Source organism: Archocentrus centrarchus, chromosome 11 (genome assembly GCF_007364275.1).
Source record: "Archocentrus centrarchus isolate MPI-CPG fArcCen1 chromosome 11, fArcCen1, whole genome shotgun sequence".
Lineage (NCBI taxonomy): Eukaryota > Metazoa > Chordata > Actinopteri > Cichliformes > Cichlidae > Archocentrus > Archocentrus centrarchus.
Genome location: NC_044356.1, coordinates 16,803,544 through 16,925,439, shown reverse-complemented (window position 1 = coordinate 16,925,439; position 121,896 = coordinate 16,803,544). Strand labels below are relative to the sequence as shown.

At 40.2% G+C, this 121,896-nt stretch overlaps 8 protein-coding genes and 1 pseudogene across 13 annotated transcripts; 4 read left to right on the top strand and 5 right to left on the bottom strand.

Annotated features, from left to right (window-relative positions):
• Window positions 1-602: 602 nt before the first annotated feature.
• Window positions 603-3,995, bottom strand: rpl30 (ribosomal protein L30). The gene is made up of 5 exons (XM_030741033.1): window positions 3,927-3,995; window positions 3,777-3,825; window positions 3,198-3,343; window positions 1,533-1,663; window positions 603-707 (listed from the first exon to the last, which is right to left on the bottom strand). The coding sequence occupies exons 2-5, from the start codon at window positions 3,795-3,797 to the stop codon at window positions 655-657; spliced, it is 351 nt and encodes a 116-aa protein (XP_030596893.1). The 5' UTR covers window positions 3,798-3,825; window positions 3,927-3,995; the 3' UTR covers window positions 603-654.
• A 134-nt stretch (window positions 3,996-4,129) lies between these two features.
• On the top strand, window positions 4,130-12,257 carry LOC115788063 (cytochrome c1). 4 transcript variants are annotated; one of them, XM_030740950.1, is made up of 5 exons: window positions 4,130-4,237; window positions 5,087-5,188; window positions 8,184-8,467; window positions 11,494-11,547; window positions 11,645-12,257. In XM_030740950.1, exons 2-4 carry the CDS (start codon window positions 5,098-5,100, stop codon window positions 11,512-11,514), a joined length of 396 nt encoding a protein of 131 aa, XP_030596810.1. In that variant the 5' UTR covers window positions 4,130-4,237; window positions 5,087-5,097; the 3' UTR covers window positions 11,515-11,547; window positions 11,645-12,257. The 4 variants fall into 4 exon arrangements, with proteins under 4 accessions (XP_030596810.1, XP_030596808.1, XP_030596809.1 ...); XM_030740948.1 differs by lacking the exon at window positions 4,130-4,237 and adding an exon at window positions 4,761-4,915 and having other exon boundaries at window positions 11,645-12,256; XM_030740949.1 differs by lacking the exon at window positions 4,130-4,237 and adding an exon at window positions 4,761-4,959 and having other exon boundaries at window positions 11,645-12,256.
• On the bottom strand, window positions 12,255-20,461 carry rida (reactive intermediate imine deaminase A). 3 transcript variants are annotated; one of them, XM_030740953.1, is made up of 7 exons: window positions 20,324-20,455; window positions 19,064-19,077; window positions 18,972-19,027; window positions 18,775-18,829; window positions 18,593-18,661; window positions 14,092-14,147; window positions 12,255-12,711 (listed from the first exon to the last, which is right to left on the bottom strand). In XM_030740953.1, the coding sequence occupies exons 1-7, from the start codon at window positions 20,386-20,388 to the stop codon at window positions 12,655-12,657; spliced, it is 372 nt and encodes a 123-aa protein (XP_030596813.1). In that variant the 5' UTR covers window positions 20,389-20,455; the 3' UTR covers window positions 12,255-12,654. The 3 variants fall into 3 exon arrangements, with proteins under 3 accessions (XP_030596813.1, XP_030596812.1, XP_030596811.1); XM_030740952.1 differs by lacking the exon at window positions 20,324-20,455 and adding an exon at window positions 20,087-20,226 and having other exon boundaries at window positions 12,260-12,711; window positions 18,972-19,077; XM_030740951.1 differs by having other exon boundaries at window positions 12,262-12,711; window positions 18,972-19,077; window positions 20,324-20,461.
• Window positions 20,462-22,619: 2,158 nt separating this feature from the next.
• On the bottom strand, window positions 22,620-29,207 carry stk3 (serine/threonine kinase 3 (STE20 homolog, yeast)). Its single transcript, XM_030740866.1, is given in 12 exon segments — window positions 22,620-23,141; window positions 23,286-23,476; window positions 23,567-23,768; window positions 23,844-23,874; window positions 23,876-23,967; window positions 24,293-24,430; window positions 24,545-24,712; window positions 24,898-25,062; window positions 25,434-25,548; window positions 25,922-26,050; window positions 26,174-26,254; window positions 28,921-29,207. Coding segments are annotated over 12 exon segments (1,494 nt in total). The 5' UTR covers window positions 28,944-29,207; the 3' UTR covers window positions 22,620-22,982.
• A 133-nt stretch (window positions 29,208-29,340) lies between these two features.
• Window positions 29,341-32,861, top strand: polr2k (RNA polymerase II, I and III subunit K). Its single transcript, XM_030740867.1, has 4 exons — window positions 29,341-29,430; window positions 29,633-29,701; window positions 32,395-32,487; window positions 32,666-32,861. Exons 2-4 carry the CDS (start codon window positions 29,641-29,643, stop codon window positions 32,686-32,688), a joined length of 177 nt encoding a protein of 58 aa, XP_030596727.1. The 5' UTR covers window positions 29,341-29,430; window positions 29,633-29,640; the 3' UTR covers window positions 32,689-32,861.
• Window positions 32,862-35,368: 2,507 nt separating this feature from the next.
• spag1a (sperm associated antigen 1a) lies at window positions 35,369-47,906 on the top strand. Its single transcript, XM_030741305.1, is given in 9 exon segments — window positions 35,369-35,510; window positions 35,513-35,752; window positions 36,956-37,055; window positions 39,742-39,894; window positions 40,129-40,286; window positions 44,255-44,396; window positions 45,536-45,662; window positions 45,771-45,908; window positions 46,767-47,906. Coding segments are annotated over 9 exon segments (1,176 nt in total). The 5' UTR covers window positions 35,369-35,398; the 3' UTR covers window positions 46,773-47,906.
• Window positions 47,907-49,077: 1,171 nt separating this feature from the next.
• On the bottom strand, window positions 49,078-77,836 carry LOC115788290 (E3 ubiquitin-protein ligase RNF19A-like; annotated as a pseudogene).
• A 7,725-nt stretch (window positions 77,837-85,561) lies between these two features.
• On the top strand, window positions 85,562-104,534 carry ptpn2b (protein tyrosine phosphatase non-receptor type 2b). The gene is made up of 10 exons (XM_030741518.1): window positions 85,562-85,785; window positions 86,343-86,433; window positions 86,525-86,625; window positions 90,319-90,417; window positions 92,243-92,380; window positions 92,892-93,101; window positions 93,946-94,107; window positions 98,450-98,646; window positions 99,358-99,453; window positions 103,575-104,534. Exons 1-10 carry the CDS (start codon window positions 85,699-85,701, stop codon window positions 103,594-103,596), a joined length of 1,203 nt encoding a protein of 400 aa, XP_030597378.1. The 5' UTR covers window positions 85,562-85,698; the 3' UTR covers window positions 103,597-104,534.
• Window positions 104,535-106,688: 2,154 nt separating this feature from the next.
• Window positions 106,689-112,314, bottom strand: psmg2 (proteasome (prosome, macropain) assembly chaperone 2). The gene is made up of 7 exons (XM_030741242.1): window positions 112,122-112,314; window positions 110,061-110,232; window positions 109,442-109,500; window positions 109,213-109,331; window positions 108,947-109,126; window positions 107,274-107,394; window positions 106,689-107,129 (listed from the first exon to the last, which is right to left on the bottom strand). Exons 1-7 carry the CDS (start codon window positions 112,176-112,178, stop codon window positions 107,049-107,051), a joined length of 789 nt encoding a protein of 262 aa, XP_030597102.1. The 5' UTR covers window positions 112,179-112,314; the 3' UTR covers window positions 106,689-107,048.
• Between the last annotated feature and the right edge of the window lie 9,582 nt (window positions 112,315-121,896).

Genomic DNA, 121,896 nt, shown 5'->3' with positions numbered 1-121,896 from the left:
TGGTTGAAACCTCCAGATCAATCAAAACAATCCTGACTCAAGATTAAATCGACAAGAATGATCTGAAGCTTACCTTTTAAAGCATGACTGACAAACACGATGGGAGGCTAAATTTAACTTTGCCTTTAGTTAAAAAAAACAAAAAAAACAAAATCAGGTCAGATGGGACAGTGCACCACTTTGTCCTTGGTTCCAGCACCTAAGAACCAAAAAGATATCAACTGTGTATGTAACACATGTGGCCATCACCCTTTAATGCCTGTGAATGGAGTGTCCTTACTCGATTACAGTCAACAGTGTGCAGCAGTCATAGCAAAGTTTCTGTGGGGTGGGGGTGAGCTGCAGTTGTATAATTTTGATTACCACGGTGGTAAGCCTGTTGGAGGTGATAATCTTGTTACACTTTGTTTCATCTATGAAAAAAAGTTTGCTAAACTTTGGCCTTCAGAACAACATGTATACACTTCCTGTAACTACCCACACAGGACAGAAAAGTTCTCAGCACTTGAAACAGACACTGGTGCTCTCTTCTGGACACTTACAGACTTAAACACAGTGTGGACAGACACGTTTACAGTGATCAGAAATCAAACAACAGCAGCTTTGTTCTGTTAACACCAACTTTATTCATAACAACGGGGTGGGGGAACAGATCTACTGAGCAGGCTGCTGCTGTTCCGGCATGCTCCTGATGATGTCAGAATCGCCTGAAGTAGAAAAGATGAGCAGAGTCAGTGGATTCAAAGTGAAACATGTACAACGATGCACACTTATATCACCCGAAGAAATGCTGCATGTCTTTAATATGCCATGCAAATAAAACAATGTTGACATTATGAGGATAAATGTTGCCACTGGAGCATTTATGAACTGGATGGAAAGTGCTGGCAGTTCCAACTAAGAGCTCCGACCGGCATTCATCTAGCAAACCATTAGTCCTGAGTGGGGCCATTAAAAAGCAGGTCTGACAGGCTCAAAAATTTGCAGAGAAAGAAAAAAAAAAAGTAACCCCACTCTACATCCCAGAGTTTTGAGTGTGATGCTGATGCATGGATCAGGTTACCTCTACAGTTCACTTCTGGTTGCTCGTTTTTCAAACAAAGAGCAGTTTAAAAGCCAGAACAAATGTGTTAAAGATCTACACGCAGCAGCACCTTTTCCTGACACCTACATGCAATCAGCCCACTTGCATCATCCTGTCTGCATCTTAATTTTATGTGTTAAATACCAGTACCCTAGTATTCGATAACTAATATGTAGTTGGAAAGTTTAATACCTGTTCCAGCATTAAAACGTTGTTCTGGCTGAAAATCTTGTAGATTGGTGTTTGTGCATTTGTTGCCCATGTATCAATTTATCTACCAGGCAGTGACGCACACCAGCTGGTGTCACAAACACGTCCCACTGGTCTTTTAAACATTTTATCCCACAGCATAGCAACATCTAACGTAGCGTTGTGGGGATGGAGTGGTTCAGTGTTTGTGAGTTTAGATCATCTGCTGATGGATTTCAGAACAAAAATGGATACTCACCAGGGTCGATGATCGCCAGTGTGCACACCCTGTAGTATTTGCCACAGGCTGTGCCCAACTCAATGTTGTTCCCACTGTAGTGGTGGACACCAGTCTTGGCCAGCATAGCATAGTATTCAATCTCAGATTTTCTAAACAGGTAACAGACAAAGGCAAAATGTGAGTGAAAGCAGCATGTACTAAAATACTGCAAATATTAGCTAAAAGACGAGTTAAAATATACATAAATGGATGCAGATAAGTCCTACTGTCAAAGATTATTCTAACACTAATGATACTACAGAGGTTTCTGCACAGTATTATTTGTGTTAACCAATTTATAACAACTAACTGATTATTAGTTAAAATTGTAACCAATATCTAAGCATCTTCTGCAAAGCAACGCTGGCCGAGATTAGTGTGCAATGAAAAGCAAGATCTTAAAACTTTACTGAATTATGACAGGGACACAGCTAAATTTCCCCACACAGTTAAATGTAGGAGCCCTGCAGCTAGTTATATCACATTAGTCTTGGCCTTTTCTTTAATTGGTCAATGGCAAAACATTTAGCTGCCCTTATTTACTCAAACTAAAACGTTTACACATGCGGACTTCTACACTTCTGCACCGGAAAATAGCACGCCAAATACAATCTCTTGATATTCACAGAAATTACAAGGGAGGCACCGACTGTCAAATTCCAGGCTGATAATGATATTTAAAATAATTTAGAGAGACAACTGAAGATGACTGTTCATTTCCACTGTAGGTAAACAGATCATCACTAAAAAACTAGCTTAAATATTTATGTTTTGGCACCATCTGTGAACATTTAGCCTTTGTTAACCTGAGTAATTACAAAATGCAGTTTTTAAATTATTTATTAAGGTGGAAAAAAAAAAACTGTCCAAACCTACCTGGCCCTGCGCGGAAAAAAGTAACCGCCCCTAAACCTATAACTGGTTTGTGCCACCCTTGGCAGCAAGAACTGCAATCAAGCGTCTATGGTAACTGGCAATGACTCTCATCACTGTGGAGGAATTTTGGCCCACTTTTCTTTACAGAATTGTTTTAATTCAACCATACTGGAGGGTTTTCCAGCATGAATGACCAGTTTAAGGTCATGCCAAAGCATCTTAATCTGATTTAATTCCAGACTTTGAGTAGGCCACTCTAAAATCTTCATTTTGTTTGTTCAAAGTGTTTCAGAAGTGGACTTGCTGGTGTGTTTCAGATCAGTGTCCGCTGCCTAAACCCAACTGAGCTTGAGCTTAAAGTACGAACTGATGGTTGGACATTCTCCTTCAGCATTTTTTGGTGGAGAGGCAGAATTCATGGTTCCATCAATTACAGCCATCGTCCTGAAGCAGCAAAGCAACCTGAGACTGTCATACAAACAGTTTAACATGGAAGTGTGATAGTCTTTTTTTATGAAATGCTGTGCTAGTTTTACTTCAGATGTAGCGGGACCTCAAACCTTCCAAAAAGCTCAACTTTTGTCTCGCCAGTCCACAAAATATTTTTTTGGCAAATGTGAAATGAGCCTTACTTAATAAGTTTCCCTTTATTTATCATTGTTCCTGAGCAGCACAGTAAAGCCCTTCCATTGCCTTACCTACAACAGCTTATGGGGGAAATGTTAGCAGTCCTTAACTACTGAAACTGTGGTTGGTACGCTGATATACCTGAGAGCTGGGCAGTTGTTGGCGAGGATAACCAACTTGGCTTTCCCCTGACGGATCATCTTCTGGGACTGCTTGTAGCCCAGAACGTATTTTCCGCTCTTCATCACCAGCTGGAGCCGGGAGTTGATGGACTCCATGGACTTTTTCTGAAGAGAGACACACACACAAACTTGTAGTCAGTGACATAACAGGAGCTACACACCTCTCACACTCCACTACATACGGGATTTAATCAATATGACACCTGTAATAAGACACATGAAAGCGGACACACAAATCCATGTTTAGCGTAACATTTATAGTATAAGTGTCCACGCTGTTGTCATTTTCTGATAGATGTTTTCTATAAATTAGCATTAGCTCTACTGCCGGTCCGGCTACTAAACAGACGGACATCAATAAACACACACAACAGTCACGTGATTTTAAAATAATTAAAGCAACCACAAACAAAACAAAACAAAACAATGCGTGTCTAGAACAAATAGCGTTTTAAACGAAGTGCTATAGCATCAGCTAGCAGGCCCCGGCAGCAGCGTCTCCACGTGAAGCCATCCGCTCAGCAGCGTGTGCACTCACCGTCTTCTTTGCGGCCACCATGTTTGAAGTTTAGTCCGGACCGGCCAACCTGCGGGCAGAGGACCGTGGTTAAACCGTGGGTCACAGCAAAATGTGAAAATGTTATGAATTTTACATTTTTTTCTAAATAAAACTCGGAGCTCGTCTTACTGTGAGTTTACTCCAATATGGCCTCGGAGAGAAAGGAGTCCCAAGGTGCACCGCGCTGGTATCCATCGGTGAGCGCATGCGCGAAACAGGACCCCGCAGACGGCTCAGTTTTTGGGACGGTTTTCTGGGAGACATTTAGTGCACAAAGCTTTAATTTAAAACATTTTACTTAACATTTAAGTTAAAAAAAAAAAAAAGATTTTAGCTATAACATATTTATTTTAAGTAAACTCAAAGTGCTTTACATAAAAACAAGTATTAAGCTATTCTTTAATATGACAATCAAATCAGACTTCTGCAGTTTCCTGTAGGTAGGATTGCTTAATACATTTCAAAAATTGTATTACTTGATTTTTATCTCTTTTCTTTGACTGCTTTTAGTGCTGTTGGAATTCAGTTATGTTTTATTCTTATTTTCTGATTTGTTTGTTTAGTTATTGTTTTCATTATGTTGACTAACTATGTTAAATTCCGTGTGTATAATTTGGTTCTTGAGACTTGGATTACAAATGAGTGTGCTCGTAAAACACTTTGGGTCAACTTCTGTTGTTTGAAAATGTTCTATATAAATATAATGGTCTTGACATTTTACAATATTAATGTTACGCAAGCTAAGTAATATTAATAAATTATAATAATTCAGGACTAAATTAAATATTTTATGCCCAATTTGGATATCTCGCTGTCAGTATTAGGGATAATTTCTCCTGTTAGTTAATTTCTACGGATGACTTGCAGACGTTATGCTTTTTGCTCGGTGGCACGTCGGCAGTAGGGCTATTTGTTGGTTTGGTGAGAGCGTCGCGCTTCACTTTCTCCGCCCAAGAGGTGGCCGCATGCGCTCTGACTGAATAATGTATTTTTGTCCCTGAGCCAGCCTCATGGGACCAACCTAAGTTACAGGACAACACCAAAAGCCCACATTTCACCTGCGTGCCCAACTGGAGATACCACAACACAACAACCTGAAGCCGTGTAGCGGAGGAAATGTGCGTAATTACGCGCAGTACTGAAGGAATTTAGCAACCATACGGTGCGCTTAGTGTCTCCTCCAGGGGTTTCTCCTTTACAGAGGCGATACTTATGCTCGAACGGTCATCAGTGCATCTACAGTTAGTCCTCACCTCTTAACTCTGAGCTCACAGTCTTTATGTGCACAGGACAGGACAGGATGGGATGCTCCACCAGTACCCAAACTTCAGCGGTAGACACGACTCGACCAAGTGCTAAACCCGAGGAGAGTAACGGAGCCAGCACTACAGGTGAGGGGGAAAGTATAGAATAAAAATATTCTATATAGAATTTAAAAAAATATTCTATATAGAATAAAAAAATATTCTATATAGAATAAAAATAAATTTAGTGAGATTATTTGGAAATACAAACAACATGCGTTCAATGGGAGATATAATTTAAGTGGACACACTTGATATCACATGATTTAGTTACAGAAAAGAGGTGATAGTTTGACTGGAAAGAATGCTGTCACACCCAAAAATTATCTGTTTCTAATGTACTCACATTCTATTGAATTCAGATTTGTTAGTCAAAATCCTTTAATTATGATTTTTTTTTTCAATGAACACTATAAATAACTTACTAACATGCTGGGGGGAATGTTGCATCATCCCTTTAACTATACTGAGGTGAACACTGTTCTGATAAGGATGGCTCAGTCTAAATGCAAATTACTACTGTGGCATTTCTCTGTGTACAGTATCTGATGTCTTTATTTTTAATGAGGCACAGCTCCACTGTGACAGGATGGGAAAGTTTATTGTCATTATTAACGGCAGTTCCTGGCTCTGTCCTGTCTTAGAGAGAGACAGAAGCATGAAAGCAGATTTAGTGACACTCTACAGTTTCATTAGGAAATGGAGAAGAGCCATTCTGGACACTCCTTTGTTGTAGTGGGTCAGCGATGGCTCCGGCTATAGTACAAAGTGGCACACGTTTCAAGGTAAAAACACCAACACTGGAGCCTGTCTTTTGCATTCCAATGGGAGGGGGGAAAAAAGCTGAAATTTATGTGCAACCCCAAATGTAATTTTTGCCAAATTTGTGATCCACTTGAGTACAGGAAATGTGACTGTGCAGTTCTGCAGACTTAAGCATTGTTTGACATGAGTGAAAGAAAAACTGGTGAAAGATTCACTAAGTGGGGCCACCTCTGAGCAAGTGTCTCTTTGCACTCATTACAGGCCAGTTGCTGTCATGAAAGCATGGAAAGACATACACAGATATCAGTACACTGAAATGCTTAGACTTAGGGACAAAATGGTAGCTAATAAACTCCCACCAACCTGATAAAGTGACAAAAAGAAAGTTGCTTAAAAGTACAAGACTAAGTTTACCAGCAGAATGACATTAAACAGTGATGTTCTTGACACGAGTGTCCTCAGAGGTTGCATGGAAATGCATCAGGATGTTTTCTTAAGTTTGCATGTGGCGGATTCACTTCACTGCCACTTGTCTCTCCCAAGAAGGGAGGAGGAGGAAAAGTTTGTTGATTTAAAGACAAATTAATTCTGTACAGGCCGACATGGAAAAATTCAGTGAAGATCCAATCTCCAGTGAAAAATCTTTTAGTCTTAATTGGCACCCTTATGACAGCCTTTATTTGACTTTTCCCGATTATGACATTCCATGCTGTCGTCACTGCTCCTGCACGACGCCTGTTTCAAGAAGTAATTTGTTTATTCTCTGTGCATCAATAGATTTGAGAATATTGAAAGTTGAGTTAAGACTTTGATGATCCATGCAAATAACTGCAATGCAAATTTTTTCCCCCAAAAAAAGTCAACAGGGAAATGATGCACCCTATCACTGAGCAGGCACTAACCTGTTTATAGAGCTTGATCAGTGCTGTTTGAGTCTTTAAAAGTTTATTAACCTCAATCCACATAAACATTAACTCCTGTCAGGTTCCATTTATGTGTGAGCGGCATCACGTCATGCTGTTGTTTTGTTTTCCAACTAAGTGTGGGGCATGCAGCAGGAGCGTATAGATTCTGAGATCTTCTTGTTGTGTTTTGCATTCAAACTTCTGTAGCTAAAAGTCACGCATTCAAACATTCACAGCCAAAAATAAATAGAAATATTTAGTCAGTGTTGCACGACACTCAAAAATATTAGTTACCTAATATACACTGGTCATAGATTAACTCTTCCCTCTGGTTTTGGATTAAGTGACCTCTGTTGCCATCATGGAGGGAACACAAACAAAAAGTAAACTAAAGCAAAGGAAACTCCAGAAACACCCGTAAGAATGTTTACTAGCAGATAATTCTTTAGTTTTTAGATCCTTATATTACAACCTGTCCTCAGATGAGTTCTTGTGAATTGGTGACTTAAACTGAAAAGGTGAAATTGAGCTTTGTTTCCTGCTACTTATTGGACATGGTCCGTGTGTTTTCATCTGCCTCCAGTCACCAAATATCCATCCTGAATGAAAACTCTGCTCCTGTCCCCTGCTCCCCTGATTTCAGACTTCCCTGGGGCAAAACAGAAAGCTTTAGCATTGCTTCATGGACAAATACGGAGACTGTTTCACAGCACGGTGGCTCAATGGTTAGCATTGATGCCTTGCAACATAGGGGTTCCTGGATTCAAACCCAGGTAGGGTCCTGGTTGTACTGTTTGTATGTATTCTCCAAGAGTCTGGTCTCTCCTGCCATTAAAAAACATCAGCCCAGGACACTCAAAAACACTTTTATCACTTTGTGGTAAAATAAAAGTGTTAAATTAATTTCAGCTAAAGAAGTCTGACTGTCATGAAAAAATTGGATACAGGCCACATGAGGGCAAAAAAACCAAAAAAACAAAACTCGGAATCTGGTCACTTCAAGCTGCAGTGTGAACGTAGCCTTAGTGACTCATCTTTGCTGGTGACTTTAACGCTTCCTGTCATACATATATGATGTAAACATGATAATTTTTCTCATCCAGGCTCAAGCTTTTGTCAAATCAGGCTTGAGCAGCAACATATTGTAATGTAATGTAATATAATATTATATATTTTCACTAATAATAATTAGTTATGTAATAATTACATAATATAAATAAAGAATAAGAAAAAAAGGAGGCATAAGAAGAAATGGGTGTTTAGTCTTAAGTGAAAGTCATTTATCTTCTGTTCAAACTATATATTTACTGTAATCTTAGTAGACATAAATAATAACTAGCTGTTCATCTATTGCCCATAAACTGCCTGAGTACTGTTTGAATAATGGTTGTTCATACTTTTTCTACTATCAGGGGCAGCCAATGAAAATGGCAATGTAGCTGAGGACAGTGAAACTATTCCAGACCAGACACCTGCTGAGGGCAGCGAGGTTAAGCCTGCAGATGAGCCCGCTCTAGAAGCTACGTCTGCAGACAGCACCGCTGCAAGTCCACCAGCAGGGGAGGAGTCTCAGGATGCAGCCGACAGCCCACCTGAAGAGACGGCACCACCCGGGGAAGCAGCAGCAGGAGATAGCGCCCCTGAGACAGCAGCAAGTTCCTCAGAGGCTGAAGCTGCAGCCCAGAGCCAGAGCCAGGAAGCAGGACTCAAAACAAGACAGTTTAGACCCCCCCCCCCCCCCCAAAAGGTCTTACTATATATTTTGGATTCTACAATGTTTTAATTCAAAGTTAATTTTAATTCTTTGAACATCTTCCCCTAATACGCCTCTGTATCTTCAGACTGACTGAGCTGTCCGCTGGACACTGGCTGATAAATGTGTTCATTTATGAGCTTTATTTCATGCAATCATACTCTATTTAAACACCTTAATAGAGAGTGACTCCTGTCGGCCTGTGAAAACGAATAGAGGTAAGAACTTGTGTGAGCATTTAAGGTATCAATTAGCTTGCTTGATATGATACTTCAGAAAATTTGGAACGGAAGATTTCTCTTTTGACACCTCTTGAACCGGTTACCACAGTAGTCGCATAATTAATGTGTCCCAATGAGGAAAGGTCAAACTGCACAGCAGTAACCTGAGCAGTGCTATGCCACCTCAACATGGGATGCCGCAGCACACAGGTACGTAATGTCCCTCCGTTTTTACACTCCTCAGTCACTCTGTAACTGCAGTAACTACACAGTATCCAACAACACACAGGCATGACTCAGGACTTTAATGAACTCACCGGGGTGGCCACAAGAATGTGTTTCCAAGTTACACCTATGATCAGTACCTATTCAAGGATCTGTCTCCATATCGCCCAAATTTAGCGCATTGGGTTACATTTTCTTATGATCCTTTTAATACCATGCTCTCTTGCAGTCATGGCTTAGGCTATTTGTCACAGTGTCATTGACTGAAACACACATGAAATGTGGTGTTGTACATACTGCATGAATAGCTGGTTGATCAATAACTACTGTTTGTTGAGGGTTGACCTCTGTAAATCTAACTTTGGAATTTCACTTAACAACAAATGTAACAAAAGCTGTGTGTTTTTTGAGTGTGTGTCCTAGCAGCCATCACTTGATGTTTAAAGAGAATTTGATATTTGATAGAGATTTAAAAATGGCTGAAAGCCTTTGTTTGGCCAAGAGCATCAAGGATACGTGTATGATTTTAACTTAAGCATTTGTTGTGTCTGAGAAGTCCCGCTTTGCCACCCAGCTCTCTGGTGTCAACAGATTTGCTAATTGTAAATTAGTGAGTTCAACGTGTTAAAATTTCTGCTCTAATTCCAAGAGAGCACATCAGCAGGCCTTCAGACCTGCATTGTAAGAACAGCTCTGCACATCTGTCCCTTAATGATCTTGGAAGTGCTCCACATGAGCTCCACATGGACAGGAGCAGTGTTGCGCTCACTGCTGCAAGTTTGCCAAGTGGCCTCATGATGCAAATGATGAGCAGCCAGCAAGTTCACAAGGTCAGCTTCATTTTCCTTTGTCCAATGCAAAGTGTCCACCACTGTAAAGCGGGCTGTTAAAGAAAATTGGACAGGGTATCTGAGGTTTAAACCTTGTGCATTTACGCGCATGTTACCACCAAAGATTTTAGATGTTTTAGCTTCTATAAGGCTAGATGTTGCTGCTTATTTATATAAATGCATTCTTGTGTCTTGAGTATTAGATATATGATGATTCGTGGAGTCATTTTTAGCCAGGACATCTGCATAATATGGCAGTAGTAGTAGTAGAAACATGCAGGTCCACATCTCAGTCGTGCTGGAAAAAATGGTTCAATGTATGGTGTTACTTCTAGGCGGCACTATTGAAATTCCTTTCCTTATGAGGCTGTCCTAAAAGTTCCCTGAAAAGCCTTCAGTGGTCCAAAACATTCCAGTGAGAGACTGGGATGTGAAAAGAGAGATCCAAATGATGGCAGCAGAGTGAAAATCCCAAATTGAATTTAAAAGCCTTCTTGTCTAAAAAGGAATGTTACTCCCCATCATATCTAAAGACCTCATAGTACCATATTATCCCAACAGAGCTTTTTGGTCTCAGGACTGCTGTCTTACTTGTGGCTCCTAGAGTTTCCAAAAGTGGATAAAATGTTACAGATCAGCAGACTTATGTTGGCAAACCTCCATGAAGTGGTGCTATCAGAAAGTCTTGATTAAAAAAAAGTATGAGATCTTTCGCACAGAATAAATGATAATTCCCCTCTCACTGACTAAACACTGCACTTAACTGATTTACTAAAATACACACATGCAGATTGTTCTCTAGAGTTATAAAATCTTGATCTTGACTCCTTGTGGCATCCAATTTGGCTCATCCTAAGTTTAAATGTGGCCACAGCCCTGTATAGAGGGTCTGGATGCAGTGTGTGTATATGTGTGTATGTGTGTCACCAACACTTGTTGTCACCGTGGTATCATTAAGATGCAATCTGAGTCCACAAAGAAATTAGAGCGTTCAACACATATAGGGCTTTCACCAGCGACGAGCGACGTCAGGCCGGCTGAGCCTCCATTTCACAGCCAATGGCGAGACAGGATCGAGTGTCACATGAGCAGAGCTGACAGAGCAGTTCGTCCACTTCTCAGTCAGCTACAGGTTGTTTTAGCACCGGCTTGTTGCAAATCTGCTATTCTATTTTGGACTCTACTACAGTAGCTTTGTATGAGTCACAGTTCAAAACATTGTTCAGTTTATAATGACCCCCCTCAGTATATCCTTTGCCTTTAAGCCCAACCTCTTCTTCTAATTTGCTGCTCCTCATAAGCAGAAGGTTACACCGTGTGTGGGTGAGGTGGAGATGTGCCTGAGATGTTAAGGACATCCTCACTCAGTGACATCATAAGAGCCAAGAGTAAAAAAAAACTGCCTGAAGTTGAGGGTTTAAAGCAGTCTGAGCTTTTGGCTCAGATTTATAATTTGTACACATGCTGACCTCATCTTTTTGTCCATGATTCATGAGTATCAACACTGTAAGAGTTTATATGACATTATCCATCCATCCTCTTCCACTTATCCTATTCAGGGTCGCGGGGGGCTGGAAGCCTATCCCAGCTGTCATAGGGCGAGAGGCAGGGTGCACCCCCGACAGGTCGTCAGTCTGTTGCAGCTAAAATATGACTGCTTGTTCACGTTGACATTTTTTGTCTTTGTAAACAGAAAAGGAGACGGCTGCAGTGACTGACTCGGAGCCCAACACAGACAATCCACCTGGTGAGCAGGGCAGCAGTTTCTTCTTTATGTCACATATACACAAAACAGTATTTCTACCCTCCTAAACATGTTTCCCCCCCCTTTGTGTTTCTCCCAGCTCCCAGCGAGTGAAGTGCAACATGACTGACTGCCCCAGAGGCGTTTAGCTGCATGCATGACTGTGTGTGTGTGTGTGTGTGCGTGTGTGTGAGTGTGAAAGACATTGCCTGTTGCCAAGATCCAGACCCTGTGGAAACCACTTTGAGTCAGGATCCTCAGTCACCACTGTGCCTTTTTCCTCCTCCTCGATGTCTGCAGCTTCTACTTGCAGAGTGTAAATAGAGTTCAGCAGCACTTAGGTTTGTTTTGAGAGAGCAGATTAGATTATCATTTTAAATTTCTATTTATTATCTGTAATGAAATAGCACCATGAACTCTATGTTTTTAACTTATCTAGAACCTGAGTTTTTCTGAACTGTTCTACAAAACTGTAAGTCTGTAAAAACTAAAGCCAAAGTATATTAGTTTATGATATCATATTCTTTATTTTTGGGTAGCTGACTTGGATTTTATGACCATATTTTTAGGTAGGAGTAAACCTGAGATGGTGTTTGTTTTTGTTCACTGAAGAAAAAAAAGCCCTAAAAATCTGTAATTAGCAATAAGCTGTTGAAAAATTAAAAAGGCCACCTTAAAATAAAACCCAGTACATGTGTTTTCTGTGAATACAAATGTGACACACTGATGTCTTACAGCATTTTTATTTAATTATTGGTACTGCTCTTTTTTTTTTTTTTAAAAGTGAGTCAAATTATTTGCAATGAAATTGAAGATGAGTTATCAAACCAGAAGCCAGGAGGAAGTTCACAACAACAGATTTTTTTGTACTGATTGTTCAGTTGTCACTTTATCACAGTTCTCTGTTTCATGTGCTGGCTATAAGATGTTAACCATTAAATGCTGCTCTGTTCTAAGGTTTCCAGCTCTTAAATACTGAAAAAGTCCAGTGAAAATCAACATGGTTCTAGTTTGGCTCTTCAGGGTTATCTGGAAATGTGATAAGGCTTCCACAGTAAGCTATAATGACACTTTGTGGGGTTACAGCTTGTTAGTGACATGGCCGGCTAGTCAGGAGTCAGACAGAGGACCGAGAACAGCGACCGCCTCAATTTCCACCAGGCCACCCTGAGGAGAAAAAGAGGAGATGGAGAGTGATGAGGACATGCGAGCAGAAGCAAAATATTAACGGCCTGCGACTAAGGTCGTAAGTACATGTATTTTACAGGAATGTTCCCTGTAAGTAAATTTAAGTTTGCATAATTTCCAGGACAAAGGATGTAAGTTCCAGGACTAAGTACTTCAAGTACATCCCTGTAAAATACCTTTACTTACATGTAATTACAATGTACTTCCGGCCTTATTGCCTGGACTTACGAGACCAAGACCTTCTCTTTTCCACAGCATGTCTTTTGTCCTGTTTCTACCCCCTCAGCCCCAACCAGTCACAGCAAATGACTGCCCCTCCCTGAGCCTGGTTCTGCTGGAGGTTTCTTCCTGTTAAAAGGCAGTTTTTCCTTCCCACTGTCACCAAGTGCTTGCTCATAGGGGGTCATTTTGACTGTTGGGTTTTCTCTGTAAATATTTTAGGGTCTTTACCTTACAATATAAAGTGCCTCGAGGTGACTGTTTGTTGTGATTTGGTGCCATATAAATGAAATTGAATTGAAATTAGTCCTGGAAATTACGCAGCAGAACTTAAATGTACTTACAGGGTACATCCCTGTAAAATGTTGATGCTTCAGTTCATTGAGGTTTGCAGGCATTAATTTATGTGCAGCGTTCTTAAAGTCCCGCCACAGTATTTCAGTGCATTTGATTAGCAGCACCTGGCTGCTAATCAAATGCACCGTCTTAATTCCTCTGAGAGCAGTAAGTGTGTACTTACTTTTGCACAGGACTGCATGGAGAGAGAGCAGTGTTTCCATCCCTTCAGGGGACACTGGTTTACCCCAAACATAACTGCTACTTTCTTACCCCTGACTTTTAATCTAATGTTAACCTAAATTGGACAAACAGTGGAAAAATATGGAGTGAAATTAAGCTGAGGGAAAATTATTTATATAAAAAAAATCAGAATTTGGTGATTATATAGCTTTCAGCTATCAACTTGCCTTAACCCAAAACCAGCATTTACACTACATGGACTCATTTGTCCAAACGGCAGCCAAATCTCCACTGTGTGACTGTGTGAACAGATTTAAGACCCACATCATGATTAATAGACTTTTTTGTGGTTTATCATATAATGTATTTCCCTCCTTTCAGCCTCTCTGTTTCTGGTTAACAAAACAATAAAACTCACTGCATTTTTTTACAGTCCAGCAGCAGAAAAGACAGCTGCACACAGCTAAAAGAAAAAAAAAGTACACTGTGTGGATAAATAAGCATGCACCTATAGCTACTATTATTTTCCACCATCCATGTGTGTGCTGCAGCAGACACTTTAAAGGAAGTGTAGCATAATGTAATACAGTTCTGAAAGTGTGTAAAGACTGTGGCACTTACTCTGGGGAGAGCAGCAACTTGGTAAGCGGCTCTAGCAGGAAAATTACTGCTGAAAACTGGGGAGGAAAAGATTTTCGTTATATTTGCATATATTTGCGGGAGCATGCGAAAGTTATCCACTTCCATCAGGGAATCCATCTATGAATCGCAATTTGAATGGTTCAGTTCAGCTTCTAATAAATACTAAAGGCCTTTTTTTGTGAATGGTCAGGTCATTTAGATAAGACAACAAGCACAGGTGATTTGTAGTTGCTGGATGGGTGGTGTAGAACAGGAGCCCAGGACTGCTAACAGATTTTGTGCTACACAATCTGTCAAGCCACATTTTGTCCATACTCACTAATATAGTACAAACACAATTTATGATGAAGAAGTCCAGCAAACCTTTCACTACATTGCCTATCTCCATACTCAGCACCTATATACTGTAATACTAATTTCATGTATTACAACTGCATTTTACTGTAGGGTCATTCATTATTCATTTATACACCAGCTTTCACTTATAGGTGTCCACAGGAGGAGTTGCAGATTTATTCAGTACACATGCTTCTAACCACATAATAATGTGCTCTAAACCAGTGTTTATATACTCATAAGGGCTGAATTTAGAGGATCAAAGCAGAGTTTTAGTGAAATATCTCTCCTTCCTCTCATCCGGGTCAGGGAAAGTACCCTGCCTGTGGTTTAGGTAGCACTGGGAGGAAGAAAGGTGGGACTAAACGGCCAGTGCAGCAATGGCTGTTGGGAGAGGTTGGGTTACATTTGTGTGCCTGCGCAGCAGTGTCTATTTACAGCTCACCGAGTGCTTGGAGCTTCCATTACACCTGGGTGTTGTGATCCAGGAGGAAAAGCCCAGACTGAGCGAGGAGGCTGCGTTCATGCAGCAGACGAAGAGCTGAATGAGCGCGTCTGTCAGGCGACTGCAAAACCTGTCACACTGTCATTTTCTGGGAGGTGCCAGTGAAATGTGAGGACCCCGAATTTCCTCATGACCATGCAGGTGTGGAGGCCAGAGTCTGCCACAGGAAGCATTGCAGACTTTTAAAGTTTTTATTAAAATATACAGTGAACGGCCACTTTAATAGGTACACCTGTTCAATCCTATCAGCCAAATCACACAGCAGCAATGCATGCATGGAGACATGCTCAAGACAACCTGCTGAAGTTCACACTGAGCCTTAGAACGGGGAAAAAAGGTGATTTAAGTGACTGAATACGGAATGGACGTTGGTGACAAGCAGGCTGGTCTGAACATTTCAGAAACTGTTGATCTACCATGGTACGCAGAAGTCCAGCCTTGAAGCAGATGGGCTACAGCAGCAGAAGAGCACACTCTGGATGCCACTCCTGTCAGCTAAGGACAGGAAAATACAGCTAGAATTTGCACCTGCTCATAAAAATCCTGCCTTATAGGAATGTTTTTAAGATGCTCCTGTTGGTAGGGGGGATTGTTTTCCTGGCACACTTTGGGTCCCCTAGAACCAGCCGAGCTTCATTTAAATGCCGCAGCCTACGTGAGAATTGCTGCTGACCATGTCTGTTCCTTTATGACCACAGTGCACCCATCTTCAGCTGGATAACGTGCAGTGTCACAAACTCAAATCTTCTCAAACTGGTTTCTTGAACATGAGTTCAGTGAGTTCACTGTACTGGGATAAGAGCACCTTTGGGTCATGGCGCATCATGGATGTGTTCTCTTTTTAGTAGAAAGTTGCATCAATATATTGTTTTTTTTCTCCATTAAACTAATGACAGGCTTATAAGTAAGCACAGTAACAGTCTATTAGTATTCCTGTAACACACTCCAGGCTCCTCAAATAGGAATGTGTAAACACGTTTCATTTCATTCCTCTGATCATTTTTACAATAAAAGCCCTCTGAATGAGTCATTTGTCATCTTTGTTTTACTTCCTCATTCCACATAACTCTGAGAGACATTAAACAACTTCCTCAAGAATCAATCCTTAAGCAGGATAAACATGGAGGAGTGAATTCACTTCCTCTCTTTAAAGAACAGCCTCCTCAACCGGAGCCTCATTTCCACAGTAACGCACTGGAACGCAGAACAACCCACTGATCTATTTGAAACACTCAACACTCTGTTATTCAGCAAAAAGAGTCTCGGACTGACCTGAAAATGGACCACAATGTGTGCTTATATAATTAAAATAAAAAGAGCTGTTTGTGTGGGTGACATAAGTCCATTGATTTAACAAAAGCTCTGACAATCCTGGTTCAAAGCTGCCCCCTTGTGGCTACTTTTATATACTGAAGACTTCAGAGATATGAGCGAAGAACACAGTGCAGTTTTTTAAAGCTTCATTATGACACCAAAAAGACAGATTTTATTTTCTTTTTTTTTAACCATCATCTGCTAGGATGGAATAAAGGAAAATCCTTCCCCGCCTATGAGACCCATATATAAGGCTACCTGTCATAATAAAAACAGACCACAGTTATACTGTACATTTTTCATTCATAAATTCCTACAACAGCTACACACTGTGCATTTGTTTAAGACTACTTTGCCCTGCGGATCGAGTATTTACAGCAGGATAGTAACAGCTGCTAGTGGAGTCAAAATCAGTCTTTATTAGTTGGCTATGTACCACAGACCTTCAAGGTGGCTGTAATTAAACCTCTACTTAAAAGCCATCACTTGACCCAGCTGTCTTAGCTAATTATAGGCCAATCTCCAACCTTCCTTTTCTCTCAAAGATTCTTGAAAGAGTAGTTGTAAAACAGCTAACTGATCATCTGCAGAGGAACGGTTTATTTGAAGAGTTTCAGTCAGGTTTCAGAATTCATCACAGTACAGAAACAGCATTAGTGAAGGTTACAAATGATCTTCTTACAGCCTCTGACAGTGGACTCATCTCTGTTCTTGTCCTGTTGGACCTCAGTGCAGCTTTTGATACTGTTGACCATAACATTTTATTACAGAGATTAGAGCTTGCTATAGGTATTAAAGGTACTGCACTGCAGTGGTTTGAATCATATTTATCTCATAGACTCCAATTTGTTCATGTAAATGGGGAGTCTTCTTCACACACTAAGGTTAATTATGGAGTTCCACAGGGTTCTGTGCTAGGACCAATTCTATTTACATTATACATGCTTCCCTTAGGCAGTATTATTAGAAAGCACTGCATCAATTTTCATTGTTATGCAGATGATACTCAGCTTTACCTATCAATGAAGCCAGATGACACACATCAATTAATTAAACTGCAGGAATGTCTTAAAGACATTAAGGCCTGGATGACCTCTAATTTCCTGCTTCTAAATTCAGATAAAACTGAAATTCTTGTTCTCGGCCCCCACAAATCTTAGAAACATGGTGTCTAACCAGATACTTACTCTGGATGGCATTACTTTGGCCTCCAGTAACACTGTGAGAAATCTTGGAGTCATTTTTGACCAGGATATGTCCTTCAATGCACATATTAAACAAATATGTAGGACCGCTTTTTTGCATTTGCGCAATATTTCTAAAATTAGAAACATCCTTTCTCAGAGTGATGCTGAAAAGCTCATTCATGCATTTATTACTTCTAGGCTGGATTATTGTAATTCATTATTATCAGGCTGTCCTAAAAGCTTCCTGAAAAGCCTTCAGCTGATCCAAAATGCTGCAGCTAGAGTACTGACAGGGACTAGAAAGAGAGAGCATATTTCTCCCATATTGGCTTCTCTTCATTGACTCCCTGTTAAATCTAGAATAGAATTTAAAATTCTTCTCCTCACATACAAGGTCTTGAATAATCAGGCACCATCTTATCTCAAAGACCTCATAGTACCATATCACCCCAACAGAGCACTTCGCTCTCAGACTGCTGGCTTACTTGTGGTTCCTAGGATACTTAAGAGTAGAATGGGAGGCAGAGCCTTCAGCTGTCAGGCGCCTCTTCTGTGGAACCAGCTTCCAGCTTGGATTCGGGAGACAGACACCCTCTCTATTTTTAAGATTAGGCTTAAAACTTTCCTTTATGATAAAGCTTATAGTTAGGGCTGGATCAGGTGACCCTGAACCATCCCTTAGTTATGCTGCTATAGGCCTAGTCTGCTGGGGGGTTCACATAATGCACTGTTTCTCATTCACCTTATTTACTTTGTTTATACTCCACTCTGCATTTAATCATTAATTGATATTAATCTCTGGCTCTCTTCCACAGCATGTCTTTCTCTCCCCTCAGCCCAACCGGTCGCGGCAGATGACTGCCCCTCCCTGAGCCTGGTTCTGCTGGAGGTTTCTTCCTGTTAAAAGGGAGTTTTTTCCTTTCCACTGTTGCCAAGTGCTGCTCATAGGGGGTCGTTTTGACTGTTGGGTTTTCTCTGTATTATTGTAGGGTCTTTACCCACAATACAAAGCGCCTTGAGGCGACAGTTTGTTGTGATTTGGCGCTATATAAATAAAATTGAATTGAATTGAATTGAATTGAATTGAATTGAATTGAATTGAATTGAAAATGAGAGGAACAATAAAGTGCTGGCTTACATGTCTTGTAGACCTCATTTACACTGTTGAAGTCATTTATATCTGTGAGGAGCACAGTAGCCTTCACCACTGAAACAAAAAGAGTATATTTGCTCTGTTAGCTCGTGTTTAATATTCAAAACATATGAAATATATGAGGAGAAGCTGAGTTTCTGAGCAGAGTGAGAGCGATGACATCTCACCGTTGCTGTAGTCACAGCCAGCAGCTTTAAGGATCTCCCCAATATTGACGAGCGCCTGAAGGACACATGGAGAAAGATTTGTTATTTTCTGAATCTATTTGTGGATCCAACATTTGGTACACAACTGCTGCTTTTGCTGATATAAAAACTGACAGAAGTGACTGTTTAATGTGGTCACATGTTCCTCTGAGTTTCACCTGTTTGGCCTGAGCCTGCACTCCTCCATCTACCAGCTGCCCAGAGGCAGTGTCCATCCCCAGCTGACCGGAGATGTACATGGTTCTGTCCACAATCACTGCTTGGCTGAGGATGACACACACACACACACACACACACACACACACACACACACACACACACACACACACACACACACACACACACACACACACACACACACACGCTGCTTAGACCTGGATGTTTCAATACGTTGCAGGTGAGGGAAACAACGGAGCAGCAGCACAAACTTCAGTCACATGAGATGAGAGGTTTCTATCTTACATTCGCACCCACAGTCACACTCATCGGGAGCAACTCGGGGTTCAATATCTTGCCCAAGGATACTTTGGCATGCAGACAGGAGCAGCAAGGAATCAAACCATCAACCTTCCGATTAGTAGATGACCTGCTCTATCTCCTGAGCAACAACCACCCCAAATGCGATTGGCTGATTAAATTTTTGTGTTAATGAGCAGTTAAACCGGTGTACCTAATGAAGTGGCTGGTGAGTGTATATTTACACTGTTCTGTTGCCTTTATCTATGACACATAATCCAAAATGTTCTAATGGCAATAAATATGTTTTTCTATCATTTCTGAGCAACAGTTTTGCATTATCCTCAGTACAGCAGTGGGCCACTTCCTGCAAGAAGCTATGAAAACTCTCAGGAGAAGTAGACAAATTCATGGTAGAGACCATTTTTACATCAGGACAAATAAATATACAGCTGGAGTCGTAAATCACCCCGTTCGGTCTCTTGCAGGTGAATCATTTCTATATCATAAACTGAAAAGCACAATGCAGCTGTCATTGTCTCCCTCTTGTGGTTATCATCAAAATTAAAGTTGTGTTAAATACGGCAACAGACAAACTAACGCCACCCGCTGACAGTCGATTGGCCGCAGCAGGAACACACCTCACCCCTTTGGATTAAACCCCATATGTTCTTTTTTTTCTTTTCTTTTTTTTTTCTTTACGCCTTAAAAATCACTTCTGTGAACTTTTATCAAATCAGGGGGAAAAAAATGCTTTTTCAAATTTAGTTTTGCTTCTCTAAAGTCCCAGCACTTTCCACAGGACAGCTACACTTACCTGTATATCCCATGTCTCACAGGTGCTTTTGGTGTGTAGATGATTTGGCGGCGAATAGAAGCCATTTCAAGCCTTCTACCTGATTCACACAGATTTCTGCGCTGCTGTCGCCCCTTTGCTCCCCCTTAGCACTTTAGGAGTTCATTGAACATTAGGTCCCGCCCCAAACACAAACTGTCCTCGTGAGCCATTCAAACACAGCCCACACGTAGCGATTAAACATTAGAGGTGTCTCACCTGTACGGACCGATGGCAGCAGGAGCTGATGCAGTGCTAACGATCTTTCTGTTGAGCGCAGCCATGTTTCCCCAAATTTCTCTTTCACTTGCTGCCGACCCTTCAGAGGAGCTGTGCTTAATGCAGTTGTGCAAGAAAAGCTGCAGAAAAAGAAACAAGTTTCCGTCAAGTTTACCGTAAAGCACTTTCAATATGAGCAGCAAGCGCGTTTATAGTTGAGAAACGGCGTTCAAAAGAAAACGAAAGGCGCTCTTAGTACAAGAATTACGGTAGCTCAGCGTATTAGAGTTCAATTCAGGGATCAAACCTGAATTTATGAGGGCAACGATCAGATCAAAGCCAGCTCTGGTTAATGATAAGTCACTTTTATTACTTCTTGCGCATTTCAAAACTTTATTAATGTATTACAAACAGAACATAATAAATTAAATGCTTACATTCCACTTTACCCCCTCAAATCATTATATAAACCAAATAACTGAAGTAAATGAAGACAAAATCATAATGATATATTAAAAGGTGACTTTAGAGAACTGTACATGTTACAGCCAAGTCTGAACAAATAACAATAAAAAAACTTTTCAGCATTCAATAGCTTTTAATAAAAGAAAAATTTAAAGAATTCATGTTTTCTTATTAAACATTACTCTTTCAGCATTCTACTACAGAGCAAACATAAGTATAAACATGCATAGTCTAACCACATTTACATGACCAAGGGCCAAAATATTAACAGCCAGATCAGCTACCATATTTAAACCAGTGTCACGAAAAGAAAAGTAACGCAGTTAATAAATAAGGTGAAAGCTTGTATGAACTGCAGGCTTAATTCATGAAGGATTTCTGTCCGCTTCGCCTTCAAACCACACTCGCCAAACCACATTCATATGTAACAGCAACCAGCAGACATACTGTACATGTGTTTAACATTAAGACAGGCTGAACTCATTCACAGGGTCATTATTAGCGCTTAAAAAGTAATACATACTTCAGCAGAACTGAATTAGAGCCAAAAACACAGCTTACTGAGACCAGATAAGTATACAAAAAAAAAAAAAAGCAGTAACCATTCAACATGCTTGTTGCTTTTGAGAGTCAAAAAACCTACAAATTATTTCCTTCTTTTTTAGTTTTGATAAGATTCCTTGATTTTAGTTATTTAACTGGTCCAATAAAAATATGCACCGTGTGGGAGATTTTACAGTTGAATAGTAAACATGTCAGGGCTTCATGGTCAGAAAATCATTTGTCACTTATTAAAAAGATCATGCTTGAGCACAAAAAAAAGCCTTCATGTTCAAATAAAAGTAACAGGGATGTAAACAGCTTTTGAAAAATTAAGCTTGTGTCCCAAAACCCACAAAGCAGAGTTTCACTTCTTTCCTTCAAATGTCAGAAAACAAAGCATTCTCACTCATCGCTGAAAAAAGCTGCAGAGAAAATAAAACTTAATGCAATGGAGAAAAATAGTCATCTAAAAAAATCCAAAAAAATGTAGAAACCATGTGTGGCTGATGCAGCGGCTCTGTTTTTTAAGTCCAACAGTTACGTCTCTTGAGTCTTTCGTCTCAATCTGATGCGTTTCTCCTGAAGTGGACAACAGAAATTAAACCGTTTATACAATAATTCAGGCCTGACTTCTTCACTGCACTATGAAGTTAATCAAAGTGGAACAATCAAAGTTATTCAAATTTTCAGAATGTTGTGGAGAGTTTAGGATTGATTTTCACTCACCCTCCCCCCCCATTTTGGGAATTTTAGTTGTTTTTTTTTTTTTGTTTGTTTCAGTTTATGAGGAAAGGCTTTGATTTCCCATGCATGAAGAGCAGTGAGGGAGTGTCTGTGTTATGAGGCACTAAGATGAATGGGATCTGCCACCACAGACTTGTGGAGTGGGTGCATAACGAATCGCCATACCTTCAAACACCTAATTTAAATAAAAGATAATGCAGACTAAAAAAGATGTGTTTGGAATTTTGTGGTCCACAAAACAGCTGAAAACATGCGCAATCCGTCCTTCAATATCCACAGGATTTCTGTCATTTCTCTAAGCTTTCAAAAGTCTCGCATCCAACTCATCTCCAGCTGAGGAAACTGACCTAACCATCTAGAGACTTGGTCATTTTACTACATTGCTTATGTTGAAAATCAGGTTTCAAATATTTTAAGGCAACTTCATCATCAGCATCACCTCGATGTCTTTGGTCATGGATGAACCTCCACAGCTTTTGTTGCAGGTATTTCCAAACTAGGCTCTACATTATATTTACAGTGAAGATAGGGGGGGGGGGGGGGGGGGGGGGGGGGCTGCCATCAACCTCGCTGCTCCTGCCAAAGGAAAGGCTTTTCACCAATTAAAGAGGAAATTCTCTGTGTGACTTTCAGATGTGTAAAGGCCAATGCTTGGTTCTCTTTTTTTTTTTTTTTTGGCCGTAGGGTGTGGATTCCCGGACTCACATGGACGTCACCAAGGAAAGGAAGCACTTTACTTCATTCAGAGGTCAGCTAGCAGGCAGTCAGAACAGTAGAGGGCATCCAATAAGGTCGTCTTGGTTCCCCTGAGTCACTGGACATAAGTTTTCCATTAATTGTGGTTTTGGGGAATGCAAATCGTGGAGGGGGGGGGGTGGGGGGGTGGGGGTGGGGGCAGGAAGAGCACTCAGAAGTTCTGTTGTCGTCTCTTCTTGGCGTCCATTGCATCCAGGATGGGCTGCCTTTTGGCGGTGTAGCGCTGCCTGAGCTCCTCAATCTCCCGCTCCATCATGGGATCTAAGGCACTCAGGCGCAACTGCAGCTCCTCGAAGTCCAGGTTCTTCAACTGAGAGGAAACACAGACAAACAACAGTTAGAAAGAATGAGTCACAACACTCAGAACTGCTTTTGTTTTGCTATTTTTACCACTATAAAAATTTCCGCAATGAATAACACTATTAATTGCAGCAGAGTCATGGAAGACACTCACAAAGTCAAAGTCTCCGTCCTGAGGCACCTTCCAGTTGTCAGGGAAGACGTTTTTGGACTGGATGTGGTAGCCTTGCTTCTCCTGTGGCTGGTTGTGGTTGTAGTTCTCCTGCTGCTGGGCTGCTTTGTTGTCTTGCTTGTCAAAGTAATCCATGAAGGCTGGACGTATCGGCTGCTGAGGGGTGGCGTGCCCTGTGGAGGAGGAAGAGTTTCAACTCTCAAAGAAAACAAAATAATTTCTTTGGATAAACTTTGTAATATTATAAAATTACACATGCTCACTTCTCATTGATCCCTGGTCTTCTTCCTCGTCTTCATCATCACTGTTGATGACCATGGTGCCCAGATCTGACTCAAGCATAGTGCTGCCGTGCTCAATCATAGTCTGCGCCCCATCGCTCATAGTGCTGGTGGCGCGCATGGTCCCGGCGCCCTCTGAGCCCGACTTCACCATTGTGTGAGAGTCCACCTCCGTCTCCTCCTCCTGGATGACAGAAGAAGAGGGTGAAGATGTGCAGCACAACACCTGATGTGTCTGTTAATAAATCAGCATACGCACCGAGTTGTCATCTTCCTCCTCCAGCTCTCTGCTGCTCCTGCTGCCTTTTGGCTTTCATCTCCATGGCCTCAGTTATCAGGTCTCTCAGGATCGTAACTGGCTTGGCCTGGCTGATGAATGGATGCTGGATATTCACAAGAGCAAAAAAAAAATAGTTATATGAACTATATTTTACATGCAAATGTATTTCCATATATCCACCCAGCACTGTGTGCTGTGCACTCTGATGTTTATTTCTGCATGAAAAAGACAAGAACAGCATTGACTTTATTTATAAAACTCTTGAGGGTATCCGGGAAAGACTCTTCGCTTCTCTATTTTATACGTGTGCTTTGATTGTTTTATTTGTATTGCACTGTTAGAGCTTGCTCTCAGTGTCCTCTCCTGTTCAAATACTGTAATAATAATAGTAATGTGCACATGTGATCATGAGGTCATCTTCCTCCCACCTGTAGGAGCTGCGTAGCTGTTGCTCTCTGCTCCGGGTTCTTCACCAAACACTTCTTGACAAAGTCTGTGAACTCGTCTGACCAGAGCTCCGGCTTTCTGAATGTTGGAGGAGGGTTGGTGGGGATCATAAAGATTGCCTGCAACAACACAGTTACAGGAAAAAGGCAGCTTAACAAAGAGGGAAAAAAGTGTGAGATTTTTGTTGTTTAGGTACTTCACACCCAGTTTAAGAAAGAACTGTTTCCACTCACTCTCATAGGATGGATGTCAGCATAGGGAGGTTTACCCTCTGCCATTTCTATGGAGGTGATGCCCAAGGACCAGATGTCAGCTACACAGTTGTAGCCGATCTCCTGAATGACCTCGGGTGCCATCCAGAATGGAGTACCAATCACAGTGTTTCTCTTTGCCATGGTATCCTACAGAGTGAGAATATAAGCTGGCATCACCATTAAGAACATTACCCCAGACTTTTAGTCTGGTGTATGACAGGACCAAGCATGAACTCTTCAGATACAAACAGTACCATGTTGGCAGACATTATTTCAGTTGGTTTAATAAAACTTCTTCAGCGTATTGCTGTTGACATGTGTTGTAATTTTACCGTTAGCTGTCCAGCAACTCCAAAATCTGCCAGTTTGGCGTGCCCCTCCGTGTTTAGAAGAATGTTTCCTGCCTTGATGTCCCGATGAATCTTCCTCATGAAGTGAAGGTATTCGAGACCCTTCAGCGTCGACTTCAGGATGGTCGCGATCTCATCTTCTGTCAGCTGAGAGATTGAGGGGAAAAAACAACAGAGGAATGGGAAAGATGACATGCAACATATTATTAACTGCTGCACCTATATTTAGTTTCAGTAGATTGCTGAGTTCAGATAAAGACGAGATCAACCTGGATAATTTTATTCCTAAAGCACAATTAAAACTTCAAACTGAATTAGCTTCTTGGTGTATACAAATCAAAACTTTAGCAACAATATTTTCTCTCTGATTCTTCTGCCTGCTGTTTTCAAAAGACAAAAACACACAAACTACTGAATTAACTAATTAAAAAGCTGTTGCTGACAGCAGGTCAAAGGCACTTTAAAGAAAAGCTGTAGTACAGATACAAACATTGTTGTAGCTCAGTGTAGACACCCACCGTCTTGTTGCGCAGTCTGATGATGTCAGAGACAGAGCCAGCGCCGCAGTACTCCATCACAATCCACAGGTCGGTGTTCTTGAAGTAGCTGCCGTAGTACTTCACCACATACGGGCTGGGAAGGAAATGCAACACGGAGTGGTTATGAAAGGAGAAGATAAAAAAGCTGCACAGGTTACAAGAGCTAATGCCATTCATCCTCCATCATTATCTCTGTATCTAAAGTGTCCTCTGGGGGGTTTCCTGGCTCAGAATGGAAGTTTGACAAGAGTGCAACAAAGCATGACCAATCTGCATATAGTTAAGGCTGTTATTAAATGGAAGCCTGTGAATTCCCCTGTTATGCTGGCCATTTGATAAACAAAAAATGTATTCTGAGCTTGATTAATATAAACCCCCTGGAAATGCCAATTTTTTTTTATTGGGGAAAAACCTTGTTTTGATGGGACAAAAGTGGAAGTATAGATAAAGGTGCACTGCTGTCCCACCTGTCACATTGCTGCATGATGGAGATCTCCTTGATGATTTCCTGCAGATCAGACTCCACAGGAACCTGCTTGATGGCCACCACCTGGCCAGACTCTTTATGAATGGCTTTAAACACGCTGCCATAGGAACTGAAAACACACAAAAACCTTAAAGTCACAGTATGGACACAGCATTTTTTTCCACAAGTAACAGCATTTAAAAAGAGAATTCTGCAACAGTCAGCTGTGAAAATGGAAGTTATGACTTCTTACCCTTCACCGAGTTTCTCAAGAACATCAAACACTTCCTCTGGCTGTTTCGTCAAACTATCTTCACTCAGTTTTTTCAGCTTACTGTAAAAAGTGAATAAGACAGCTTTAATCACAATCTAAAAGTAAAAAAAAAGGAACAATAAGTGGGTTAGACCAGTCAGAACAGGAGACTCAGCAACTTTTCAGTATCTAATAAATAGCATTCAAATAAATGAACAGAGTGGACAGTTGACTCTGGCCATAAATGTCCAACAAACTGGGACTGTCACCTGTTACAATTTCTATTTGTTGTGATTTAAAGATAATTTTAGGTTTGTGTATTAGTAAAAATACCACAACATGAGGTAATAAATCCCCAGAGATGAAAATCAGGACTGGCAGCGGTAAGTAATCATTTTACTCAGAGCAGATATTTTATTTTAGCCAGTTAAGTGATCAACAAAATCTTGTTGAAAGTGAAACTATCACCCAGCATGCAGAGTTCACAGTTTTTCTGACTTGACTAAAGGTGGCTATTTTTCCCCAAGCAGTGATACAAGCTTTAACACGAGCAGGCTGAACCACTGTTAGTCTGGTTCTACTGAATAAGTCATTTAATAAAATTATGCTGCATGAGTTCTAAAAGACCACAAGGAATTAATATGTTATGTCTACGTAGTTGTTAATTTTCACATTCCATCTATCCATTCCCTTCTGCTTATCCTGTTCAGGGCCGTGGGGGACTGGAGCTTACATAGGGTGAGAGGCAGGGTACACCCTGTACAGGTCGCCAGCCTGTTGCAGGGCTAACACAGAGAGACAGACAACCACTCACACATTCACACCTATGGGGAATTTAAGGTGACCAATTACCCTAACCCCAGTGCCTGCATGTCTTTGGACTGTGCGAAGAAAACCCTCGCAGACACGGGGAGAACATGCAAACTCCACACAGAGAGAGGCCCGGTCCAAGGTGGAATCGAACCCGGAACTTCTAGATGTTATTGTAGCTGTGAGGCAGTAGTGCTAACCTACTGCCTCACAGCTTTTATTACTTTATGAGGCTTTTTGTGGACTATCACTGAAAAAGCTCTTAGTGTGTGAACTTGGAAAGCCCCTCAGATCCTCCCGTTCTTCCCTGTCAGATATTCCACAAAGCAGAACAGAAACATTTAAACATTTAGTGCTCAAAGTTTTCAGTGAAGCTTTCCACTGTGAGAAGAGCTGGAAATGTTGTGCTGTTCCTTGAACCCAAAATAAAACCCCCTATTCAGTCTGGCTTTATTATTATTTATTATTGTCACTTTTTTGTTTAACTTTATTTGATCAACATTTATTTTGTCACCTCATTCTTTATTTTTATATTATCTATATTATAAAAATTACATTTAAGCTATTTTTACTTTGTATTTTTTAATTGCCTTTATTATATTACCCACACATTTCTAAAGCATTCATTTTATTTGTAAAGAATTTTTTTCTGATTTTGATAGATATTTATCTTGTCTTATTCTTTATTTTTTTTTAGAACTTTATTATTCCATTCTAATCATATTATTTAAAGTAATTTTAACATTTAATTGCTAGGTAGTATCTTTTATTATATTAACTATACAAATATTTTTTCTTGTCTGATTTGTTTGAAAAATACTGCATGAATAAAGCTTGACTGACTGATAACACTGGTTATATATGGAATATTTCATACCATATTCTATCAGCCTATATACTTAATAATCATAATCATTATTAATATTTCATCATATTTCACATGCTATAACAAACAAGTTGCCCAAATATGGTATAAATAAAATATTTTTTCATCTCATAATGCATATGTGTGATCTCACTACTTTAAAAATAGTACAGCAATCACACAAACCCTTCAGATCTGTGCCTGTGTGGTTAAAACGCGCTTCAGTAAAATGAACTCATGTCTTTGTTTTTTCTTTTTTGGCAGCAGAACCTGTGAACTTCTGAGCCACCACAGTAGAGACCAAGAAACTAATCAGTAATCAGTAACGTGTAATACTTGTTTGACTTCAGCTATTCCGCCAAAACTGACTTGTTGGCCTATAATCTGTCAAAACATACCTCGCATGAATAATATCGAGCCATTTTGAGCCAGAAAGAGCATTCCTGCCACAAGGTAGAAGATGCAATCAGTTTCTGGCCAACTCACGTTTATTTATCAAGATAAAAAAGTTTGACTTTCGAAATGTCTTTTTTCGAGCAAGATTTGGCCAAGAGGGCAGCAAAAAATTGCAACAAATAAGTGGCCAAAAAGGTCTGGATTGATTATAATGTGAAGTACAGAGTATGTCCAATAACGCAGACAGGTCATTTCTTTATTTTATAATAACCCCTTCGTAAATCCCGTTGACTACAGACTATTTGCAAATATAAGCAAAGATATTAGACCTAAAAAACACACAGAAACATCGGAAATCATTTCGTGTCAGGACACATGCGACTGAATTATGTTTAAAGTCCAAATTAAACCGCGGATCTAAATGCTCCCACAGAGCACCGGGAGCATAAAAAAGACCTATAAGCCAATCCGATTACAATGATCATACAGGGCTCAGGGAAGAAGGTCTGTGTATGAGAACTGATCTTTTTAGCCCTGAAACTGAACTGAAAGTTTGAGTAAAGGCTGGCAAAGCTGTTAGCTTAGCATCAGCTAACTGGGCGACATCCACCGCCTACGTTAGCTGTTCGGCTAGCTCGTTAATAGCATATTTTAGCGCAGTCGGAAGAACACAAACCTTTTGGGCGCAGACGGCTCCATGATGTACACCTTCAAAATCGAACAGAACACAGACAAACAGAAACTTGGGGCACTTTTGGGACCGACAGTCACGGTGAGAACATTGCCGAGCGAATCGTTGTTGTCAAAAACTAAAGCAGCGCCAGCTGAGGACTAGTCAGATGACAGGGTTAGGGCTTCACCACAGCGCCCCCCGTTGGGCGGAGTACAAACAAAACGGCTTAAGTTTCCTCCTTAGAAGCATAGAAACCGCCAAGAGTCTGAATCAAATGAACCACACAGGCTTATGGATGAAATTTAACTTCTTATATTTAGATTTTATTGGAGCTGTCGTGCAAAAAAGGGAACGTTTTCTCTCATTGACGGGCTTCCATTCAAAGGCTCCGCTCTCGGGATCGTCTGACCAATCACGAGCCACGTTGCTGTGAGGTGAACGACGGTTGTACGCATGTGCAGGCAGGAACCTTGCGGAGTATGAAAAGAGGTAAACAGCTAGCGTGTTAAAACGGTGAGATGCCTTATTCTTATCCTTCCATCCTGATTATTTATTTATTATTATTATGTTTATGCAGCGTTTTGAGATCATTTAAAGATATCTTGTGTTTGCTATAAATACCGGTTGCGTTTTTTTTAAAGCTGTTTCTGGCAGCACCATGCTGTTTCTGTTAGCATGATGTGAACAGTTACCTCTGTCTCTCTTTCTTTTAAAGAATCAGAAATGGATGCGCAGAAAGATCTACAGCCGCCCAAGCAGCAGCCTATGATCTACATATGCGGAGGTATAATACAGTTTTTACGTTAATAATACAGCCGCTGCTAATGCAAACAATACGACCTGACCTGCTCCAATGTGACTTATTCATCACTGCCATCACAGCTGCTTCCCTTTTGGAGGTTTTTCCTTACACGGCAGACACAGCATTAGCCCTTACATACTGTTCATATTCTGTGCATTCCTAGTAAGAATTCCCTCGTAATAAGCATCTACAGCAAGAACTACAGATAATTTTAGACTGCATAAATAGCCTATCTGACTCTGGAGCTTTAAAAAAAAAAAAAAAAAAAAAAGGCAACTGGACTTCTTTAAGTTTCTTGAAAGGGCTTATCTGACATTAATAAATGGAAGATTAATTCTTAATTAGTGGAGAAAAACACCTACTGTCACACAATGTCATGTCCTGTTTTACAAAAGACATGGAAATATAACATTAAAGGCTGTCCCCACTGCTGTATCATAAAAGGAATCCTCATAACTGCCATCTGTAATTAGAATTATGAGTTCACTACTAATTAACAAAACTTGCTCAGTGCAAACCAGTCCGGACATTCAAAGCTGTGGTACCTTGTGTGGGATTTCCATTCACTGAAATTACAGCTCTGGTTATAAGTTACCTCAGAAGGTTTTGTGTGTTAATGTTAATTTTTAAAAAAAAATATTATCTTGCATTGTGAGTATCTGTGCTTGCAGATAACAGATAATGTACATATGTACTTGCGTTTATATAATGCTTTTCTAGTCTTACTGGCTACTGACCAAGAGCTTTGAACTACAAGTCACACTATAACTATACATTCATGCAGCACTTTATTCTGTACACTTCAAGCGCTTTTATCTACCATGGCCAATTTAGAATCACCAATTAACCTGACTCTGGAAGTCAGAGGGCCTGGAGAAAACCCACTTCAGGTAGTCTGGAGTTGGTCAAACGTGAAAAGCCCCAGCCAGGTTTTGAACCAGGAAACTTCTTTGTGTGAGGCAGCAATGCTAACCACTTCACAAAGACCACTGTGGCACCCTATTTCGGATCTTTGTCTGAGTCATGGTACCCCCTGACCTCTGTATGACCTCTGTTTTTTCTGTGAACTGCTACTTTGTTTTACTTTTTCACTATTTGGAGATTCCTCCATGATCTCCAAATCGTCAACATGGCGCCCCCCCCGAGGTAGATGTGTTTGCTTGTTCCACTCGCAAATTAAACTTGAAATGATGGGAACACAGTCGGTTTGCAGTACAGTGTCAGTGCCACCCTTGACCTCTGTTACCACAGTCCCTTAAAAAATATGCACAGACGTGGTATGTACAGTTTAAAGATGACCTAAAACCAATGTTTTCCTTGATTTGACCACCACTGGTAGATCTCAAATCCATCTGAATAAGTACGAGTCAAATTTGACTCAGCACAGCCTCAATGTTCAATGTAGCACCTGTACAGCAGTATAAAATTTAAAATACCTTTGATTATTGTGTGTTTTGGGTCACTTTAGTAAAACAAATTTCAGGCTAAAAGGACATTTAGGGCATTTTGATGTCAAAACAAGTAAAATTTTATTTAATGCAAGGGTTAATAATGCAGTTTACCTGATTAACTTTAGAAAAAACTTAAGTATTCAAAAATGTCTTACTGGCTAAAATTTTTACTGTAATTATTCACTCAAGCTCTGCAAACATTGGTTACAAAAAGAACAGTTTACTCTCAAGTATTACATAAATAATAATAAAAAATACAGTAAAACAGTGGCAACATTTTTAATATTTAGAGTAACCATTAAAATCACGATTGGCATTTTGGCCTTTAACTTTTCTTTTTCTAGCACAGAGGACAGCAGCTCATCAGTGACAGCCGAGTTTGTGTTTGCTTGTCATGAATTTTATTTCCTTCGTGACAGTAAAACATGTTACCGGAGCCTCTGTTGTCTCCTGCAGGTTAAACTGGGCTCACAAAACACTTGCAGTGCTGATCAACTCAAGAGAAACCTATAAACATATTTAAAGACCACAAGCCTCAAGTCTGCATTTAGTCTTCTAATACGACTTGCAAACTCGCCATTCAAACACATCACGTGAACACATAGTGATCGAGTCCTCTAATATATGACTGCCCCCAGTTTTATTTGGGCTGACACAGTATCTTTAGAGTTTCTTTCAAACAACTCTGAACATAGTTTTCTGTTTATTTGACTTATGGCACCTACAGACTCAAATGATAGCATAGTGTGTAAAATTTACCAACACTCTGCTGACTTAATAACTGCGGAGCTCCAACCTCCTCTGTCAGTGACAGAGGCACAACAACTGTGTGCTTGGAGCACAGTGGTATGTAAACCAACTATTGTATAACTATATATTTACATTTTTGCTAGTATATAATTTAGTAGCAGACATGTAAATATAGCAGTTAAATTGCCTACCCAGTACGCTGAATAATTGTTGATAATATCCAGCTTTCTTTAATGTGTAAGTTGGCGCTAAAGTGTTACTGATTCAGATTTTATAAACTATTGAATGACTTTATGTACTATAAATATGCTACTTTCAACCACTTCCAACATTATTTCTGGTTTCTAATGAATAACTGTTCAATGAGTTATTCAAGCCCAGAGTTTGTACAGTGAAGTTTTTATTGTTGTTTTGTGCACACAGCTCTGCTCAAACTGGAATACATAACTCCACAATTTCTCTCTTCACTTGCAGAATGTCACACCGAGAATGAAATCAAAGCCCGCGATCCCATCCGATGCAGAGAGTGTGGCTACAGGATCATGTACAAGAAGAGAACAAAGAGATGTATCCTTTTTATCTTTGTGTGTATGAAGATGGCTTTTTAAAACATTAAAAATGACTCACATAAGTCTTTATGCTGAAGAATGGCCAGATATTTTGTGAATGCTGTTCAGTATAAATTGCATCATTTATGAGTTGGCTGCTATATTGTCTGTGGATTTCCTTGACTCTTTGATTTCAGTGGTTGTTTTTGATGCCAGATGAAGAAGAGGAGAGGAGCAGCTTTGATGCTGTTTACTGTTTGTAATGTGTGACTATGTAAATAAATAGACCTGGCTTCTGATTGCTGAACTAGTCATTTATTGTCAAAATAAGCACTAAAGCTGCTTGACAATTATGTTACAAGTTTTGTTTATTAAAAATAACTCTTTTAATTAGCTGTGACTGTGTTCCCATTTTTTCTTGCTGATGATTGCATTTAGTTGTTAGTGTCTCCATGACAGTCCAAAGATGTTCATTTAGTTGGTTTAAGTTAATTGGTGATTCTAAGTTGCCCGTGGGTGTGAATGGTTGTCTGTCTCTTGGTGTTAGCCCTGTGACAGACTGGGAACCTGTCTAGGGTGTACCCTGCCTCTCACCCTATGGCAGCTGGGCTAAGCAGAAGAAACTGGATGAATGGAACAAAGAACTACTTGTTCAGGTGTTAGGCTGTTCAGAAATTTGTGTTAACAATCATATGGAAACAACTAAATGCATTTAGGCAAGTAGACAAGGTTAAGATGATCTACTAAAGTTCAAACTGAGCATCAAAATGGGGAAGAAAGGTGATTTAAGCAACTTTGAATGTGGAATGGTTGTTGGTGCCAGACAGGCTGTCTGGGTGTTTCAGAAACTGCTGATCACTGGGATTTTCTCACACAACATAGGGTTTCTAGAGAATGGCCTGAAAAAGAGAAAATAACCAGTTCTCTGTTGATGTCAGAGGAGAATGGCTGGACTGGTTTGAGCTGACAGGAAGGCAACAGTAACTCAAATAACCACTTGTTAAAACCAAGTTATGCAGAAGAGCATCTCTGAATGCACATGTAGAACCTTGAAGCAGATGGGCTATAGCAGCAGAAGACCACACCAGGTGGCACTCCTGTCAGTTAATAACAGGAAACTGAGGCTAAAATTCACACAGACTCACCAAAACTGGACAACAGAAAAACAGAAACCATTGACGTTCAGATGGGACAGGACAGGACAATGTACCATGTCACAAAGCTCAGATCATCTCAAACTGGTTTCTTGAACAGCATAGTTAGTTCACTGTACTCAGATGGCCTCCACAGTCACCAGATCTCAGTCCAATAGAGCACCTTCAGGATATGATTGAATATCGTGGATGTGCAGCCAACAAATCTGCAGGAACTGTGTGATGTTGTCATGTCAATATGGACCAACATTTCTGAGGAATAGTTCCAGCACCTTGTTGAATCTTTTCTACGAAGAATTAAGGCAGTTCTGAAGGAAAAAGGGGTCCAAGCTAGCAAGGTGTACCTAATAAAATGTCCAGTAAGTGTATATTGATCTAAAATTGTAATATTTTATTTTTAACATCTTAATACCACCCCCCCCCCCCCCCCCCCCCCCCCCCCCCCCCCCCCCCCCCCCCCCCCCCCCCCCCCCCCCCCCCACCCCCCCCCCCCCCCCCCCCCCCCCCCCCCCCCCCCCCCCCCCCCCCCCCCCCCCCCCCCCCCCCCCCCTGAAAAAAAAGTAGTTTTAAGTTAGGTTAAATCTCAAATTGTCTGTATGGCAACTTTTTTAGTTTGGCTTAGTGCCAAAAAATTCAAACTGGCAAATTGTTTGGCTCCCTCTTCACAAAGGTACAAAATCCTCTTATCAGTACATCAATCTTACTGGATTAATTTGTACAGATGTTTAAAATCTGTGCCAGACTTTTTTTGGCTGACTGAAGATGCCAGGCAGGCAGAGGAGCCTCCAACAGGTCTTTGTTTTTTGTACACATTACACAAATACTGTAAGGACACAAGAAATAATAGATAATAAAAGCAAAAAAAAATATGTTTCATGATGAGTTATTTGAGGGTGCCGGCATTGTACCCGCTGGCTCACTTGCCATGATAGACCTTTTTCACAGCAGACATTTTGACAGTGAAATAGTAAATATTGGTGTGACTACTTTAAATAAAGAATTTGTATAGCCAGTGGTTTTGTGCAATTACATGTCAAAATGTTGACCAATAAAAAAGCCTAATGAGCTCTGCAGACAGCTGCTTCCAGCTAAGAGGCTGCTGTCTCTGATTAAAAAAAAAATAATTATATTGCAGTCTAGAGAACAACATCTTCTCATCTACATCTTATCAAGAAAGTAATTAGTTTGTTAAACTAGCCTTTAGGTGACAAACAGGACTGAATGCAGACAATTATTTTCAGTCTATAAAATGTAACTTCAGATAATTATTTTGTTCGTTCACTAACGAGCAGAATTGCAGCTCACTGCAATTCTAACAATAATTTGATCATTTCATCTTCCCACTGTGTCAAAATGTTACCTGTGAAATATTTCTCCTCTAATAATACAACATAAAATATTTTATAATCCAGTTTATAATCGTTTTGTTCTTGGTATATGACTCATTAAAGCACTGCCTTGGCTCTGTAGTCTGCATCAAAGTGTCTCGCATGTGTATCTGGCCGTGTGCTCTTTCAGGTTTCTGGCTGAAGTCCATATTTCCTTTGCTCTGAAGTCTAAACTGAGGCTCTCCCTTCAGAGCTGTCCTACTGCAGCACTGCATCGCTGTGGCACCCCCCCCCCCCCCCCCCCCCCGCTGACATCACATCTGACGCCTCGTGCTGGAGGTGTGTCCAGCAGAAATCCCCGTCCAGGCTCAGATGTAGCTGCATCTCTGAGAGAGGGAGAGGCAGGGAGGGAGGCAGAGTTTGAGCACACTGCAGAGGGAGTGCAGCTATGGGGAACGCACAGGAGAAACCTCCAGGCAGCGGAGGAGGGGCAGCAAAAGCGGATCAGGCCACAGCAGGGAGCGGGACGAGGAGCAGCCGGGGTGGAAACAGCGGGGAAAGCCTCACATAGCTCCAGAGAAGGGGGCGGTCAATGGCACTCAGAGAGAAAACAACCCTGCTGGCGGACAAGAGAAGAAGGACAGCCCTGCAATGGACAGAAGTTACCTGGATGCTCCTGCTGGGGCCCTGCCTCTTCACCTGGCCCGGCTCAAGAATGAAGGGAACCACCTTTTTAAACATGGACAGTTTGGAGACGCCTTGGAGAAGTACACCCAGGCCATTGAGGGATGTTCTGATGCAGGTGGGGGTGACATGAACAGTTTCTTTTCTCTTACACAGCAGATACACACATATGTTTATTGCAAAAAACAAAAAAACATCTGCACTTCATAAACTCAAGTATCATGCAACCTGAGACGAGCTTCACCTAACTACTATTTTCTTGATTAATTGATTAAACTATTTATAGTGGAATATAGACCCTTAAGAGTCCATAAATCCAAAACTAACACATTCAAAATGCTTAATGTGACTAAAATATGGCAACATATTAAAAGCAGCAACTATTGGAAGCTGGATTTATGCTCTGTTTGCTTAGAAAATTACAATGAGTTGACTTTCAGAATAGTTATTTTTTTGGTTTATTTTCATCAAAAATTCCTTGGAGTAGCTTTTCCAGCTCTGTGACTCAGTGTAGAGACACTAACAACAACAGATGGGTGCCACAGAGCCTGACAGAAAGCCTCTCGTAGCATCTGTGCGTTAGCCCTTGTAAGATTATCACATGCAAGTTGACTCAGTGTCATTTGGCTCCATAATCCACCATATCCCATGTCAGTTATGAATGCATTATACGCTGTTTCTTGAGTCGGCCTGCAGGATGAATACAGGTCACTTTACTTTTTTACCATGAAGCAGAGACATGAGGTGTCTCTGCACTGGTGATTTGTGATTGCAGTGGAGTGTTGGCACAAGATGAGTTGCTGTAGATAGAAGTCATGTGCTGATGCATGGGGCTTTTATGCGAGGCTGAATGTCACGCTGCACAGAGAGCCCTCAGCTAACTTTTACTCTTGTCGCTGGCAGGTGTGATGGCTTTTTTCTGCACTTCCACTGTAGCCAGATTATTAGACTTGACTAATCATAGACTTTAATTAGAAAGACAGCAAAAACATGTGTATGATGATTATGATGATGATGCACTCTGGGTTGTGGAAGCTGTACATAAGACTGATGCTCTGCTAGTGATTATGAAACTGCACTAGAGAGGAAAGGACAGGGTGGGAAATAACTCTATTGAGGGGACTCTTAATGCATCCTTTTATCCGTCTGCCTTTCACCCCTTCAGCGTTTCTGGACACTTGAAATTGAGCCACTTCTCTTGTCTTGATTTCTCTTCTCTATAATGTACGTTAGGCCACAAAGTCCAAACAGCTGCTGTGATCAAAGATGACATAAATGAATCTGGTCTTTCAGATATGTGATTATGGTTGTCCCCTTGCAGGCATTGATAGTCCAGAGGACCTGTGTATTCTCTACTCCAACAGAGCAGCCTGTTACCTGAAGGATGGAAACAGCACAGACTGCATACAGGACTGCAACAAGTACGTGACCAACGTCAGCTTTATTACAGGTTTAAATTTGCAGGTTTGAGGGAGCACTCCACAGATCTGACATCAGCAGTGTCAGATCATAGACTGTATTTAAAGATGGACATAGCCACTGAAATGACACCCTTTGGTTTGGTGTCATGACAGTAGCCATCTCTGGTTTCTGGATTTAGAGGTGACCATTCAGTCGGAGAGGGTGGAGTGATATGTTATCGGCTTGGTTATCTTGTCATTATTTGAGAGATAACTGGATTGAAAAGGCTCTGAAAAGCACAGAGTCGAGAGGTCCAGTTCAGTGACTTCACTTAGCTGAGCTGCCTCGAGGACAGCCAAGTCAAAGCAGTCATGCCCCTAATTATCCAAATGTTAAGCCTTAATACAGGGGTGAGCAATGAATTTTCCCAAGGGGTCAAAATTAGGGCCTAATTGGAACATCTACTTCTAAAGAGATAAAATTAATATTGAGCAGAACTGAGTTCAGCTTAGTGGTGTGGCCCTCCATAACAGTCCCAGTTTCTCCTGAGGCCCCTTGGGAAAATGATTTGCTGATCCCTGTCTTAATACATTTATGAATGGACAGATTAAAAAAAATACTCACCACTACACGCTTGTTTTGAAGAGGAAAATCAGCTGTAGAGACCAATTTTTTGTGTATGTTTTTGCTTTAAGTTGGGTATTTTAGCATGGGAGGCTGAGGACTAACTTGCTTTTTGTGGTCATAACTGAAGAAACTGAACAATTTTCTTCTAGGATAAAATTATTATTGAGCAGAATTTCTTGGCAAAACCATAGCTCGCCCCCTTACAGACACTAATGGTAAAACCTGGTGCCTCATTAACCACAATGCAACTCAACAGCCAGCATTCACTTTAGGGATTAAGTTGTGTTATTAATGGCCTCATGCAGAGATTAAGAGTGGGCTATAGAGAGATAACTTCTTAATAACTTATTGAAGAGGACTTTTTCTTTTGTCTCATAACTTAGACTCACTACACTGCTCAAAAAAAAAAAAATTAAAGGAACACTTTTTAGTCAGTGCATCACATTAAGTCAGTTAAACTTCTGGGATATTGATCTGGTCAGTTAAGTAGCAGAGGGGGTGTTAATCAGTTTCAGCTGCTTTGGTGTTAATGAAGTTAACAATAGATACATTAGAGGGGCAACAATGAGACAACCTTCAAAACAGGAATGGTTTTACAGGTGGAGTCCACTCACATTTTTTCTCTCCTCATCATTTCTGACAGTTTTTTTCACTAGTTTTGCACTTGGCTAGGGCCAGTGTCACTACTGGTAGCATGAGGCAATACCTGGACCCTACAAAGGTTGTACAGGTAGTCCAACTCCTCCAGGATGGCGCATCAATGCATGCCATTGCCAGAAGGTTTGCTGTGTTTCCACGCATAGTCTCGAGAGCGCAGAGAGGATTCCAGGAGAGCTGGACAGGGCCGTAGAAGGTCCTGAACCCATCAGCAGGACTGGTATCTGCTCCTTTGTGCAAGGAGGAACAGGATGAGCACTGCCAGAGCGCTGCAAAATGACCTCCAGAAGCCCACTGGTGTAAATGTCTATGACCACACAATCAGAAACAGATTTCGTGAGGGTGGCCCGAGGGTCTGACGGTGCAGATCTGGGAGGAGATCCCCCAGGACACCATTCATCGTCTCATTAGGAGCATGCAGCAACATTGTCAAGCATGCATACAAGCACATGGGGGCCATACAAACTACATAATATTTTAAGATGCTTTGAAATTTCAGCAAAATGTTCTGGCAGGCGGCACCATTTTTTCACTTTGATTTTCAGGATTCTTTGAACTTTGAATTCAGTCCTCTGTAGGTTGATAATTTTTATTTTCATCAAACGATGTGGCATCCTTTGGTTCCTAACACATTACCCAGATGTCCAGCATGATTTTTTTTTCTCCATTGAGATCTGATGTTTTCAAAGTGTTGCTTTAATATTTTTGAGTAGTGTATTGCAACAGACTCAAAAGACATATCTTAGATTAGTATATTTATTAGTTTATCTTAGCTCATCACTGCATTACTTACCTGTAAAAAAAAAAAAAAATTACACCATAGTTGGTTTTGCAGGTAATTAGTTCAGGCCACCTTTTCCCACAGGTTTATGTGTGCGTTTTATTTGGTTTAACTGTAACTTGGCCTTTATGATTCTATAAACTCACATTCCCCCAATCATACAGTGCTTTTATTAATGTCTAAGCATTTAAAACATTTGCACACACTCACATAGGTACATTGGGGACAACTCAGGGTTTAATATTTTGCCCAAGGATGCTTTGATATGTGGACTGGAGGAGTCAGAGATCGATCCACTGACCTTACGATAAGTAGATGACTGGCTCTACCACCCGAGCCACATTCGCCCTCAGTATTGATGTCATTTCAGTCCTGGACAAACAGCATGTGGGCTGTGTTTTTATTCAAACTCATTATTATTATCATGAAAATTACACTGATTGTAACTGTGTGTTTGATCTGTAATTATTTTAAAGTGGAACACAACACACAGGGGATTAAATCTAGGTCATCCATAGTGATGCAGTTTTGGATGCAACAACTCCCTGTGTTTTGTTTCTTTGTTCAAAAGTTTGCAGCAGTGTATCAGTCAGATACCCACTCATATGTTTAGATCCTCTGCCTCTCTCTGATCCTCTTAGGGCTTTGGAGCTGCAGCCCTACTCCTTGAAGCCCCTGTTGCGTAGAGCTATGGCCTATGAGTCACTGGAGCGCTACAGAAAGGCCTACGTGGATTATAAGACCGTCCTGCAGATAGACACCGGGGTACAGGCAGCTCATGACAGCGTCCACAGGTCAGCTGAACACAAAAGCCAAACACGGGAAACTTCAGCCACTTCATGTGCCGCTATATGGTTAGAAAGGTTTTACATATGTGTCATCCAGGCTGAAGAGTATGCATAATACTAAGTTTTGCTTTTGATATTAAAGTAAAGCTCCCTTTGTAAACTCTGTAGCGAGCCATGCATAAGTCTTGCTAATGTAAAACACTTTGTGTTCCTAGTTTCACTCTCCTTGTCCTCTGACAGGCTCACAAAGATGCTGATTGAGCAGGATGGGCCCGAGTGGAGACAGAAGCTTCCAGAGATTCCTGTTGTCCCTCTGTCTGTGCAGCAGCAACACAGAGAGAAACCAATCAGCATCGAGCAGGCCCAGGCCCGAGCCGCCAGAGCAGCACAAGAGGAAGGTGAGTAGCATCACTTACTGTTAGTTTAAGTGCTTAAATGGCTTCTGTGATGAACACATTTGATGGGTACAAAGCTAGTTTTTGGCCCTTTGAAAGTATTTTATTAAGAAGCCTATCAAAAAAGCTGGCAATATATAAATATTTTTTTCACTAAAGAGAGTTCGTTGGGTGATCACATTCATAGGCATTTTAAAAAGAAATTATTTAATAATTGGATAGTAAAGCAGCAGCAGAAGCCAATGAGCAGAATCAGTGTGCAAATGCTGAGCAGTGGTGAAGATGCTCATGCTGAGACACAGTCTGTTTGTGTGTGTGTGTGTGTGTGTGTGTGTGTGTGTGTGTGTGTGTGTGTGTGTGTGTGTGTGTGTGTGTGTGTGTGTGTGCGCGTGTGTGCATGTGTGTGTCTGGGTGTACTATCAATAATGCAAAGTAAAGGCGATCCACATAGACTATAGTGCTGCTGTAATGGAACAATCCAGGTCAGGTTTCCTCTGTGCTCTTACTGCTCACAAAGACCAGAAGACTCCAAATGTGCCATAAATGCAAATATATGTAAATAGATTTGGAGTAGTATATGGCCATAAAACATACACCTACACAAACAGATAAATCTGTTTATTTGCATTCATTTCATAAAAATTCCAAACACAGGATTTAGATCTAACACATGTAAAGAAAGCGCTTTACAGATAAACAGTTAATGAGTATGAAGACAGAACAGCGCTAAAGTCAGAAAAGCTGCTGCTGCTGTTTCCAGGGAAACAAACAGGAAGTGGTTGAACTTGTTAGTTTTTTAATGCAACATATCTATTGCTTAAATTTGTCACAAAAAATATGAAACCGACTATTAATCAGTACCTTTTACAATAATACCAAAAGGACTTTTTTTTCTGCCTTACTGAGGATGGATTCAGTGAATCAAGTCAAAATCTACTTGAGCTTTAAGCGAGTTACACACAACCATTATAAGATTACCAAAGAGGTACATTTCTTACATTTTATCTCTTATATTTTCCTGTTTGAAGTCTTAATGTAGACCTATTATATTCATTTCCTGCTCCATATTTATATTGCCAGACTTCATTTATAATCGTATGCTGGATCAGTATGCAGCCATTTAGGTTTGGTCTGATTGGCTGCACCTTAAAAACAGAAGGTTTTAACAGCAGGGCCTTCTGTGCTCACAGCCAGAGCTGTGTGCCTGACATGATCACATCAGGGATATCTATTCTTATTGACTCATCCAAAAAAAAATTATCTTAAACTGAGCATTTAGATTCATTTGAAGCAGTTACTATTACATATGCCGACCTTATGATCTGAAATTTTGGTCATGTTTAAAATGAGCATGCACCATTCTAACAGAATATGTATGATAGAGAAGAGGCATAGACATAAAAGGTGCTCTTTAGCAATCACATAAATGCTTTTTTATGTTCATATGATATATTTCCCAATTCAATTACATTTTGAAATACGAACAAGTTACTCTGACACTTTAAAGCAATCACAGAAACAATATTGGGGTGACACGGTCACCTCGCAACAAGAAGGTCCTGGGTTCAAATCCAGTCTGGGGCCTTCCTGTGTGGAGTTTGCATGTTCTCCCCATGTTTGCATGGGTTCTCTCCGGGTACTCCGGCTTCCTCCCACAGTCCACACACATGCATGTTAGGTTAATCTGTGATTCTAAATTGACTGTGTGAATGTCTCTATGTGTTAGCTCTGCGACAGATTGGCGACCTGCCCATGGTGTACCCTGCCTTTTGTCTTGTGACAGTGGCACAGGCTCCAGCGACCCCCCATGACCCTGAATTAGAAATGCAGAAGAAAATGGTCTCCTTTATCACTTTACATAAACTCATCATGGGCATGAATGCCATGGTAATTTAGGACTTTTAGGGATTTATTTGAACTGTTTTTTTTACAGGGTGGATTGATTGTAAAGTGTACAAGTTCAGACTTCTGTTGTTTGAACTGATGATTAAAGAATTGGGCGCACAAGTGTGAATTTATTTTGGATTTTGGATTTTCTTTAATCCACGCAGACACAGACCCGGCTTTAGCCCACAAATTTTCAATAGGGCTTAGGTCGCTGTTTTGTTGCCACATCCTCATGTTCCAAAACACAGGAAGTAAAACTGCAAACACACAACACAAAACAGCATTAAACTGTGTTCCTTAATAAAAGAGTTAAAATGAATTTAAATTATGATAATTATAATTATATCCCCTAAAACAACTAATGTGCCTTTAATTGCCACAACACACATTAAATGAGCATTGCATTTATTAGTTGAGCTAGTGTTTATGGCGATGATTAAAGCTATTGCTCTCCAGGCATTTGCAAACACAGCTGTGTTACACCCCAGAGGAAATTACATATTTATTGATACTAGGATTGAAAAGAATTAAACACAACCTCTGCAGCAAGTGAACATAAAAGAATAAGCCTTTATTAAAATATGCTGCTTTTTAAGCCGCCACAAAATATGCAGTTTGCACAAACTTTGTGTTATTATTCCCCCACAGCCCCCAGAAACAGCCTAACCTGCTGCTATGTTTTAGCAGCGGTGCCACCATGTCTGTTTTGTGTTATTGTTAATGTTATTAGAATGTATCTGTCAAATTATCTCCTCACAGCTTGAGTCCCAGCTTGTATCACCTTCAGAGGTGATTGATCTCAAATACTCATGCTCTCCTTATCCGTTTAGTTTCCCAGCAACAGAGCAGCTCTGACACAGAAAGTCAGAGTGAGTGGCGTGTAGTGTCGACAGACGTCTCAACTAGAGGAAAAAGAACCTTTCAGCACTGAGCTGATTCAGAAATTATGTAGGCTTTTCACTTTATGTGTTCTTTATTCTGATTTGGTTCGATTTAAAACGGTTTCAAAAACTGATTCAGGCTTTTTAATTCAGCAACTTCATAGTGCACAGAGCTGATTGGGTTTGAATGCTTTGTTAAGTTACTCTATATGAACATACACTTATTGAACACTGTGTGAATTGTAGCCTCAGTTTCCTGTTCTTAGCTGACAGGAGTAACACCTGGTGTGACCTTCTGCTGCTGTAGCCCATCCGCTTCAAGGGTCCAAATGTTGTGCATTCAGAGATGCTCTTCTGCATAACTTGGTTGTAACGAATGGTTGTTTGATTTCAAGTCTGACCATTCTCCTCTGACCTTTGACATTAGCAAGGCATTTTTGCAAAGAGAACAGACGCTCACTGGATATTTTCTCTTTCTTGGGCCATTCTCTGTAAACCCTAAAGATGGTTGTGTGGGAAAATCCCAGTAGTTTCTAAAATGCTCAGACCAGCCCATATGGCACCAAAAACCATGCCACTTCTCCCCAATTCTGATGCTTGACTTCAGCATGTCATCCTGACCATGTCTGTATGCCTAAATCCACTGAGCTGCTGCCATCTGACTGGCTGATTAGATATTTATGTTAACAAGTAGCTGAAAATGTATACCTAATGAAGTGGCCAGTGAGTGTGTATTACCTTTAAGGCCTGCAGAGCCAGGCTTTGTCAGAGTTGGCATCAGTAACTGTGTCATTTGATGATTGCAAATATTATCTCTTTATGTACCCGTGAGTCTACAGACACAGAAAGTTTAAGTGCCTCTGTGCGTGCATTTCGAACAGCTCATTAGCTTTAGTGGCTTTCTCAGCACAGCAGATAGCTAACTAAGGAAGAGTTGACTCATCCCCATTGGTCCATTAAGACTGCTGCTGACAGGCTGCATTTATTAAGGCCTGAAACTGTGTGAAGAAATGATAGCAGTCTTCTTGAAAGACAGACCAATCAGTACAGTCTGCCCCAAATGTGTCTAACAAATCAATAACTTGTACTGAAGAAAATGAACTCTTCATGTAGTCTGGCTTCATATTGCACTTTGTTTTGGTCAGTCATATGAAGGGTTTTTTATTTTTTTTCAGTTCCAAAATAATATTTTTCTGTCAACAGCCAGAAGAAAAGAAGCCCGCTTCACTTTACTTAAACAGGAAGGCAACAGTCTGGTCAAGAAAGGCCTCTTCCAGGACGCTCTGGAGAAGTACAGTGAATGCCTCACCATAAAAGCTGATGAATGTACACTCTACACAAACAGGTAAGAATGAAACAACCCAAACACATACTAGGATTGTTTGGTCTTTGCAACACCTGAATTAATGTATAAACTTACTGACTTTGTCCACTAACTGAAAAGCAGGTGGTTTGATTCTCAGCTCCTGCAGTCTGTGTGCTGAACCCTTAAAAATAACATCGGACTGATGCTGCACCACATGACCGAAACAACAGAATAGGCTACAAATATCTATCATCCATCCATAGCACCCATTCTCCTCCCTTTACCCTGTTCAGGGTCGCTGGAGCCTATCCCAGCTGTTATATGGCAAGAGGGAGGGTACACCCTGTACAGGTCACAGGGCTAACACAGACAACCATTCAAACTCATGGGCAATTCAGAATCACCAATTACCCTACTCACTAACACCATGTGTGTGGACTGTGGGAGCAAACCAGAGTACCTGGAGAAAACCCACACAAACACAGGGCCAAGGTGGATTTGAACCCAGGCCTTCTAGCTGTGAGGCAACAGTGCTAACCACCACGCCGCCCTTCAGTAGAAACAGTGCTAACTTCTCTCTTCTTGCCAGAAAGGTCTAAATGAACGTCATTCTTCACCTTCATCCCCCAGCTGATCCTCACCGTCACTTTTCCCAGCCAAATTTTAATATAGAAGCAGCCCAAAATTTAAAGTTTTCATTACATTGCATGTTTTGATCTTAGTTTGTCTGTGTAGAAAAGAGGGTTCCTCCTCTCACAGATGCACGGACTGACCCAGAGCTCAGAGCTATTTACAGGTAGACAGTAGAGGGCACCATATGACCACCTGGCATGTCAAATCCAGTCAGTTGTCTCTGTTATCACTGTATATAAAGCCATATAAAAAGCATATCATATATATTTGCAGGTAAGTTCAGATGTAACATTATGTTGCAAACATGAAAACCTGAACTGATGGACACATGTATGTTTGGTTGCTGTAGATGTTGGGGAAAGGGCCACCATCTGTTGGATGATTTCAAATCTTCTACAACGTGCATGACTGAAGATTTTTCATTTGTATTAGAAATAGCATGGAGTAATCTAAACTCAATAACTTAATAAGAGAACATGTGTAGCCTGGTTGTCATCCTCATCATCACTGATAATGACTGTCTGAACCCTTTGCTTCTCCTCCAGGTCCATCTGTCTCCTGAAGCTGAATCGCTTCGAAGAGGCCAAGCAAGACTGCGACTTGGCACTGCAGCTGGAGCCGAACAACAAGAAAGCCTTCTACAGACGAGCCCTGGCTTTTAAAGGTTTACAGGTGCCGACACGCCCTGCCATAAACTTTTAAAGCTTCTTTGTCATTTTAAGATAATCTATTGGATTCTACTCAACACCTAATTTCTGTGTGTGAATGATTACACCCTAGGACTACCTTTCAGCCAGCAGTGACCTCCAGGAAGTCCTCCGACTGGACCCCAACGTCCGGGAGGCCGAGCAGGAGCTTGAGGTAGTGACAGGCTTGCTGAGACAGAGCTTGATGGACAACACCGTGCACACACCAAGGGTAAAACAAGTTCTTTGCATCACCTTCACCCCACAAATACTAGATTTGATTTTCATTTTGGTTATCATTATGCAGAATGAGGTTATAAAACCATACTCCTTTATGCAAGAAGTAGAGGTAGTGAAGGTGGATGAGATTAAATACCCGGGGTCAACCATCCAAAGCAACAGACAGTGTGAAGAAGAGAGTGCAGGCATGGTTGAGTGGGTGGAGATGAGGGATACACTGGACAGAGGATGTTGAATATGGAGCTGCCAGGGAGCAGGAAAATAAGAAGACCACAGAGAAGATTCATGATGTAGTGAAGGAGGACATGCAGACGGTTGGTGTAACAGAAGAGGATGCTTGAGATAGGGTTAGATGGAAGCAGATGATCCGCTGTGGCAACCCCTAAAAGGAGCTGCCAAAAGAAGAAGAGTTCCTTTATGCTACTAACTAAATTAATGAATAAATCATTTAAAAACCAATTAAATCATTAAAATAAAACTCTTTTTGTTATTGAGCATGGAGGATGAATTTGGCAGTCTCAAAGCCTGAAGAAATAAACTGTTCTCCTGGTATGGCAGTGGATGCTTCTGTAACCAGCAGAACCGTACTCCATATCCGTACTCCATATCGCTCGCTGACGCTCAGTAAACAGGTACTGGTGATATTCTGAGAAGCTTTAATCACCTGTTGACAAGCTTCCTAGTCTGGACACATGCCATACTGGTTTGTGATATTTCCCATTAGCCAGCAGCATGGCTTCACCACTGGCTGTGATCTCAAATTTCTTCAGCTAAGGTTTCAAGTATGTTACAGATTATTAAAACAAACAAAACCACAAAGATGAAGCTAACTTTTGATAATTTCCTGCAGGTTTGATGGCTCCTGCTGCTACACATGTGGAGAGGGATGTGGACATTTACTGTACTGCTGCAGGACTTTTAAAGCAATCAGCTACAATAAGTAGGAAGTGTAAAAATGAAAATGACTATTTTTAAACTCCTGGGACGAGCACAGTGGACAGCCAGCTTTTCAGCTCTGCATCATCTGCAATGTGTGCAAACCACATGTAACTCCTGAGTACACAAGCTTACATAACGGGAAGCTTTATTTAAAGAGGCTAATGTCAAGGTACTTGGTCACCTGCTTGCACTATAAATCATTCACATTGTGATGTAATTATACTTCCATGTAACAGGCTGCAGAGCACTCTTATTTGTTAAGAGTGTTAAGGGGAAAGAGTGCATATCGAGCGTGCCTTACTGAGATTAAAGGTTTTCGTTTGATTGCTTTTTTTAAAAAAAATTGATTTGAAAGAAATGCATTCGTAGTGCAGGTAGTGTGTGTGTGGCACAGCAAGATCTAAAAGGGTCAAACTTCCAAGGTTTCAGTTATGTTGTTACAAAGCATTTCTCATTGTTTACATGTACTGTGATAAGAGCTGCTACTAATTCCAAAACAAGCCAACAACATAATATATCCCATCATCACTTTTAGTGTTGGGAATTGCTTTAAAAGGCTCTAAAATTAATTTCAGCTTTACCAGTTATATTATTAAAAAAAAAGAATCTGAGGTCAGCGCTTAAAGTGAAGCTGTTATGCTTTTTTTAAAATTTCCTGTCTGATAAATGCTGTCACAATGGTGGAATTTCATATTAAAAGTGGGCACTGTTTCAAAAAAAAAAACTAGGTCATCTTTTACAAAGTTCAGACTGCCCTAAATACTTGGCTTCCACCATTTCTTTTTAGCACTAGTGCTGAGCTGACATCAGCTCAGAACACTTTTCCTTATATGGTCATCTCAGCTCTAGCAGTGCCTGAAGCAAGGAGGCGGAGCGAACAAACACTGGGTTCTGTTTGGAAGCCAGGCGAGAGGCAGCCAATCAGAAGAACATGGGCTTATAATTTTTTGGGGGGGGGGGGGGGCTTAAAAAGACAGCAACTAAACTTGAGGGGCTGCATTAAAGACCAGGGCCAGTCAGATATTTAGCAATTACTTACCTGCAAATCAAACAGTGCTGGTCTAGTGGAGTCCTAGAATTAAAATACGGAGTTGGAAATGAGCGTAATAGGTCCCTTTTAAGCCACTGGTTTTAGATAAATATTGTCCTGCTGAAGTTAATGTTACAGTTTACACAATCATGCACTGTACATCTTGCTGTAGCTCAGTCATTAATGTAACATTAAGACTTCTGTGTCTTTTTGATGGATAAGTATGTAGTACTTAAAAGAAAGCCAATGTCCAGATCTCTATGCTCTTCCTGCCCCAATAAGGCTCTCATTAAACACCCAAACATATTTGGTATCAAAAAACTGTCATAATACATGAAAATTATTCTGTATAGTATAAAATCCTACTTTACGTAAGTTAAAAACCAAAAATACAAGTTAAAAAAAACATCATTCATTAGGAGGCTGCAGTTTTTAGTAGCTTGGTTTCTTACCCAGCAAATTCCTTGTTTGAGACAAGAGGAGAACGTTTTTGAACTTTGTTTTCACCACTGGAAAAAAACTTCCTAATTGGCAGAGCTAAGTGAAAATTTCAAGTCATCTCAAAATGACAAAATTTTATTTTTTTCAGTGGCAGAAACAAGTTTACATAGAAAGCTGAGATAAATGCAGTCGTTTCTTTTCTCTCCACCCTCATGCTTGTCCTCCTCTCACATGGTTGTGTGCTGAACGTGGGCTTTATTGTCAGCTGCGTGTTTGACCTGTTTGCACTTTCACAGGCATTTGAAAAGGACAAACTAGATGCTTATCACACTTTGCAAGCATAAATTTGTCATCCGTGTTAGCTCCCAACTCTCACATCAACCGTAAGCAGGATGCAGAAATGTGCATCTTTTTTTTTAGCACAATGTGCCACAGTTTATTTTGCAAGTATTAATTTGTTTAGTTTTTCCAGTCTGATTACCTCTACCAGGTTTTCCTTTTATTTTCTTTTGTGTTATTAAAAAAAAAAAAAAGCCCCAAAAGAATCTTGATATAGAGCTTCATTCTTGAATGTAAAAGCATGTACTGTATGTAAATAGACTGAATGCAAATGTAAATAATAAACAATGTGCCTGTCTGCAAGTTATTCCACATGGAAACATTAATTACGCTCAACCCAATAATAAGAATGCTGCATAAACTGCAATATTCAGATTTCAAACAGTGTAAATGACTACACAAACAACCGCAGGAAGCTTGATTGTGAAGTTTATTAATGATATGCATTTACATGCACATTATAAAGCAAATAATTAGGAAGTACATACTTTAAGATAACATAAGCTTATCTGACCCAATCAGAAAACACACCTGGCACTAGTCTCCAAATAATAAAACCTTGGATGAACTATTTGTCTCTGGAGCTGTATCATTTTCAGCAACAGGTAGGTTAAAAAAAAAAAAGGTGGGAATATCAAGCAGCTGGAGATGCACCAAAACTCACTATTTTAGCCATTTTTACAGACGGACAGCTTGTGCTGAGCCTGGCTGGTTGACGTCACAGAGGAGCAATCTGTGGTCGGGCTGAAAATTTACTCCAGCTGTTGAAAGCTTAACGTAGCCTGTAGTGTCACTGTGCTGATATTCATGATGCTGGCTGCTTTGGATTAAAGGGAACTTATTGCCAACATGTGGATGACATAAAAAAAAAAAAAAAAAAAAAAAAAAAAAAAACTTTGGCTACTTCAGGGGAATATTTAAAAAAAAAAAATCCTAAAAATGATTTAAATTCAGAAAAAAATGTTTTGGTTGCAAGTATTGGGGTTAATCCAATATTATATTGCTTTGACTTTCAACTTTATAGTCTTCACTTTCTTATGCACTAAGACAGATTAAAAAAAAAAAAATCGGTTACTGTCAACATGTCAACTGCAGTGGCCTGAGAGCAGTCTTTGGTAGACAAAACCAGCTACTGTGACAGCATTAGCATCCTGGGAAGGGTATTTATCAAGTTCATTTGAAGCATTTTATGTGGCAAATATAATAAATCTTTATGATTATTTGATGTTTATCATTTGAGGAAACACAAAACAAAAACAGAACAATACAAAGGAGTTTCCCCCCAGAAGGCACTGTAGGTTCAATAATTATAAAATCATCTGCATCAATCATTTGCAAGGATTTAAGAAACATCATGAAAACATGTAGTTAAAATACACCCAAAGCTCTGAATAAAAAATAGCATTTTGATTTAGATGAGGGAAAAATAAACAATTTAACATTATTACTGTGCAATTGCTACTGAATACTGATTAAGATTTATGTGCTCAGATCCATTTCTCACTGCAACTTATTGTGGTGTAACTGACTGGACTGGAAACGTGTGTTTTTAACTGTGTAGTTATGTGAAAGTTGTTTTGTTTTTTTTTTTTGTTTAGCTGAATTTCTAGTTTTAAAACCAGCCTGAAATACTACAGTTTCAAATTGTGAAACTGGTGTATTGTAAACTGTGTTTTGTTTACAAGGAATAACTTAAAATTCCCTTTCTTAAATACGCCACATGATTCAATTCAAAGCTTGCAGTGAAAGCTTTAATATCTGCACAGGTGCAACCACAACAACAACAAAAACAAAAATAAAACAAATAAAATAAAGAAAGAGATGAAGGGGCGAGCTACACTTTGAGTATTGTTGATATCACAGTTCCCACCCGCTTATAATAAACAGTTGGACCCAACACAGGGCTGCAACATTAAAATCAACTTTCCCAAAATGGAAAAAAAAAATAAGCAAACACATAACTGGCATCACATTTTAAACAAAAGCATTGATAATTATATATATATATATATATGATTGCAGACCATAAAATCTGCTGCTGAATAGCTGGTCCCTCTAAAGTGTATATGCTCGGCAGGCGCTTCCACACTCCTCCCTAACTGTGGCATTTCTCGCTGCCATTTAAAGAATTTACAGAATGAGCTGGTGGTGGACCACAGTGGGGACACAACCCTCTGTTCCTTTTTTTTTTTTTTTTTTTTTTGCAAATGTGCTCAAGGAGAAAAGGTGTGGATTTTATTATAGCAGCTCAGTTTTACTATTGAAAAGATATTTTACTTGTTCCTATCCAGCTTTTTCAGTTCTGCTTTTTGGAAAAGGGTAAAAACAGGTTTTGGTTGTGGGATTTGGTAAATCCACCAGGACTCAAAGAGTGCAGATCATCATAAAAGCTGGACCTTCTGCAATATCATTTCACCACCCTGATAACTTGCCTTACACCTGTCCCTGTACATGCAACTCTACTTACTTTAGGCCTTGCTGCACCGGTCGGTGCTTTAACAGCTGGCTCAAACTTCACCAGTCTGTTCATCCTGTCACAAAAGAACCCAATGACTTATCTGTGCTCCTGCAAATCTCTCTCGGACTTAAGCCTCAACCCTGCCTGTTATCATACGAACTGACATTCACATATTTCTAAAAAATATATAATTAATTTATAGCCTTAATCCTGATCACCAGCTTCCCAAGATGCATGGAGAGGAGAGAGGGGGTATGCATTCAACAGTGGCATTGGGTGATAAGGCTAACTGAGCTTGGTGTGTTAGTGCAGCATAATGACTGAAGAGCTCCTTTAGATGTCTGTCTGTATACAGCGCTTTCTTGTGGGGTTTACAGGCTGTGCAGTGCTGCAGCTGGCCTCCTTTGTGCTCTCATCCTTCTCTGGCTCTGTGTCACCAATACTCTCCTCACTGATGTACAGAAACATCCCGCTACTTCCCTCTTTTGGTGAAGCAGGTGGAGATGAAGATAGCAGACGGCAGGTGAAAGCTGAATGGCTACTCTGAGATGGGAAGTGCTCCAGGCGGTCATGCTCCACCTCAGGCATGGGTGCAATGGTGACGTCACTGAAGGCGGTGATGGGATTATGAGGGTGAAGGGCATCCATTGGGGAAGAGCAAGGTGCAGGAACTGGTCTTGAGGTCTCAGGGTCTGAGCAGCTGAGCTCAGATGAGAAGTGGCTACAGTGCGAGTCGGCCACAGAGGGAAGGCTGCCGCTCAGAGATGGAGAATCGAACTCGGAGGAGTTTGTGCTGCGTTGCTCCAGAAGCTGAGCATCCACATCTGCTTGTGTCTCATTAACTTTTGTCTCTCCTTTGCTGCTGCTGGCTTTTTTCCAATGCTTGCCTTTGCTCATTTTGCCCCCTGATGTGGAGGGGTCCTTTGACCATGGTGGGGAGGGGCAGGAATTGTTGACTTGCTGAGCACAGCAGCAGATGGAGGGACACAAGCACGTACCACCAGTAGCTCCTTTAAGGCCGGCAGAGCTGCTGCTACAGCTGGCTTCATCCAGGCTGCTGCTGGCGCTGCCGTGTCTCACCTTCTCCTGCTTAGACTCCACATCTGCCTGCACCTCCAGACTATTGTCTCTGCAAAATCAAATCAGCCCACATTTAACTTAATTGACCACAGGGCATCTGCCCAAAAGTCTTAAAAAATAAATAAGTAAAAAAAATCTAGGACAGCTCATGAGATTCTTACTGAAACAAGGAGGATGAGTATACTCTGACTACTGACCTTTCCAGAGACATGTAGGCATTGAGGATGGACCCCGCCATAGCTTTTGTGCTTGCATTGTCGCTCATCGTCCCGAGACTGACTGTAGCGGACTCCCCGCTCAAGCTACAACGTTCCTTCTGGACATCAGCTTGGACCTCCATCCTGAAAAAGTAAAAACAATCAAAACAATCAGGAAGCCTTGTTGACAGGTGAACAACAAGGTTATCAATGTAGTTTCAGTCTTAAAACATTTATTGCTGATAAAGTGGACATAAGACTCGTACCATCTGCCAGTCAGATAGTCGGGGGCAGACAACACTGAAGCACAAGATTCAACCACAAGGAGAAAATAATACAAGAAAATACTAATTAAAGTAATAAATATAATATCCTATTAAGTGGTGAAAGTAAAGAATGACATCTTACATGTTTTGTTTTGAGTGCACCCCTGAAAGTAAAGGAGTTAAAGAAATATAGGGAGTGAAGGTGAATCTTTCCATCTGTACATTTTCCTAACCCCTTATTCAATTCAGGGTCATGAGGAGGGCAGCTGGAGCCTAACTCAACTTTCATGAGCTGTCAGCGAGAGTCAGGGTCCAACACAAAGAGATAGACAACCATTCACACAGTCATTCACAAGTACCCCCTAAAGAGTGTGCATTTAGACTGAAGGAGGAGGCTGGAGTACCCACAGGGAACCCACGCAGGCACAAGAAGTACATGTGAACTCCACCCTAGCCAAACCCAAGACCATTTTGATGTGAGGTGTCACTGCTAACCACCGTGCTGCCCGTGTTCCTTTTTCAGAATGCATATTGTTATATTACTTACACAGTGTAGTTACAATGACGCACTGAGGAGGACAGCAGCATTTTTCTAAGACAACATTCTGTTTGAGCTCGTCGAGGTATGTTTATAAGTCATTCAGTGCAGATTTCTTAAAGCACAAACATTTATAACATGATCAGTGAGGTCCAGTCCATTACCGGTTGTAGCAGCTGCCCGAGAGGCTGCCGGTGATGCTGGTCCCAGCGAGGGCCGTGGTGCTGGCATTGTCGCTCAGGTTGTCCCGCTGGGTGGAGCTCACGCCACAGCGCTCCATATTGCTTCCGCTCACGCTGAGGCTCAGGCCTGTCAGACCACCAACACTTGCACCATCTCCAAGGCTGGCGTTGTTGAGCCGAGTCTCCGCCACAGAGGTTGTGTCTGATCAGAGAAATGAGGACACATTGAATGGGCTTTCATTAGTTTACAGAATAGTTTGGCAGATAAAATGAAAGCAACAAAGTGGGTGTCTGATATAGTATTGCTGCATCCTGTGACTATAAATGCACAATGAGGTGAAACAAAATGGAGCGTGGTCAGTGGGATAAATAGGTCAGAGTGGACAAGTAAGAACAATAACAAAAGAAAAATGAAAAACTGAGGATCGGACTTTATTCTTCTTATTAAAATCAGAACCTGAAGTTCACATCGGTGAACTTGGTACAACTTTACCACGCATCCTGGGACACCACATTAAATTCTCATTAAATTCTGTGAAGGAGAATCATGGTGTCTCACACCTTATGTTTCAGAAAAGTTCAAAATCCCTGCTGTCATCTGTACTCATAATTATGACTTTCATTGATGACAGAAACTGTGAGAAACAACGCGCCTTCCCTCGAGGGAGACTTGACCTCACGCAGCTCCCTGTTTGACAGTGACAATCACAATCGCTGACACTGTGCCAGTCATTTCACACAGTCACACACCTCGAATACTTTTCTGCAACTTCCATCAACAGCGCTTTATGAGTAAACATAAAGGCATGGCTAGAAGCAGGTGTAATGACTGGTACGGTATGCATTCCTAACCATGAGAACAAACTTGTGTCAGTTGTTTGTAGCTGATTGTATTTTCCTCTCAAAACTGACTGAAACCAAAAACAGAGCACCACGGTGTTTATAATATGATTGGCATTGGTCTATGACCAGTCTATGACCAGTCTATGAGTCATAGACTGGTCATTCAAGATGGCGGCGCGCATAGTCGCAGCGGCTCAGTGCTCTCCTTTTCGGTGCTCTGTGAAATTGTGTATGTTGTTATGTGTGCTTCAACTGTGGCTCAACACATCACCATTATGTCGGGCGGACATTATAACATACAGACGGCACGAACTCCTACATATAGGAGCACAAAGTGAGCAGGCGGTTATGGCTGACTTCCTCCACTCTCACAACATCCCGGTGGACATCGCCAGACCACCTGGCTCTTTGTGGTTCATCATCCCTGTGAGGGGGGATCGCAGACGGAGACGGCGCAGAGAAAGGAGGCAGAAAAGAGGCGGCAGAGCTGGCGTTTTGGAGAGGCTACGTAAACGGCCTCATAGACCTCCGTTACCCAGTGTTTTCCTCGCCAATGTAAGATCACTCCCGAATAAAATGGATGAGTTGAGACTGCTGGTGGCTACAAACAGGACCGTGAAGGACTGCTGCGTTTTGCTCTTCACTGAGACCTGGCTTCATTCATCCATTCCTGATGCAGCCATCGAGCTAGCCGGCAGGACAACGCACCGGCATGACAGAATGCGGACCTCCGGTAAGAGCAGAGGAGGGGGTGTGTGCTTGTATGTAAACAACAGCTGGTGTACAGACAGTATGACTGTGAACAGCCACTGCTCTCCGGACCTGGAGTACATGACTGTTAAATGCAGGCCCATCTATCTGCCCCGTGAGTTTACAGCTGTTTTGATCACTGTTGTTTATCTTCCCCCTGATGCTAATGCTAACTCGGCTGTTAGTCTCTTACATGACACGGTTTGCAGTCAACAGAGCAGATATCCTGAGGCTGTACACATCATTGCAGGAGACTTTAACCATGTCGATTTAAAGACTGTTCTACCCAAGTTCCATCAGCATGTTAAATGCCCTACAAGAGGGAACAACACACTGGATAAAGTCTACTCTAACATCAAGCTGGGTTTCAGGGCTGTGCCACTGCCACATCTGGGCCAGTCAGACCATCTGTCCCTGCTTATGATTCCAGCATACACCCCCCTCAGCAAAACTGCTCTTTCTACATCTAAGACTGTTCAGACCTGGCCTGAAGGTGCCTCTCAACAGCTGCAGGACTGCTTTGAAACAACTGACTGGGACGTATTCAAGCACCAGGACCTGGAGCAGTATACCTCGGCTGTTCTGGACTACATCAAGTTCTGCACCGACACTGTAACTGTGGACAAGAATATCCGGGTTTTTCCAAATAGAAAGCCATGGATGAATGGAAAGGTGCAGAGCTTACTCAGAGAAAGGAACATCGCCTTCAGAGCTGGTGATGGGGCGCTTTACAGCGCTGCCAGAGCCAACCTGAAGAGGGGCATCAGGGAGGCCAAGGCTGTGTATAAGAGGAGGATTGAGGACTGTTTCCAGAGCCACGACTTCAGGCAGGTGTGGCAAGGGGTTCGGCATATTTTGAACTACAAACCCAGCCTGTTAGTTGATCAGCGTAACATCAATCTGGCAGAGGAGCTGAACAGCTTCTTTGCACGCTTTGAGGTACAGCAATCAGAGACAGCCATCCAACATCCCTCAGCAGGCAGCAGCAGCATCCTCAGGCTGCAAGAGCAAGAGGTGAGGCGTATGCTGGAAACTGTGAACCCCAGGACAGCTGTGGGGCCCGATGGTGTCTCTGGACGGATACTAAAGGTCTGTGCGGCTCAGCTGGCTGGTATTTTTACCAGCATTTTTAACCAGTCCCTGAGCCAGGCTGCTGTCCCTTCCTGCCTGAAGTCCTCCATTATCGTCCCCATCCCCAAGAAGAACACTATCAGAGGTTTGAATGACTACAGGCCAGTAGCACTAACACCAATTGTTATGAAGTGCTTTGAAAAGCTTGTCCGGGCTCACGTCATCTCCAGTCTCTCTCCCAGACTAGACCCCCACCAGTTTGCCTACAGAGCCAACCGGTCCACAGAGGACGCCATTGCCACGGCCCTCCACTCTGCCTTCTCTCACCTGGAGCAGGGGGGGAACTACGCTCGGCTGCTCTTTGTGGACTTCAGCTCGGCGTTTAACACCATCCTTCCTGGCAGACTGGTGACTAAACTGTCAGATCTGGGGATACCACGCTCCACCTGTCTTTGGATCAAGGACTTCCTGACAGACCGTTTCCAGAGGGTAAGAGTAGGTCCCCACCTCTCTTCAGCCATCAGCCTCAGCACCGGCTCTCCACAGGGCTGTGTGCTGAGTCCCCTACTCTTCACCCTCTACACACATGACTGCACCTCCATACATGCCAGTAACTGCATCATTAAGTTTGCGGATGACACCACTGTGGTGGGGCTCATATCAGGCGGGGATGAGTCAGCATACCGGGACGAGGTGCAGCGGCTGTCAAGGTGGTGCAGTGAGAATAACTTGATCCTGAACACCACTAAGACAAAGGAGATGGTAGTAGACTTTAGGAGGACAACACATGTCATTCAACCTCTGTTCATCGAGGGGGATGAAGTGGAGCTGGTTTCAGATTTTAGGTTCCTGGGAGTACATCTGCAGGATGATTTGACCTGGAGTATCAATACGACCAGCATTGTCAGGAAGGCCCAACAGAGACTGCATTTCCTGAGGGTTCTTAGGAGCAACTATCTGACCCAGAATCTGCTGGTGTCCTTCTACCGTTGCTCTGTAGAGAGCATCCTGACCTACTGTCTGTGCGTGTGGTTCAACAGCTGCACAGCAGCAGACAGGAAAACACTCCAGCGAATCATCAACACGGCTCCAAAAGATCATAGGCTGTCCCCTGCCCTCCCTCCAGGAACTGTTCAATGCCCGCTGCCAGAGGAGGGCACAGAACATCCTCCAGGACCCCTCACACCCTGGACACTCCTTGTTTCAGCTACTGCCATCAGGCAGACGTTTCAGGACAATGAAGGCCAGAACAAACAGACTGAGGAACAGCTTTTATGCCAGGGCTATCATTGAACTGAACTCTGTGTGGTTTGGACAGTGATGTGGGGTGGTAGTGCTGACTGTGTGCGTGCGTTGGTGTGTGTATTGGGGCTAGATTCGTCTTAATTTACTATTGTGCACTGTATTTTAGTAATCATTTTTATCACTCATATTTTTATTATTTTATTATTTATTGTCTGAGGCACCTAGAAAGGAATGCATTTTAAATTTCGTTGTGCAACTTCTGTGTACAATGACAATAAAGATTCTGATTCTGATTGTGATTCTAATTCTTCATTACTATGCTACGGATAATTATTAGCTGAGCATCTATGATGTATAGTTATTCCCCTTTGCAGTATTTTATCTGGAGGCTCTGCTTTTCCTGTGTACAGTACAAGATTCTCACCTGTGGCTGCTGCACCATTGCCAATGTTATCGTTTTCATCATCAAACTCGATTCGCACCCCTTTGCCGTTACCGGCAGAGACTCCACAACCTCCGCTCCGGCACAGGGATATCGGGACAACTCCATAGACGTAGGCAAGCATGATGGGAACACCAATTCCTACATAAGACAACATGAACACACATTGTTATGACTGACACTTCCAGAAAGGTAACCGGTTCGATAAAAATACAGTGTGATTTAAGAGACTGGCAGGTGAAACATGCTTAAACCCAGTGTGTTGGTACAAATGACCCAGAAACAACCCCTTTAAATATTTTAAATTAATATCAAGGAACAGATACTGCAGCAAAAAAACAAGAGGAAAAAAAGTTTCCTCACCGACAGTGACTGCGGCGACCACAGGCGACACAATCACAGACAGCGTGACACCACCGGCTATCACCAAGTTCCTCTTGTGTTTGGAGATGTCCTTGCCTTCATAGCGATTATGGATCTGACGAGAGTAATCAGCAGGATTAACTGGAGAGATTCTCACAAAATATTTTTACGTGCTTCACAGTAAAATCATGAATGACAGACACACACACACACACAAAATTCCTTTTGTCCCCACATTTTAAGGCTATACAACTTTTTACATGCACGAAGTTGTATTAAGGCTATAAAAATACATATTATACACTTTACATAGCGATATCATATGCAACACAGATAGGGCTGCCACAAAAACCAGACATAACATAACGTCTCTGTACTAACGCGAATGATCTTCATCACAACTGTTCACACTTCTCTGAATAAACACATTTTGTATCTCTGTTGCCTGCTGGGAGTTCTCACCTTTCTGCCCACATAGACTGGGATGCCAATAATCATTGCAGGGATGGCGATACCAGCAATAAGGGCGATACCTACGGGTGCTCCCACCAATGTGCCGAGCTGCCACAGGATCTTCTTCTTTCTGCTCCATGGCTTCTTGCCCCAGAAGGTGCAGCCCGATGGACTGGGAGGACACGAGAGATATCATTGCGATTTATTACAAAAACTTGGGCTAACTTCTAAGCCATAAATATTAAGGAAAATCTGTTAAAGCTACGAAAAATATAGGGAAGTGGAACTGGATAAGCTGTGCTACTGAGTGAACGATAAGAAGTTAACTGTCTCACCTTAAATAGTGCAGGTCAGAAATCTCCTTCATGCAAAGCCAACAGAACTCACAACCGCAGACGGCGCAGGTCATGTGATTACAGCTTCCATCGTTCATCTTGATGATGTAGGCTGCACAGCGAGGGCACGGTTTGATGTCATCACCTGGTGCAGAATGAAAAACAGGCACAGACTGAATATGTTGCTAAAACCTATAAAGCTTTTTGTGCACTGCAAATTCATGAGCGTCCTCTAGGTGTAAACACCAAAGAACCGGTCAGGTTAGTTTGACAGTTTGTAGGTTACCTGCAGCGCCGCTCTCCTGGCTGTAGCTGAGTGAGGACGACCTGAAACTCCTCAGCCGGAAGTGCTGTGCCCTTTGCTGCCGTGCTGTGTCGCACGTCTGGTTGGGATGCCACAGCTGTTTGCAGTGGTAGCAGAATTCTGTCCCGCAGCCCTCACGCCCACAGGTGATCTTTGGGCAGCTGGCACAGCCGAATGCAATGACCGCGTAACTTAAAAGGAGAAATACAGCCAAAAATGGTGGTTAATAGCTGTTAATAGTGAGACAGATTGGACTTGGTGCTACAGGAATAATCAAATCTGGATGACTGCATGTCACCATAGTAACCCACATCAGTCATTACAGTGGTTTATTTGAGGGCTATTTTGTGGTATGAATGAGGCAAAGAGTCTAACAAATGTTTCTTTTTTACAAATGAATGCATAAAACTTGACAAAGTCACACCCTAAAACTCGTCACTGTAGCAGTCATTTATATCCCATCACAACTGCTGCTTTAAATAACCTGCTTTATTATCTGTGACAATAATAATATGAATGGTAGCAACTGTTTCCTCCAAGCTTGCTGACTCACAAGCCTCCTCCTGTCCCCTTGGGGGTGAGACATCAGTGATTGTTTGTGTGTTAGATACTGCAGCAGATAAAACAGCTTCACTTAAACACTGAGACTGCCATTCAAGCATCCCACATGATGGTTATCACGGGGAGGTGAGGAAAAGCAAACACTCTGACGTATAAACTTAATGTGTGACCAGCCAGCTCTTTAGTGGGACATGTATGAATAAAGGGTCCGACACCTTGCAAGGAAACCCTTAGCTGATACACTCAAACACTGAGCATTTTCTGCATTTCAAAATGTGCTTGTGTAGAGCAGAACCTAGAGAGGACAAGCTGCTTATTCAGTTCAGCACAAATTCCCAGGGGAAAAAATAAATCTACATAAGCAGATGTCATGGCACCACCTGACATACACAGCTGTGAGTCAAGATCTTTGTTAAAAATGAGATAAGCATTTAATCCAATAAAGTTAACATCAGCTGCCACAAGGGGAGCAGCAAATGCAGCTGGAAACAAAGTGGAAAGAAAAGTCAGCAGTGACATTTATGGCTACTTAATTTTAAAAAAAAAAAGAAAAAAAGAGGAAGGCTGTTTGTCGAGAATGATAAATACATCTGGGAAATAACAAGATTACTTCTAAGTCCTTGAATGAAGCAAAACGTTAACTGCTCACTCAGTTTTTCATGCTAGACCTTAAGGTTAACTTGACAAAAGGCAGATTAGAGTTATCTTAAATGCTAAGTTATAAAATTATATCTAACATTTCCTCAGGGTCAGTGTTATCTACAAAAAAGGACAAAGTAAAAAAAAAAGAAATCAAAAAAATAAAAGTGATAGTAAATTTAAAAAACAACCTTCAAATGAAAGAAATGGAAGTGAATGAATAAATAAAACTTCCAGTCTCCTCTATCACCTTGGTGAGGTGAAAAGGTGGTACATTGTGTCAAAGTGGTAAAAGATTCCCAAATGGCCTCTTGGTATTATTCCCGTCTTGTTTTCCCCCACATACATTTCAGTGTAAGAACGCAATTCAACTAGTTTTAACTGGAAGTTACAGTGTAACACCTATATTGATATGTTTGGGGCCTACTCTTAAAACAAACCCCAACAGAAAAACAGTTTTAGTTATGCGCACACGTAACTCAATATTACACCATGTGAACATCAGCAAAACTGTACACTGCATAAAGAAGATTCATCCCTTTTATTTAAAACATAAAGAGGACTCTTACATTTGAAACTTCACAGCTGAACTGACCGACAGAGCCCAATAACTTGCACAATTATACAACAATAAAGAGTGAGAGCATTAACCAGTGAGGAGCGTGGCAGTGAGCCAGAGCTGAGCTGTTTGTAGCCGAGTTGCAACAAACTCATGAAAGAGCCATTATTCCAGCAGACAAGGGTCAGCAGTGTTGATGCAAGACAGTCATGAGAGAGAGTGAAGGGTGAAACCATTTCTGAGGCAGATGACAACAACAACAACAGAACTGAACTGATCATGGCCTGAAAAACATTTAAACATATATAAATACTGTTCTTTTAAAAACAGCCTAGCCAGCACCTGAAGCAAAAACAAATGCAGACTGATGTAAGGGTAAATTAGCAGCACAGGTATCCTGTGTGCATGGAGGCAGTCACGGCCTAATGGTGCAATGAGAAGCAGGGAGTAGGGAGTCCAGTTCAGGTCCCTGTGCATCTGTGAATCCCTCCAAGCTTAGACCATACACGCCCCTGAGCTGACCTTAACTCAGTACTGTTACCGACATACGAGGGGGAAAATGATTTCTAACTGGAAGAAACAGTTTATTAACATTTTATGAGGTTTGCAGGGCTTGTTTTGACCCCAAACTAACAATTTGCATTGCTTTCACATTTTTTCCTACTTTAATTATTCAAACCTATTTTTTAAATTATCCTTGCTTTTGTTTTGTCTTTTTTTTTTTTTTTTACATTACATTTTTCTCATTTTTTAAAACAATATTGTTAACCCTGATGAGCAATTTGGGACTTTTTAAAAAAAATGGCTTTGTGGATTTTAAATTATCAACTTGGGAAGATTATTATTATTGAAGGGCGGGCTATGCTTGCTCTTATTTTCTGTCTACAATGTTATGATGCTGAATGTTTTTACTAAACACGGCCAAAGATTCCAATAATAAGGTTAGCATATAAAAACTGTCATAGTTCTCAAAATGCTTGGTGTGAAGTGTTTTTTTTTTTTTAATCTGATGTCAACTGAGCTTGAATTTCCTCACATGGTCATTTCAGGCACAGATACAATGATGGGAGGCAGGGCTTAAAAGCAGTAGGTTCCAAGCCAGCCAATCAGAGAAATCAGCCAATCACAGAAAAGGAGGACTTACTTAGGCAGAAGCTAAAACAACTTGTTAGGGGCCAATATAAGTGTACACTGACAACAAAGTGGGTGGCTGATATATACGTAAGGACTTATTAACAGGCATGTGTACAGATATACCCCTAGTGGTGCTCAAGCACCTGCCCTTTTGCCCTAGATGAGAAAAGTGCCCTTTTTTCCTTCATTCATTAATATTTAAAAATAAAAAAGACCCTCTCATCAATTCACTCCAGATGTTTTGATATCTGATGGGCATTTATTAGAGTTCTTGTGAGACTTCTAACTGGATCTGATCCGCGGTGCACACAAGCTCCCCCCTTGCCCCTCCCTCCTCCTCCGGTTAGCACTCATGCGGTGCTAAGTGCTACACACGTCTGACTCGCAGCATGGGTCAGAGACGTGGCGACAGTGGGAAGGAAAATCTCCCTTTTAACAGGAAGAAACCTCCAACATAACCAGGCTCAGGGAGGGACAGTCATCCGCCGCAAGCGGTTGGGACTGTGGGGAGAGAGAACTGTGGGAGAGAGCCAGAGATTAATAATAACCAGTGATTAAATGCAGAGTGGGGTATAAACAGAGTAAAAAGAAATGAATGAAAAGAAATACTCAGTGCATCATAGCAGCCTAGGCCTATTGCAGAATAACTAAGGGAGGTTTCAGGGTCACCTGATCCCGCCCTAACGGGTGTCTTTCTCCCAAACCCAAATTGGGAGCTGGTTCCACAGAAGAAGGGCCTGAAAGCTAAAGGCTCTGCCTCCCATTCTACTCTTAAGTATCCGAGAAACCACAAGTAAGCCAGCAGTCTGAGAGTGAAGTGCTCTGTTGGGGTGAACCAATACTATGAGGTCTTTAAGACAGGGGCCTGATTATTCAAGACCTTGTATGTGAGAAGAAGAGGGACAGGGAGCCAATGAAGAGAAGTCAAAATATGCCCTCACTTTTTAGTCCCTGTCAGTAGTCTAGCTGTAGCATTAGACAAGTAATGACAGACAAATAATGACAGTGTTTGTGCAATCCCTGACTTTGTTTGGTGCAAAATTAACCATAACACTTAACATTCTAGCATGTCCAAAAACATTACATGGCTACTGGACCGATGTGTCTTTTTAAAAAACAAAAAATTAAAAAAAAAAGGTGGGGGGCACATTTGTCACACCCGCTGAAAATGCTTGCCTTTTTATTCAAAGAGCAACCATGCATAAGGCATAGCCTATACGTTTTGTACTCATGAGTCATGAAATACGTGATTACAAAGCCTTGTCCAACTGTTTACTGACCTTTGTCATGTTTAATGAATGGAGAGGGGGACAAACTACAGCAGACAGGCAGAGAATTTAAGACAGATTTACAAATTAGACAAATTCACTAGTTTTGTTTCATTTCATATCTTGCTTATTTTGATGTTTATTAAAAAGCATGTACAATATGGCCTTGTTTTTGCCTGTTTTTCATTTATTTATGCAATTTGATAATTTCTTTACATGTGTACTCATTGTATTAACAAAAATATGTAAGTTAAATATTACTGTGTTTTTTCTTTTTAATTTTATGAATAATTTGGGCAATGGGTGCCCTTTTTTTGGCTTGAGCACCTGCCCCTAAATCATTAAAGAATGAATTATGTAAAGATACTTCAGAGAAGCCCCAGAATAAAACCATGGGGCTTTTAATTACTATTCCATTTAGATGTTGAAATTGTACTTAGTGTGCAGTGAACAACAACCAAAATACACCTGACTTTTTATATAGAGAGAGAGAGAGAGAGAGAGAGAGAGAGAGAAGATAGAGAGAGAGAGAGAGAGAAGAGAGAGAGAGAGAGAGAGATAGAGAGAGAGAGATAGAGAGAGAGAGAGGAGAGAGATATAAAAAAACAATTTAAAATATATATATATATATATATATATATAAAAATAAAATAAAATTTTTAACCTATTCACAGTCTGACCACACCGGGCATCATCATACACTTACTGCTTGCGTCTTTTGGTTGACAGAATAAACACGGCTATTACTGCTACGAGTTATTTTTAGCTGAGGCATCAATGCAGAAGCTGTGGTACACTTCACAGGGCCAGATTACACCCTTGAAGTTTTCTTGAACTTCCTCCTTGGTGTGTTATATTTTAGGAATCAAGTACGGGTTTCATCAAAAGCACAGAGCAGGCACATCTCAGGTAATTAAAAGTAAGATTTTGGCCTATTTAAAGTAACATTTTTTTTTTTAGGAGACAATATCACAGGCCATTTAAAATGACAATTTCCACATGCTTTGTTGCCATTAGTGTTGCAAATCACAAATTTCCTTCCTACCCTTGAGTTACATTTGACTGCAAATCTAAAATTTTATTAATCTAAAATTCAAAAAAATGTATTTTCTGTTATATTCTTGTACAGTATATCATTATTATTATTACTGTTTTTGTTAATCTTGTTTTCTTTATATATCGCTTTCAACAATGTGAACTTTTATATCTGTGGCTGCTGTTACACCTGAATTTCCCCTTTGTGTGACAATAAAGGCTGTTTCTTCTTCTAAAAACCTTTATTCCCAAAATTTCACCTTGTGTATCATGTTTTAAGTACACACCAACCAGTCCTGTGTGTTATTCACTCAGGAGGCTATCTAATCCCTCAGCTGTGGTTCTTACCCGCAGTCAGGGGCAGGGCACCAGCGGCAATCGGGTTCAGCTACCAGCCACCTCCTCAGCATGAACTCCTCGTACTTGTCCATGAGGGCTCGGTCTCCAAGGATCATCCTGATGTCGTGGGGGTTTGTTGAACCGCTCTGAGCACTCGGGGCAGCTGATGTTGACTCGCGACTCTGAGATCTCGATGCGCAGATACTGTCGCAGGCAGTCTGCACAGGAGCGGTGGTGACAGGTCATGATGTCTGGGAAGTGATCGCGTGCATGGCGCAGTAGGCACAGAGGGCACTCCAGCAGCTCTGATGAAGACCCCGGCGCTGAAGAAGTTGATGCTACATCTAATGGAGAGTGGGTTGCAGTTTTATCCTGCAAAGTCTCTGACTGTGCACTTTCGATGCTGACAATGCCATCCACCCCAGCTCCAGCCTGCAGAGCCCTCGACTTGCGTTTGGGGTCACGTTCAGGGCGTCGTCGTCGTCCAAAGATTGCATGGAGAGACAGACGGCGCTTCTTGGGAGTCTTTCTAACTGTGGGGAGGCTAACAGAGGAGGCGGGCAGAGTGAAGATCTCGCTCTGAGCCTGTGCTGCCATGATGCTGCTGGTGGAGGCTGCTCATCACGCCAAACTGGGCGCCACTGGTGCTATGACCAGCAATCAGCACATTGGGAGTGGGGATGAGGGACTGTACAGAGAAAGAAGATGGAAAGAAGAACAGGGATTACAGAAGATGGTCAGGGAATGGACTGCTGTCATCTAGGACATGGTGGCAGGAACCTGGTATAGGAGGCCTGCAGGTGTGTGAGATGGTCTGCTCTTGTTTTAAATTGCAACAGTTTTAATGGGTTCCTTTAAGGTCAGGACGTAGAAGTTCAGATGTAGGCCACAGACCTGAGGAAAAAAAGAGGAAAAAAAAAAAAAAAGAAAATCAGGTGCTGTGCTGAAGTCAAATGCATTAATTTTTAATCCTCTGCTGCAAAAACAGAACCATTTGGCAGCAATGTTATTTCAGGACTCAAAACAACCAAGCAACTATAGATACGTAGGATATTAAAGGTTTGACAGCATTAAAGATGGCATCTATGACGCTGTTCACTGGCCTCTATGTTACAGCATGACCATTTCTTTGATGTTCAAGAGTTTTTCTGGCAGACTGCAGGCATTTTTTTCAGGCGTGTCTTCTGTGCCTCTGAGTGTGTGCATGTTATTATTCTCACATAGCTGCATGCTTTAACCCTGAGTGTCCATTAGTCAAGTGTAGGCAAAACAAGACATCCAGTGTTTCCACCATAACCTCACATGCAGCCACAGCTGTGTCAAGGTGCCTGTAGTTTTCTGCAGCCTCACCTTGCCTGAATTACTTTCACTGCTTGTTTGCACGACTCAAACATAGCTCTTCATCTGTAAAAGCAATGTGAAAGCACACTTGTGGTGGATGTGAATGAGACAGTGTATCTAGATTGACCCTTAAACCTGACATAACAAGCATAACAGAGACATAACAGAAGTAAACAAAGCAACAAGAGTGGTCTTAAATTTCAGAGACTGACCCAGTCTAATAAATATACCTTTTTTTCAGCTTTGGACTAGTTTCTAATGAGATCAAACATGCTTCTTGGTCAGAAGATCTTGGTAACCCCCTTCTAAGCTGACTTGCCCTATTTTTGTCAAACACATCCAAAACACACACCATAACTTTAAATGTTGTTAGCTATAAATGATGTGCTGTGCATCCTGCTTTAGTAGAAAAACAGTATGTTTTATTTGTTCTTACATTTGCCCAATTAATAAATTCCATTTCCCCCGGAGTACCCAACATTTTGGCCTGAACACAAACAAAATTTACTATGACTGATTATTTACTTTAAACAAAATGTATGCGCTTTTCCAAACATACATTTTGTTTCCACACCTCCTTTAACTTTTCAGAGTATTTTAAACATCACAGAAATGAATACTTCGCAAGTTTGCCTTCACTGATTTTCACTGCATCACAAATTGTAAAGTATTTCAAAATCCTAAAGCAATATAAAGGACAAAAGGATTTCCACTGCTTTCTGCAGGCTTGTGTTTGTCATTAGGGAATAATTTCAGGAAAATTCCAGCGGGGAGCAAAAAAGGTGACCTAATTAACAAGCCTGTTGCAAATCTAAACTGGGACAAAGCACCCATATGCACTCTCATAACCTACAAACCACAGTCTGTCTGGCTGCTGTTTTTCCACTTTCAAGTAGGCTACCTTGGCGTGTAGGCCGAAGTCAGCTTTTATTACTTTAATGTGGGGGAAGACAAAAAAAAAAAAATAGCCTTTAGTTGCACAGCCTGAAACCAGATTCAATTTGGCGCCTACACCACAGTCGTTTAAAGGCTGGCTGGTTTCCTCACGCTAATCATTGAAATTAAAGACAAGGTAATATAATACACTCAAGTAACCTGATGTAACACTTTAAATAAATGTCTTTAGTGGTATGATTGAAAACTGGTTGGCACTCCAAATTAAAAGGTGACAGTATCACATGATCTGGACCTGTTATTGGAGCTGACAAAAAAGCCACCCCATCAAATACAGTATATACTGCAACTGTTAGCAACTGCCAGCAATTCACTTGCAACTCTGGTCAGGGAATACAAATTTTTGAATAGTGACCGGTGGTTGCCATCCAGTCTCTATGCCTGTGTGACTGGGGCCCGATCTCAATTTACTTAACGAAGCCTTAGCACAGAAATGTTTAACCTGAACCTGATGCTGGCTTATAAAGCAATCACTCCCAGTCTCTTCCTCATGGAATGAAGAATAGGAGAAGGATTACAGCTTATTAATTTAACACTAGAATTGGACTGGTACCCAGTATCAGCAGATACTCAAAGTCAGAGTATCTGTATTGCTTCAGAAATAGAAATGTTGAATTGGTGCATCCTTAACTGTTAACAACTGTTGTAATCATATGACACATGATACAGTTTATTTTTTGTTTCGTTTCAGTTTTAAACCACTTGGTTGAGGTCATTAATTCAACTTTACATTTGTTAAGTACTGGATTTCAGGTTGCTAGGAAGAAAATATAACAAACATAGTGTGCAAAAACTAGATGTTCCCAGCAGACATATTTTCCTGACTTTACCTCATAAGTATATTTAGCATTAAGCTATGCAGTTAACTGTCACATAAAGATAAAGAAAAAGCGTGTGAACCATAATTGCATCTCATAAGGCTGTATCACTGCAGCCAAGCTTTAAAGAAGAATTTGAATTAATTAAAATTCTTTTTTTTGTTTTTTAAACCAATTTTTAAAATCAGCACTGTGTATTTGAAATGTAAGCTATGGATAGCTGTGTTGCATAAGCTGACACATGCAAAGTGTTTCACTGACCAACAAAAGCAGGAAATCTTTTCATATATTAGACTAATGACCCTGGAGATAACTTTCATAGTGGGGCTACATGTAAGTGCAACCATAGGGGATGCCTGAACACAACAATCTTATATTATAACACAATGGTAATGACATAGTGGGTGAAAGTAACCAAGTCATGGAGCAAGAGGAAACTTTTACCAAGGCAGAAGAGCAATTTCAAGCAACCACAAGTTAATGTGAAATTATACTCTCAGGGGTAATTAAACTGGAAAATCCTGACTCTGTTACATGCCAAGCCTGAGTGGGATTTCCATGTGACTGAGTATGTGCAATTGTGCGAGCACATGCACATGCATGTATTCAAGTTTTGTGGCCTGGGGGGCAATCACATGCAAGCGAGGCTTACACACTGAGATGGTTTGTCCCAGTTCTTGAGACAACCTTTGGGGTAAAAATCCTACTGTGGCAGAATAAATGCTTTCAGTCTTCTGTCAACTCTTAAAGGAAATCACCATGGTCGCATCAGCTCATGAAATATCAAGACTACCATCTTGAGATGATTTAATCAATGGTTTTCTGCTGAAGCTGCAGGTCAACATAAGGCCATCGAGCTGCCTTTCATTTGTGAGTCACATTATAATTTGTATGTCAAAATCAAGAAGGGGAAAATAGCAGTAAAATGTGTCACTTGGCACTACAGTGGTAATGGTTTTAACAAGTAAAGCTCTTGAGACCAAAGCCATAACATGTGGCTGCTGGGCTGCAATAAATAAATCCAGGTTTCCCTTGTCTGCAATTTTGGAAAGAGACAATTAGGTGCACAGCCAGACAGCAATGGAACATTTTATCTTTTAGCTCTGTGAGGGCATGCTGGAACGTCAAGCCTCATTTCATAAAAACCTTTTGTAATTTTTTGAACTATTAATAAATTATAAACAGAAACCCCTGGCCCTCACCCAAGCAAACATCCTTTTCCCCCAGGTATTCGCAGGACCAAGTGTTTTTTCCAAGTACATCAGCTCAAAAAAGAAGGCAACAGTCGACATGTTGCTGATACTGACTCAATTAATTTGCTATCATTATCATGACCTGAAAAATCTCCCTGATCTCCTCAGCAGTTAGGTATGAGCACACACCAGTCGGAGGCTTAATCTCCTGACATCAAAATGTCATCAGTGGTTTTATAGTTACAGACACATGGACACTCTAATCTGATCTATATATTAGCCTATCCATCCAGCAATCCATCCATTTTCTTCCACTTATCCAGGGCTGGGTCGCAGGGGACACAATTAGCCCATATGAAGTGTTTTACACATACACAATAAGCAAATCTTAAAATCTGCTAGATAAAATGAAATCAACAAGACATATAAAGGACATTCAAGAAAAAAAATCTGTACTTACTAGAGTCTAAAAGTGCTTTGGTAGGAAGACTATAAAATGTAAACATTTTATAAATTGCCTGATGATGCGACTGCTGAACAGCGCCACCAGATTTCATTTTGTTGTGTTGTGGTGGGTGAGATTTTCATGAAGTATGACTAGCATGGCCGATCTTAAATGCTGTGAAACAAAGCACCAGAGTCAAAGCCTCTATTCAAGCAAATTTCTGACAATATATCACAGGAAATTCATTGGCCATTGCAGGTTGTTGGACTGATGGCGGCTGGTAAAGGGGAGAATCACCAGACAATTTTTACTGCTGCAAAATTGGTTTGTCAAGCAAACAGTGTGACCAACACCATCACCAAAACCTGTCATAAACACTCAATTGAACATTGCACCTAACAAACTGAATTGTTTGTATTACAGTCTGGTCCAATTTAACCGAATGCAAACATGTGAGGACTACTGTAGTTTTACTTGCATTTTGCAACGTAACACATCCGATTTACAGGTTTTGGGTCATAAGCTGCTTAAACAGGCTAGAACTGCACTGATCCAATATTTGGCTCGGATATTGGTCTCATCCTGACTTAAGAAGCTAGATCGGACATCGGTGACAAAGAAATGATCTGCAGAACAATCGTTTCAGTTCAGCTGTATGCCGTTCACAACAGCTTTCTTTGTACAGTTGCCAAAAAACCCAAACTGTGGTCGAGTGAGTTGTCATAACTGAAAAGCTTTGAAGACGACAATGTTTTCCCTGCCTTTTCCACTCACTGTCACATTTATTGGGAAGCTTTTACTGCACTTTCAGTAACACAATTCATTGCTGTCAACTCAACTGCTGTCAACTTCCATTTCATCTGTCTCATCAGCTCTGCTCGTTGAGCAGTAGATTGCATATGAGGAACAAGACAATATTTAATTTATGATCCCATGATTGTCTGTTTGTGGAGATATTTACCCAAGGAGAGCCCACGAAGACAGGTTTTCAACCACTGCAGAAGTGCTCCCATGCAGTCCTACAAAATCTCAATTGCGTGGTACTCGGTGCTCGGATGACACCATGCGTTGGCTAAATGCTGATTGGCTGACATGTGGGCTGGAAGAGGGAAGAGAGTGACAGTAGAGTTCACCAGGAATAGGGAATCTTTTTTTTTTTTTTAAAAAAAGATTTAAAAAATGAGTGAAAAGTAGACACGGTTGCTGCAGTGGACTATTTTCTTAGTTTTTAACACTCGGTTTTATTTCAGTATTTTGTATGTTATACAATGCTGATGGACCAACAATAAGACAAGCAAAAGTAGCTCACCGACAGCTTTGTACCACATATTTTTGACACTGCAGGTAGACGAGCGGTTTGAAGCTGCCCACGAACTGCCCACTCGCTACCATTGCTGAACCACAATTTCCCCATAAGACAGTGTACTCAGACTGAGAGGAGCAAAGGAAAAGCTAGCGTCACTAAATAAAAAAAAAAACTCTCAAATTGAGTTGAAATGAGAGTAGTGCAAATAAATTAGGTGAGTAACGCAAATGCTGTTTTTTGTTTTATACAGTGTTGCCATTTTGTAATTAATTTTACTAATGAATACCAATTCAGTAAATTTATTCTGCTCATATGGGGGGCAGTTAAAAATATGTAGTATTAATATTCATACTGATGACAGCAGACTACATACTGGAAAAGAAATGTGTTTATTAAACTGACATTTATATTTCAGTGTCACTGAGTGCAGAGATGAATGTTCTCACCTCCCAACTCAGAGTAACACACCCTTCATAATTAACCTCAAAACATTGTTTCGTGCTTTGGGAATCTAGACAAACCTCATTATGGTCCTATAGTTTAAACAGCTAAACTGTCACCCCACAGCTGGCATTTCCTGTATGCTGAATTGGACCATTTTTGTTTTTCTAATCTACTTTTTCTATTTTTGAATCAAAACCAGTCCGTCACATTTCTGACCTCATCACCTGACACATATGCCATGTTTATTTAAAATAGCTCGCAGTGCCACCATACTTAACTATGGGTGGTTGTTCAGTAATGTTGAGAGCATTATGAGGGAATTCTTGTTGAGTCTGATCAGTCTATATTTAGGAAAAGATGATGGCAGTTCCCTGGGATATTGGTTAAAAAAAATGAATTTCTCCTATGCAATGATTATCGTCCAAGACTGGAAATGAAAAGCTCTGAATGTTTGAATGTTCTCCTGCAAAATGTTCATCACGTACACTAATTTCCGGTGACATTCCAGCTTGAGGACAGATTTCCTGATTGTGACAATGCATTCGGTTTTTATGGCTCCGGTCCAGAGGGCAGCTCAGAGGCTAGATGACAAATGCTATAGAAAATAAATTTTTTTTTTTTTTTTTTTTTACATAGCTGTGTTTACTTATCACACCAAGAAGAAATAATTTAACTTTTGTAAAGCTGTCACTGCTTCTATCTAGCATCAGATATATGGAAGCAAATTTAAACTGGAGAAAGGTTATTGTTAAATTTCCCAGCACTCATAAGGTGCACGCCAACTTTCTGTTAGCTGGACATCAAAACAAACCTTGAAGGGTAATGACGTTCTGTTTAGCTCATTATCTGCCAGGCAACAATATTAATGTCTGACGTTCAACAGAGAGTGGAGACCGGCTGTACACGAGCGAATGCCTGATGCTGCTGCACTATTTAGTAAACAGTAAGAGTCACAGACAACAAGGCGATGTACTTTTCCACTTTATCTGCTATACAGTGATGAGGCGACAGCTTCTTTTGAAGTACAATGATTAGGCAGCAAAACTCTATCATGTGGTTTAATTTTCCTACTTCGCTGTGGGCTTCTAAAAAGGATAAATGAGAGAATCAAACCATTTAAATATTCCAAGAGGACATACAACAGGTGATAACTATTTGTAAAGCTACATTATAAACCTTAAAAAAAAAGAAAAGAAAAGAAAAAAGGTATACATACCGACACATTGCAACATAAACACAAAATGATTAGACTGTGTAATAAAGAATCAATATTTGACACCCTGAGTGAGCTCTGCTGTTTCCTTAACATTAAACAGGAAATAAAGTCAATGAGCTGCAGTGCATCAAGCTTTTAATTCGAGGCTGTTTATTGTTAAGTCAACTGACTGAAATCGTAAGCATTTCCAAACAGGGCTGAGCGTAAATTGCTCTCTCTTTAGTAGAGCTGGGTTATGAACTCTCTGCCATCATTACCACAGGGTCACTGTAGTACTTTTCAGACTAAACCTAAACCTACAGAGAGCCTATGGAAAGGGGTTTTCACCCACTGTAAACGTGCTCCCCTGCCCTCCAAAATCCTAACTGCAGTATCCTTGACGTGGATGACGCTGTGCATTGGCCAAATGCTGAATGGTTGATAAATAGGCCAGAACATCAGGGAAATTTTAGTTTTTGTTTGTTTTTTTTTTAAAACTCAAGCTACAGGTATTAAGCTATCTAATGTAGGCTGTTATCCTGCTGTTCGTGTCACCAATTTTTTTTAAACAGCCTGAATGAACATAACTAAATTAGTCTTGTCGTCATTCAGTCACACAAATAAAGCTGAATTTATACCTCGGCATTTTACTGACACTGTTGACAGCATTTATACTTGTGTGTGGTGTGCCTATGTTGACACCAAAACACTAGCTGGCAGTGTGGTTTCTCTCTTCAAGTTGGTCCATTCTCTTCCAGTCAGTTGAAAAGTGATAGTAGAAGAAGCAGCGATAACAGATCACATAATGGCGAATGGGTTTACGGTTCTGATGTACCTGTGCTGTAGGTTTACCACAGATGGATAAGTCCCACTTTAATAAGTTTTCTTCTCAGCTGTGAGTTTCTCCCATTCATGTTTAACTTGCTACTTCAAGGATCTCAGCAGCATCAAGCATGCCAAGGCCCAGAGGGCTCAAGTGTTAACTTCCAATAATGTTCATGAAATGTGTGGTTACTTTTAAAATGGATGGATAAGGCCATGTACGTCTGTGTCACTGGGTGTTAAGTAGATTTCAATTTCCAGTGTGACAAATACACCAAAATTACCACATTAGTAGACAGCAGATCTGAGCTGCAAATAGGAGTTTTTTCACAAGGGCCCTGTCAAGTTTCCTGTAAACAAAAGTGATGTTTCCATTTGGTTTTAGTCACCTGAACACAGTGCGCGTGTTGCAAAGCATAATCAGTGCATTTTCTTCTTAGAGATTCCTGATATTTCTGACGTCTGAAACCTGCGTTGTTAACTTCTACTGTACTCTACGCTTAAACAACTCATACAAGAGAATATTGCCACTAAAAGGTACCTGACATCATTTACAGATTTCAAACTGACAGTGGTGTTTGGTTTATGCAATTATTTAACAGTAAAACAGCTTTTATTACACTTAACAGAGGAAATTAGAAATGCAAACTCTAAAAATAAGCATGCCTCAAATAAAGGCCTGTTTCCCTTACAGTTAGAGTTGAGTCACTCTCTTAGGAAATACAGCGAATATACCAGCTTCAAGTCATCTTCTTCCCTTTCTTTGGTGCATTACCATCAATACGGGTCAGTGCAATTATATAAAGCCATTGGCAGGAACATGTATTGTGTCACAATGTGCAACTGTACACTGTAGTGTCTAAGAAAGACCATGAAGAGACACAGAACAGGAATGCTCCTCATGAGAAAAGTAAGAAATTATATTTAAAAAAAAAAAAACAAAAAAAAAACAGAAGTATACCCTCCTTGTGCTGAATTCACTAGACTGGTGATCCTTTGATGAGGTGTTTGTCAGATGTCGATCCATATTAAGGATTTCAATTTGTGATCCACTATTAATTACTGAGTTACAGCTGAAGAACCTCTCCATGCCTGAATTACAGTAATTCTTTCAGTCCAATTGTCCTGCTCCTCCAGGAACACCACAGAGAATCTCAGCTGTCCTCTAAAACATGTGTTAACTGCTAGTTAGTGACGAAGACATACTTCATAATGCCAGTCTACTGTGAACGTTACAAAGCCGAAGTCTTATCGCAACTGAAGGGGCAAACACATGATCTGAGACGGTTAAGAAGCATAAATAATGTTAAGAGATTCCCAGGAATGATGATCATAAGGTTTTTTTGGCTGATATTCACAACCATCTGTGACTGAAGTTTATTCCAAAGTAGGACTGAAATCAGTTCACATTAACGCACTCCACTACTTCAGTCCTCTGCACTGTGGATATCCTAATTAAAAACATAACATAACAGCACCTCCTTCTCACCACAAACAGTAGGAAGCAGATTGGTGGATTTATTGGGGAGGGACAGCACTGCTCTATTTCTGTTCAACAATGAAGGGGGAAAGAAACACCCACAAACAATTACTCACAATTCATCAGCAGAGATGAGGCTCACTGTGCAATAAAAGCCATGGAGACAAACTGATCTGACTACCTTTAAATTCATTTGGCAAAAAAGTTGGATGGGATGCATGAGGAATTGGTGAATTCTACTGAAACTACGGTAAAAGGGATAGTGCAGAACTAAGTGTGTAAACTGAGGATTAAACATGTTTTAAAGAAGTCCACGAGCTTCATGCGTGTTTATGGCAATTCTTTGGAAGTTTATGTTGTTATCTGGATTCCTGATCACAGTCTATCCAGAATCATAAACAAAGACAAAAAGTCTGTAGTAAAACCTATTAATGGCCCCATATAACAAAAATAGGGTCAAGCAGACCCTAAAGTCCTGTGGACATTCATAGTTCCAGTAAGATGATAGAAAACCCTGGAGAATGATTAAAACAGCAAGCAGCATAGTCGCCAAGATATACTAAAGAGAAATTTTTTTCTTTTTTTTTTTTTTTAAATCTGTTATATTATTATTAGCAAAAGTCACTATGACACAAAAAGATCACTAATTTTTTTCAGCAAATAAGAATAATATATTAAAATCAGTGATTTTACCCCCATTTTAGGGGAAAAGGAGGGACCTATATATATTGAATCTAGTTCATACAAGGTTACAGAAAGCTATCATACAGTTTTCTTGTAAGAAATGTATTTGTACAAAAAAAAAAAAAAAAATCACATTTGCTTTTTTGGTTTGGCCATTAGGGGTACAAAAAATGTATCAATGTGACAAAAATGTTGCTAAGGGTTGATACTGAATCCCTCAATATTCCACAGTCACTAGCAAAAATTTTTAAAGTATATTTTTCAAAAAAAAAAAAATCAAAGTAGTAAAGGTTTTTGGCACATTCTGAGGTACCCTCAGAGTGATTCAAGCCAAGACAAACTACAGTTATAATTAAGTTATTATTATTAACAATAATCAAGAGAACTAAGGAAAAAAAGTTACTTACGTTTTTCTGCAATTAAGCACAAATGTGTGAAAATTCACCATTTTAGGGGGCACTGTGGGGCCCCCAGATATTCAATCTGAACACCAAACTAAACTTGGTATTTCCTCTCTAATCCCCAAAGAATGTTTCTGCCAATTTTGAGAAAAATCCACTAAAGGGTTTTCATGTAATTTCCAGACACCGCACCGCGCACGACAAAAGATGACATTAGTGTCCAGTGGACTATTAAAATAAATAAATAACTCACATTTTAAATATCAGTTGCAAATAGAAAACTCAACCCAGTCAAAAATTATAGTAAATGATTCACTGTCAGTTCCCAGCATACCTGTTTGTTAGTATGTCCAACAACCCACAGACCAAAAAAAAAAAAAGTAGATAACCGGCATTATTGCAATAGAACAAATGTTGCTTCAGCTCACAGCTCAAGGGTCTTCTGTGACTCAGGCAGAGGCTACTTTTATTTTCTGTGTGGAAAAAAGTAGGCCAACACAGGTTTCCACAAGCAACACAGCACAAAAAAATGAATCCATGTGACTCAGGTGTGCAAAACCACCACTGTAATGCAGAAATATCTAAACGATACATCAGTCAAACATGCCAGCATTGAGCTGTTTCATTTCAGTGGATTGGACAATTTGGTATCAGTTATCAGGCGAAATCAGTTTTTGATTCCTGTGCCCAAATTTGATTAACCGGTAACTTTAAAAAATGTATTACATCATTAACAGAACATTTTAACCTGCTTTTTTAAACCATCAACACACCCATCTGGGTTTTTCCCTAGCTAAAAAAAAAAATGCCCTTGACGGAAGAAATGGCAGGTAAGCACAATCAGTCTACATACAATGAGCGTGTTTTACCTTGTCTGCCAGACAACTAAGCATTTCTAATAATGTAAGATTAAAAAAATGTCTCTCATGCTTACGTAAATAAAACTCTCTGGTGACTTTCTTCTGGATCCAGCTAAAACCTCAAAAATTCTCTATGCAGGGGAAAACTCTGACCCCTATTAGTCATTAAACTCTTATTTATTTACAAATCAGGGCTGAGATGAGGGGATGTGGCAATTCTTTTAAAACAAAGTTTTCTCATCAGAAAATTACAGATGCATAAGACATAGATTATTCTAAGCTCAAGTCATGTAAAATACTGGGAAATATTTAAAATGTATAGCATATTGGTACTACAGCTACAAAAAAGACATGAAAAGGAACTGACTACCCAAGCTACTTGTGTAGGTAATGAGAAATGCCACTGAGAGAATAACGAAGAGTGAGTTTCTATATTAAAACACACAAATTATAAAATTTTGCTAAAGCTACAGCAAAATGTGTTTAGTTCTGGGTACAAGTGCCAAATCTGGGATTAATTCTGTTGAAGTTAAACATTACATGCCATCAAGAGAAAGTAAACGCACCGTGACTCACCGACGGAAAGCCCCATTGAATTTAAAATAAAAGTCAGTACAACCAACAAGGAATGACTGAGCAACTGATATGCTATCTACTAATTACAATAGTTACGTGAAGCGACAGCCATGAACACTATAGACTTATCTCTATTTAGATCACAATAATTAGATTGTTAAGTTAACTTTACATACAGACCACTTACTACAAATACATTAACCCGCAGAACAGGGATAAACGATTTCTACTCATTATAACATAAGAAAAAAGCTCATTCTACAAAAGCCAAAAACAACAACAAAACAAAAAAAAAAACAACAAAAAAACCCATCAGCTTATACACACTTTACTAATCAGCCTAAGTGTCTAACAAAACCCAAAGAGAGTGAGACTTTTGTAAAGTGTGCAATTTCAGCCATAAAGTAAAACGCTGGACAGACGCAGCTCTATAAACTTGTTTTAAAAGTAGTAACAACGTAAAGACAAACACATACCTTACTCGTCGTGTGAAGCTCGGCGCAGAAAAAAATCTAATTTTGTTTACAATTTCCACCTGGCTAACCAGGGTTAGCCTGCTAGCTACGGGAGGCTAGTGACTTAACTTTAATCGCCCAAAGAGTTGTTGAGCAGCTGAGCCGAAGCCAAATGCTCACTCACTAACAAATAATTCAAGTGTGTGGTTTATATAAGTGCCCCTTAGTGCTCGTAAAACTTTATTTGGTGTCGGATAAAGGTTTATGCCGACCAAGACTTTAACGAGGAAATTTTTACAAGCTAACAACGCTAAAAATTTGCTAGCATCCAACAGCCTCGAAGAGGAGGAAGTTCTGATCTCACCAAACGCCAGCTAGTCCGGGCTTTAAGGTAAAAACTTACCGCTGTATGTCTCCCCCCGATTTTCCCTTATTTCACAGCTAAAGTGTTCACTGTTCTCTCTATTTCCCAGGAAGCAGTACATGAAAATGTGTAGCAGCAAAAAAAAACTTGGCAGGACAATCGAGGTACATTCCCCGAGTCTGATTACTGTTATCAAGTTAAACACCAAATAAAACAACATTCATACTTCCGGTCTGATATTTGATATTTTCACAATAAAATACTTTTGCGTAAGCTGTGGAAGAAGGACCAGAAGTGTTTCTCACAGGTGCGAGAAAACATTAAACTAATTGAAAAACAGAACCTCGCAGGCGTTTTCTGCAGTGATATATCAAAATATTTGCTGTTCTGCTGTGAAAAAAAAAAAAACTCATTGCAAGTCTCCTTCTTCTTCTTCTTCTTTTGGCTGCTCCCTTTAGGATCGTCTGCATCCACCTCACCCCATCCCTTGCTTCCTCTGCATGTCCTCCTTCATTAGACACAGGTATTTTTCCTCTTGTCTGGCAGCTCCATATTCAGCATCCTTTGTCCAATATATCCACTCTCCCTCCTCTACACGTGTCTCAGCACCATGTCAGCCTTGCCTCTGTAATTTTATCTCCAATTTGCTCAACCTGAGCTATCCCTCTGCTATACTCATTTCTAATCTTGTCCATTCTGGTCACTTCCAGTGAAAATCTTACCATCTTCAACTCTGAACTCTGAACTTCAGCTCCACCTCCTGACTTTTTGTCAACATCTCCAGACCATACATCATAGCAGGTAAACCTTCCCTTTCACTCTTGCTGTTATTCTTCTGTCACAATTTAAATTTTTTTTTTAAGAAAACTTTTTGGTTGTTAACAACCAAATAAAAGTGCAAGAATGGACCATCTCTACAGTTACTTTTGTTTCTATGTTCATCAAGTCCTCCGGCAAATTTTTAGCAAGAAATGTTTTCTTAGTTTTTGTTTCCTAACGTCTAGATTTTTTTTCTAGATTTTCTATTCTGAGCTTTAAACGTGCAAAACTTTAAGTTTTAAACTTCATCACCTGCTCAGGTGTGATGTGACTCTGCTACATGTGCTACAATGCTGAAAGTAGCCAAAATAATAAAATGCAGCAGAGCAGTGCAAACATTAAAATGATGCCAAGTCTAAATTTCCCCAGGCATCTTTTTCTGCATTGTGCTCCAAAAAAAAAAAAAAAATTCATATCACTGTTTATCTGAAAATATTTATGCCAGCAGCAATAGGCCAATATCAGCCAAAATGTAGCTTGAAGTCATACAAAGAAGCATGAAATTTAAAAAAAGTTATGACGATTGACTTTCAAAAGGAAAGCATGTGATGAATGATTGAATTTGTACTATAGTTTATTTTCTGATATTTTCCCGGTTTGACAATGTTTCTGATAAGCGCCTGTCAGCAAAATAATATATTTATGCAAACCAAAACAAAATGTGCTCGATACTTTTACCACCATTAACATTTTACTTTTACTTCAAATTATGTGCTTTATTTGTGGGATCATTCACTGAGATGGAAAACTTCCCCGGTAGTGTCAGTTGACTTGGACACGTTGACTGTCCCTGTGTTCACGTAGCAGAGGAAACACTGTCCCCCTGCGGACGCTGCTGAATAGTTTTGTAACACACCCACAACTCAAGCGTTTAACTTCTTTTTATGAGTCATCCTCAGAGGTGGCAAAAGTACTGACATCCTGTACTTAAGTAGAAGTACAAGTACTTGTGTTAAAAAATACTTTGGTAAAAGTCGAAGTACTGGTTCAAGTTCTTTACTTAAGTAAAAGTAAAAAGTACAGGCTCTGAAATTTACTCAAAGTAAGAAAGTAAAAGTAGCTCTTTGGAGGACGTTTCTACCTGCTATTTTGTGTAAAGCTAACTGAACCTTATTATATATTATTGTAATAATATAAAATATACATGAGAACACAACGTTATTCCAATCTAAATTTTAATTCTAATGAATGTACTCAGCTTGAATCACAAACTGTGAAAGGGAATTTAAACACAGGTCTGTTCTCTGTGTCCTCCATAGTAGAGGGTGACTGTGTCTCCACCTAAACACAAACATGAGGATACTCAGGGGTTTACAGTGGGATTCAGAAGCTGGAGGAACCCTAAGATCAGCTGTAGTGGCTCTGCATGGGAGAAGAATCACAACTTTCTATTGTGAGCTGCAGTAAATGATGTTGGTGTGCAGGCTGTGATCAGCTGACCTGCTGCTGCTGCTCTGAGGTTTACTGCTCTGTGTGGATGAACTGAACTCACAAAGATGTAACCCCAGTATTTCACCAGCTATCTGAGCGGATCTCCATCCCCTACACTGACAGCATACAGGCTGTAGAAATGTTGGATTCAGTGATCTCAGCATCAGCAGCTTTGATTCAAACTCATCTCTGCTGCACTGATGTAACCTGTAACTCTGACCATGAACACAAAGTGCACCAACACAGAGCTTTACTGTAAACACAGTACAACAAGATAACCTGTTTATTACGTACTAAACTGCAGTATTTTCATACAATCTTGAATAACACAAAGTCAGCATACTTCTGTTTATTTTCCAGTCCTTACCTTTAAATCTAACTTCTCTTCTTCCTCTCCTGTCCTCTTTCTCCATCTCTGAGTGAACTTCTCTCTCTTTGCTCTCCCTGACATGCAGCAGCTCTTCTTTTAGCTAGCAGACACACTGTGTGACAAACTGCACACACTTTGTGTGTTTGCTCATATTTGTTGAGCATTTAAAAATGTTGCATTTACCTGCCACACGTTACTCCCTTCATGCTCGCTCCTCTTCAGTACCCGCTAGCTAAGCTGTTTATGTCCTGCGAGCATAACTTACGGATTCGGGTCCGGCCCGCTGTAACCCCTGATTATAGCGCTATAAATGAGACATTAATTACATGGGTTTGTGTATTTAATCCCTTAGTACCCGATAAGCCCCGGTGATGGAGGATACGCCAGTACGATTGTCTCTTATATGTTAATATTCCTCCGTTTAGGCTCAGATCGCTTGATGACTGACGGCGCACTGACCGGAAACGCAAACTTCTCCCTGACGTGTTAAAAAGTAACGAGTCTGTTTTGAAAATGTAAGAAGTAGAAAGTACCGATACTTGTGTAAAAATGTAGGAGTAAAAGTAAAAAGTACTCAGAAAAATAAATACTCAAGTAAAGTACAGATACCTAAAAAATCTACTTAAGTACAGTAACGAAGTATTTGTACTTCGTTACTTTCCCACCTCTGGTCATCCTAAACCGAAAACTAACCCTGACTATAGTTTTGCCATCACCACTAACAGTCTTAACCCAAATATTTAGTTGTTAACAACTAAATCTACCGTACTGTGGGAATAAATTAAACAAATTAAAAAAAAGGTTACTTTTTATCATTATGATGCTTCGATTGTTTGAATTCTTTGCCAAGTCTTCTTAAAGCAACTTCATATTTAATAATTGTTTATAAGAGACATATCTGACCATGACTGCTTCCAGCATGCAATGCAAATGAAATGTTCACAACTTTAAAAAGTTCACTACAGCTTGTGACAATGTGCAGAAATTTTTTTACAACTATATCCCAGTAATTATGTAAGTCAAAAATCTTTGCTCCTTTATCTTATCCCTCAGCTCCAACAGGGGAAAAGTGAATAGAATTTAGTCAAACCATTAGCTTTGGCAGCCCTGCTGCAGGTGAAAAGGGAAATGTGAAGCTCTGTAACATTAGAAATGTTGCATTTGACCTCTTTGCTTACCTGTAGTCAGACTCAGAAGAATCAGATTACTGAAGTGTACTTTATCTACCTGAAGTCCTTTGGGTGTGTTTACCAGAGTATGTTATGCTGTTGGTTTTTTTAATTGGTGTAAAACATAATAAAAACAACAACTCTGCTGTAAATAATCATTCATTAAGAACATCCTACTAGTATCAGACTTTGCTTTCAAAACTGTCATAATTCTTTGTGGCACAGATTCAACCAGGTCCTGGAAACGTTCCTTGGAGATTTTGGTCCATATTGACAGTTGCTGCAGATTTTGTTGCTCCTGTTCCACCACATCCCAAAGGTGCTCTGTTGGCTCGAGATCTGGTGACTGTGGATGCCATTTGAGTACAGTGAACCCACTGTCATGTTCAAGAAACTGGTTTGAGATGATTTGAGCTTTGTGACATGGTGTGTAATCCTGCTGTAAGCAGCCATCAGAAGATTGGTACACTGGTCATAAAGGATGGAAATGGTCAGTAGTCTGTGGGGTTTAAATGATACTCATTTGGTGTCAAGGGGGCCCAAAGTGTGCCAAAAAATTATCCCCCCACACAATACACCACCAGCACCAGTCTGAACTTTTGATACAAGGCAGAATGGAGCCATGCTTTCTTGTTGTTTGTGCCAAATTCAGACACTTCCATCTGACAGTAACAGCAGAAATTGAGACTCAACTGTCAACTGACCTCTGACATCAACAAAGCATTTTCACTCAGATATCTGACAATGACTGGATAGTTTCTCTTTTTTGGACCATTCTCTGTAAACCCTAGAGATGGATGTGTGGGAAAATCCTTGCAGATCAGCAGTTTCTAAAATAGTCAGACCAACCCATCTGACAATAACAACCCTGCCACATTCAAAGTCACTTAAATCATCTTTCTTTTTTTTCTTTTTTTCGTTTTTCATGTTTCTTGCATGATGCTTATTCAATACTTTATTTATAATTTCTCAGAATTTAACAACTAAAGCAGACAGAAAAAAAAATAAGGAAAGAAAAAAGAAATCCAAAAAATCAAAACATTACAGAAAAAAAAAAAAATCAGTGTCAGCCAGCTGATATATTGACTACAGAGGATAAAAATATGCATGTCGGACCAAAGTGTGCAATTAAGCACGGGACAGAGTCATAAGGGACAACAGGTCGCACAAAAACTAATGCAATTCAAACAGTGCACCATAAACAACACAGCACTAATATAGGGTAAAATCAAGCCAACGATAAAGATGAGAGGAAAAAAAAAAATACAAAGATCACAAACAAATGATCAGGATAATCAATTTTGCACACTACTTTGTATATGTCTATTGAAAGGACCCCAGACATCAAGAAATTTATGATGACTGTCTGACAGAGAGTATCGAATCTCTTCGAGATAAATACAGGAGACCATCTCATTAAGCCATTTTTTGAAGCAAGGGGGGGTAGGAGATTTCCATCCCCTTAGTATAACCCGCTTTGCAACCACCAACCAAACATGAGAGCCTGCTGGGTAGACATAGGAAGAGTAAGAGAAAATTCAGAACAACCCAAATTATCAGATGGTTATCAGGGGTCAAATGTCTGCCATAAGCATTACTAAAAAATTGAAATATCTTGCACCAGAAGTCCACAAGGCTAGGGCAGGAACAGAACAGATGACCCAGAGTCCCATCATCTGATTTACATCTATCACAAGTAGGAGAAACAGAGGGAAATAGTTTAAGTTTGGTTTTTAGAGAAGTGCAGCCGATGGACAACTTTGAATTGAATAAGTTGCAGTCTGGAGTTGATGGAGCAGGTTTTGATTCTCGACAGACTCTTATCCCACAGTTCATCTGAAATTTCACCTAGTATATCAGAAGTCCAAGCCTCTTTAATGTGTTTTGAGCATGGGGTCGAGCTAAAAAGATTGACAAAATGAGAAATTAAATGTTTGGAGGTAGGGGGCTTTTTCATAAGCTCATAGAAACTATGCGGCTCAGGTAGAGTTTCAAAGTGGGGGAAATGCTGTTTGACAAAGTTACGAACTTGCAAATATCTGAAAAAGTGACTAGAAGGAAGACCAAACTTTGATTGGAGTTGCATGAAGGAGGCCAAATGATTACTAATATAGAGATCTTTAATAACAGCTATGCCCTTATTTGTCCAGTACTTAAAGACTGCATCCATTGTGCCTGGTTTAAATGCTATGTTCTGAAAAATGGGTGCATAAATGGAGAAGCCAGGGAGACCCAGAACAGTCTTTATTTGCTTAAGAATCCTGATTGAGTTTTTTAGCACAAAATTATCCTTCAGCTGTTGGAAAGGCAAAGACACATTGGAAAACAGTGCAGCGGGTAAGGAGGAACTAGTAAGGGCTAAGGAGATAAGATTTTCATTCAGTGACCAATTAGGTAATATCAAGTCCACCTCTTTATCCCCCACATAGATATGACTCCAAAAAACCCAGATTCTGGCATTACAGGCCCAATAATAATGGCGAAAAACCGGGAGGCCGAGGCCACCCTCAGCAGTAGGTTTCTGTAGGTGTAATTTTGAGATTCGAGGATGTTTACCAGCCCAGACAAAAGGGATGATAATTGAATCTATCATCTTAAAAAATGAAACTGTTAAATAAATAGGTATATTTTGAAAAAGATAAGTGAATTTTGGGAGGACAACCATCTTGATAATGTTAACGCGGCCAATCAAGGAAAGAGGGAGGAGTTTCCACTTGTCCAGCATTGATTTAAGTTTATTAATCAGATCCAAAAAGTTATGTTTAAAAAGGAGCTTTGGATCCCTTGTAATATTTATCCCAAGATACTCAAAGTGACTTGTGGAAACTTTGAATGGCAAATTTCTAAGAAAAACAGAGTCCAGACCATCTGAGAGAGGCATAAACAGACTTTTGTCCCAATTAATAGTGTAACCAGAAAACTGACCAAATTTCCTTATTAAAGTGAGAAGCGGAGTAAGAGAAACAGTGAAACAGTGTCATTAAATCATCTTTCTTCCCCATTCTGATCCTCAGTTTGAACTTCAGTAGGTTGTCTTGACCATGACTACATGACCAAATACACTGAACTGCTGCCATGTGATTGACTGATTAGATATTTGTGTTAAGCAGCAACTGAGCAGGTATACCAAATGAAATGGCTGGTGAGTTTATATTACAACTTTAAAAAATATGTTTCTGAAAGAGTTAATACTGTTGCTTTCCAGTTAAATAATGTAATAACAATATATCTCTTTTCAAAGGTGCATTTGTTGTATGAATCATTGTTAAAAATATTGTACTTTTTAATACTCTCATAAACACAGGACAAGCAATTTGGGTTTACCAGCCTGGGCTTTGCAAAAACTGTGATTTACAGTCTGTTATTCATTTTTTTCATAGGCCTAATAAAACTGATTATTTTCCATCAGAGCACTAAATAATGGATGAAACATTAGTTTAGATTCTATTTCTTTTCTTTAAGTAGGCAAGTTACAAGCGTAAGCATGGCAAACTAATCTATAAATGCGAGAGGAACAGTTGCATTTTGCATCAGACGTCAGATAGAAACACGTGGATATATCGACCAAACTGGTGCTTCAGACCAAGTTTATCTAGTTGTTCAAGATCTCGTTTGCTCACTCAACATCTTTGCTGCGTTTAATTCGACAATTGGGGAGGGGGGCTCTGTAGCGCATGCGCACGCGTGTCCTCTTCGGATGACAACCGCAGCAGGGAGATAACGGACAAACACTCGGCGAGAACTCCGCAGCGAGGGGAAGGGTTCACTGTTCAGCTCAAGGCTCCTCTGTTCTAAATAAAGTAATGAGGTAGAAAGTTAAAAAGTTAACCAACCCAACCCGGCTATGGAACAGACTGGCACCGCCACGGTGAAGATGGACCAGAAGTTTGAGGAGATAGATTCAGAGGGCCGGTGGCAAAAACTCTACTCAGTAAGTCTGTTAGCATAGCTAGCGTGAAGCTAACACGGATTGTCAGTACCTAAAGCGCGCATTAACTGGAGCTAAAATAACAGTCCGGATAGCATTTACTGTAGAGTTATAGACCGGTTTCCTAAACTAATTCCTTCATAACTTATTTTCATGCTCGGGGTTATTTTTAGAAGCCGGTGCCATACTTTTTTTTAATGTTGTCGTAAGCTTAGTCAATGTCATAAGCCCGTGGAAATGGTTGAAGCGATTAGCTACATTACATAGGTACAGACTTGTTTACACTGTTAAATCCGCTCACCTCTCGGGAAGATCCTGCTCTTAGTGCGTGTGTAATGACTGCCGAAAATTACCGCGTGTGTTTACGAATGGACCAACTGGTTTTCTGATTTTTCTCGTGATAATTTACATATATTGCAAATGTACAAAGAGACGCGGAACTGAAAATTTAACCCCCTTATACAGTACCAGTCAAAGTTTGGACAGTCTGTCCAAACTTTGACTGGTACTGTACTTGTTACACGTTTTGCGTGTCTCTGAATCTTCTTTCTGCCGTCCAGGAAATCAGGAACCAGTCACACGAGTGCCCCTACAAAGTGGCAAAGTATCCAGAGAATCGCAACAGAAACAGATACAGGGATGTCAGTCCATGTAGGTAAACATTTGTAGAAAAGCCAGACTGGTTAAGTGTCAGTTTACAGCCCATCATGCCCAAATTATTTTTCTCTCATCCTGCTTGCAGTCGACCACAGCCGGGTGAAACTGAAGAACACAGAGAATGACTACATCAATGCAAGTTTGATAGTGATGGAGGAAGCCCAGAGAAGTTACATCCTAACTCAGGCAAGTCCAAGGATTTCTACACCACAGTTAACAATCATGCTCGCAGGTCTGTATAGGTTCACTCTGTTCTGTAATTCTGTATTTATATGGCTGTGCCTTTTTTCAGTTATTATTAAACTATGTACATGTCTATTGTATATATAATAGTATGAACATATGCTTGTCTCCTCCTCACAATTATTTGCTACATTAATCTGTATAAAATTGCTACCTGTCTTATTACCTCAGGCTCTAATTTCTGAAAATCCAAACTAAAAGAGCTAAAAAAAAATAAAATCAGGGAGATTGGCATTCTCATTTGTAAACCAATGTTAATTTGTGTCGTACACTTTGCTTTTCAACATTTTTGCCTTCAGACAGTGTTATTTGTGTGTGGAACTACACAAAGCATGACACAGCAAATCCCTGAGTTCAGTAAATCAGTCTGTGATTACAAGGATGACCTGCTCAGAAATACCAAGTCTCATGTCAAATAGGAGTAGAGTGTTCATGTCAGCTTTAAAGTCTTCACATCAGGATTTTTCTGTTGTGAATGTGACATGTAGGGGATGCGCTTGACTTGCCAGATATGCACAGACCTGTCTGCAAGAGGAGACTTAACTCTGAATGTAACCTAATCCTGGCTTGACAAAACCCAAAATGGTCTTTGTTGCTTCCAGAGCCTCCTGAGACCCAATCTCTTGTTTAGGATGGGATAATTTCTCCTAGCTATTTGGGATTAGTTAGACCTGATAAGTACAAAAATCAAGTATCAACTCTGAACAGAAAATAATTGTTAAAAAAAAAAACCCTATTGTGCTCATATGGAGACACTGGGTTTATTTAAAGCATAGCACAATAAAGTCACCAGTGTTTAACAAAGGACGAAAAACTTTATTGAGCAGAGTGAAGTATAAGGTGCAGAAAAGGCAAAAAGTAATGTTCCCATGTGAGGACAGAGGGTCTTAGGAGGTTAAAGGATCAATATGTGTGTATTCAAAGCATTTAACACAGCACAACTGTTGTGCCTTCATTTATTGTTCCGAATCTGTTATTCCTGATATGGAGATAATCGGTAAGAAGCCAGCAGTGAATCAAAATCTACATTTCTGCTACCTGAGGCAGGTGAGATGCTTTCTTGCACAGGTCCCTAACATCCCTAACACAGTTTGCAAGAATCACTACACTTCCAAGAGTTTTTGTCATTTTAGTGAAACTTGCACACAATGAATTGTTTTTACAGGCAGTAACCGTTGAATTGTAATGAATTGTGAGCTGGATGAGCTACTGTGCATTGCTTCTGGCCAATTTACATTCAAAGTCATGATTTCCAGTAGTGCTTGTTGTGTCAGTATGGTGCTAATAGAAGTTTACTTTCACCATCATGACCTCTCACATCCTTAATATTTAAACTCAGGGGTCTGTATTAGCATGAACGTTTGTATGAAATATTGATATAACACTGAGATAAGGTATGTATCAATTCCCCACAATGTGATCATTATATTATATGTGCTGGTGTGCTTGTTGGCTTGAGATCTAACTTTCAGCATTACTGGTCACATTGGCAGTTGCGTTGAAAGTATTTCCTTGTTAAATCTGTCATTTAGTTTTGTGTGACTTTTTTTTTTTTTTTTAGCATTCACTACTGAAATCAGAGATACTGCCACTACATATTATAAAATTACATTAACAGAGAAATCATTTGAAACCAAAGAAACACCACTTAAGTGCCAAGAGAAGAGAAGTAGGCTAGAAGCTGTGAAGCAATCATGTAGACAGAGGGTTATTTATCAGAAAGGACACTGCTGTTTTAATGCTTCTTAAAAATAATTGAGAGGTGTCTTCACATAATTAGCCTCTGAAGTACTTTTTTTTTTTATGGCTACATCATCGCCATGACTAATAAATGTTGACATTTTGAGGGCACAGCTATCACAAATATCAAAGTGAAATTCTCTAATTAAGAGTCAGAAATTCAAGTTACAGATGTTGTGGTGATCATATGACTGGTTTCAGTTGATGTAACGTGTTTTATGAAACCAGAGTCAGCACCGCTGGTTCTTAACCAGAAGCGCCTTCTTCCTACACAGATTTGAATATTTTCATGTTCAACGATCATCACCGCAGTAAACAGACTGGGCTGATAGCACTTGTTTATGGTTCTGCTCACCACGCATCGACTACTATCTTAGTAATTTAAAGCCACTGAAAGTTTTTGCAATTAAACACGATACTAAGATGTTTCTCACCGCAGTAACAGATTGTAATGTCAAGAACTTGGCTAAAGGATGTTTTGGGGATGTTGTGTAACAAAAGTTTCTCAGCCAAGTCTTAAACACTTCAGTTCTGTCAGTCATCCATAACATCCAGTGGATTTTTTGGTCACTTTTTTTTTTCTTTTTCTTGCAGTGGTTCTTTTGAGATGACTCATCTGTGGTTTGTTAAAAGGTTACAGTGTCCCACAACTCTAATCTGAGGCAGCTGAAATTAGTTACCCAAAGTAATCATTACATTTTTTAAAAAACATAACCAAAATTGCAGCAGTTACTTAACACAGTGATGCGTGTGGTGCTCTACCTCAGGGTTTTTCTTTTAATCCTGTACATTACAGCCATGTTTTCTTTGCTGTGGTGATGGGCTTCTCTCAGTCTGTGTAAAGTGTCTCTCAGCACGCCTCCAGAGAAATGCCTTATGTAGTCAAAACCACATCTCATATCAACATCGCACAAGAACTGTGAGAACTTCAAGGAGTTGCTCTACAAATCTGTGTTTTTTGTGTGTATGTTCCTAGTATTAAAATTGAAAAATACAGGAGCAAGAGAGAAGAGGTAGTTTGTGTTTTTCTCCAAAAACTCCTTGATCAGATTACAGTATAATGGATCTCTACGGAGCAGTTAGATGGCACTCCTCTAACTCTGATGCTTATAGATCAAAAAGTGCAAGTCTGTTGGCTTTGAGAAAGACACAGTTTGAAAAAAGTCAGATTTTCCCAGTTTTTAGTGACAAATTGAGGCCTGTATAGTGAAAATGTGAGCTGGCATTAGTTACACATAACATTTTTAGAAAAATTGCTGCAGCTCCCACTCTGACTTTAGCTCAGCACAGTCTGCCTATTGAAATAAATGAGAGCTTTTTACAATAAAATGTTAAATATTTCAGAAACTGGGAAGGGAAATCAGAATCAGAATCAGAATCAGAAGGTTTTTATTGCCATATGGGTGAACAGGTTCACAGCATTAGGAAATTGCTGGTTGTCTTAATGGTTGTCTTAATGGTTGTCTTAATGTTTAAACAGTTGTATCTTATTACAGTTGTTTATGGCTGGCAGGAATGCAGCAAAGACATGTTGACAGTAGCTCATTGTCCATGCTTATGTTTGTTATCTATTCTGCACAATTTGGAAGATTTGACATTTTGATGGGACTCACCCTACCAATAGCAATTTTCTCAGTTAAGCCATATGGTAATATTTAGGAGCTTTGACCTTTAAGTGAACTCTTGCTTTTGTGTCTTAAAATCTCACCTATCACAACACTAGAGAGTGGCCTCTGTCTTGTTCCTTATCTAATTTATCAAGTGGATCTGACATTATTGTTCAAAGCAGCGAGATCACATGAATTTGCTTTGTGGATGGCCTCCCACTCCTCCAGCTGTGTAACTGATCAAAGTGTTTGTGTGGGTTTTGTTTTTTGTTTTTTTTTTTGTCCACAGGGCCCCCTCAGGAACACCTGTGGTCACTTTTGGCTCATGATCTGGGAGCAGAAGACCAAGGCGGTCATCATGCTTAACAGGGTCATAGAGAAAGGCTCGGTGAGTGCACAGTAAAGCAGATATTACACTGTCTGGCTTGACTTCTGTTATTTGACTGCGTGCACGCCCACACACAGAAATGTGCAGAAATATCAAATAGACCACAGAAAGACTATTCAAACATCAACCGTTTTATCCTCAGCCACACACGCACTCTCACACTGTTTTAGAGCTGGCCACCTCCTGGCAGTGTGAAATCATTTATGCAACTTTTAGAATTCATCTTGAACTTCTTTAAATGGTCTGTTGTAAAGCATCACCCTACATCTACATCCACGGTGATGCATCTGATAAGCATGACAAGATCAGTCTGAGACTGTAACTCCACCAAGGCTGAAAATTCCCTCTACATCACGCATGAATGGAGTCCCTGGATCCAGTGATATTTTCTTAAGAACTTCACACTGACATCTCGCAGTGTTTCTTGTTTCAGTTTCATGTGTATTTGCAAAATTTCCAATTTTGCTTCATCTCACAATAGTTTAAAAAAAAATAAATAAATAAAAAATCCTGGATGAAGGTCTGGCTTTGACTTTGGCTTCAGTTACTACCGTATTTTTCGGACTATACGTCGCTCCGGAGTATAGGTCGCACCCCCAGCCAAACTATGAAAAAAAAGTGCGACTTATACTCCGGAAAATACGGTAATTACTTCTATCTGGTTCAAGTCCCCACTCTGGTAAATATTTTCATGCAAATCCTTTGATTTGAGTAATCCTGGTAATAAACAAACAAACAGTTTGTTTATTACAGTTTGTTTGTTTGTTTTTTTTTACATGTATTTTGCAAACTGGTGTTCCTGAGCTGTCACAATGTGATACTAAACTCCTTATTTCAAAAGCACAGCGTTATTTGATAGCAGCTTTACTGTGTTTTTGCCTGTATTGGCATTAAACCTGAAGGATTTTGTCCACAAATTTCACTGTGCTGGCTTAAATTGTCTTTTTGGGTATGTTCATGTAACAAACATTAACCTGGCATTCTTAGATTTACACACTGTGGAAGCCATTTTGGAAAAGCTCCACTTAGACGGGAGAAATGTGTTTTTTTTTTTTTTTTGGTTTTGTTTTTTAGTCTAGATGCAGCGCTGCAACATGAAACGTGAAAAAATGTGCTTTTATAAATTTGAGAAGCTTAATCTGTACGTGCTCTCACTGTCCTCCTGTCAGCAGGATTACTGGAATTCAGTGTTTTGACAGTGTGTTCACACACAGATGTATGAGAGGGATCTGGGATGCAGCCAAACCTCTCAACCCTTCTAGCTCCAGTGATCCTGCAATGTGCAGATTAAACACATGCACTGTTGTGCAGAGCAGCTGTGACCTCTCTCTTTCTCCGTAAAGCAGCTGAAATGGATCTTGCTGGGTCATGAGAGACACTCTGCCCATTTTCTTTGAAATGAAAGATAAAGAGCACCTAATCAACAGATATTTTTATACGCACAAGGATCCTCTGTAGACCGGCAAGCCTGGATTATAACCTTAGATTTACTGCTTTTGACTGCGGCTTGAAATTAGCAGACTAACAACAATAAACTTAATATCTTTAGCTTCTTTTTATTGAAGAAATGTAGCAGAAGAGGAAGGAAGTATACAAATAGGTTATGAAAAAGTATAATTGTGAATATTTTGTCGTGTGATGTTTGTGTCATTGTGACCAGGTAAAATTAATAACATTTTTGACCACAGTGTGTTTAAATTTGGTATTCAGCTTCCCTGAATAACAGCTTCTACTTCTCCTTTTTAATCAAATGTGTGTGTGTTTTTTTGTTTTGTTTTTCGGCATATTTCTTTGTATAATTTTAACATTTCCTCTCATGTGACAGGAAAAGTGTGCCCAGTACTGGCCCACAGCAGAGGAAAGAGAGATGGCTTTCAGAGACACACGTTTCTTGGTCACACTCTTGTCAGAAGACACCAAGTCTTACTACACCACCCGAGTGCTGGAGCTGCAGAACATTCATGTAGGGCACAGCATTACTCAGTGTGGGGAATTACCTGCAAAAGGTGGCAAAGGAGAAGTAAAATTAAGATGTTTCACACCAAGGATTTGGAGAAACTGTAAATGAGCAGCAAATGATGCAGGAGAGCAGTCTGATTTTGTGTTTTAAATAAATGGTAAATGTTCAGTACAGTGTAAAATTGGATAATTTAAAATTTGAATTTCTGTAATCCACCTGCACCTTGTTTTATTATATTTAGAATTAGCACAAGAAGAAAATTATTAATGGAAATTAACAGCTGAGTTTATTTTGCTGGTTTTGTGTTTTACAGAAGCAGGGTCATTGAGAGAAAAGAAACTGAAACTGTTGTTGCTGACATGTTTGCCAATTACAGTTGTTAAGCTCAAGTGACTTCCAGTATCTTCAGTCACCACTGATAAAGATCTGAACTGAAAGTGTAAATACACATAAAGGAAAGTTTTGCAATTTTTTTTTTAACTTCTAACAGTATTTTTTTTATCTCCTTTCACAGACAGGGGAGAAAAGGGAGATCTACCACTTTCATTACACAACGTGGCCTGATTTTGGTGTTCCCGAATCCCCGGCGTCCTTCTTAAATTTCCTCTTTAAGGTGCGGGAGTCTGGAGCACTGGGGACGGATCATGGACCAGCAGTGGTGCACTGCAGCGCTGGCATCGGACGCTCAGGGACGTTTTCACTAGTTGACACCTGCCTGGTCCTGGTAAGTCCTTCGTCTTTGTTCTACATGGACTCTGAGTGAATGCTGTTTGTGTGTTTTTGTTTACCCTGTGTTTATTTAAAAGCATGCAAATGAACACGGGAGTAAATTATTTGACATTTGAATGTGTAGTAAGCTTTTGTCTGAATGTCAGTTCAATCTGACTGAGGCTCCTTTGTGAAAACCTAAAACTAATTTAAGAGTTGGAAACAGGCCTTCAAAAAAACCCCCCAAACAATTAGATGATTGATAGTTGGTTCAGCACATAGATAAAGGAGACATTTACTTTTAACCCACAGTCAAAATGCACCATGGTTCTTATGGTTTTGCATTTTGTGAAATATATCATGCTGAAGATGCAGGCTTATGGTATGACAACATTATAAAGTACAATATTCATCTCCAAACCTCAACAAATGAAAGAACAAACTAGGGTGTAGTTTTAGAGGCAGTTTTTAATAGTTTATGTAACAGAGGGGAAATAAAGCCTGTTGGGAAATGTCAAAAAGCTCCTTTTTCCTCTAAGCCAGCTGGCAGGCTGTCAGTGTTTGTGTTTCATTGACAGAAGCTGGCAGGCTGCCAGAGTGCTAATGTTGTACTGTAGTTAACTATTCACTGTCCTTATTTTATATGAGATTTTATTCCCTGTAGGTTTCTGACATAACAGATACCTGTGTTTAATAAATGCAAAATTAACCTAAAAAATATGTTTTTCTCTCAAAGCAGAACGAAAGACTAAATGGATTTGGACTTTAAAACAACTTCCTTTGAAAACATGGGTAGACATAATGAGATTAGGGATTTCTTCCTGGTTAACTGAGCTACATATTATTACTGCCTTTTTTAGATGGACAGGAGGAAAGATCCCTCATCAGTAGACATAAAGAGCATCCTGTTGAACATGAGAAAATACAGAATGGGTCTGATACAGACTCCTGACCAGCTGCGATTTTCATACATGGCTGTCCTTGAAGGGGCCAGGTTTATTATGGGAGACTCATCGGTACAGGTAGCAGCACCACACACACACACACACACACACACACAAACAATTCAGTGACTGCATATTAAGTTTGTGAGCTTTTCTAGACTGCAGAGATAAACAAAAAAGTATAGCAGTATTTAAATCATATAAAGTAAACAAATTAGTATTTGTTTACTTGCTAGGAACAATATTTTTAGTTTCTGCATCTACAAAACCCCTGTGGTGTAAATCAGAGGTCCCCAACCCCCGGGCCGTGGACCGGTACCGGGCCGTGGGACATTTTGTACCGGGCCGCACATAAAGAATAAATAACTTAAATTATTTCCGTTTTACTTATTATCTGCGCCTAAACTATATTTTATTTTGAAAAATGGGCGGATTCGCTCCGTTACTTCCCTCCATGACTTCCTCTTGACGTGTCAAGACGTTTCTGCTCACATGATACGTCACCGCTAAAATTAAACCCAGAAGCTTCAGGCCCGTCTAACGAAATCGGTTGGTTGACCTACATAACGCTTCTTTAAATTTTTGAGTGCTCAGCAAGAGTAGAAAAGCGCTATGTAAGAACTAGTCCATTTACCATTTTTATTTATCAACACCGGGGATAGCAGTGAGGTAGACCCAGCCATCAAACTGACTCTCCAGCGCTTGACACCGCGGCTCTGCAGCCACGCTCCATGTGAAATCGGCCGAACCCAGTCAAACCAGAAGCCAGCAAAAATGAGTATCAGAGAAACAAGCTCAGGGGGCTTACACTGATTCAGTGTTATGGTGAGTTGTATTTTTCATGCGCTTTATACAGTAAAAATCACCTAAGTCGAAGTCGCACAAATCGGGTTTTCGCTCTAGTTGGATGGCATCTGCAGGTCCTGATTTTTCCTAACATTAATTCCAATAAAATCATCACATAAATCCGTCGGATATTCGCCTACCTCGGATGAAAAATCTGGTCCCATTGTAATAAATTTCCAGTTAAATGTGATCGCATAAACTGGATGAGTTTAGCGCTAAAACCCTCCTCAGCTCCTGTCCGCCCACTCGTTCATGCACAACTACACACACACTAACAACGCCTGGAAATTGTTTTAGTGTTTATATCAGTTCATTTCACCGGGGACAATCGTGGCAAGTGTAAGCTACAAACTTGCACTTACGAGTAAAATTTCAGATTATAAAATTTGCAGAAGCAAATTCATGGATGAAGCAGAAGCCATTGCAGCGAAATTCGATAATAGACCCCAAACTGGGCCATTTGAATCCGACTGAGGTGATTTCTACTGTATTTGTTTTTGCGGTGTATCTTATTTTGAAGGCATGTTTTACCATGGCTCTAACAGCTGACCAGGGAGCGCTGTGGGCAGAGAGCCTGTTATTCATGTTGAGGCGGGATGTTACGAGAACGCTGCTGATAGAGTTGCATACGAATACAAAGTGGATTCCCGTTTTTTATTATTATACGTAGAAAATATCACACTTGGTTATGGTCGTATCATTTATTTTGACGTATTTATTCGCCACACCTTAAAAGCCGGTCCGTGGAAATATTTTCTAACACTAAACCGGTCCGCGGCTCAAAAAAGGTTGGGGACCACTGGTGTAAATCAAGGAAAATGCATTTGTCAGCAAGGGAGCCACAGTGTGCACAGTTTTGTATATTAAAAAGATTTTCCAGCTTTCTCCAAGCTTTTTGTGGAGTTAATTACATTCTTGAGGTTGGCGTGCATCAGAAAATGCTTGTAATACTGCAGAATAGTGTTGGGTGTAACACGTTCCAAAGTAAAATGTTACAGTAATTACATTACATGTTTCAGTAACAGTCATTAATTAGTTACTGTACTAAATTCAGTAATTACATTACAGTTACAATTATGACGTTACTTGCGTTACAAAGTTTCTGCATGCTGGGTGGATAGAAAGGAAAAAAACATCAAACAAAGGTGCCTTTTTCTTCCTGCACACTTGGGCTACAATCAGCTGATTTTGGTTTGTGTATAGGGAGGAGGGGAATGGTGGTGCAGTCTGCAGCTTTTCAGGAGCAGAGATATGGACATTACTTTTATTTTTATTGCATGAAAGGACAAGAGCGCAACAGTAAAGTGCAATCTGCATCCAGGACAGAAACTACTGCATTATAATGCTAACACAGCTTTAGCTCTTTGAACACATCTGCATGCTAACACAAAGCTAGAGAAGAACCCAGAATTATGTTAAAGCTCAGTGTATGCTGACTCCAGGCGAGCAGAGAGTCTAATCTTCAACAGGTGACAAGACAGTGATGAGCAGTCAGACTGGTAGCCTCCATTTCTGTCTGTTAATGTTTCTACAGCAGAGTGTCTTTGGGCTGGTTTTCAACTTTGTTTTGTGTTCATACGTAAACTCTAAAATAAAGATGGGTTGTGTTAGGGCTGGGCTATATGTCGAGTTTTTAAAAAATATCAATATATTTTCATATGCGATATAAGGTGAAACAATATCGTTTATATCAATATAGTCTATGTTGCGTTACAATCGTACCAGTTCCACCAGATCCACCAGTTCTCCGTTCTCTTCTCCCAGTTTGTCTCTGCTCAACTTCACACTGCCCCGCCTTTCTCTACCCGTAAATCATGCAGAAAGTGACAGCATGGCAGTGTTACCAACTTAGCGACTTTGTTGCTAGATTTAGTGGCTTTTCAGACCCCGCTGGCAACATTTTTTCCAAAGAGTGGCTAGCGAAAAATTTGGCGACTTCTTCTGGTGACGTCGACGACTTTTGGAAACCTGAAATCCTCCGCTGTCGCCGTGTTTTATGTACATACAACCTTCATACTGCGTCCGTTCGTACGCTTTGGCATCGCCCGGACTCCCAAGAGTCCCTGGCTGCAGGCAAGAGTGCGCCGCCATACCGCAACTCCATAGCAGAAGTTGGTTTGTACCGTAAGTCATGTGACCTTAATAGCGGAAGTGGCTTTTTTTCGTGTGCTTGCAGATGCCTCATTGAGTGGGTGAGCCCATTGCTGTGATACTGTGATTTACTGAGCTGGCTGTTCATTCAGTCTGTCACAGTACTGGATGTACAGGAGTACACACAGGAGGAAACATTTTCCAGTGAAGTAGACTTCACCAGACTGGCTTTTTAAAGAATAAGTCAGCCTTTTGCTCTGTATTTTTTCTATTTAAATTTTAATAGCACAGCTGTGAGTCTTTTTTTTTTTTTTTATAGAGGAAAAAAGCATTAATTTATTTGAGGAGCATTATTATTTAAATATGCCATTATTTGATTTTTGAGCAATTTCTCATGCACATCTACTGCTGAATGTTAATAAAAGTGCATGTGTGACATTTGGGACATGTAGCTTTGACTCAGAAGTGCCGTTTTGTTTATACTTTTTGGGAAGAAAAAATATCGAGATATATATCGTATATCACCATTCAGCTAAAAAATATCAAGATATTACTTTTGGTCCATATTGGCCAGCCCTAGGTTGTGTGTCCTCATTAGGATAGGGATTTTTGTTAATGTGGAACTGTAGACTGTTTTTTTATTGTTAACAAAAGTAACAAGTGATGTATTGTATTACTTTTTTTTTTTTTTATTAACCATCCCAATACTGCTGCAGACTGATAACAAATCAAATCCACAACATTAATTAACTAAAAGGAGGCAGATTAAAAAGTTCATTGCAGGCAATTCTCCTGATCATCTCTCTCTGTTGTAATGAGAAATCTCAGATAAAGAACCAAGCATTGCACATGAGTTTGAGCCCAGGTTAACGTCACTGGTGAACAATGGCCACACAGTGAATTGGAAGAATTGGGTGAACTTCATTTGGTGTTATTATAAAAAAAATCCTGGCCCCATGAAATACATTTTAAAAGATTGCTCAATTCTCTTTCCATTGGTAACAAAATCATGTAAGTTGGTGTATTCTTTGATTTTCAAATAAAGACATGAAAAATCTGCATTTACTCACTTTCAGGCCACTGGACAGACTCCCTTTGAAAATCCCACTGCACTCTGTCGCCCTTGACCTTAGGCAATGTTTACAACTTTGAAATTTAATAGTTATGATAGATTATTGTTGTTAAACTAAGGTAAGATTGATGAACAAAACAAAAAACAAACTATAAATCTTACACTAAAATAAAGCGTGCACACACACAAAAAAATGGGCTTTTAAAAAAGTTTTGTATCGATAATATTGAATCAATTTTGGATTGAAATCTTTTGTCCCCTCTTGAGAGCAGTAAAGCTATTTTCTACATTATATTTTGAATTTTTGGCTGCTTGTACCTACGTCTATAATATCAAAGTGGACAATTACAGGCTGTTATCACTCAAATTACTACTGCTTTCTTCATGTTTACTGTCAATTTTCCCATTTAGAACCAATGGCGAGAATTATCCAAGGAAGATCACGAGCCGCCGTCGGAGTCTTCCCCCACAGCTCAGCCACAGCCCAGGTGTCCAACGGAGCATTACAACGGCATCCAGCAGGAAGACGGAGGGGACTACAGACAGGACGGCAAAGCATCTGCACAGTCTCCCTGCAAGGAGCAGGAGCTCGATGGCAGCACAGCACAGTGAGTCTGATAAAAGAAGCATGTGCAGATCATCAGCCATAAATAGATGATAAATTATCTATGTACATAGGGGTTACAGGGATATGATTTATTACTGGCTCAACTAGTATTAAGAAAAAGTCTGAGTTCAGAGATATTTAAGGTGGTGTTTGTGTTGGGGTTAGGGTTATTGCCAAAAGCTTAAACAAAAGTAAAAAATAAAGTTAACTGAAATAAAAAATACAAACAAAAATCAAAACAAAACAATGAAGCTGACTAAAATGGCACTGTGTGCTTACTAACAAACTAAAGTCAAATAAAAAACTGAGCAAAAATGTCTTTAGGTTTAGTCTTTGTCAGTTTGGTCATATTTGGCAACACAACCTGTCTGAGTCTTGGGACGTCTTCATGACAGTCAATTGTTTCTACAAAGTGTATTTTAAAACTGGTCTGACTTCTTTATTCTGTCCCTGACAAATAAGACTGAAAGTAACACTGATGCTAATAAAATGAGCAAATCCACTCTGGAAACTAGCTGAAAGTAAATGGAGATGAAAACAAAACCAAAATAAAAACTAATCAGAAAATGCTGAAGTGTACCATTTGTGGTTGGGGTAATTTGGACTCTGGGATTTACTATCAGTCAGAAATCAGGAACAGTGTGTAATTTAAGGGAAAAAAAAAATGTTGTTACTAAAGAGCTGTTTACCTACTTTGCTTCTTTCTACGCAGCAAACGACGCAGGGAAGACAGTATCTCCAAATCAAGCACAGCCAAGACACCCCAAAGCAAGTCCAGGACAAACGACTCTGAGAGGAAGAGAAAAAGGTGATTCATTTTTATTCAGTTGGTCTCTGGGATGATTTGTCATGCCCCAGCATAGCAGTACTTGCTGAAATAATAACACTCAACACGGAAAGCAAGAACCCATCATATTTTTTCTGATTTAAAAAAAAAAAAAAAAAAAAAAAAAAAAAGAAGCAATTTTATGGAACTCCTGCAAACTCACTTATTTGGAGGTAGTTATTAAATGACAAAGTACCCCAGTGAAAGTCAGATACACCACAGGGCTGTGTTTGATAAGTGTCTTTAGCAGTACGTGAGATGGTGTGCAGGAGTTCAGTTTTTGGGATTTCATGGGATATTTCTCACTGCCACTCATTCAGGTATGCAGAGATTTTTTTTTTTTAGCTGTATATAAGAAGCTGGGTTAAAATGTAGAAAATGAGGCATAAAATTATTTTACAACCTCTTACACTTCTTGTAGGCAGTGAGGAAGAATTTTGTTTTACCACTGTTTTGATGTTGAATGGTAGAGGATATGAGTCATTTTCAGCTACATTTCAATAAAGGGATACACAGGCTTTCCTAGTGTGTGACTCAAACCTCTAATAGCAGAAGTTAAGTCACTGCTGAAAAAAATCTTTTTTTAAACATTTATAATTTTCTATTTCTCTTTCTCAGCATTCATAGGCATTGACTCTACTAATCTAACTAGCTGAAATATAGTTTGTTCTCATGAAGGGTGAGGGTAACACCTTATTTCTGATGACAGTGCACCTCTAGAAGAAAAAAAAACAGCTTCTCACTGAATCACTTCTGAGAAGGCAGCCTTTGTTGTGTGACATGTCAGTGTTGTTCCAGTAATACAGACAAAACTGCACCATTTCTGTCAGTCTTATTCTGCTGTTGTGGTTCTCCTGGACAGTTTGGGCTGCATATGCTGCACATGACAGGAGCTGGCCTGTCCGGTGGGGGGCAATATATGTTTACCCCTCTCTGAGACAGCAGTGACAACCACGGAGAGCGTGTTTAAAGGACGAAGTTTACCCACAGCTTTTAAAAACAAATGCCCCCTCTTGTACATGGAGGTCTGTGCGAGTGTGTTTGTGTGTGTCTGTTTGTGTGTGTGTGTGTGTGTGTACTGCTGTGTTTTCTCTTGGGTTTTTGTTCGTCTTTTGATGATTTGCTTGACTCTTGTGGTTTGGAGTTGTTAATTTTGGCTGCACTCTAGCATGCCGTGCTTGTGTGAGTACATTTGTGGTTGCTGGTTTTCGAAACTTTGAAATGTCAGGTTCAGTTGGAGCAATGCAAAATGCTAATTTATATTATGCATCATATATTTGAATTTGCTGGCAGCTTTTTATCTTTGCAGTAAATCCTGTCAGCAAGGTGGGTGTATGACATGATTATTAATCAGCAACCTCTGCTTTGGAAATAAAAGTCATGCTATTTTATTGACAAGGAGGCAGGCTGGGAAAGAGAAGGTAGCAGCATAGAATATTTTGTAGAAAATACATCACTAATGGTGGAGATTTGGGAAGTCTTGAGCTGAGCGTTTTTTTGCCTCCTCCATCTTACTGTCGAAACAGGGTGTGACTGAGAAACCAGCTGAGTCGCCTCATTATCAAACTCTAAAGCAAAGCTCTAAAATCGTAGAAGCTCTTCGCCAGCAAAAGTCCACTCAGTCTTTTGTCATTGAATTTCTGAAATATGAAATTGTAAGCAGTTGAGAGAGCTCTCGTCAGAGCAGAGACGCCTCCATGGTTCAAATGCCACATCATGATGCCAGCAGCGCTAACTTTTGTAAAATCAGCAGAATCTTAGCTGCTTATAGTCGTTTGCGTTCTGTTTTTGCAGTCCTCGTTTTGACCTATTTGCTGGCTATCATGCAAAATAAGCAAAGTCCAGCACTGCCAAAGTAGCAGTGAAGTGTCAGAAATGTTACCATCCAACGACCCCATATCCACTGCCCATTTTCTTTAAGGGCTTTGGTTCCAAAAGTGAATTTCCATTCGTCTTCTACATTTACAGTTTTATAAAATCCTTGTACAAACAGTTATAAGTCTTGAAACCAGCTGACCAGCTATGAGGTAAATTATGACCATAAAAAGAGTTGATTTGGATAAAAAATTAATAAAGAAAGAAAAACAAGCCAAAAAAAAAAAAAAAAGCCCATAATGCAATGCAAATCCCAGATCCACTTTGAACAGCTGCAAAACCTATTGGAATTTAATCCTTTTCATTATTGTGTTGTTGTATAATAATAGTTTTCTGTATAAAGTACCAGTCAAACATTCATCTGAATGGATATGTGTGTCCAAACTTGCACACACAGGATTACAGCTGCCTGAGTCTCTGCTAAAGGATACTCTGATTTGTCCTCCTTTTTGAATCTAATCTAATGCGCATAGTAATTTATAAAAAAAACAAAAACAAATAAATAATAATCATGTTGGATTTAATTAAATGTGACTGACACCAGAGTCTACCAACCCAAGGACCCCCCCCCCCCCCCCCCCCCCCCGCCTTGTTGGCCACATTTAAAAAAAAAAAAAAAAAAAAAAAATTCAGGTTTTAGTAATGGCTGCTTTGGCTTCACTTTTAAAAACACCTAACAATTAATTTTAGTGGAGAGCCTGTTTTTGCTTGTGTGTCTGGAAATTGTTAAAGTGCCTGTTGCGTAAAACCTTCTAATGTTTAGGTCTGTCCAGCCAACAGTTCCAATTCCCGAAATAGAAGCTGAAGAGAGAAATACTATGTTTTCACCTAGCCACATGTAGTTTTATATGTTCTTGAGGACTGACACAGGAGAAAAATGTGTTGTTGAAGCTGTAAGTCCAGGCCTGACTTCACACTACAGCTCTACACCGATCACCTACATTCTTCATTTTATCAGTGATAATCAGATCTAATGACGGGGACAACTTCTGCTTTAACATACAAAACTATTTGCCTTTCATTGACCCGTGTAAAAAGGGTTGGCTTTATTTGTAAAATACTGTTGCTGGTTGTGACTCTATATCTGTACCCTTGCATTTAAAAACCAGAGGAGCTGGATTTGCAGGTCTTTGACACATTTGTTTTTAATAGTAGTAGCAATGACTACATACTATGGTTGTGTGCAGGGCTTTTCCTGCTTAGAGGAATGTTCGTCACCCTCAAGAAAGTGAAAGAAAAATTGTTGCTGTCTTCTTTTTTTTTTTTTTTTTTAATTGACAGAAATAACAGGAATATGTGTTGATTTATGTTAAATGAGGTAACACAGACTCGTTTTTACTGTACACTGGCCACAAAAGGATGCAGTGATAGCTGGGGTGACTGCTGTATTGGAGCTACTACATTACTGAACTTTGATGGCACAGATAGACACACATAGAAGTACAGGTTTAGATAGCACTGCAGATGCGTGTGTGTGTCAGGAGCACAGAGTGAACCACAACAGCAGAACAACAAGGAACCACAGCTTCAGCCGTCACTACACTCACTGCCAGCAGCTGGATGCTGGTGGAAGTTGGCCTTTTAAAATAAGCACTGAGCACCAAAGTATCATTTCTGAAGTCTTTCACATTAACTGGCAGTGTGTTATAACTTGGAAATGCGAAGCTAGTCCTAAAAAAAAAGAAAAAAGTCTTCTAATGCTCCTATTTAAGCTGAAGGATTCTGAATGCACGCACGTTTTTTCCTGGCTCACACTGGGTCTTTGGGGGTGATTTACACATTTAAATGTGATTGGTTCATGTACAGTTAAAACAAAGAGTCTGAGTTACTAACAGAAGGACTGTTATTTCTGGCCATAAAACAAAAAGGAAAAAAAAAAAGAAAAAGCTTTTATCACAGTCGTTGTGATTTTACTTTGAGGGGATTTTTGTATACAGGAAAACCCCTATCAGTGTGACGAATTTTATTAAAACTAATGGATGCTTTTGCTGCTCTAATGATCAGTCTGATGTTGATGCGATCGAAGTGACCTTTAGATTCCTGCTTTCTGTGGTTTTTATCATGGCAGCTCGACCAAGCCAAAGATACTAACAGGAATTTACAGCACGAGTTCCTTTGATCACTCTTGAGCTTCGCTGACCAGTAGAAAAAACAGAGTTTCTTGAGTTTAACAGGAGCTGTTTTGTGTCCTCTTTTTTTTTTTTTTTTTTTTTTTTTTTTCCCCACAGAGTGAAAACCAGTGACTGCTAACCACCTCCACCTGCAGCCACAGCTCTGGCAGCAAAGCCAACATCGGCAGGGAACTCCAGCTTTCTCCCAAACCTCCAAACCAATCTTCCTCACCTCCATGGCCACAGCTAGCTCTCTTTTCTTCATCGCTTGTGTGTCTTTTTTGCATTTTGCATCATTAATTAGCCATAGCAAACATTTCTGTAGCTCCTTCTGTCAGGAACACCTCACATTCACACCTGGCTCAGCTTTCTGATTTCTCATCCTCATTGTTTACAGCAGACACTTTGACATTCTTTAAAGACAAGCACACCAGCGCTTTATCCCCGGCCACACCTCATCTTCAAACTGTCAACGCTGCTTCTGGAGTCAAAACATTTGTGGGAGTTTTTTTTTTTTTTTTTTTCTTCTTCTTTTGCCATTAATAATAATATTTTGCAGCTTTCTCATTCTTTTACGCTTATTTACATTTATGAAATTCAGACTGAAAATAGAGGCTATGCATTGCCAATTTGTAATGCTGTTGATATGTGTATTTTTGAAAAAAAGAAAACCCATTTTTTTCAGAGACACAAGTAAAAATGTTCTATTTTTTATAAGAAATTACTTGAAGATTTTCAGGTGATGTGGGGGCGGGCTGGTTGAATGAAAAGCACTTCCTCCTCCCATGTGAGAAATTCAGTGATGTGTAATGTTTCCATGATGTACATAGTGTGTTCGTTTTTTTTTTTTTTGTTTTGTTTTTTTTTTAAAGAAGAGATCTGTATAAAAAAAACATATTTTTGCTTGTAAAGAAAACCCTGAATACCAAAAAGAGACGAAAGCTAACGTTACACACCTGGATACAGTATAAAGCTGATTTGAAGCTGACTTGTTCTCCTTTTGAAACAAATTGTCTTAAGTTTCTTTCTTGAGTGTAATCTACAATTAAAACTGGTATCACCTAGTTTACATACAAACTATTCTTCTGTGGTTATTTGCTAGCAAACCTGTTGGTTATCATTTGCACCATATTATTTACATACATACCATACATGCCTGTTTTATTTTTATTTTTAATAAAAGCAGTAAAGATTGTGAGAAAGCTCAAAGACTGGAAGAAGTAGCAGCTGGTTGGTAAGATTATCATTTGTAGCCTAAAGAAGTCACATAACCATCCATAAAATTAGATTTTGCCACTTTTTTGGTGCAGTTTTCTAAAGATTTAACAAACAAGATGTTAAACTTTAATTAAAAAATTACATATGCCATTATTTTAACAAGGTGACAATATCTAAATGAACAATTAATCCATTCTCTTCCGCTTATCCTGTTGAGGGTCACGGAGGGGCTGGAGCCTGTCCCAGCTGACATAGGTCGAGAGGCAGGGTACACCCTGTACAGGTCATCAAGCTGTCGCAGGGCACATCCATGATGAGAATCTCCTGTTCCACCACATCCCAAAGGTGCTCTGTTGTATAGAGATCTGGTGACTGTGGAGGCCATTCGGGTACAGTGAACTTACTGTCATGTCCAAGAAACCAGTTCAAGATGATTTGAGCTTTGTGATGTGGTTACACAGGGATAGACATGGTAATATTCAGGTAGGCTGTGGTGTTTAAATGATCCTCATTTGGTACTAAGAGGCCCAAAGTGTGCCAAGAAAATATCCCCCACTCCATTAAACCAAGACGAAGCAGGATGGATCCATGCTTTTATGTTGTTTATGTCAAATTGTGACTCTACAATCTGAATGTTGCAGCAGAAATTAAGACTTATCACACCAGGTACTGTTTTTCCATATTGGTGAGGCTGTGCAAACATCCTGTTCTAAGCTGACAGGAGTGTTACCTGGTGTGGTCTTCTCCTGGAGTCCATTCAGTTACACTCTTCTGCATGCCTTGATTGTAATGAGACCCATCAGACCAGGCAACATTTTTCCAATCTTGTGCAAGTTTGGTGAGCCCGTGGGAATTGTTGCCTCAGTTTCCTGTTCTTAGCAGACTAGAAACCGAGGAACCCAGTGTGGTCTAATCCTGCTGTAGTCCATCTGCTTCAAGGTTTGATGTGTGATCAGAGATGCTCTTCTGCCATTTGAGTTGCTGTTGCATTCCTTGAAGCTGTCTGACCATTCTCCGCTGACCTCTGGCATCAACAAAGCATTTTCACCCAGAGAACTGACACTCGCTGGATATTTTCCTCTTTTTCATGCCATTCTCTGTAAACCCTAGAGATGGCTGTGTGGGAAAATCCCAGCAGATCAGCAGTTTCTCAAATCTCAGACCAGCCCGTCTGGCACTGACAACCACACTATGTTCAAAGTAACTTAAATCATCCTTGTTCCTCATTCTGACGCTCCATTTGAACTCCAGCATGTCATCTTGACCATAACTAAATGTGTTGATTTGTTGCCATATGATTGGCTGATTAAATTATTTCAGTTAGCAGGTAGTTGAAAGGATGTACCTAACAAAATGGCAGGTGAGTATATTTTGTATCCTTACAAAAATAATATAAATTTTAGTCTTTTTCAGTTCAATCATGCCTATCAAATAAGCCTCAAGTGGCTTTTGTGCACAGATGAATTTATGCCTCTGTGGCTCTCAGTCAAGCGTTTGTATTGTAATGCTTTGAACTCCTTGAATCTGCCCTGATGAATACCTTTGCATTAATTTAAAAAAAAAAAGCTATAATTATAATTAGTAAAATAAGTTTTTAAGCAAACCGAATTTGGAAACTGAAATCAAACTAATCCAAGATACAAAACTATACTAAAAACCCTTCAACAGCTTATAAATAGATTTAATTAATGCCCTCATTTTAAATTTACTCATTTCTTTCAAATTATTCTGAGTTGAGCCTTAATTTTATTGCTTGCCCTTAAAAAAATGCTGTCAGTAGGACATTCCTTTCCCACAACTACACAGAAAATGACGCAGACAGAAAGGAAAACCACAAAATAGCTTGAATAAGAGCGTTGTGCTATTGTTACCATTATAGGTTGTAGAAAGGAATCAAATTACAGAGGTGGGACTGCCAGGAATGCAGCATGGCGTCTGGCCAACCATTTTCAGTTAGATGGGTGGAGGCTTGATTCAGTGAGAATATCACAATCGAGATGAAATCACACCACATTCGTGTAGCAACATTTTATTAGAAAATGCAATGAATTACCAGGAAATAGAACTCCAGAACTGAATGTTTGGGTCATATTTGCACATTTTTTTTGTATTATGTGTGTATGAGAAGATAAATTTCCAAGAAAGAGGAGGTTTTTGTGGGTTTATTATGAATCAGCAATTTCTATGTTTCTATACCTCAGTCACCATCCTCATTCGGCGGGTTTGACCCCAGTCGAGAGTTCACTGCTGTTTGAAAACTACAAAGATCTCACTGCTGGGCAGCACAGATCTGCAGAACATCTTCTGAGCTTTTGCATTCATCACATATTGATTATGGATGGTAAAAATAAAATAAAACATTGTATACGTGGATCAGAACAGTGCAGGTGGGATGCCACTTCCAAACAGGAGACTCCAGGAAGCTGGGATCTTCCATTTATTAGGCTGTTGGCTCTGAAATGAGATTCAGAGAACACTGATTGTACCTGATTCACCTCATCATGACATTACTGTGACAACACGTCTCTGAAACTTCTGCACGTCTAGATGGCTTTAATGCCGAACTACAGAGCTGGGTGAACCCTGGTTGTCACTTACATGGTCGTCCAGCAGATGGAGCCAGTCGTTGAGGTGGTTCACGAGGGCGAAAGCGTCTGGGATGTTGTCACCTTCTGAACAGAACAGAAGCAGCACGGCCAGCGGGAGGTCCTCTTCACAACTAAACACACATGCACACATGGTCACACAAAGAAGTCCAACTTCCAGAAAAATAAAAAAGAAAAAAAAAGGCTTTTTAAAACTATTTCTGGAACAAATTCAAACGTTTTATTAAGTTTGTCATATTTGAATAGTGATTCTATACATGTGGCTTTTACACTCACCAATCACTTTAAGTCTATACCTTCAACTGCTCGTTAACATAAATATTTAATCAGCCATGGTTGGCATGGCAGCAACTCAGTGCAATTAGGCATGTAGACGTGATCAAGACAACCTGCTGAAGTCAGATCAGAATGGAGAAGAAGAGTCTTGATTTCTGCTGCAACATTCAGATGTTAGGGTCACAATTTGGCACAAACAACATGAATGCATGGATCCATCCTGCCTTGTCTTGGTGTGATGGCATGGGAGAAATTTTCTTGGCATACTTTGGGCCCTTCCAGATGAGGATCATTTAAATTCCACACAGCTGAGTATTGTTGCTGTCTATGTCTATCACTTTATGACCATAGTGTACCTTCTCATGGCTGCTTCCAGCAAGATAATGTGCAATGTCATAAAGCTCATATCATCTGAAACTGGTTTCTTGACCATGACAGCTAGTTCAGTATACTTATATGGGCTCCACAGTCACCAGATCAAACAGAACACCTTTGGGATGTAGTGGAACAGAAAATTTTCATGGATGTGCAGCTGTGTGATGCTTTCATGCCAACATGGACCAAAATCTCAGAGGAATGTTTCCAGCATTTTGCTGAATCTGTGCCACAAAAAAAAGCAGTTCTGAAGGCAAAAGGGGTGCAACTGAGCACTAGCAAGTTTGTACCTAATAAAGTGGCCGGTGTATCTCTGGCCATTAAAATAAAGTTACTGTAGATAATCTTTTAAAATAAGTGCCTAGAGATGTTTCAATTTGGCTGTCGAGTGAAGAGAGCTGCTTGTTGAAGGACTTCAATTGCAGTGTGTTAGGGCTGTGCTGATCATGTACACCCAAACTGCTTCAGCAAATATTTCAATATGGGACAGAAAATGTGAAAATTAGATGTTCCAACATTTACTAAATCAAGATAATTGAAATAAAACAACTACTGTGGAACATTCTGTTCTGCTGCTGATCTCTAAAAGGCCAAATTAACTTCCTGCTGAGCTGTTGCAGGTTTAGTTCAGTCCACATTTAGTTGACTCCACATTGGAAGTGAAAACAGATCCCTATTTTCACTTCCATCCATCCCTTTTCTTCTGCTGGGTCTGGGTTGCGGGGGCAGCAGCCTAAGCAGAGAACCCCAGACCTCCCTCTCCCCAGCCACCTCCTCCAGCTCATCCGGGGGAGGTGTTCCCAGGCCAGCCGAGAGATATAATCTCTCCAGCATGTCCTAAGTCTGCCCCGGGGCCTCCTCCCAGTAGGGCATGCCCAAAACACCTCACCCAAGAGGTATCCCTGTCACATGCCTGAACCACCTCAACTGGCTCCTTTTGATGTGGAGGAGCCACATATTTTATTTTAAAACACCCCCCTGTGTTTCTGTCTACATGTAGCTCTCTGTCTCTACCTGTCTGTGTAAAGTCCTTTGGTGATGCCGCCTCCGGGGATGCAGAGCCGTGGTTCAGCGTTGCCATCTGTCAGTCCAGGGAAGGCCGGGACTCGCTCCATCTCCCTCCAGCCCAGCTCCTTCAGAGCATCTGAACTCACCTTCAGCAGGGACGGAGTGACCAAGTACCTCAAAGGAATGCTATCAGGGACACACGTTTGTTAGCAGTGATGAATACAAATGGCAAAAGTGAAGAAATGAAGTGATGACATTATGAGCATATTTACCCCTGCAGCTGCTCGTCATCTCTCTGGTAGGCGTGGCTGCTGGAGAGGACGACAGTCCTGGAGAAGCCGCTGGATTTAATCCAAGACACGAGCAGCTGACAAAACTTTTTGGACTTTGACTGCAATTTAAACAAAGGTTTAAAAAAATAAAAATAAAAAAATATACTGACGCTATGAAGGGAACTCAATGTATGAGCACGCAGAATGTCATCATACTGATGACTGTTACCTGAAGAATTGGTGCTCTGATCTGAAGGACTGCCAGCTTCAGTTCTGCTGCTGTGTAAACTGTGGAGAAGAGAGAATTACTTTTCCTTTGACTTCACAGTAGCTACAGATTACACTGCTGATAACCCGAGTGGTGGCTGAGAAAAAAAAGGGCTGAGCCCACCAAAGGGTGCACTGTATGGCTTTGCAAAATGTGAAAACAGCAGCGATGTCATCAGTAATTCCAATGTTTCCAATAATATGCACTCTGATTCCTCATTCTACAGGACAGCAGTAGAAATCTATGGAAAGTTAAAAATAGCTAGCTTGCTCTCAACAAGTTATTTGAATTATGAAGCAATAAAGTGCTATTTGGTTTAGTTCAATACAGTATAAAAATACTACATAAATATGATGGTATTACAAAAAAGTACAAAAACCGTAGTGCATATGTAATGACAGTAAACCAAAAATAGAAAATTATTGTTGAGGTTGCATTTTTTTTTTTTTTTTTTTAAAAGAGGCTGTTTGTTTTATAAAGAGTTTCCAGTAGCTGATAGTTCCTACTTTACAGAATGTATTTGGACTTGAAGGGAACATTTAAAAATTTTTTTCCAAAATGTCTGACCCCTCTGTGTTACCTTCTGCAGGAGTGTGCAGCTCATCTACGTCTTCTTTGCTGGTGGCGTACGGGTTGTTCCCGGCCATTGGGATGAGACAGTCGGTGTGTATGTGGCCCACTCTGCTCATGTTCAGAGTGGACACGATGAGATCCACGGCCAGCTGACCCACATTACCCACAGCCACTGCGGGCTGAAGGAGGAAGGAGGCAGAGGAGAAGTAACAAAAATAGAGAGGGGTCAAGAACTATTTTGATCACTTTTTTCCATTTCCTGAGCATGTTTTCATGAATATTGTGCAATATGTCCGATAAAGAAAGAGGTCTGTTAATGCTTGAGCAGTTTTACTGTGCAAAAGTCTCGAGCCACCCTTCATTTCTTAATATTTGCCAGGAAAATGGGAAATAGGTGCAGCGATTTATTGAAACATGTAACAACATACAGTATATAAGGCAAAAAACTGAGTTTGCACAATTCTAACAAGCTTGAAAGTCTATATTTGGTATGATCACCTTTATTCTTCTTCAGAGCCTGAACTTGCTTAGGCAGCTTTCTGTAATTTCTTTAAATAGTCTTCAGGAATGTTCTCCAGGCTTCTTGAAGGACTTTCAAAGCTCTTCTTTGGACGTTGGCTGTCTTTTGTTCTGTTTCTAATGTCCGAGCTGTAGGGGGGGCCAATCCGTGACTGATGGTGTTCCATTGTGTGTTTTTCAACTCACATACACTTTCACTGCATTTGGAGTGTGTTTGCTTTCCAGATGGTATTGCATGGTGGATCAAAATCTGATGGTAATTCCATCAAGTTTGATAAGATCCCCAACACCACTGGCTGAACTGCAGCCACAAACCATGACAGAGCCTCCACTGTGTTTTACAGAAGGCTGTAGACTCACTGATTTGAACCAAAAATTTCCAATTCCTTGAGGTGTTCTGGGCATGTCCTACTGGGAGGAGGCCCTGGGGCAGGCCCAGGACACGCTAAAGAGATTATCTCTTTTGGCTGGCCTGGGAACACCTCAGTGTCCCCTCGGATGAGCTGGCTGGGGAGAGGAAGTTCTGGGCTTCTCTGCTTAGGCTCTGCTGCCTCCACGACCCGGCGGATGACAATGGATGGATGGATGGATGGAATTTCAAATTTGGATTCATCGCTCCATAAGACCGGTTACCACTGATTTTCAGTGCAGTTCTTGTGTAATTTGGTATACCTCAGATTTTCTCCCTGTTTCCCCTTCCTTAAGAATGGCTTCTTGACAGCCACCCTTCCACTGAGACCATTTCTGAGGCTTCAACAGTTGATGATCTATTGAAGAGCCAGATGCATCTCTCAGGTCCTGTCAGGTCTTTGCTGGATTTTTCCCCCCTAGTTCTTAAGGAAATGGTTTTCAGATAGTGTTTGTTGTAGATGTCTATTTAGGCCTCCCATTTCATCTTTTTTCCTCCACTTGTTCAGTTTCCTCAAATTTTTTAAGGACAGACTGCACACCATGCTGAGATATGCCACGTTTTCAGCTAACAGTGCTTAAGGAATCACCTTGTTGGAGCAAAAATATAATTTTATGCCTTTCAAACTGTGTTTTTGTGACAGGGTGTTAGCAACAAAGTGCCTAAAGATACAGTTCAGTGGTTCTGGTTAAGTGGCTTAACACACACACACACACACACACACACACACACACACACTGAAAATGGTTGAGTACAAAGCCTGGACTGAAAATGAGTGGAAAAGCAGCCAATGTCCAAAGGAAAACTTCGGAAAGCTTGGAGAACCATTGACCAAGTCTGGCTCAAAACTTTTGCACAACACGGTGCCTCTGTACTGGTTTTAAATCAATCAAGATGTGACTGAGAGGCAGACTTTAATTCAAGGAGTTTAACAAGACTTTGGCATTACAGCCATTTTTATACACAGTCGCCGATTTTCAGAGGCTCAAAAGTAACTGGACAAACTAACATAATCTTAAATATAAGGATTATTTTAAACACTTGGATAGAAATCCTTTGAGAGGAGTGGAGTTTTTTCCTGGTAACTACAGGAGACTCGGACGACGGCGTGAAGCAGGAAGACGACTGATGAAAACTCACCATGACGAGGGTGAAGTCCCTGAAGGAGGGCGCTGAGCTCTGTGAGGAGATAAACATGGCGCTGTTCAGCCCCCCAGACAAACAGATAAATTAAAAGTAAAAGGTCTAAATTATAATCCCCTGGCAGGTTTCGTTTCTATTTTCATGCCTGATGTTGTGGACCTGCTCGGTTGCGTGTCGATTGTTGATGATTTAAACGGTTTTAGTACCGCCTGAAAATGCCTGAGTTAAAAAATTGTAGTGAAACTTCTTTTTATTATTATTTTTAAGTTTTTGTTTAAGTTGACTAGAGGTTACTGGCTTTCTTTAAATCTCCGCGTGTTTCTTACATGTTAACACGTAAAGTGCTGTGTTATGTGTTTCTATTATGATCAAGCATATCAACAGTCAGGCAGCAGCTCCGCAAAGACTTCCTGCGTATTAGAGATCTTCGACTCACCCATGCTGTGTTCTAATGAGACTGGAGCATCTTTATTCATTAGTTATTATTCATCTCTGGCTTTCACCCCAGCTGGTCACGGCAGATGACTGCTCCCTCCTGAGCCTGGTTCTCCCTGAAGTTTCTTCTTGTTTAAAGGGAGTTTTCCTTCCCACTGCTTGCTCATAGGGGACCGTTTTGACTGTTGGGTTTTCCCTGTAATTATTGTAGGGTCTTTACCTTACAAGATAAAACGCCTTGAGGCGACTGTTTGTTGTGATTTGGCGCTATATAAATAAAATTGAATTAAATTCAGTTTGATCATATTTTAACATGTTTGAACATGTGACAGAGCTTTTGAATGATGATCTATCTATACCTGGTGAAGAAACCTGAAAAACCAGCTTATCCCCCCAGGTTTCGGCATGTTCGTCTGTCGAACAGGAATGAGACAATACAACGGATTAAGGAGTCCAATTATTACATTTAATTAAGCCATTTCAAACAGTTTACAGATTAATCTGGGTCAGGACTGCATGCCACGCCCGTGTGAGATGACATGAAGTACTGGCCCATTTAATTCAGCTTACAGTTTCATATAATCACAGCTTTTCAGTCTTGGTTACATCATTATACAAAACAAGAAATGTGCAAGACAGAGAGAAAGGATTCCACAGCTGCTTCTCCCTCGAAGTGTTCGTTTATCATGTTTAGTCTCCACTCAGGAGTCCTTGCTCCTGTTGTTGATACAATGGCGACATAGCAGGAACATTCTGACCTAAAACATTATGTGCTTGTATATTTTAATCAGTTATGTTATTTTCCAGACAAATTTCTCAGGGAAGTAAATGTACATTTAGTAAAGACAAACATATACCATGAACCTCATGAAACTTCATAAAAAACTGATTTCTTTCAATCCCCCTTTTGAGCTCAGACATTTCTGAGGTCAACTTCACCAGCCTGACCTGGGGTGGTCAGCCAGGACTGCAATGATGTTAAGAGCCAGAAGAGGATTTTGTGGAAACTAATCTTATACTATTGTGATTGTGAATTTAGCAAAGAATTTAGACAGGGTTTAATAATGTCATATTTATAATGGATGTACATACTTTCTATACTTTCTTATGGCCTGAAAACAAAAAGAAAACAAGCATTAGTCTTTTGTGTGTCAGTGATGTTTAGTGAAGTGGATTAGCATTTAAATGTAATCAGTCTAAAGTAAATTCTGCATACAAATTGGCCCACATGACAAACAGTAACATGAAACAATTACTATCTAATAATTTTTCTCAAATTCATTTAAAAAAATGTGGATTGCATCCCTTCACGGTCAAATCCAGTTCCAGTCAATGAAAATCTTACTGCAAACATAAAAGAAATGATCACTGATCAGTGCACAGGTAAAGTTATATATGCAGCCTTCTTTCAGCCTCCAGCACACTGTACCCATATTCACCAAAGCCATGGATGTTCAAACCACAGTAGTCAGCACTCGTCCCTGGAGATGCATTCATGCACCTCTTTAGACACACTGTTCACATATGGCCGTCATCTTGGTTAGTTTCCTGTTAAAGGCGCATAATGTCTCAGGTATGATATCAGGTACCTGTGGAAAAAGTCCAGTGAAGAAAGTTCCATATTTCCCTGTCAATTAAACAAAATACTGTGAACTGCAGGTCTTGTGGGCCAATAATTAAATTTGCACAAACTAAGACAGGACATCAAAATGCCCACAAATATTCTAAGGATCTATTTATTCAATGGCTTTTAGTTATAAATTTTTTATTTTGTTTATCAGCCTGAGAAAATGATCTTACAATTTTAATATACCACTAGTTTACTAATTTACTAAGTAAGTGGATTCAATCCACCAAAAGTGAACCTGATTTAATGCACCTAGGGTTAAATGTCAGATTAAGCAAAAAGCTAATATGAGCTTCTGTCTGTCTGTGAGTGGGTGAGTTAGTGAGTGAGTGGGTGTGTGTAAGCTGCTTCTACATTGCAAGTGTTTGTGTGTGTTTTTTTTTACAAGGTCAGTGTCAGCTGTCTCATTTTTCATCCAATTGTAAAGTTAACGTTTGCATTTTGGTCTCAAACTCATCGAAAAATTCAAAATACAAATTAATTTCCCAAATTTCCCCTCTGTTTCTTCTTTTTCTTCTGCTAATGTCCTTAAATTAAAATTTGACACACCTTCTATGTAAGCTAAAGTGGAACAAAAAGAACACAAGAAAACAAAAAACAAAACATGGGATGGTTCTCAAAATAGCTAAAAATAATCATTTTAAAGTTCTCTAATCTTAAATAGCTCTTGGATAACTTTGTCTGTAGCTGTAAAATACCTGTAAAATTACTGTTCAAATCTGACTCCATTACATGTGAAGATCTGGAAAAATAAAATATCTTAAAGAGATTGAGAATCAAAATCATTTCAAAGGATTATACTGGACTCAAAGTTATATTTATTCTGTAAGGGTCTACAGTGGCTTGCAAAAGTATTCATACCCCTTGAACCTTTCCATATTTTGTCACAACCACAAACACAAATATATTTCACTGGAATTTAATGTGAAAGACCAACACAAAGTGGTATACAATTGTGAAGTGGAAAGAAAATTATACATGATTCAAAACATTTTTTACAAATAAAAAACTGAAAAGTGCGGTGTGCAAAAGTATTTAGCCCCCTTTTCTCCGAGTGCAACCAATTGCATTCAGAAGTTGCCTGATGACTGCTAATGACTAAAAAGAGTCCACCTGTGTGTAATCTAGCTGAAGGCTCTGCCTCCCATTCTACTCTTAAGTATTCTAGGAACCACAAGTAAGCCAGCAGTCTGAGAGCAAAGTGCTCTATTAGGGTGATATGGTACTATGAGGTCTTTGAGATAAGATGGGGCCTGATTATTCAAGACCTTGTATGTGAGGAGAAGGATTTTAAATTCTATTCTAGATTTAACAGGGAGCCAATGAAGAGAAGCCAATATGGGAGAAATATGCTCTCTCTTTTTAGTCCCTGTCAGTACTCTAGCTGCAGCATTTTGAAGGTTTTTCTGAGCGCTTTTAAGACAGCCTGATAGTAATGAATTACAATAGTCCAGCCTAGAAGTAATAAATGCATGAATTAGCTTTTCAGCATCAGTCTGAGACAGGATGTTTGTAATTTTAGAAATATTGAAAGAAAACTTAAACACGTATGTCACCGGTAAGTTATTGCAGTACGAGCTCAGTTTAAATAGTTTAGTGCTTCTGCGGTGATCGTGGAGGTCAGATTTTGAGAAGTACCACTCATGTCTCTTTGAAAATAAACAGAGCTTGTGCAGTTACTTTTAAAGCTCGAAAATTGCAAAATTGGGATATTGAGGATTTTCAGCATTCACAATTGGCGCTCACAACCAGCTGTTCCAGCGTGTGGTGAGTTCGTTTATCCACTTTTGGATGGAAGGAAAATTCTCCTGGAGGCTGGAGGCTGGAGCCTATCCCAGCTGTGAAAGGGCGAGAGGCAAGGTACACCCTGTACAGGTCACCAGCCTTAGGTCATTTTTCCCTCTCACCTATGGGTGAATTTCAATTTTGTGACCTTGAAACACCTAGCTGTAGAATGAATTGCAATCTGCAAGAGGCGTACAGATATATGATGGTCAAAGAAATTCTTCAATGCTATTGTGGCGTTTTGTTCAAGGCCGAGTAGCTGAGCACAAAATATAATTTCAAAAACCAACCACAAACAGTTCTGCTCAGTCCTCTTCACCATACTCTCAATCTCCATACCCGTTATTAGGTTCAGACTTTGTCCAGTACCCAGAATATCCGTTCTTAATTATTATCTTTGATAAAGGATGGAAATCTTTAAAAGATGCTAAAACATAGCCACCCAGCTGAAACACACAACAGAGTTTACACAGTTACCTTAAATAAACCATCACTCACCCCACCAAAATAATTAAATAAAAAGTCTGATGTTCAGTGTCCAAAAAAAAAATCCATGACCTGCCTCAAAAGCTGCAACATAAAGTGAAGATTGACACCAGAGTTTGAATAAACCAATTTATTTTAAATTTCTTAATAACAGCCACTAAAGATGACAACATGAAAGCAAGAAGGGGCATCTTCACTGAGCCACCCTCAGGCACATGGTTTTATCCTCACCTTGTCTGATGTAGACAATTAGCAATCTGGACTTGGCAACATCCAGAGACTCTTACACTGCCAGTGCGAGGTAAGTAGCTGTTGCACAGGGGCGCAACAACATTTCAAAAAAACTTTCAAAAACAATAGCATTTCACTGTCTCAACCTTCAACATGTTGTCTTTGCACAGTAATCAATTAAATACTTTTTAAAAAGTAATCATTGCACTCTCGTTTACATTTAACACAGCACCACAAGTTTATTTTCTTTTGTCTTTTGTTTGAAAAACTTAAGGTAACCCTTGACCATCACAGCATAACACAAACACAGTTAAACTGCCTCCTAGCTGGAAGGATACCAATCTCTCCAGGTTAAACCATCCATTTGTGGTGCACTGGAGAGGCAGCAACAAGACAGCCATCAGAAAGAGATCAGTTTCAAAGGTGGTGGCCACAGAGCGTCCTGACTGATTGTTCCCTAGTTTTCTTTTTGTTAGCGTCTGTGACTCAGTGCCAGTTTCATGTTTTTCAACTTCAGTGGAGGCCACGTTATTAAAGTTGTTTGCACAGCAACAATCTACCACTGAACCTTTTTGTTCAAAAGCTGTGTAAAGATGACTGTGTGAAAAGAAACACAAGTCAGACTTCCTTTCTGTTGTGAAGAAGAACTCTGTGCTATGTAAACTCTTTTATGTCATTATTTTGATAAAGAAAACAGAAAATATCTGGGCCCATATTTGCAAAGAGTAGTGCCTGATGAATTAAAAAAAAAGTTTAATAAAAGTTTTTCATGAAGTATGTTAGCTTAAAAAGCTCCCAAGGTGTAAAACTGGTATGCGTGGGGACGAGGACTCTTTAGAGGCTTAGAAGCTTCACATGCAGAGGACAAGTACACAATTTAAGCAAAAATACAATAACTATCACCACATGAATTTACTCACTGTGCAGGTTGGTCTCAACTCTTTTGATGCAATGCATACAACAATAATGCCACAAGTGGCTGACATCTCCATAACTAATTTCTTTCTTATCAGTTCACAAATGAGTAACCTATGGTGATCCAGAGGATGTCCCATAGTCCTGCTTTTTCCACCTGTTCTTTGAGAATGTATAATCAACACATATCAAATAACACATTCACATAAAAAAAAAATAAAAATAAAGAAACACAGTGAAAACGCATCAGATCTCAATGGGAAAAAGAAAAAGTGCTGAAATCTAAACTGATGTGGACTGGATAATGTGTTAGGAATTAAAGGATAGCAGATTGTTTGATGGAAATAAAAATTATTGGTCTACCTGAACAGAGGGCTGATGATTCAAAGACACCCTGAAAATCAAAGAGATAAAAGGATGCAACTGGCTAGACCGGTTTGCTAAAATTTCATTGCACCTACTCAAAAATGGTACTCAGTAGTTTGTATGGGCCCCATGTGCTTGAATGCATGCCTGACAAGAATAAGGCATGATCCTAATGAGACGACAGATACAGTAGTGTCCTGGGGGACCTCCTTCCAGGTCCGGACCAGGGCATCACTGAGCTCCTGGACAGTCTGAGGTGCAAGCTGGCAGTGTCTGACGGACCAAAACATAATGTCCCAGAGGTGTTCTATTGGATTTAAGTCATGTGAGTTTGGAGGCCAGTCAGTGGTATCAATTCCTTCATCATCTGTTAACTGCCTGCATACTCTCATCCCATAGGGTCTGACAGTGGGTTAAAGGATTTCATCCTGATACATACTGTAATTTCAGTCAGGACGCTGTTATCTAGCCTGTGCGTCCCTCCCTTGTTATGCCTCCCCAGACCATCTCTGACCCACCACAGAGGACCCTCAGGCCAGGGGGGGGAAATAGGGGGTGGGAGGAATGCTACCCTACAGATAACAATGTAACATGCAGTCATAATACAGGATAATTTAGATATATCTAAGCAGGATGAATTTTTATTTTTTATGTGAAAGGTCTCAGTGAGCCAGTCAAAAGGGGCAAAGCGTTAGCAGATTTGAAATCACTTAACTCAGGGGTCATATTTCTGCAGGAAACACACTTAAAAAAAGGACTCACATTTCAGACTTTGATGTACCTGAATGAGCCAAGTCAACCATTCCTGTTTCCCATTCAAAACCAGAGTCAGCCATTGTGATCCACAGGGGAGTTCATTTTAAGCACCACTCCACCATTGCTGATAAGGAGGGGAGACATGTCATAGTAGTGGGAGAGTTATATTCTAGGCCAGTGACACACTAAATTTATATAGATCAAATCAGGATGATGGTGAATTTTTTTGAACGGCACTAGGGCTGATACCAGATATTTCTAAAACTAAATTAATTATTGGTGGAGATTTTAACTGTGTTTTGAATCAGTTTTTAGATACGTCATCTGCACAAACCATAGTCCCCTCTAATTCAAATAAACTGCTCAACACATATATTTAAAATATGAATCCATGCAATATATGGAGGATCTTAAACCCGTCAGATAGGGAGTCCTCTTTTCATTCCCATGTACACAACGTCTACACAAGAATAGACAATTTTTTGGTGGATGTGAAATTATTGTAATATTCTGCCAGTGCAAAATACCATAATATCATTAATTTGGACTACTGCCCAATTACGTTTTCTCTTAGATTACTTGACACGGTTCAACAACAGGGTGGCTAATTTTAAACCACAGCTCCTTACCAATTCTGCATTTTGTAAACACATCAAAAACACATTTTAGCATATCTTTTGAGAAGAATGATAAGCCAGAAATTGCACCCTCTCTCTCCCAGCTTCAAACCAAACTGACCAACACTATTTAGGAGCTGTGATTACAATCAAGGAAATTGCAGAATCCATAAAATCTTTGAAAAATGGCAAAAGCCCCCATTCCCCCAGGGCACCATGTGTTGCTTCATTAGGATCATGCCCAAACTACTGAGTACTATTCTGATTTGCTGCAATGAAACTTTGGCAAAGTGGACTGGCCTGCTGCATCATTTTTTCTCTTTTTGAGGTGTCTTTGAATTCAGCCATCTTTAGGCTGATCATTTTCATTTCTATCAAACAATATGGAATCTTTTCATTCCTGACACATTAGCTACTCCATATCAGTACACAGGTGCTGGTCATAAAATTAGAATATCATGAAAAAGTTGATTTATTTCAGTAATTTCATTCAAAAAAAATGAATCATGTATATTATATTCATTCATTACACACAAACTGATATATTCCAAATGTTTGTTTCTTTTAATTTTGATGATTAGAACTGACAACTAATGAAAACCCTAAATATTGTGAAAAGGTTCAATATTGAAGACACCTGGTGCCACACTCCAATCAGCTAATTAACTCGAAACACCTGCAAAGGCCTTAAAATGGTCTCTCAGTCTAGTTCTGTAGACTACACCATCGTGGGGACAATTGACAACTGTCAACTGACTTGACAGTTGTCCAAAAGACACAAAAGGCAAGACACAAAAGGTCATTGCTAAAGAGGCTGGCTGTTCACAGAGCTCTGAGTCCAAGCACATTAATAGAGAGGCGAAGGAAAAGATGTGGTAGAAAAAAGTTTCCAAGCAATAGGGATAACTGCACCCTGGAGATGATTGTGAAACAAAACCCATTCAAAAATGTGGGAGAGATTCACAGAGAGTGGACTGCAGCTGGAGTCAGTGCTTCAAGAACCACCAGCACAGACGTATGCAGACATGGGTTTCAGCTGTCGCAGTCCTTACGTCCTCACTCTTGAAGAAGAGACGGCGTCAGAAGCGTCTCACCTGGGCTAAAGACAAAAAGGACTGGACTGCTGCTGAGTGCTCCAAAGTTATGTTCTCTGATCAAAGTAAATTTTGCATTTCCTTTGGAAATCAAGGTCCCAGAGTCTGGAGGAAGAGAAGAGAGGCACGGAATTCACGTTGCTTGAGGTCCAGTGTAAAGTTTCCACAGTCAGTGATGGTTTAGGGTGCTATGTCATCTGCTGGTGTTGGTCCACTGTGTTTTCTGAGGTCCAAGGTCAACGCAGCCGTCTACCAGGATGTTTTAGAGCACTTCATGCTTCCTGCTGTTGACCAACTTTATGGAGATGCAGATTTAATTTTCCAACAGGACTTGGCACCTGCACACAGTGCCAAAGGTACCAGTACCTGGTTTAAGGACCATGGTATCCCTGTACTTAATTGGCCAGCAAATTCGCCTGACCTTAACCCCATAGAAAATCTATTTAGTAATGTGAAGAGGAAGATGCAATACGCCAGACCCAACAATTCAGAAAAGCTGAAGGCCACTATCAGAGCAACCTGAGCTCTCATAACACCTGAGCAGTGCCACAGACTGATGCCACGCCGCATTGCTGCAGTAATCCAGGCAAAACGAGCCCCAACTAAGTATTGAGTGCTGTACATGCTCATACTTTTCATGTTCATACTTTTCAGTTGGCCAACATTTCTAGAAATTCTTTTTTTGTATTGGTCTTATGTAATATTCAAATTTTCTGAGACACTGAATTTGGGGTTTTTAAAACCTGAAAGCAAGAAAATGGAGGCACGCAATGCATAGGTTGAATGCCCAGACCGACAGTTTGCAGCGGTAGTTTTGCAGCATGTGCGCCATCTGAAACACACACACACAGCATACATATTTTATATTTAACAGTGATAACCTTCATCCATTAAAACATTGTAAGGGGGACTTATGCATGACGATATTAAACTGGCATTAGCTCATTCCTGTCAAGTTTTGTATTTAAAAATAAGGGAAATTTTCCACCGCCAAAAACAGAAATTGCTATATGACATCATCACTTAATTTGCATAATTGGTCATTTGCATGTAGTTGCAATTGAGGCTGTAGGAGAGAGGAATGACATCTTTGGAGAGACAAGTGAAGAAAAAAACACCCTAAATATGTTTAGAACTAAAAATTAACTCTATGAAATAACTTAATAACTTTAATGCTTTGCCTAGACCCACATTACATAAAACAATTTTGTCCCGTATCATTTAATGTTAGAATATCCAATTTAACGAAAACACTTACGTGGGGTGCGACTGCTAGCTACATTCAACCCTCCTCCTTTATCTGGGCCACTGTTTTGTAAGAAAACAAGCTGTTGACTGTCTCAAAAGTTGATAAAGGCCAAAGTGAGGTCCAGGGATAGGGTTGGGTCCCCCTCGGTGTTGCAGCAAAGGGCGGAGATGGAGGACTTCAGGTTTCCAGTCTATCTCCAAAAGTCGCTGAC

Bases quoted from the DNA above. Each gene is read 5' to 3' on its own strand.
- rpl30 (XM_030741033.1), bottom strand. From the start codon at position 3,797: ATGGTGGCCGCAAAGAAGACG. The intron at 1,664-3,197 runs GTATATCAGCGT...TTACCTGTTTAG, and splicing joins AACAACTGCCCAGCTCTCAG to AAAATCTGAGATTGAATACT. The intron at 708-1,532 runs GTGAGTATCCAT...TTTCTACTTCAG, and splicing joins ACTGGCGATCATCGACCCTG to GCGATTCTGACATCATCAGG.
- LOC115788063 (XM_030740947.1), top strand. From the start codon at position 5,077: ATGTGCACAGGACAGGACAGGATGGGATGCTCCACCAGTACCCAAACT. The intron at 5,189-8,183 runs GTGAGGGGGAAA...TTCTACTATCAG, and splicing joins TAACGGAGCCAGCACTACAG to GGGCAGCCAATGAAAATGGC. The intron at 8,468-11,493 runs GAAGCAGGACTC...CTTTGTAAACAG, and splicing joins CAGCCCAGAGCCAGAGCCAG to AAAAGGAGACGGCTGCAGTG.
- rida (XM_030740951.1), bottom strand. From the start codon at position 20,388: ATGGCTGCGCTCAACAGAAAGATCGTTAGCACTGCATCAGCTCCTGCT. The intron at 18,830-18,971 runs GTGAAACTCAGA...TGTGTCCTTCAG, and splicing joins TGCAGGCTCAGGCCAAACAG to GCGCTCGTCAATATTGGGGA. The intron at 18,662-18,774 runs GTGAGATGTCAT...TTTTTGTTTCAG, and splicing joins TGGCTGTGACTACAGCAACG to TGGTGAAGGCTACTGTGCTC.
- polr2k (XM_030740867.1), top strand. From the start codon at position 29,641: ATGGATGCGCAGAAAGATCTACAGCCGCCCAAGCAGCAGCCTATGATC. The intron at 29,702-32,394 runs GTATAATACAGT...CTTCACTTGCAG, and splicing joins TATGATCTACATATGCGGAG to AATGTCACACCGAGAATGAA. The intron at 32,488-32,665 runs GTATCCTTTTTA...CTTTGATTTCAG, and splicing joins CAAGAAGAGAACAAAGAGAT to TGGTTGTTTTTGATGCCAGA.
- ptpn2b (XM_030741518.1), top strand. From the start codon at position 85,699: ATGGAACAGACTGGCACCGCCACGGTGAAGATGGACCAGAAGTTTGAG. The intron at 86,626-90,318 runs GCAAGTCCAAGG...TTTTGTCCACAG, and splicing joins GAAGTTACATCCTAACTCAG to GGCCCCCTCAGGAACACCTG. The intron at 92,381-92,891 runs GTAGGGCACAGC...CTCCTTTCACAG, and splicing joins TGGAGCTGCAGAACATTCAT to ACAGGGGAGAAAAGGGAGAT.
- psmg2 (XM_030741242.1), bottom strand. From the start codon at position 112,178: ATGTTTATCTCCTCACAGAGCTCAGCGCCCTCCTTCAGGGACTTCACC. The intron at 110,233-112,121 runs GTGAGTTTTCAT...TTCCTCCTTCAG, and splicing joins GGGACTTCACCCTCGTCATG to CCCGCAGTGGCTGTGGGTAA. The intron at 109,332-109,441 runs GTAACAGTCATC...TTTAAATTGCAG, and splicing joins TCAGAGCACCAATTCTTCAG to TCAAAGTCCAAAAAGTTTTG.